The 144,179-nt window shown below is 43.1% G+C and overlaps 1 protein-coding gene across 1 annotated transcript; it reads left to right on the top strand.

The window, feature by feature from the left end:
• The first annotated feature begins 53,188 nt into the window (after nucleotides 1–53,188).
• Nucleotides 53,189–104,960, top strand: LOC308297067 (receptor-type tyrosine-protein phosphatase epsilon-like). Its single transcript, XM_080740459.1, has 21 exons — nucleotides 53,189–53,402; nucleotides 67,259–67,498; nucleotides 86,122–86,193; nucleotides 86,685–86,781; nucleotides 88,910–88,983; nucleotides 89,425–89,561; nucleotides 90,180–90,270; nucleotides 90,396–90,472; nucleotides 90,911–90,947; nucleotides 91,046–91,143; nucleotides 92,860–92,979; nucleotides 93,553–93,716; nucleotides 95,301–95,436; nucleotides 95,989–96,138; nucleotides 96,992–97,085; nucleotides 98,056–98,132; nucleotides 98,729–98,863; nucleotides 100,966–101,091; nucleotides 101,773–101,924; nucleotides 103,731–103,866; nucleotides 103,980–104,960. The coding sequence occupies exons 3-21, from the start codon at nucleotides 86,127–86,129 to the stop codon at nucleotides 104,052–104,054; spliced, it is 2,043 nt and encodes a 680-aa protein (XP_080596585.1). The 5' UTR covers nucleotides 53,189–53,402; nucleotides 67,259–67,498; nucleotides 86,122–86,126; the 3' UTR covers nucleotides 104,055–104,960.
• Nucleotides 104,961–144,179: the final 39,219 nt, after the last annotated feature.

The following is a 144,179-nucleotide window of genomic DNA, read 5'->3' on the forward strand; positions in this document are numbered from 1 at the left end:
AACGACTGGTCGTTATATGACCTATGGAAGAAGATGTTTCCTGTCTGGATTAGACGGCAGGGATCCCTCCCGGGGCGGGGTGGCTAACCAACGTTTATCCCGATAGAGACGTTTTGTCAGTAAATAAATCAGTAAAGGTCAGATATCCTCCCTCGCTCCAGCGCCATATTTAGACCAGCTCTGAACTCTGGGTTCTACAGCCCCCCTGCACGCACACACAATCATTTTCACAAGCCTCAGTGGAGCGGTGATGGAACACAGAGAGAATCTGTGTGGGAGGCAGGTTCAATGGGATGTTCTCACAGGGCTTACTGTTTTCATGCCTTATGATTATTTTGTACTCCGTCGTACGGCGGTGTTGTTCACCAAAAACAGCAGATCTACAAGCTCAAAACTCATCATCATCGCTGCGTATTGTAGGTCGGCTATTTTCTGCAAGAGACACTCTCTTCTGACGGAATATAAACCAGGGGATCGGGTGCACCCACGGTGGCTGATGAGGCAGAGATGTGAACTCACACGATGGGATTCACCTCCTCTGGTGTGATTTTTGCTTCTATAATTTACTTCCCTGACACATGAGTCATGTATTTATGAATAGCATCTCGACAGTGTTTAACAGCAACGCTAAGCTAAGTATGACTTGCCATACTGTATTTTTCTTTTCTCAATCTGTAGAGTAGCCTAGTAGTAGCCTCTAATATACTGCTTTATACTGAATGAAACCCCTTCGCAGAATACAAGGGTAGAGCAAAAGCTCTTGTGACTATACTGTATGTTCCTGATCAATAATTTAAGAATAATATTTACAAGGACTGGCTACAGCAGAGCGTACCCTAGCTAGTATAAGCCTCCTGTCATGTACCTAATTTATACTTCAACATACGACCATGTCGCTCGATGGAAATAACAGATTTTCAATTGAAAATTTGACACACTGACACGGTCGTACAACTCTTACAACAAAGGCTTTAGAAAGAGAGACAAAGACATACAGTACTGTAGAGACAGAGTAAAGGTGTGCCGCATGAAAGCACCCGTTTCAGTGTATACACACCCGTCCTGTCCTGTGCTTACTTATTGGTGTGTGTAAGATAAATGTCTTCTGCTCTACCACAGTGTCAAGGACATAAGGGTGTTTGCTAAGCTGCTCTGCAGGCTTTTCCATATATTGCACCTACTGTATATTACACAAAACCAAATGACGCAGTACCTTTTGTGTATATTCAAAGCTGAATGCTCTGTGCACAATATGCAATACTCTATATCGTCACTGTCGGGCAGAAACCTTGTATCTCCAAGTTTCAAATGTGTATGTTTTGTCATAAAGTAAAGCCATGCTTCATCATACAAGACTGCCGCACAAGACTAGTGAAAACAGCAGATCTACAAGCACACAACGCCTCGCGGTGCGAGGCGTTGTGTGCTTGTAGATCGGCTGTTTTCACTAGTTTAAATCGTTTTTTTAAATGATAAATGCAAAACAAACGGTTTTGGAGATACAAGGTTTCCACCCGACAACGACGATATGTTTTGCATTCCAAATATGAACTTTAAATCAAATGCAATATCTGTTTCCCATAAAACCCTCATTTTTTTGTAACCTTTATAATGTGGTTTAATAGGAGGTAGCATCTGTGGCTGCCAGTGGCAGACTAAATTTGCTCAGAGCGGCTAATCGTTATTTATGAGACTCTGATGATGCAGCGAAGCATATTTCAAGGTGAAAGTGAAACACATACTGTATTACAAAACATTGTGCATCACAAGGGGCGGGGGAATCTGCCAAGTACTCATTGCAAATCAGAACTATAAAATCTATTTTCAGCCCATTACAAACCCAGATATCTTGCTTGTAAAAATGTATATATCTACTCTGTATGATTGAAACAGTCACGGGCCAACAGGCTTAGTGTGCACAGAGAATAAGATGATTTACTTGCCACCTTGCCCATTTAAGTCTTCCCATTGACCCATTCTCGAATGGGGATGAAGGCAAAACAGTATTCTAACTCAAACTCATTTGAAATGATCGAGCTTCCGTATTGCTGGTCTTTGCATATTCATTTTGTTTCAAATTGAAAGAATAATTGCACATTGATTACCCATGCTTGACATCCAGGGTCAATCGTTACTGTGTGAGGAGAGAGAAGAATCTCTCGAAACCCACTGGTGTCTCCTAAACCCAAAGGACAATTACATTCCTTCCTGGATGGGTCACAGACCTGTGATGTTAATATGTATTCCAAGTACACACTAATGATTCAAAGATCGAGCATGGATGGAAAGCAGTGTAATGCTCACATTTGTCATAATTTCTACATAGAACATGATACTACTGTGTCTTTCGAATATAGTACGGAACCAATAGTGCATAGAATCATGTCCTCTGCCCTAAAAAGCATGTCAGTCTCAACAAGTAGTCTCTTGACTGTGTGATGGGCTCAGACAAGTTCATAACAAAAATACCAGCACCAAAATATACTTTTGGTAAATTTGAATTAGATGGGCATGGGAAACATACAGTATGGACACATGTACCAGTGCGTGTCTTTAGAGCGGGTACCAGCACACTTCTGTGTGTGCTGGTATATTACTTTTTGTACATCTCTGCCCACCAGACAAAAAACTGACAATGAGAGCAAGGAACAAGAAGTCAGCAAAAAAAAAAAAAAAAAGCAGCAAAAACATTCTGCATTATGGTTTTAGCATATGTGCCTCACCACCATGATCTGCCGGGTGAGGTGAAACACACCACAATGAGGCGGCAACACTGCTGAAATACAAATACAAACTGCTGGCTTGTGGTCACACATGAGCCATTTGTAATTAAAACTTTGTTTATCACAGCTCCCAGTCATTGTCTTGAAAAGCACAGCAATGAAAAGTGCTGACTTTTAATCAGCCTTACACAGCGCTGAGGAAATACATTGTGTGAGAAAGACGATATCCCCTGCTGATTTACACTGCAGGTTCAATGACACCTGCAAAGCTCTTTAAACGCTCTCCAGAATTTTAAAATTATTACCCAGTTATTAAACAGTTGATTTGAACACAAAATCATAAAACACAGGACGTGTTTTATGATTTTATGATTTATGCAATGTAATCGCCTGATGTACACGTCACCTCTCAGATAGAGAGTGGTAGGTAGGCAATAAATTAACATACCTTCAGTCTATATTGTATTCTCTCATACTATATGATATACTACATAAATGGGAGGATGCAATATGGTATATAAATCTTCCTTTACCTAACAGTACAGCAGATGTATACACAGATGGTGTGTCATGTGATACAAAATCAGTACAGATACTGTGTGAATGATTCAATACTCTTCAGGGGTTGACACTAAGGTCTCAGAGGCACTTGCCCGTCGGGCAAGTACAGATCATGTTCTACTTGCCCAAAGGTCATGCCCACTTGCCCGAAAAGTAAATCGTCCATTATAAAATGATAGGTAAGATTTTAATTACTGCTCAATTTAACACTTATTTCTTTACTTTCTGGGGCTGTGCGATAAAGAATGTCTCGTGTTGTGTTTATAGACGGTCCATTCTCAAACGAGCACTTGCCCGGTCGGGCGACCTGGAAGCAAACTCCACCTGCCCAAAGGTTTTATTTACTTGCCGGGGGCACGTGGGCAACCCTTAGTGTCAATGCCTGCTCTTAATTCATTAAACTGATAAACTTCAAAGGGTTTGGGGAGATCCAAAACTGTTGCCACCCCAAATTGGTCATATCAGGGTACAGCGCAATAAACGGGCAAAAAATCCTCACCACAGAGTTGTATTGAAGATAACTAAGTAATGTAATCATATTATAATGCAAGTTATGCAACCACTAGTTTTTGACCTTTGAATAAATCAACAGTGCCTCAGGCAGCCTCTTAAATGAAACAACAGAAAACTGTCTATATTACTGTATGTCAAGTACTAAAGTACCATGTAAACATTGTGCTATATTAGGCATTTACAGTAGCTTAGGCTCTTATCCAGAGCAGGGGCGTCACACCAAATTCTGGGCCCTGGGTACAAGGATTCACTACGGGCCCCCCCCATGAATGTTAACTATTGAAAAATAGCAGATATACAAGCTCACAGCGCGGCACCGAGTGCCGTGCTACGAGCTTGTAGATCTGCTATTTTTGAAAAATTGTGAAAATGTGTGTAAGAAACCTATGTTTCCATGTCAGTGGTGTTCAAACTTTTTCATGTCAAGGACCCCCAAGATGATATGTATTTGGCCACGGACCTCCATCTCAAAATATTTAGTTCCAGGGACCCCCCAGAAGCAAAATTTGAGTTACAAAGTTAAAAAATACATATATTCAAAGATTTGCACACATTTTCATGACTTTAAAAAAATAGTAGATCTACAAGCTGGCAGCGTGGCACTCGGTGCCGCGCTGTGAGCTTGTAGATCTGCTATTCTTCAATTGCTAAAGTTACTAGGGCCCCTCCACCTTGGGCCCTAGTAACTCAGTCCCACTTTCCTCCCCCTTGTGACGCCCCTGCCCAGAGCATACTACAGTGAGTCAGCAGGTAAGAGCTGTGCGTCTCAAGGACATCCTGACAGGACTCGCGGCTGCAGCAGCGTGTTAAACGACCTCTCTGTTAGTATGGGACAGTAAGTCAAATGATGAGGCCAGTAATCCTCCTCTACAGTGTACCTAAGATAGATGGCTTTTCACAAAGCTCTGTAATACGCTCTAACAACAGTCTAAGGACCATGTACTGTATACAAAAATAATTTCCTTTTTTGTTGTTAGTGAATATTTGTTTGAGCACTTCTATTTTTAGCCATCTCCCATTCTCTTGCCTGACCGCACTTTATCACGACACACACAAGGCTTCTTCTCTCTCTCTCTCTCTGTCTCTCTCTCTCTCTCTATCTCTTAAAGTAACTAAGTACATTTACTCAAGTACTGTACTTGAGTATTCCCAATACTTTTACTTCTACTCCACTACATTTCAGAGGCAAATGTTGTACTTTTGCTCCACTACAATTATTTGAAAACTTTAGTTACTAGTTAGGCTACCTTGAGATCTTGAGTATTATTATTACAAAACATACCATACCCACTTCAGCCCTATAAACATTTCGGCCATTTGAAAATAGCAGATCTACATTGCGACGCATTGTGAATATTTTGTACTTTTACTGAATTCCGGACTTTTATTTGTAACAGAGTGTTTCTACATTGCAGTCTTGATACTATTAAGTGAAACATGTGAGTACTTTCCCCACACTGCTCTCTGCCGCTCTCCTCCCCTGGTGCTTTCACCCTCCAGATATATGCTTTCATTCTGACCAACAGCGCAATCCCTCAGGACCCTCACCCCATTCTCCTCTTCCTACACCCTGCCCTTACCGTCACAGCTCCTATAGCTCCTATATGGAGTCCACGTAGAATGAATCCACACCATGTTCTGCCGAGCATGATAACAAGACACTGACACAGTGAGTGCATCTCCTCCATCAATAAAGTTTGGGATGTCCAATTGATAAAAAAAAATAAGTCCTTTTTGGGGTGATAATAGATCCAAATGGCAGAATTGCAATTGTAGTCTGACTTGATGGCTCTTTTTCCAGCTAATCATACCCACTGGTTGGGTCTCCTCATTCATGACCTCAGGGGTGAGTTATAATGTGTTGTTAAGTTCTATTAGGATAGCAACATCATTGGGCGCTGTCCTGAACAGACAAGTTTTGTCTCCCGTAACTAACTCTGAAGCTACCTCTGGCAACAGCTGCGCCCGTGCCAGAAGAAAGCTCTGCCTTATGCCACCAATGTTGATGTTAAAAGTGGGGGAGATGCGGCCATTAATGCGAAGACGTGTAGTGTAGAGCAGAGTTAGCATGTCTGTCAATCAACCTCCCTCAAAATTCCCAGCAAGCCTGCAGGGTCCTCCAAAGGGCTTCTTTGCTTCTTCCAGAGATTAAAGAGATGTTGAAGTCATACATATGTATCCACTAAGCACACTTGGTGTGCCGTTGCACACATAAACACCTCTTTCATCTATTGAAAGATAAGCTATACCATCTGTCCTGTGAGTGACATGCAAAAAAAGCCTGACAGCTATAATTCCTTTGTCCATGATCACATATGGTTCCATCTTTCCTTACACACGTGCAGTGGTAGCTACTTTATAGCCATTGATGCTACACCAACCCTATACTATACTGTAAGTCTGCAGTCACATACAGCTATTGACTGTTATTTCACAACAGAACTTAACTAACTGGAGAGCCACATTACACAAAATTAATCTTTCTCAGATCATGCCTGGAGCCACGTGTAGCAGTAATACTCTGTTGTATGCAGTACGAGTAAGGTATGTTCGTGTCTATAATGGAATTAATATGGAAGCAAAATTATATGAGATATGAGAGATGCTCTCCTCAGACCTGCCTATTCTCACAGGCCACTCACTGTTAGTCATATAATGGCTTTTGTCCATGTGATGACATGTTAGCTGATGGATGAGGTGATTATATCCCTCTCTCGCTCCACTCCAGGACAATCCCCAGTTCCTAATTGGTAAGAGAGTGGAGGACGAGTAGGGAGTGCGCTCCCTTTCTTTGCTTCTCCACTCCCGCCCATATACCCCCCAACACACACACACACACACACACACACACACACACACACACACACACACACACACACACACACACACACACACACACACACACACACACACACACACACACACACACACACACACACACACACACACACACACACACACACACACACACACACACACACACACACACTCACTTCCCCCTCCAGTACCAGTCATTTAACTAATCTTGTTTTATCCCCTTGTCGACAGGCACAGGACTCGGGCAGTTAAAATAGAGAGCACTAGAGATAACTTGTGTGGCAGGGCCACGGTAATTTAATGGGAACAGATGTTTCCCCCGCTAGAGTGACAGCACATCCTTCTCCTGCTCTCCCTGACGGGGGTACCAGACACATTACAGATGATCCTGGTGCCTACGGTCATCATTACCAAACAACCAGGCCCAGGTCTGCATGGGCCAGGGCCCTGCATGGTCGTCCTGGAGACAGAGACAGCTGCCATGGGCAGAGAGAACTATACGGGCCAAAGAGGAGTAAAAAGGTCGGTGGGGTCCCTGGTGGAGCAGGTGAGGACAAATGTCACAGGATAGTGAGTCCACTACTCACTATCCTCTCCGCAACAGTTTACAAGAAATGTGAAAATAGCAGATCTGCAGGCTTATGCGATGCGGTGAGCTTGTAGAGCGGCTATTTTTGCCATTGTACTACGTACAGTTAGCATAAGCGGTTGATCAGACTTATCAATTTAGTTGATAACAAATACATTTGAATTTGCATTTCAAAGATATAAGATATGGGCCCTGTGATGTCATCAACCCAAAGCACCCAATGAGCAGGGATTGACAACGTCTCAGAGGCACTTGCCTCTTGTCTGAGAGGCAATCAGTAACGTAATGACAATTGTTTTAATGTACAGTATGCAGCATTCTAGGACGCACTTGTTCCGGAAGCATTATGAAGCCTTAAAATTATGGCACTACAGGTTGCCACACTAATACTTGAGGGGAAACCCATGGATAAAATAAATGATTAACGTGTTACATTTCAGTTCATCATCCCTATAACAGTAATGAATTGATATACATTTGGTAAGTTAATTTAAAATGTAACAACTTGGGAATTATTAAGTATTTAGACTAATACATATATTCTGTTTTTCACAGAGATTTGCATTCCGATGCATTTGTTATGTTAGTGTTCTTATAACATTATGAAAATGCAATACCATAGGCCATTAATTATTTTTTTCTGCCCGCATCCCCCTCATTTAACAGTACATACTATCTCACCCATGGGTGAACATGTGCTTGTGTCCATTGTGTTAATGCATGCATGTATTAAACACACTGAATTTTCTCATCACCAGAGATGGCCCCAGTAGGACGCTGATCGACCCAGGCATTGTACAATAAAAAAAGCATTAACATTCCAATGGAGAACACTGCCTCGAATGCATTATCCTACTCCTTGCCAACAGAAAGATTAATCCTTGTCTTTTGCTACCTGAAATTCCCAGTGTAATGCAAAACAAAAAACAAATTGGTTTGTGCAATGCATGTAATGCCAGTAATCGCCATCCATCTGTGAAAGGTTTGGGGATATTCCTCCACATTTGTCTGGCAACGGCCATATCATTGTTAAAAAAAAAAGTGGGTTAAAAGGAAAGATTTAATACAAACACTCTCAATACACTAATATTAGTGATACTACTACTACAAAGTATCAGAATAAATGGAAATCATTGTGATCACATCCATTGTAAAAAGGTAAAACATGGAACAATATAAGTAAGGAATAATATTGTTTCACAGTAATATTGCTTTTGCATTGTACAATATGTATGTGTAAGATGGGTGTCGCTCTCCATTCCGACATCTCGCCACTCCGAAATTGACTTCTTATTGTCGGAGTGGCGACACTTCCATAGGGGTTAAGTTTAGGGTAAGGGTTAGAGATAGGGTTAGTGTCGGAATGGAGACATGTCGGAAAGGAGACATGCCGGAGACACATATGCCCAGCCTTCTGTGGTTCATTTTGTGTTTTATAGGTCTACATTTGTATGACTGTCTGTCACTCACACAACTGTAATAAACCATTATTGAGATAAAAGTGTCCCCAGCCTGCAGTCCTCCTGTGCACTTCCAACAGGCAACAGCACCTACAATATCAGGTCTTTAACACAGGTCGGCATTATCAGGAGAATGACCATGTCCATGACGTTCTGAGAGGATTCCAAGTCAGAATAACGCCTGTCTTTGTGATACCAAATAAGTATCATCATTATTATCATCACATTATTACGTTTGTCAGTGTTTTGAGAGTGTTTGTATATTTTTTTTCCTTTTAAGAAATGTTTTCCATTGTATTCTGCTTTTCATAACCAAAGCGTATTCGGGAAGATGAATACAGATAAGAGTGACAGCGATTTGAAATGTTGTTTTGAATGTATTGTACTGTAGCTCAGGAGGACACAGAGAATGTTTGTGTTTTGTTTTGATGTAATTTGTAATGCTCTATGAACAGTGAATGAAAAGATATCTAGATAGACAGGAAATGTGTTGTATTGTTAATGCTGGTTAAATGAAGCAAATGGGACAGTGCGAGCAGTATTCATCCAGGGCATTTATTATGGAAGATGTTTGTGAATGAATCATAAACTGAGGAGACTCAGACACTTTTTTCTCAATAATGCTCAATTTCTTTGAATGATCATCTCACATAACCTCGTTCTGACTCAGAAGTAATTTAGTGTGCATAAAACATACACAGTATGAAAGTGCTGGGGAATTAATGGGTAACGGGAATGATTGGTCCAAATCACAGTCTCCCCCATTTATTGAGCTGACTGCACGCCCCCCGGGCCACCAACCACTCACCCCGATTGAGCGGAATTATTAATTAATTTATTTTCTACATTTTATCCCACGATTTTGTAACCCATTTTTCACCTACTGCCAATTGCCTAAGCTGTAATCCTGGGCGCTGCTCTACCTTTGCAAACCTGGGGAGGGCCCCGAACTGAGCTCATGCTTCCTTCAGTGCATGAGGAGTGAGCAGGCTGCTTCTTATCACCTTACAGGTGGACGTACTGTAGCACACGGAAGGAACGTGTTATTCCAACCAGTTCCTTTCCCCTCCATTAGGCGACCCAGCTGGCCAGGGGGAGTCATTATAGAAACCAGGATTACTGCATGTTTTTGTGAGGGTATCTAACCTAAGGGAACAAAGGGAGAACATGCAAACTCCACACAGAAAGGCCCTTTCACCAACCCCACCTAGGGTGTGGGCGCTGATGACGCAGAGGAGAGAACACGCCCCCAGCGCACCCCCGGCGGGAATCAAACCCAGGACCTTCTAGCTGTGAGGCAACAGCGCTACTGACTGCACCACCGTGCCCCCTTGAGCGGAATTCTTGCCCAAGCCCCTAGCCACCAGGCGAGGGCAGTGAAGCCCGTCGCCGACGTTAGCATATGGTCAGTGCAGTGACTGGCTGAACCACCAGGCACCCCAGTTTCAATTATAAAACAGTATGGCTACAGTACAGTCAATACTAGCACACAATTATATTATATTTGAGAGAATATCGCTGCCCTCATAATTTGCTCGAATGATGATCTGTAGACTGAAAGCTTGGCCTTTCAAATAAAGACACACAGGGTGTAGAACAAAGGATTCTCATGTCGATCGGACCAAACAACATATCTCTTAACTACCCTGGAATGTTCTAGAACGTTGATTCACTCACACGTTGAGCCACGTTATCAAGCTGGCTAATGCCAGGCTAGGAATTAACCTTGTGATCTCTAGTGTCCCTATTCTGGGCAATAATAGGCAAACATTCTGATCTACAAGCTCAGAATGCACAGCTTTGGAAAGCTTTGTGAGCTTGTAATCAGCTATTTTTGCTATTTGCGCAACAACAAAGTATATAGAGTTTAAGTTGTCTACAATGACACTGTCTGACATGAAGTGAATGAGAGGACATTTGACATACTGTAGCGACCAACAAAAGCAACCTGTGGTGCACTGGACAGCTGAGGCTTGTCGACAGGAGGCAAGCACAAGAAAAAGAACTGTCTACTGTATAACGTGTTGTTTGTTCGTTACCACAGATTTTGGTGACCCCATTGCATTTCCTATAGTGTCACCCTGTACAGTAGAACACCAATACAGTAGGGGAATGTCACCTAAATGGTGGCTGTGAACAGGCTTGAATCTGACTGGAATTCACTATAAATAATTTATGTCTCCTCCAGTTAAAGCACTACTTGTTTAGTACAAAGACAGCATTTCTGTTCCATGCCTCCTAGTTGGAAAACCCAAATCGCTGCCAAATCAAACATCCACTCAATATTTGATCTCCTTGTTTTGATGGTGCTGCCAGTTCATTGTGTAGCGATCTCTTGTGGTGATAGCACACTCAAGCAGATTCACAGAAAGGTAATCCATTCTCAGATCTCTGTATCTGCCCATATGCCCATATATGGAGATCTCAGTCTGTGTCCCTTTTATGCCCATATATCTGCGTCCATTTTATGCCCATATGCCCATATATGGAGATCTCTGTATCTGCCCATATGCCCATTCTCTGTATCAGTCTGTGTCCCTTTTATGCCCATATACGGAGATATCTGTCATGGAGATCTCAGTCTGTGTCCCTTTTATGCCCATATATCTGTCTGTGTCCCTTTTATGCCCATATACGGAGATATATCTGTCTGTGTCCCTTTTATGCCCATATACGGAGATATCTGTCGGGTCTAGGCAAGGCCCCTGTATTGCCCATATATGGAGATCTCTGTATCTGCCCATATGCCCATATATGGAGATCTCAGTCTGTCGGGTCGAGGCTAGGCCCCTGTATCTGCCTGCAGTGATGTCACAATGACTCAGCGCTTGCGCCCGGCACTGCAGTGATGTCACAATGAGTCAGCGATTGCGCCGATTTTGCGCCGATTTCCGCATAAGGAGATTCCGAACGTTTCGCGCCGGTTAGGGAAAACCGCGCGTCGGGTCGGGTCGAGGCCCGGCACTGCACTCCGTGCCATGGCGGGGAACGCGCGTGCCGAATCTGAAGCCGGTGGGACGAACGGTTCTCGAGATACGCGGATTACAAACACACACGCAGAGACTTCTCGCATTTATAGATAGATGTCTGTCTGAGTTCATGCATTTGATGAATGGAACACATTTTCACGTCAATGCAAACAACATAAGTAAAATCCTTATTGATTGGTGCACTGCAGGACATCAACTTAAGTACCATTTCAGCATCTTATTGGAAACCTATCAATAGAAGTCAGCTGCTTCAAATAATCATCCTCAAAACAGTTCAGTCCCTTGGCAGGGGACTGTGAGGTGCACAATTGGTCTACCTTGGCTTCCACAACCAACCCCTAGATTTCATGCTGCTCCTAAGACCCCTGGTACAGTAGATACTGTAGTCTACTACTAGTCTGTAATTGTCGAGATATCTTGTTTAGGAGTCAGGACCAAAGTTTTGGATGGACAAGTGTCAAGCTCTCTTGAATGCAAAGTTGACATTTTGGCCTAAAGGTGGCACTACAGGTAAGGCCATGGGATCACCTAAATCAATCTTCATCCTCTGGGAACCATTAACGTGCCCAGCAAGCTTAACGCCAATGCGCCGGTTATATTTTGAGATATCTTGTGTGCAAAGTGGGAATTTTGGCCTAAGGGCGGTCTGAATCTTGCTGATCCGCCCTTAGTGAAATCATTGATGCACATCCAACTCAATTAAGCTTCTCCTGCATGGAGCTAAAAGGAAGAACTCATCTCATGCCGTAGAGTATGTAAAATCACATTATCTGTGCACTTACCATGACGTTGCAAGTGAGTTTAGATCAGTGGTTCTCAAAGTGAATTCCAGGGACCCCCAGGGGACCTTGATTAACAGTTTAACCACCTTAAACCTATTTTATGATGTATATGTAACCTATGACTGATGTATACCGATCTTCAAGCTCACAACATGTCACAATGCAGCACATTCTGAGCTTGCAGATCTGCTATTTTCATGACTTTTTCAAAAATAGCAGATCTACAAGCTCTGTAGCTGTATATCTGCTATTTTTCACTGGTTAAAGCAGTCAATAATTCTAGGCCTAAATGGGTTAAAGCCAGTTTGTGCAACACCTCGTAACACCTTTCTCACTCACAGAGCGACATTTATTATCTCAATAACAAAGTTACAACATTGTTTGTTGTACCTCAGGGAACCTTGGCATGGTTCCGCTGGCCTTCTCAAGGTCATGTGGGGCAAGTTGTGTGGGATTAGTGGATCTACAGTTAACAGACAGTGATCTCACTCTAATGAATGGTTCTGATGAGGCGCCAGTCTGGTCTCCCATTGACAGATCAGTCACTGCCATTTCCATTTTCATGGTTTCCCAGATACATCACCAGGGGAATTTCATGCCTGATTTGCTGATCCATGTGGACTAAATCAGGGGATTTTGTATCTGTGTGTGTGTGCGCGCGCGCGCGCGCGTGTGTATGGATTTTGTGTGTGTGTGTGTGTGTGTGTGTGTGTGTGTGTGTGTGTGTGTGTGTGTGTGTGTGTGTGTGTGTGTGTGTGTATTTGTGAGTGAATCACACTGAATTCCATTTCTTCTATTCATCGTTTGAGCATTGCAGTGATGCAGTCCCTTATCAGTATTCATTCTGTCAGTGCTAACATGTATTATTATTCAGATTCAGATTCATTTTATTGGTCATATTCCCTGTGTACTTGCATACATGAAGAAAATTAAATGTTGATCCCCATCAGCCTCTTACAATACAAAGAAAACAAAACATATCAACAAACTTTCAAATAATTCATAAAGATCTACATCTAAAAGTATAGCAAAATAGGAGCAGAGTACCACTTGAACCCTAACCATCCATAGACTGAGGGTAACGCACGCATTGTGAGCTTGTAGATCTATTTCCGGCAAAGAGATTTGATGTAGAGGAGGGAAAAGTGCAGTCCAAGTACAAAACCAACTCCGGTCTATTTGACTAAGTATAGTATTAAAGGTTTGTAGCAGTATGTAAAGTGCTATATATTATATTATTATGGGGTATTTGGACAAATATAAATGGACCAAAGACATGCATACAGTATGGTCAGTGTGAGGTACAATATGTAAGCACTATTGATATAAGTACTGTACCAGATGTAGGTTGTGCACAGATCTGCTGTACTTAATAATTACCTTATCAGTGGTGCAGCCCAGATGAGGAATGACCCTAAAAGAAGGAGGGGGGGGGGGGTGAAGGACAGAGGATCCCTCCTTCCTAGACTGTCACCTGCCATTAGTGGAACACCCCTAACCATCTAAACTGGTGCTTTATTCCACCTGAAATCCCCTCTTGATAGACCCTGTGAAGGTTAATGGTGGATAAAGTGTTTTGTCATCAAGCACTGTGGCACCTTGTCTCTTGGTCTGGCATTAGAGCCAACAGGCGGGAGAAGAAAATGAAATATATCAATGCCACTGGTCACTCGTGGACACTGTGGCCTATTTCACACAGCAGCACAGCCGCCAGCACTGAATTGTGGAAGCTTCAAGTACAAGGACACGACTGAAAGATGTGTGGGTTTTCGTTATTTGTCACAAACAGGATATTTCAGGGGGACATCTGTTTGCAGCCCTCGTAGGTATTGTGTATAAATCTCCCCAGCCCTCAGTGCATTGTAACAGAAAGAAAACAGAATATTATGGATATTTGAGCACGCCATCTCCAGAGAAAATGCCCTCCCCTCAGATGAGATGAAAATGAAGTAATGAAAGTCAAATGTGGAGCTTTATTCCGGATAGGCGTCTAGTTGACATGCAGGTGGAAAATATTTTCCTCCCTAAAAAGGGCTCTAGGGCCTTGGGGAACTTTGCAGACCACAAAGCACTCATTGCCTTTCCATGACATGTCCTTCACCAATGGTATTCCCACACAATCCCTCAGAACTGATCCCTTGTGGAGACAAATGCATGTTTAAGAGTAGCATTTTGCACTTTTGATGTTTTCAATGTGACTGACTATCCCGATCCTCTCCAGCATCATCCAAATCGTCCAGGTATCAACATCAATTTGGAAATACTGTTGTGTGTTTTATACTCTAAGTTGCAGTGGACTACTCATCATTAAGAACATCAATCAAGAGGTGATTAACTACAATTGGATTAACAATACACACAATGCAATCACAGTCCAGGTGTCCTAATTAGAACATTTGGAGAATAAAATCCTGGATGCACCATGAAGCTGCATCTAAAAGCCAGCATCAATTGAGGGTTATAGCATTTATGGGGTAATACTGCCCCCGATTGACAAAAATATGCTCTACAGGTGATACAACTTCTGAGCATAAATGTGGTGCAACAGCAATGTAAACATCATATATGGTGTGTGTTTATAATAATTTCAATTTATGTACAGTTGTGGCTAGTTTTAGCCAAGGGCGCCACAAGAAAGCTTTTAAGTTAATTCCCTGAAAGCCAACAGAATAATCGATTAAAAATGTCTTGATATTAACAAATATCTGATCCATTTCTTTTTTAATAAATCCACCTGCAACCCTTGCCTGCACCAACATATCAGTTGTGACCTTTGACTGGTCTGTCGGGTGGATGGGGGCTGATTTAAGCAGTCACAACCAAGTCAAACTAATTAGACTATTTTGGGTGTGAACTGTGAAGACACGCCTGTTTTGCAGGCGAGCTAATCAATAAAAATAATCCATTCCCACACACAAGATTGTTTTGCTCTTGTTTGGACCTTATTCATGTGAGGAGCTGCATGGCTACAGTAGTCTAGTGATTACAGTACCTACTTTACTTTACTTACTTTAGTTTTTTTAGACTTAACAGTGCCAGTTCATGAACACAGAGAAAATGTTGCACAAGAATACACATCTCAGTGTAAACCAGCCGGGGTTAGCTAGTGGTTCCAGTGTTGGCATCCATTTATGGAGAGTACGTTTTGACTAAAGGCATGGTAAACAGATGAATGTAGTTTCATGGTAGCCTGGTTAATAAACCAGACCGCACAACACCACCCCCTGGCGGTAGACGGTAGTGGTGACACGCAGTGAGGAATTAGTATGAGCAACGCCAGGCTTGTTTCATGGTGCTGTAGGCCACATAAATAATAAGAACTTTGAAGGAAAACCTGCGGTCTGCCCATCCTTTCTCAATTAATCGTGTTACCACCGCAGTTCAAGTTGCATACAAATAGGCTTGGAATCATAAATCAATAAATCAATCAGTGTCACCATCCTGTTGTTCCGCATGGTCACATCCTGTCAACTTGTATGACAGGGTTTCGTGATCTACAGTACAAGCTCACACACGTGTCGATGCAAACGCATTGGAAGTTTGTAGATCTGCTATTTTTAGGAACATTTCCGGAAAATGTTCACCTGTAATGACATGCCCAAAATAGGGATGCCAGGTTGAAAGTGGTTAAAGTACAGAGGGCTCAGTGACTCTGTTAGTCTGAGCAAACAGTTTCATGAAATATGGCTGCCATTGGAGAACAGCCAACCTACTTTATGCACACTTCCCTCCTTTCCTTTTTTTCCCCCCTGCCCACAGAAATGCATGGCAGTCTGTTTGTTTGTTGGTGTTTGTTTGTTAGCCACATAACCTGAGAATGGGTGGGCAGAACATGGGATGATTAACCTTTAGATAGCAAACTTCAAAAGTCAAAGTGATAATTAACTTTTGGACCAAAAAGGTCAAAAGGACAAGGTCACAGTTGAAAATGACAATCAGTCATATATCTCAGGTGACAGCAACATGCTCTCTGCTGAGAGAATCTTCCTAGTTTGAAGATTAAAGCCATCATTCTTTTCCTCTGTACATCATGTCACCATGGATGAGTACGAGACGACCAAGGCTACTATCCTGTGCGGCAAGAGCTGCGGGGAGGATTGAGTGACACCAGAGGTTCTGAAGCATGTGCCCATAGATGAGGTGGTGTTGGATTTTATCTACCAAGCAAGCACACACGTCTGGCGAGCTGGTGAAGCTGTAGAATGTGGTACACAATGATCATGGTCCCAGTACCAAAGTCAGGCGACCTCACCAAGATGGACAACAACCAGGGCATCAGCCTGAGCTCACAAGTTGACAAGAGTGACAGCTAACCGGATGATCCTCAACCATCTTTAGTACCCATCTTTGACCCTCTACTGAGAAAACTCACTCAGCAGTTTCTGCCTGGAGCAAACAACAGGCGGGCAAATACTGGCGCTGAGGAGGATACTGGAAAATTAAGGGAGCAGAACCTGGCACTACTACTAGCAGTAGAAATGCAGTGCAGGAAGATTGGCCTCAAGCTCAATGCCAAGAAAACAAAAGTATTAACAGTTAACACATAGGACAAAACCATTGCCACTGCCTAAGGGACGGTGCTCAAGGCAGTCGAGGAGGACTTAAAGCAGTAGTTCATCCCCCAAATGACTTTTATTCTATTGATTACTCACACCATGGACACTTGAGTTCAATAATATTTTTTGTTTTTTGTCGCAATACTAAGACAAAACATAGTAAACTTTGTAAACTAGTAAACTAGACAGTTTCCCCATCCAGGGCCATGCATTCGGGTCCCCATCCAGGGCCATGCATCCAGGTCCCATCCGGAATCAATGGAGGTAAATTTACTATAATCGCATTTTTGTCTTAGAAATGCGACAACTACAAAAAAATATTATTGAACTCAAGTCTCTATGGCATGAGTAATCAATAGAAAAAAGTCATTTTGGGGGTGAACTACTCCTTTAATATATCTCAGGGGTTGGACTGCTTCAACAGAACAGGACCGGAAGGTCCGGAGAGCACTTGCCTGGAATACCCTGGATGGAATGAGAAGAATGTGGAAATCAGAATGGGAGAAGACCTCACTGTTCGTAGCTACAGTGGAGTCATTATTGCTGTATGGGGCTGAGACATGGACACTCAGGAAAGGGCCCTGGATGGGGTCTACACAAGGTGATACATGGATGGACGGACCGCATCAGAAATGTGGTCCTCTATGGGGAACTATCACGGGTCACAGACAAAGTTAGAACTAGTGGCAAGCAAAATTACACTGTGGGAGCCAACCCAGGGCAAAGACAGGAAACAACCTATGAAGATGCACTGCGGTGAGACAACTCATCTAACAACACTGTAGAGCTTAATGCTAGATAGGATAGTGTCGAGGGCAGCGATTCAGGAGTCCTGAGTTGGTGTTGGCTAGACCACACTCTTGTATCGCACTGATAAGCATCCCACTTTTATCTCAAATTATATTGCAGATCTGCTCTGATGACGTTAAATAGGTAAAGTTAAGTACAGAACATTTTTCATTGTTGCTTGAAGGGGTATAAAGTTGGGACATTTATTTGTTGCTACTAGACAGTGCTGGCCTATAGTCAATATACAGAGGAGACAGAACAGTAGAGTAATTAAAGACAACAGTGTAATCACTATGTTTTACAGACAAAGTGAAAGGAGCTGATGTATCTGTTTTTGTGCCACTCTCTGTGGTGATGAATAGCTGCCTGTTCCCAGACAAACTTGAAGCCTAGTGCATTGGTCTGTAGCCAGCATAACTGACATATTAAGATTGTATGTTACTAGAAATTCACGGCCGCACAGCGGCCGCTCCATTCCTAGGACTTCGCGCCCTCCGGGCGCTCAGGCAGGACTGCTCTATATTTGATCAACATAAGGGTTTAGGTTTTAAGTCAGATTAAAATGTTTTCAAAAATCCATTTTTAGATTAACACACACAAACAATTACAGCATGTGGATGGCGGCCATTTTGGCAGGCATCTTGAAGAAGGTGTGCAGAAAGCTGATTACATGAATTAATTTTTTATAATTTTTTATCAGCATCACAGGCTGCCCAGAGAGCAGTGAACACATTGCTGTCTCATATATTAGTGAACAGTGCCCCCCAGTGGCGACAGGGGCGAATCAGGCTTGCTTCAAACATGTCCATTTTGTGGAGGCTTCATGTCCGTTTTGTGGAGGCTTCATGTCCGTTGTGTGGAGTGTGGGCGTGGCTCTTAAAGGAATGTATATAAGATTGTAGCAGTATGGGCGTTGGTTCCCCCACCGCCCATCCTCCTCCCAATTGTTAGTGGCCTGATTGGGAACAGTATTTAGGTGGCATAGCGTTCAGCTGAGAGTTAGCTGTTTGTCTTCCTCGCTGGTGGTGGACACTGGAGGTGTCCCCCAGCTCACGCTGGCCTTCTGGCTTCAGCTACACTGGCATCTTGCTCAAAGAAGGTATGTTTACCTTGTTTTGCTACCCAAGCAACTACTTGTTGGTGCTGTATTGTGAACTTGACCATGACCGCTTGTTTGTCATTTTAGCTAATGCTACAAATGACTCCTTCTGGAGCTCCTACTCTGGCGTGCGGTGCTAAATCGCCATGCACACCAGGTAGGTTGGCAGTCCTCATATAGTGTATTCATTTGGTGTCCCCACCAACATGAATGTAAACATGGGCTTTATTTATATTGCAGTTCACCTCTACCTGGCATCCGCCGCTGTGGACAGTGACACTGTGTGCGCTGCCCAAGCAAACGTGGTAGGTTAATTGTGCATCTCTCAGTCTCCGTTTCTATGAACTTAGTATAGTATAACTAACATGGCCGCTTGTTGCCTTGCCATTTCAGGGCCAGTGACAAATTGCTGTTTTGCTGGGTTTTGCTGAATGTGGCTTCACCACAACTACTGGTTCACACAACTCAAGTCCCTATTAATGAACTGCACGTCAGAGCGAAGATATGGTCCCTGTGTGGTTTCCTCACCGCCCCTATTTTAAGTTCATTCATGATCCCAGTATACAAAATATAGGCTATATCTCTTTATATGATCTTGCATTGTGAATCTGTTAACACTGTCATCTCTATTTACAGGCCTGGTGCTGGGGCTCTATCTGGGACAGGTGACGGCCACCCTGGTTGTGGTAACCCCATTGTTGATGTGTTTGCTTTGCTTTTCAGTTTGGTTTGTTATAAGTTGGGAATGCCATTGCTTCGGTTGGTCGGCCTGTCCCCTTCCCATTGCCCCCAGCACTGGCCCCATAGATGCCCAGTTTTATTGTTGATTCTCTGCTATTGATTGTCTGTATTCCCACTGAATGCATTCCAGTTCTTATTGTTAAATGAAGTGATAACCGAATGATTATTTAAAGGACTGTTAAATAAAAGCCTATTTTGGTACTTTTGTTAAAACCTGTTTCTGCCTGCCTCCTTGTAATACGAACTTGTGTGTTCCTTGGTAACTTAAGGTGTTTAAACTAGCTACTTCTATTATAACTATTTCCGGTGGCGCAATTCCACCGGTGGCGTAACTGGCGTTGTCTGGCAATCACTTTAAATCATACCACTATGCCACATTATCATAAAAGTACCATTCAATCACCAAATAATGCAGGTGAAAATAAAGCAAAAAGAGAAAGGGGCACACCCATAGAGTTATAATAAGTATAGAGAGGGCACCAGATATCCCCGCCCATCCACTTGCACTGAGTTGCTCACCCAGTGCATGAGGCGATTTCACCCCTTCTTGCGGGTTGTAAAACATGTGGGGCCTAAGTGGCGCGTTTTGCGTCATAGAGTTTGTTCATGAACGTGCTGGGGCTCCAAGTCATGAACGAGCACTTCCGCTATGAACCCGCAGTCAATTCAAATTTGAATTGACTGCGCGTTCATGTTTCTGGCCCCAGCTGCAGTACCTCAAAAAAACAGTCACCATGTCCATTACGCTTCAGCCCAGTTCTGGGGCTTGGGCACACCGCAGAGCTCATATCTCAGTCAGGCTGAGTGGCCTATCCAGGGCTAAGTGGTAGAATGAGATGGCAAGAATGATGTGCGGCATTGTGTCAGCTGTATGGGTGTATACAATATGTGTTAATGTGTTTTATACCTCTGTGCAGCTGGTGGAATCATGTTTCCATTTCACGACATTCGGCACACATGTCCACTTGGACTTGGATGAAAGGATTAGAGGTAATTTGTCTAATCAAAGATATGAAAATCTAGATACCTCATTCACCGCTACAGTTGGAGCGACCTGTAAAAACGGGAGGGCGGAAGTGCGGAAGGCACACTGCCACTCAAAGTGACTACTGGCCAATCACGGCGCGTCTTTCAGATAGGGTGCGTTCGAATAAACAAACGACCAGTTCCTATATCCGAGCACACCCTGGGTTCCAAAAAGGCCCGCCCCCACCTGCCTCTGATTGGCTTACCTAGATCACGCTCTACCGAACTTCCGTTTCTGTGACACACGCGGAAGCTTGCCCTCTGCCAAAATGGCATACAGATGCCCCAGAGCCGGAGGAGGCGTCTACCATCAGTATCTTTGTCTATGGGTCGAATGGCAAGGCTAAAGGTCCCAGTGACCTCTTGTCTTTCATATACTTGTGAATCTCAAGAATGCCTTGAGGGAAGTGGTGGTCAAAGGTCATGGTCAATGTTAACTCGCAAAACGCATTCATGAAATTGCTACTACAATGTATATTATGTTCATGTATATCAGTGGTTCTCAATCTTTTTTGGCTGCAGTACCCCTTACACTGATTTCCGAAGCCAAGTAACCCCCTTCCCCTGACAAAAGTCCAGTTCCAATACCAATACGTTCAAAATAAAACAGCATAATGGCAAATAAATATTGCTTTCTATTCAATAACAGTTACTACTAGTCAAGTAGTTGATGTAATTTGGTTTATAAATGTACAGATGAGCAGGTTCACACCATCTCTGTCAATGTTTCATTAACCATAACAGTAAAATACATATTCCCATTATTTTTCTCACGTCCCCCCTGCAGTACCCCTGCGTACCCCTAGGGGTACACGTTCCCCAATTTGAGAAACACTATGTATAACCAAGATGCAGTATTTCTTGTTAGATTAAAGATAGTTAAATTGGCAAACTTTATATATTGTATGCAACAATTTGTGTGCAACAATACACGATAAGTTTTCTTCACAGCATGATCAAGTACCAGGATGCAGGCCCCAATAATAATAATACTCTGTACACTGTCTGTGGTGGCCACTCTCCATTCCGACATGCTGCCATTCAGACATTGACTTCTAATTGTCTGAGTGGTGGCACTTCCATAAAGGTTAGGGTTAGGTATAGGGTTAGTGTCTGAATGGGGGATGTCTGAATGGCAGCATGTCGGAATGAAGACATGTCACTGTCTGTAACGTCAAAATGCACAAGCACTTCTGTGACACTTGACTCCCGAGATCATGTGTACCTGATTTGGTGAACATTAAATAGAAGCACCTTTATTTAAAAATCACACCTTGTTGTGAACTGAGTGGTGGTCAAATAAAAAGAGTCAAATACATGGATTGCAAGGTTGCTCATGCTCAACAGTGGCGGGAGACAGACGGACGGCCGGACGGACGGACGCATTGTGATCTTAAATCCAACTATTTCCAACTATTATTTGTTTATTATTATTTTGACCTGCTTTAAGAAACTCGGCTAATGATGGACGGGGTGGACGCATTGTGAGCTTGTAGATTAGAGCTGGGATCGGGCCAATTTTTTCTGTCCGTTCTGAACCCGTGTGGGCCGTGTCCGACAGTTTTTTGTCCGACCCGAATCGACGTCCGAGCATTAATCATTAAAATGCGTCCGACCCGCGCCGAGGCCCGAACCTTATGTTTCCAACGCTTTTTCCCCTCCTTTCTTTTTCTTTGAGGAAGCCACTGATTTACACTCACAAGCATAGGCGCCGACTCTGTGTGGGCTGAAGGGCCGCGGCACCCCGCGAGATCAAGCCCGAAATTAACACGTACAGCTTTGTTTGAGGGGAAAGGGCTGGTGTGGGGCTGAGGGAGCGATAGAAACTAATGCTGGGACTGGAGGCGGAGCGCTCCCATCCCATAGCCTATTTGCATGTATGCAAACATGCCTAATAGTTCTTTTGTTTTAACCGGGCAGGTACATTCCAGTGGGGGGGCTGGTGTGGGGGCTGTGGGAGCGATAGAAAGGGAGGCACTGAAACTTGACATGGATGTCATAGCCAACCGCTTCATATCCCGTGCATATGTAAGGAGTAGCACCTTCCTCACTAAGAAATAAATACAATGTTTTGGTTTTGTTTTGCTGCAAGTAGCCTACTTGTATGCGGTGTTCACTTTATAGGCCTAATAGGCTGTTGCAATAGCGTGGCTAGCTCTGGTCCATCGCTTTCACCTCCCGCATTGCTCCCGGTGAAGCTCTGACAGACCCGTCGGGAAACGCATGGACTCGAGATTGTCGGCCCCGCCGAGCGCTCAATACTAGTGAAAATAAACAAAACCGTTTCACTACTCACCAAACCAAAGGTCGTTTTGCGCTGTTGAAAGTCTATTCTCCGCGGTGGTGAACCCCTCAGCACCCCACCTACTCTGTAAAATACATTATTTTTGTCATGAAATAAAGTGCATCCAACTCGACCGCCGCTTATTTCCGGGTTGTGAACCATTGTATCTGTGGTGGCCGCTAGGTGGCTCGAGGTGGGTGCGTTTTTTTCTTGACAAAAATAATGTATTTTACAGAGTAGGTGGGGTGCTGAGGGGTTCACCACCGCGGAGAATAGACTTTCAACAACGCAAAACTACCTTTGGTTTGGTGAGTAGTGAAACGGTTTTGTTTATTTTCACTAGTATTGAGCGCTCGGCGGGGCCGACAATCTCGAGTCCATGCGTTTCCCGACGGGTCTGTCAGAGCTTCACCGGGAGCAATGCGGGAGGTGAAAGCGATGGACCAGAGCTATAGCGTGGCCATGGGTTTAATACTATTTTGTCTTTCTTTGCATTTTATTTTCTATCATTTAGCAGACTACTGCATGATGCACGAATACAAGGGCGAGACGGCAAGGGTGTCTTCTCTAATCAATACAATGCCATGGCATTAGCTAGTTTTTTGTTTGATAGGCCTACTTTGATACTATGGTGCTTAACTGTTGAAACATGCTGAACTTTCATTGTAAAAATGTACCACTGTGCTATTGATAAACCGTAAATAAAGTATCCATTTGAGAAAAAAAATGCCCTTTTTTTGCGGCGGCGACGACGACGGGGGGGGTAGCGCTCGATGCTTCAGCACCTCGCGGCATGGACAAAACCCGGCGCCTCTGCTCACAAGCAAACTTGTTCTAATGTGCAGTGCATGGCATGCAGCGTGCCTGCTTGTTACCCTTAATGTGAATATTAAGCCACAATGTGGCTTGTGAAAGTATTTAAATAGTAGGCTATGTTAGATTATTAAATAATACAAATAATAACGTGCGCTGCGCTGCAAGTTTCTGCGCCTGGAAAATAGCAGATCTACAAGCTCACAACGCGTAGCGGATGCGAGGAGTTGTGAGCTTGTAGATCATCCACATTTTGTCACGGAACACGCCGTGATGAAGAAGTATAAACCAGGATTTACTTGGGTGATGTGTGTTGAACGGACGGACGGACGGAGCTGCAGTGCAGAGTGCACACAACAGCGCCGAAAAATAATAAAAATCCAATGCGAGGTAAAGTAGTGGGAACACAAGCAGGGAGCTCCATTCAGCGGCACGCCACTTCCAATCAGAGTTGTCTCCGGCTGCAACATTAGCGCGAGCAGCCACACACACACACACACACACAGGAGTTGCACGCTGCGTGCATCATCAGAGAGAGTGAAAAACGTTGTGCGTGCTGTTGCAGCCACCCAGTCGCGGACATTTGTGTGTGTGTGTGTGTGTGTGTGTGTGTGTGTGTGTGTGTGACTGTGTGTGTGTCTGCGCGCGCGCGCCCTCCTTGCTACGTGTGTGTCTACAGTGTGTGTGTGAGAGAGAGAGAGAGAGAGAGAGAGAGAGAGAGAGAGAGAGAGAGAGAGAGAGAGAGAGAGAGAGAGAGAGAGAGAGGGTGTTGAGTCTGCCTGCTCAATAGCGCCCCTCCTTTAACGTGTGTGTGTGTTTGTGGTCTGTCTGTGTGGTCAGGAGAGGTATGGCTGGCGACAGACATACACGGCGACAGACATACACGGCCAGTAACATCGTGAAAGCGAATTACAGGAGTGGTGTGACCACCACTCAAAAATACATTTTGGATAGTATTAGTGGAGAGTGACAGGAAACGGGGAGAGAGGGACAGGGAGTGACATGCAGCAAGGGTTGTCGGGCTCACAAATTGAACCCACAACTCGCTGTCGACTTTTAAGCTTATTAAAGCAGTATAGTGATCCTTAACCACTAGGCCAGATAGACCTTTTATTGATCCTGCAGGAATTTGCTGTGCTGCTTAGAGTTACAGAAACAAGAGTAAGGAAAGTGCTGTCGGATACAGCAATACAAAGGTAATGAACAACAGTATACAATAGTCAACACCTCCTGTATACAACTAGCCGCACTATGCAGAAAAAAACCACCACCAAAACAAACACACACACACACACACACACACACACACACACACACACACACACACACACACACACACACACAATAATACCAATACTGTAGCCTACACTGCAGAAAAAAAAGTTTGGGAATCACTGATCTATAAATAAGTATGATATAAATAGCCAATGTGTCACCATTATGATATTAAATATTGGCAATGCTTCACCATAACCAAAAAGCACATCCTCACAATCCATTCATTTTGCCACTGTCAGCCAGGGGTCATGCCTCCAATTATGTTCTCTCAGTTAGGGTCATAGGGTTGGAGTTAGTGCACTCCCCACTACACTGAACTTTTAGTGGTTCTAAAAGTGTGGTCCAAGGGATCACATACATGGTTCATTGATGTGGGGGTTCCAAATGGACGCTTAAAGGTTTATAACTCTGAGTGTACAAAAATGGAACCAAATGTCCACCAGGTATCATTTGTACACAGAGAGAGTTAATTATGGGGGTCCTTGAAATTAAAAGGTTTGAAGTAGGCTACACCACTGAGCTAATGTAAACAGCTACACAGCTGTTAGCTCTGGTCCATAGCCTTTGAAGGAGTTCAACTCTAATGCCTCATTCACACTACAGATATATAGTTGAACGTTTAGCTTGGTAATTCAATGTAATCTCAATGGAAACCAGCTTTAAAGATACAGGAGACGCTCCAAGCAAAGCTTTGAAAGCTTTAAAGCTGGTTTCCATTGAGATTACATTGAATTACCAAGCAAAACGTTCAACTATATATCTGTAGTGTGAATGAGGCATAACTCTATGGACCAGAGCTTGACACCAATTATTGCTTCCCATACTGATATTGTTAATTAGTGTTAACACCTGTCACCTGTTATTTTATGTGAAAAAGGTCTATATCCAATTATATCTGCAAAACCAGCATAGACATGTTAGTTACATGTATTTCATTTCTTACCTTTGTTGTCTTCTTCCTTGTAACGTCTCATCAAAGTTCAGCAGTTTGAAAACACGAAGTAAACAATCCATAGGCCTGGTGGCTGGCTAGAGATACTTAATTCGACATAACTCATAATTCATAAGTAAGTAGGCTAGTTGCCGTTGAGCCTGCCGAAAAGAACATAATGCACAAACCAAGGTATAACAACTAGCGTCCCTCGCCCGACGTCGGTGTTTTGTCAACTCTATCCATCCGTTTTTTCTTTTTAGTTTTTTTTTCTTTCTTTTTTTATGTTGAAATGAAAAGGAATGTTATTATTTTTTTGAACATCTTCCTCTTCTTCCATGGTATTTCTTCCTTTCATGGACCTTTAAGTAAGAACCACCAAACAAACGTCTACACCAAACAATGATGAACTGAAGTTTAAAGTGAGTTTATGCTTGTTGGTCTGAGATTTTCGGGTCGCACCACACTGACCGCTCGAGCGTCACATCATTTGAAAATGAGCGCCACCAGAGGCCGCCACAAATACCAAGCTATATTCTGATTTGACAAAACCTTATAAATAAATAGCCTAAATAAAAATTGCTCAACATTTTCTCTTAAAAAAGAGAAGGGATCAAATAAGAAGGAATCAAATAATTAAATTATTTCTAATGATTAAACAGCACTAGCAGTGCTGTTCATTAAATAACAATTAGTAGCCTGTAGGCCTACATGTATTAAAGCATGTTTCATTCTTGGGGGTTATATTTCAAACATAATAAATAATAATAATAATAAGGGTGGGGGTAATAATAATCAAAGTCGTGTACACTGTAGGGAGCTACAATGGAAAAAACTATGGCTCGTGGACCAACCGGTGACTTTGTACACGACTTCGTACATTTCCCATAGATTCTATGGGACTTGACCACCTGCTCCTGCCCTTCGTGTACACGGTCTGTGCCGTCTATAGTTTCTTAATGGGGGGCAGCAGAGAGCCATATGTACACAGGCCCTAGGTGGTGTCCACGACCAGTAGTTTTACATGAACCCTCAGAGGGACACTGTGGGCTTATCAAGTGGTCCGTGGTGGTTCTCAAAGTGAGGTCGGGGGACCCTCAGAGGGACACTGTGGGCTTATCCATACCTTGGCTACAGGGGGGAAATAATTAAATGTACTTTTCATCGTGCCTGTTGCTAAGGTATGGCAACATGATTGGTGTCTTGCAAGACACCAGTCATGTTGCCATACCTTAGCCTTTCCTGAACTGACGCCGCTGTGAACATGTGTACACAGCCAGCATATTACTCAATGCCAAACTTTGCACACACACTCCTTGCCTGCCAATCCACAACCTCCACCCCTCCAGGGACCCCCAGGGCTTATCTCCCGATTAGGACACTTTCCAGCATAGTGACATGCAGAACAAACTGTCCATATAGTATGGTTTACATAAAAGTCAGTTGTCTTTCACACACACACACACACACACACACACACACACACACACACACACACACACACACACACACACACACACACACACACACACATATATATATATATACATATATATATATATATATATATATATATATATATATATATATATATATATATATATATATATATATATTTCATTTATTTATTTCATAAATATTTTTCATCACAATTGGGTTTGTGGGGAGCCATCCCTGCTTCAAGCTGTCACAGCACGGCACCAACACTTCAAACTAGTTAAAAAACCCAATACAGCAGATCTACAAGCACCTCACAGATCTACAAGCACCTCGCACATGCCAGGGACAGAGTAGGTTGGCCTGCATAAGCCTTGCTGTCAACACACTATACTACACCACTCAGGCCACCAAGCCAGGTGTGGTCAATTAGTGCCTTCTTTTGATCAGTGGCTTCTGCTTGATGAGTGGCACCAGTCTGTCTTTGTTCCCTGGTCAGTCAAGTTCACTGGGAGAGAATGTTTCAGATCAGTGCAAGTGTATTTGTTTTCCATTTGGACTTACTGTGTTTTGTTGGTACAGTATGCGTGCGACTAACTAATATTTCTGATAATTCCAATTTGTTTGTTGTTTAATTAGCCGGATTGTGAATGCCCTGCATTTTTCTTTCATCTTTAGAACCACACGTGTGTAACAAAACAGAGTGGTGATCATTTGGTGTGGGTGAAGAGAAGAAAAACATTTCATTAAAGGAGTAGTTCACCCCCAAAGTGACTTTTTTTCTATTGAACTCAAGTCTCCATGGCGTGAGTAATACATTGAAAAAATAAGTCATTTTGGGGGTGAACTACTCCTTGAATGTCAGTTTTGTGGTGTTTTGACTGGACACCCTGAGGATATTGCCAGATAGATAGACAGACAGACAGACAGACAGACAGACAGACAGACAGACAGACAGAGAATTGTAGGCCTTGCATTTATTTGACTTGGTTCCAACAGATGGCGAAAATAGCTAATCTTCAAGCTCACAATGCCTCACTGTTTGGACAAAGAGTTGAGGCGTTACATTTTGTAAAACACGGCCTTGTGAAAATAGCAGATCTACATGCTCACAACACCTCACAACGCAGGGCGGCGTGAGCATGTAGATCTGATATTTTCACAATTTCTGCCCCTAATATTTAATTTATCATTTTAAAAGTATTAAAAAGTCCTTAAATTGTCTCTTTAGAAATGCGCAGATAGCCTCTGTATACTGTTGAGTGGAAAAACAATGTTTCACATTAAGCTAAACATTTGGGACCACCCAAGATCATTTGGAGACCCCTCTAGGGGTCCCATAGTTGAACCACTGACTTATAAGGGGAGTATGGAGACCCCTCTAGGGGTCCCATAGTTGAACCACTGACTTATAAGGGGAGTATATGAGGCTGGATCCGTCTGGAACACTGCACTAGGCTCTCGCCAGCTCTGTAGCTCTCCACACTTGAACAGTTGTGTCCTTAAATTCAATTATAATAATTAACCCCTGTATATACGGGCAATAGTTTTACATGACTTTGTGTACACAGCCAATAGTTTTACATGAACATGTTCAGGCTTTAGTACTGTACTGTCTCGTGTAGCCCAACAGAGCCCATCACAGCACAACACGGCCCACCAGAGCCCAATACAGCCTACCAGAGCCCAATAGACTCCAGCAAACCTAAGTCCAGCCCAGTCCTGCCCAATAGGAGTATAGACCAGGGAAGGGGGGTAGTTAGATGACTGCACCAGACTCCACCAGGCGGCTCCATGCTCCAGCCAGCTCTGTAGATCCTGTGTACACGGCACTCCTAACTCGAAAGGTCAAGGAAAAGGGTCGTTTTAGGCGTCAAAACAGGCCCTTTGTCCTTAAAATGAATAAAAAAATCAAAAAAATATGTTTTGTTTCAGGCAGGACACACGTTTCATATTTGAAGCATGCCCGATCTGATGGAATGGGTTTCGTGTCTCTCCGACACTTTGAACCCTTTACGATTGCGAAAAAGACACCGAAACCCGGATTTTTGTCCTTAAAATCAATAAAAAAATCTAAAAAAATCTGTTTGTTTTACGCAGGAAACACTTTTCATATTTGAAGGATGCCTGATCCGATGGAATGGGTTTCGTGTCTCTCCGACACTTTGAACCCTTTATGATTGCGAAAAAGACACGAAATTTGCACGCCACCAACACGATTACACATTCTTTCGGATAAAAGACACTTATTCTGACTTACTTTTTGACGCTGAATCCAACAAACCCGGTCTCGTGTCTCTACGACACTCTTAACTCGAAAGGTCAAGGAAAAAGCCACTGTGTACACAGGCAATAGTTTTACATGACTTTGTGTACACGGCCAATAGTTTTACATGAACATGTCTAGGCTTTAGTACTGTACTGCCTCGTATAGCCCAACAGAGCCCAGCACAGAACAGCACAGCCCACCAGAGCCCAATACAGCCCCCCAGAGCCCAACAGAGTCCAGCAAACCTAAGTCCAGCCCAGTCCTGCCGAGTAGGAGTATAGACCGGGGAAAGGGGGTAGTTAGATGACTCCACCAGGCCATTACTGTCCAGATCTGGCTTGAATAGGCCAGACCAGGGTAGACAGGACTGCACCAGACTCCACCAGGCTGCTCCAGCCAGCTCTGTAGATCCTTGCACATGCGATTAACCACTGTGTACACGGGCAATAGTTTTAAGTTTTACATGAACCCTCAGAGGGACACTGTGGGCTTATCAAGTGGTCCATGGCCGGTTCTCAAAGTGAGGTAGGGGGGCCCACAGTGTCCCTCTGAGGGGACACGGCACAGACCGTGTACACGAAGGGCAGGAGCAAGTGTTCAAGTCCCATAGAATCTATGGGAAATGTACACAGGCGTGTACAAAGTCACCAGTAGTTTTACATGAACCCTCAGAGGGACACTGTGGGCTTATCAAGTGGTCCATGGTCGGTTCTCAAAGTGAGGTCGGGGACCCTCAGAGGGACACTGTGGGCTTATCAAGTGGTCCATGGTCGGTTCTCAAAGTGAGATCGGGGGACCCTCAGAGGGACACTGTGGGCTTATCAAGTGGTCCATGGTCAGTTCTCAAAGTGAGGTCGGGGGACCCTCAGAGGGACACTGTGGGCTTATCAAGTGGTCCATGGTCGGTTCTCAAAGTGAGGTCGAGGGACCCTCAGAGGGACACTGGGCTTATCAAGTGGGAGCACAAAGTTGGTGAGGGGGGTACTAGCTATAGAAGGATGATCAGGCTTGTCGAGGTGAAAGGGTGTACTAGAGTCTTAATAGGCACCATTAGGTTGTTCTAGGCCGTTGTCTGCCCTTTAGCTGCTCACACAATTGAGACCAAACACTGTGTACAGGAGCCTTAGTTTGTGTGTACATGACCAATAGTTTTAAATGGATATTTCTAGTCCATCGCACACCGCTGCCTTGTGCACCCTTGGTTGGTTCGTCTTTGTTTGGGAAGGAGGGACTTTGAGGATGTACCTCACTTTGAGAACCGACCATGGACCACTTGATAAGCCCACAGTGTCCCTCTGAGGGTCCCCCGATCTCACTTTGAGAACCGACCATGGACCACTTGATAAGCCCACGGTGTCCCTCTGAGGGTCCCCGACCTCACTTTGAGAACCGACCATGGACCACTTGATAAGCCCACAGTGTCCCTCTGAGGGTCCCCGACCTCACTTTGAGAACCGACCATGGACCACTTGATAAGCCCACAGTGTCCCTCTGAGGGTTCATGTAAAACTACTGGTGACTTTGTACACGCCTGTGTACATTTCCCATAGATTCTATGGGACTTGAACACTTGCTCCTGCCCTTCGTGTACACAATCTGTGCCGTGTCCCCTCAGAGGGACATTGTGGGCCCCCCGACCTCACTTTGAGAACCGGCCATGGACCACTTGATAAGCCCACAGTGTCCCTCTGAGGGTTCATGTAAAACTACTGGTGACTTTGTACACGCCTGTGTACATTTCCCATAGATTCTATGGGACTTGAACACTTGCTCCTGCCCTTCGTGTACACGGTCTGTGCCGTGTCCCCTCAGAGGGACACTGTGGGCCCCCGACCTCACTTTGAGAACCGACCATGGACCACTTGATAAGCCCACAGTGTCCCTCTGAGGGTCCCCCGACCTCACTTTGAGGACCGACCATGGACCACTTGATAAGCCCACAGTGTCCCTCTGAGGGTCCCCGACCTCACTTTGAGAACCGACCATGGACCACTTGATAAGCCCACAGTGTCCCTCTGAGGGTTCATGTAAAACTACTGGTGACTTTGTACACGCCTGTGTACATTTCCCATAGATTCTATGGGACTTGAACACTTGCTCCTGCCCTTCGTGTACACGGTCTGTGCCGTGTCCCCTCAGAGGGACACTGTGGGCCCCCCTACCTCACTTTGAGAACCGGCCATGGACCACTTGATAAGCCCACAGTGTCCCTCTGAGGGTTCATGTAAAACTTAAAACTATTGCCCGTGTACACAGTGGTTAATCGCATGTGCAAGGATCTACAGAGCTGGCTGGAGCAGCCTGGTGGAGTCTGGTGCAGTCCTGTCTACCCTGGTCTGGCCTATTCAAGCCAGATCTGGACAGTAATGGCCTGGTGGAGTCATCTAACTACCCCCTTTCCCCGGTCTATACTCCTACTCGGCAGGACTGGGCTGGACTTAGGTTTGCTGGACTCTGTTGGGCTCTGGGGGGCTGTATTGGGCTCTGGTGGGCTGTGCTGTTCTGTGCTGGGCTCTGTTGGGCTATACGAGGCAGTACAGTACTAAAGCCTAGACATGTTCATGTAAAACTATTGGCTGTGTACACAAAGTCATGTAAAACTATTGCCCGTATATACAGGGGTTAATTATTATAATTGAATTTAAGGACACAACTGTTCAAGTGTGGAGAGCTACAGAGCTGGCGAGAGCCTAGTGCAGTGTTCCAGACGGATCCAGCCTCATATACTCCCCTTATAAGTCAGTGGTTCAACTATGGGACCCCTAGAGGGGTCTCCATACTCCCCTTATAAGTCAGTGGTTCAACTATGGGACCCCTAGAGGGGTCTCCAAATGATCTTGGGTGGTCCCAAATGTTTAGCTTAATGTGAAACATTGTTTTTCCACTCAACAGTATACAGAGGCTATCTGCACATTTCTAAAGAGACAATTTAAGGACTTTTTAATACTTTTAAAATTATAAATTAAATATTAGGGGCAGAAATTGTGAAAATATCAGATCTACATGCTCACGCCGCCCTGCGTTGTGAGGTGTTGTGAGCATGTAGATCTGCTATTTTCACAAGGCCGTGTTTTACAAAATGAAACACCTCAACTCTTTGTCCAAACAGTGAGGCATTGTGAGCTTGAAGATTAGCTATTTTCGCCATCTGTTGGAACCAAGTCAAATAAATGCAAGGCCTACAATTCTCTGTCTGTCTGTCTGTCTGTCTGTCTGTCTGTCTATCTATCTGGCAATATCCTCAGGGTGTCCAGTCAAAACACCACAAAACTGACATTCAAGGAGTAGTTCACCCCCAAAATGACTTATTTTTTCAATGTATTACTCACGCCATGGAGACTTGAGTTCAATAGAAAAAAAGTCACTTTGGGGGTGAACTACTCCTTTAATGAAATGTTTTTCTTCTCTTCACCCACACCAAATGATCACCACTCTGTTTTGTTACACACGTGTGGTTCTAAAGATGAAAGAAAAATGCAGGGCATTCACAATCCGGCTAATTAAACAACAAACAAATTGGAATTATCAGAAATATTAGTTAGTCGCACGCATACTGTACCAACAAAACACAGTAAGTCCAAATGGAAAACAAATACACTTGCACTGATCTGAAACATTCTCTCCCAGTGAACTTGACTGACCAGGGAACAAAGACAGACTGGTGCCACTCATCAAGCAGAAGCCACTGATCAAAAGAAGGCACTAATTGACCACACCTGGCTTGGTGTGTTGACAGCAAGGCTTATGCAGGCCAACCTACTCTGTCCCTGGCATGTGCGAGGTGCTTGTAGATCTGTGAGGTGCTTGTAGATCTGCTGTATTGGGTTTTTTAACTAGTTTGAAGTGTTGGTGCCGTGCTGTGACAGCTTGAAGCAGGGATGGCTCCCCACAAACCCAATTGTGATGAAAAATATTTATGAAATAAATAAATGAAATATATATATATATATATATATATATATATATATATATATATATATATATATATATATATATATATATATATGTATATATATATATATATATATATATGTGTGTGTGTGTGTGTGTGTGTGTGTGTGTGTGTGTGTGTGTGTGTGTGTGTGTGTGTGAAAGACAACTGACTTTTATGTAAACCATACTATATGGACAGTTTGTTCTGCATGTCACTATGCTGGAAAGTGTCCTAATCGGGAGATAAGCCCTGGGGGTCCCTGGAGGGGTGGAGGTTGTGGATTGGCAGGCAAGGAGTGTGTGTGCAAAGTTTGGCATTGAGTAATATGCTGGCTGTGTACACATGTTCACAGCGGCGTCAGTTCAGGAAAGGCTAAGGTATGGCAACATGACTGGTGTCTTGCAAGACACCAATCATGTTGCCATACCTTAGCAACAGGCACAATGAAAAGTACATTTAATTATTTCCCCCCTGTAGCCAAGGTATGGCAGCTGCCATAGCTTGCCATACCCAATTGACGCCCCTGCATGTTCACCTCCAGTAGGTTGGGAAAGTAGCCTGCCACCCTGTGGAAATAGGCTTGAACTGCAAGATAGGACCCTAAAACAAATAAAATGGAATAAAAAAGCATCCGTAAGACGGATGGGCGAACAAGTGGTGTCCATACGTAGATGGGGTCCCAGAGGACATGTAGAGCCCACCCCCTTATTTTTCACGCCCCCAGGGAACACACAGCGGGGTTTGGAAATTTGTCGTGTACACCAGCCCTAGGACCTCGGCTTCGTGGACCGATTTAACGATAGGGGTAATAATAATAATAATTATTATTATTACCCTTATATATATTTCTTTATTATTATTATTTATTTCCTGAAATGGACATACAAGGTTTCCACCCGAGGGCAACGATATCTACATTTTGGGGTGTTTAGTATTTACAACCGTTTTGATATACTATATGTTGTCCATCCCTATAATTACATTGTTATTTAATTTAATTTAATTGAGCATGTTTTGAAAAGATCCCCAATCCCTCATTAGGCGTGGAAATTAATTATCTTCCAACATTGCACCTGAGCCAGTATTTCATCAGCCCTGGGTCAGATGTCATCAGTGGTACACACACAGCAGTGGTAAACACAACACGCTTTGCTTGCCCAGCTCATGATATATTCCTATCCACCTTGTAGTTAGGGAAAGTTAGCCGAATCTTTGACCAATCTGGGAAATAAATGCTTACCAATAGCTTTCTTCACAAATGTGTTCATAAGGTGTCTGCTATCAACTCTGAATTTGTTCCAACCCAACTCCCTTCGGAAACTTTGTGGGAGCCAATCAAAGTTGGGGTCCCATTGACTACAGGAAAAGAATACAAAAAATAAATCTGCTTTAAGTAGCATGTCAGGGGTCAAACTAGGGGTTTTTCATGATTCTGAATTATTCCCCAGCGAGGCAAAAGACCTCTGTGAGTAATGGACTGTAGTCTATTCATGGGTTGCATTTGTAGTCCTAAACGGCCATGTTGAGGACCAACACAGGTTTTTCAATTTGTCTGATTGGCATAGAACTAATGTTCTACGCCCATCAGAACACCTGTGTTGGTCCTCAACATGGCTGGTGTAGGACTACAAATGCAACCCATGAATTGTGATACACATTATGAGTAGCCGATTTTCACAGTCTGAATTGTGAATGTTTGACTTTGATGGTTAATGCAATACAATACAGCAGAATGTTATCTCTGTATGAGCTTTTCTATAATAAGTTTACAATAAAAACGTTTTTCTTTATAAATAACTTTATTTTGTCTTCAACATATTTTTTCCCCAAAATGATATTTGAAAAATAGGGGTCGTCTATGATCAGAGTCATCCTATATTCGGGCCAATACGGGTAAAATTTAATTTTAGTAAATTGTCAATGACCACACAGCACAGTTCCCCCAAGGGCCCCTGAGAGCCAAGGGCCCCTGGCAATGGCCCCACCGGCCCAATGGCTATTTCAGCCCTGCGCAGACGAGTGTTGTGAAAGATTACGTAATGCCATAAGGTGACACAGGACACAGCGCTGTGTATAAAACTGGACAATGGGGTTTAGAGAAGGGGGAGGGGGCTGCTATAGAGGAGGACAGTCATGAGGGCTTCTCTAGACACACACCTGCTTTCACACTTGATGTTGTTCTCTTCCTTCTCTGCTTTGTCTTCCTCGCCTTCCTCTTCTTGTGAGCTACAGGCACCGTTTAATCCCGACAGAATCCACAAGCCCGGGGACGTGGTTCTGGGTGCCTTGTTCGCTATCCACCTGTCCTCTGCCTTCCCTGACCTGTCTTTCACCTCCGAGCCACAGGAACCCATTTGCTATGAGTGAGTCGTTATTGTTAAGATATTATAATTATTATTTTATTTGTTTATTTTCAGGAAAAAAAAGAAGAAAGACAAAAACACCTGGAGATTAAAGGAGTATAGTTCACCCCCAAAATGACTTTTATTCTATTGATTACTCACACCATGGAGATTGAGTTCAATTATATTTTTTGTTTTTTGTCGTATTCCTAAGACAACAATTTGATTACAATAAATGTACCCCCATTGATTCCGGATGGGACCCAAATGCATTTGGGTCTCCATCCGGAATCAATGGGGGTAAATTTACTGTTTTACTTTTTGGAGCGGTGAAAACGCTCCCAATGAACAGGTATATCCGTGGGTATGTGGCTGGCTGGGTGGCTGGCTGGCCCTGTCCGTAGCCTGGGCAATACCTTGAGTGGCCACACACAACACACTAGTTAAAGGAGGGGCGCTGTTTTGTGCAGGCCAGGCACACTCTCACCACTCACTCACAGGCACAGTTTACACTCACTCACTCACTCACATAGGGTACAGCTGCTCAAATTCACCGCTCCACTTCGAACCGAGGTTTGATTTTTTGTCTTAGGAATGCAACATAAACCCAAAGATATTATTGAACTCAAGTCTCCATGGCATGAGTAATCAATATAAAAAAGTCATTTTGGGGGTGAACTACTCCTTTAAACAAATAGATATAACTACAAAATACACTTTTGTTTATCACAAAAAAAAAATCAAAAAAAAATCAGGGATTAGTTGATGTTTTATATGTCTGCAAAGGTAAATACTCAAGGTTTTTGTGCGTTAGTTTCGACATTGATGAGTTCAGGTGGGCCCAGACCATGACCTTTGCCGTTACGGAGATCAACAGAAACCCCAGCCTGCTGCCCAACATCACTCTGGGGTACAGTCTCTACGATACCTGCTACACGCCTGGAGTTGCAGTCCGTGCAGCGCTGTCCCTGATCAGCGGGAGAGAGGAGCAGTTTACACCGCATGAGAGCTGTGTCGGCTCTCCTGTTATCGGACTTGTGATCGATATAGGGTCAGCAAATTCTCTGGCCATCTCTAGTGTATTAGGTGTGTACAGATTCCCCCAGGTAAGTTGCTTGACTTGAACCCCCTTACTTGAACCCCCTCATTTACCATCACCTTTTAATGCTGATGTGATTTTTATCGTTCATCATATCACACACTGTCGGGCAGAAACCTCCTTCCTTCTTGTATATTTTTCAGTAGTTGCTACCAAGGCAGGAATTTCATGGAGGCCATGAAGGCCATGGGCGCCGTTGCCCCTCAGTTTGGCCTTGTGCCCCTCAAACCAATGGCATGACCTGAGGCCACAGTGGCCTTAATGCCCCAGCTGACTGTAGCCTACCACTTTTTCCTCTCTTTTAGATAGTAGACACCGGTGTCTCTTTCTTGTCAAGTAGACACCAGTGTTTTTTTGTTGAGATTCTGAAATCTTAATTCCCCCGTGTCCCCATCTTTAAACCAAATCAGTGTATTTGATTGGTGCAGGGCTAAATTCAACAAATTCTTTCAATGGACTAAAATTTTGTTTTATTTGATGGCCTTCCTGCCCTGGCATTTGGCCTTTGTGCCCTCAAAAATGGACAAAAATTCCATAAAAAAAAAAACAAATTTCTAAGACAGTAATTTGATGACCGGCGGAGTCTAACATGTTTTGTGTCATTTTCAGATAGCTTCCTATGCCCAGTGCTCCAGTCTGAGTGATCGGAATCGGCACCCTGCCTTCTTTAGAACAGTCATAAGTAATAAAATCCAGGTAAACTTTAAGTCGAATATGTTCCATATACACTTGACAAATACTCCCCTTTAGTGAGTGTAATTGATATTGCATATGACCTCTCATTTGCTTTTCTGCTGAAGCCTATTTGCTTGCGGGCAGTCATGAAAGAGTTTGAGCACCACTGATACAGTTGTTGTTTTTATTTTGTTTTTTGTTTGTTTTTTTGTTTCCTCTGTTTTTCAGACATTTGTACAATCGTCCCAAGGTCTTACGTTTTTATGATTGATTTTAAGATGCGTTTACTCTCAATGGTCTTTCACTTTCATACAGTGAGAGATGTCAGCAACAGAGCAGAAAGCCTGCAACACTCCAATCTTTATGGTGCACAGCTCAAAATAACACAAGCCAAAGAAGAAGTTGCCAGCAAACAAGGAATATCCTTTTCACATGGTTTATGTAGCTCATTGGACATTGAACAACGTACGCGTTTCGACCTTGTCGGTCTTCCTCAGCGTTGTCAACGCAGTGTGCTGGCGACTTCTTCTTTGTACTCCTTTTCGGCTGCAGCTTTAGCACCACACTACACGAGACTACACCGCACCACACCACACCACTTAAAATTATCTACATTTTCCATTACACAAAAGTACCCCTATCGGTAAGAAACAAATTGACCATTTTAACTGTGATTATGTAAGGGATAATGAATGGCTCCGCGGTGAATGGCGATATATAACAGACCAACGGCCTGATAACTCCCCGAGGCGCCAGCCATTCTCCGTAATGAGGGGATGTCGGAATGGCGACGTGTAACCGACTTTTAGATATAGGCAGATTTTAGATTGTAATCAGCAAAATACTTCTGTTGTGTTTTTAATGGCTCCTGTCTTTTTAAACATCTGTGATCATGCTGAAAGCTGAATAAACAAACATAATTCAGGTGCGAGCCATGTTCAAGATAATGAGACGGTTCGGCTGGACGTGGGCAGGACTGTTGTATCAGGACGATGCCTACGGCCAGGACGCGGCCCAGACGTTCCAGTCAGAGCTGGACCAGTCCAGTTGGGGTTGCCTGGCATACGTGGAGGCCATACCCATACCCAGCGACCCGGCCGAACTCCGGAGGATTGTCTCTGTGATGAAGAGATCCACGGCTCGTGTGTTCGTTTCGTTTGTGTACGGGACTATGCGTCTGGTTAAACTCCTGGATGAGGTTGGGTTCATGGTCCATGTTAATCTAGATTGACGTTAGTTACAGTGATATATATATATATATATATATATATATATATATATATATATAGTATACACACACACAGAAGTAAAAGTACAGCTGTTACATTCCACAGGTCATTGAGCAGAAGGTGTCGGGTCTGCAGTGGATAGCTGATATAAGCTTGATGGAGGTGCCAAAGCTCCTGACTCCTCGCTACATGACGTATGTGAGAGGCAGCCTGGGCATTACATTCCCCCGTGGAGAGATACCAGGCCTCAGGGACTCCCTGTTGAAAATACATCCTGGAAAGGAACTCGACAACAGCCATGTCATAGTGAGTCTTTGGATTGATTTCAACGTTCAACGTTGCTGGGGTTGGCAACTTTTTTGACATTAAAGATGCAGTGCCATGATTTATAAAACAAAATTACACTAGACCTTACCCGTTCGACGATATGTGCTCCAAAATATGTGCAGAGTGTGGGTTGTGGGGAAAGTTACTGTAACTGGTGCGTGCGTGAGAATATGTGGGAGCATCATAATGTAAGGAGCAGCTCATGGAGGAGTGTATATTTATGATGGATACAAATAATTTTCCTTTTTTTTCATACCCGTTGGAAGATGAGACACAATGAGACACACATCAAACGCACCTGGTGAAAGCGTGAGAGAGAGAGAGAGAGAGAGAGAGAGAGAGAGAGAGAGAATGCACATTCCTAACTGTGAGAGAGGGAGCTGTGTGTGTGTGTGTGGGGCTACAGATCCCATGGCCTGGAGGAACGGACCGTAACCCTGGCAACAGACAGTAGAAAACGCTAATAAACAGCTTTAATTTGGGAGAAATGAAATTCGGGCTCCGTCACCGTTGGTATAATGCTAATGGCCAATACCATGTGAACTTTGGGATCAGTTGCTGAAGCGAGTGAATAGATAAACGTAGATAAGCGTGAGCGTTAGAGCGTTAGAGCGTGAGTTTGCTCCTTTATTAGTAGGATATATTTATATATATATATATATATATATATATATATATGTATATATATACACACACACACACACACTATTTACTTGTGCCAGCAAGTACTGTGTTCGGTGGCGTATCTGTCGCGTGGCTGTCTGTGTTTACGCCTGCAGCCAATGAGGGACCAGCATTCTTGTTGGCGTCACCATCAACAAGTGACCTGATATAAATAACAAAGAGCGCTCTGCTGGCGCACAAGTAGGCCATACATGGCCACGAGTGCACAAGGAGCAAGTTGGCACCTCGTCAGAGTGCAGTCTATTTCAATCTAATGTCTATTTTTAAATATTCCCAAGGTATTATGTTTCTGTTGAGTATTCATTTGTTTTCTTCAGGTGAGGCAGTTTTGGGAGCACACATTTCAGTGTAAATTTGCCCCCCTTCCACCAGAGTGGGTGGATGCAGGTGGAAGGGTGTGTACTGGACAAGAGGACCTGGCAACAGCAGAAACCACCCTGTTGGATGTGTCAAACCTCAGATCAGAGTATAACGTGTACAAGGCTGTGTACGCTCTGGCCCACGCCCTCCATGACCTGTTGCAGTGTGTGCCAGGAAGAGGGCCTTTCCCAGGGCACAGCTGTGCCCGTTTGCAGGAAATACAGCCATGGCAGGTGGGATATTAATAAACAGTTTACCAGAGTTTGTAGTTTGTAGCCTTTATTTATAGTTTGATAGTGTAGAATAGATAGACAGGAAACAGGGAGAGAGAGATGGGGAGAGACATGCCGTACTGGTAACGGGACTCGAACTTGTCATGCTGCTTATGTGCCTATAGGTGCCTGGATCGATGGACCACAACGCAGGCCCATCCTTTTCTGATTGATTGATTGATTGATTGATTGATTGGTTGATTGATTGATTGATTGATTGCCTCGTGGTGTGAAGACCTTCCATCTGTGTGTGTGTGCGTGTGTGAGCAGTCAATCTCCGGCACTGCTGGGCCACTCGTGGCAAAACTGTGCACGGACACTACCTGAATGCCAGAGCAGAACCTCTGCCCATCATTTTTTCGGATTGGCCTGCTAGTGCGCCACCAGGACGTAGATTATTTGCAAAACACTTTTTATTTATATTACTCCTACAGACTGTATCGAAACATCACGTACACCGGTACACAGTTTCTCTATAATAGAGCCTTGCAGGCCCGTCGAGACCCGACAATATGGGCCGGGCGAGGGCCGTTTCTGTGACCATATGTGTGTGTGTGTGTGTGTGTGTGTGTGTGTGTGTGTGTGTGTGTGTGTGTGTGTGTGTGTGTGTGTGTGTGTGTGTGTGTGTGTATGTGTATAGATCGCGCAATGTTTTTACCTTAATTCCAAGGTTCCATGAACGCATCATCTGTCCATATTATGTAGACAGATTACTTCCAGTCGCGGCCGATGGTCGTCTTTTCTTTCACCCCGAAAAGAAAAATCATAACCGCAACCATCTGTGCTTTTGTTATGGCCCGTAGAAAAGGGCTTGTTTTGACCAAGAACGCAATCTGGAGACAGATTCTAAGATACATCCATTTTCCTGAAGTTCATTACATTGTTGTGAACGGCAGATCGCATTTCCTGATGACCTTATCTTGCGATGGATTATGGGAATTTGAGTTTTTGCATTTTTGCAGTGTTAATACATTAACTGTCCCTGTCTTTGTCACTTGTGTGTGTATGTTGTACACAATAGGTTTTTAAAATGGCACTTCATAATTTGTTTGTTTATCACCCATGTCTAGCTTGTGTATTACCTGGAAAAGACCAACTTCACCACCTCCTCTGGCGATCAGGTATCGTTTGATGAGAATGGTGATGTCTTCCCAATCTGTGACATCATGAACTGGGTGTGGCTCCCTGATGGAAGCGCAGAGGTTCACAATGTTGGTGTGTTCAAGAGATCGGCCTCCTCAGGGGAAGAACTGATCCTCGATGAAAACAGAATCTTCTGGAACTCTGAAACAAAACAGGTCACTTTGGCTTTTTAGATGCCTGAATGCGGAGCTTATGACATGAATTGTGATTGTAAAGTTTGGGCTGAAATTGATCATTATTATCCCCAGTAGCCTGTAAGGTCAGTGTGCAGTGAGAGCTGTTCCCCTGGAACCCGTCTGGCCAGAAGGAAAGGGGAACCTGTCTGCTGCTTTGACTGCATCACTTGTTCTGAAGGAGAGATCAGCAATCAAACTGGTATGTTTACATTATGGGAACATAACCATGCGCCGTCTGTGTGAGGTGTGACATTCAACCGAGTTGAAAAGGAAAAGGACCAGTAAGACTCCCTAATCGGGAGATAAGCGACCGTTGGTCGCTTATCTCCACAAATAGGCCAAAAGTTTGTTTTACCAATTATCAAGACATACGGGCAGTTGACAGTTTGCCATGGTTACTCATTGAAGTTGAATCTCCATATATGGAGATAACCTACGCATCACACTAAGTCTGACCTCACCAGCCCATATTTGGGCATGAGCAACTTATGTCTCCATATATGGAGATATGATGACATCACACAGTCCTCAGCCGATGATTTGGCGTGATGTCATACAATACACAAACGAGCCCTACAGTATAAAGGGGCAATTCTTGCCAGGAAAGAAGCATTTCTTCGACTCAGACCTTATCGCCAGGGTTGGCTTATAGCAGCTGTCGGTAGGACCATATATGGATTCTGTTAGTGTGGATCTCCTAACAGGGCATCATCTGGGATACAATCCCTTTTATGCCCATATATGGAGATCCCTAACAGAATCCCTTTCATGCCCATATATGGAGATCCCTAACAGAATCCCTTTTATGCCCATATATGGAGATCCCTAACAGCATCCCTTTTATGCCCATATATGGAGATCACTAACAGCTAACAGAATCCCTTTTATGCCCATATATGGAGATCCCTAACAGAATCCCTTTTATGCCCATATATGGAGATCCCTAACAGAATCCCTTTTATGCCCATATATGGAGATCCCTAACAGAATCCCTTTTATGCCCATATATGGAGATCCCTAACAGAATCCCTTGTATGCCCATATATGGAGATCCCTAACAGAATCCCTTTTATGCCCATATATGGAGATCCCTAACAGAATCCCTTTTATGCCCATATATTATGGAGAAATCCCTGCTCTGAGTATCTGACATCAGTGTGATGTCACCTGTTTATGCCCATATATGGAGATCCCTGCTCTGCGTATCTGGTTGCTATGGTAAACAGTTGGTTGCTAGGGTAAAAAAACATGGTTGCTATGGTAAACAGTTGGTTGCTAGGGTAAACAGTTGGTTGCTAGGGTAAAACCATGGTTGCTAAGGTGGTTGCTAACGTACACTAACAAACCAGCAACAACAGACTGTTGCCACAGCAACGTACACAAAGGTTTGTGTACACATGTGGTGTGATGTCATACTGATGCGGAGATATGAGCAGGGCAAAGGTGTGACGTGTGACGTGTGACGGACGGACGGACGGACGGCCGGTGGAGGTTTTCATAGTAAACTGCTCCCTGACGGTCGCAATCAAATTGACTTGATACTTTTGCCCCATTTCCACTGTAGGGCCGACCAAGTACTAGAACCAGAACTTTCCAGAACCAAGAACTTTCCAGAACCCGTGGATTTCCGGGACCAAGTTCTGCTTTTGTTTCCATACAACCAGACCTAACCGGGAAGCTCCAGAATTGAGACCAGTAAGACTCCCTAATCGGGAGATAAGCGACCGTTGGTCGCTTATCTCCACAAATAGGCCAAAAGTTTGTTTTACCAATTATTACACTCTATGTGAACATTTACATCAACAAATCCCAAGTACTGGTTTTTAGGGGTGCTGAGTGTGGCGCAGCAGCGTGTCATGCATTTTCTGCAGGGCCTTGTCAATGGCTTTGCGTTCTTGCTGCTTTTTGTTGTTGTTGATCCTCTGGAAGCGCGCCCACTCGTTTGCGTGCAAATCAGCTGATTGTTGTCAACGTGGGGTCCGGGGAGGAGTGAAGAGGAGGGGAGGGGGGAGGGGTGGAAATATATGGGCATAAAATGGATTTGGTTACCATGGCAACACGGGGATCTCCATATCTCCATATATGGGCATAAAAGGGATTTGGTTCCCCTGGCATCACAGGTCACAGGGATCTCCATATATGGGCATAACAGGGATTTGGTTCCCCTGACATTACAGTGATGTCAGTGGCTGGTTCTACAGAGGGGATCTCCATTTATGGGCATAAAAGGGAATGTATGTATGATGATGTCAGATATCATAGACGTCATAGGACTTTCACATAACGAATAACTGAGTAAGCATGTAAACCCGTAAAATCTATATTTGGGCATGGCTGATTTATGACCTCATCATGATGACACGAGCAAACACAGCTGAATTGTATAAATGATCAGTGCAGAAACCAACAGAAGTATTTGACCAAGACTCTTCGATTTAAACATCAACAAAGGTGTGACGTTTGTTGATGGTCACAAAACGTGACGTGACGGACGGACGGACGGACGGACGGACGGACGGACGGACGGACGGACGGCCGGTGGAGGTTTTCATAGTAAACTGCTCCCTAACGGTCGCAACCAGCAGCGCTGCTGGCCCCACCCATGGGTTCCCAGAACTCAAGTTTAGTTCTACCTCAGGAGAAGGACCTAAAAAAAGGTTCCAGGAACCTTGTCTGAAACCAGGCAGCGTGCAATGTAAACAAAACCAGAACCAAAAAATTAGGTTCAGGTTCTGGAAAGTTCTGGTTCCTCTTGCAGTGGAAAAGGGCCTTTTGTCTTTAATCTTATTAGGGCCCGAGCACACACAGTGTGTGAGGACCCTATTGTAATTGTAAAGATTATTCTTATTAGGGCCGAGCACCACACAGTGGTGAGGACCCTATTGCAATTGCAAAGATTCTTCTTCTTCTTCTTCCGCCGAATGAATCGCGTTTTTGAGGCGCCAAACGTACTCCAAAAGTTGCGCAACTTTGCACGCACATCACAAGTGGCGAAAAATTACGTATTTAAAAAAAATCAAAAGGGGGCCTGGCCTAATGGCTCAATAGCGCCCCCTAGAAAATTTCAATGGCGCAGCCCCACTATACAGTTTCACCTACAAGTACAAAAATCGGTACACACCTGTATCATGTCCGGACTAAAAAAAAAGTCTCTTGGCGCCATGTCCGAAACCGAAACAGGAAGTCAGCCATTTTGACTTCTTTGTGGTGTTTTGGCGCATTTTTGGCCGTTTTCACGTGTCGCACTTTAACGCACTCCTCCTAGGGTGTTAATCGGATCAAATTCGCTCGGCATACACAAGACACTTTAACGATGTAAAGATATCAAAATCGTGAGTTTTTGTAAAAAGGCGTGACCGTGGCGAAGTGTCAAACTTTCTTCGCCAAACAGGAAGTGCCTCCTCTCCTGATAGGTCGATACTTGATTGTTCCTTTTTTTGGCTATATCTCATCAACCCTTTGTCGTACAAACTTGTGGGTGGCATTATTTGACTTGATTAAGAGTCCTTCACCTTAATTGGTTTAACTTAGCCCCGCCCCCTCTTCTGATTGGCCGAAACTTTATTTGGGTTTATCTCTTGTGGGTGGCGTTATTTGACTTGATTAACTCATTCTGTGCCTATCCCGAACATGTTCGGCTTTATTTCAATCCAATACAATTCTTTTTTTATTAATTGACTTACCCTGAGCTGCTTGTAGAGTCGTGGGTGGTCCTGGCTCGTCCTACGCTAGCCAGCTAGCCATTTTACATGGTCCGACGATATATTCCATTAAAAATGGTTTAAAATACATTTTTGAGCCCCCCAATGTTCACTGAATGTTCAGCGCCGCTTCCGGAACGTAGTCCAGTGTGCCTATCCCGAACATGTTCGGCTTTTTTAATGAAATGAATAAAATGATCCGAGGCCTTCTGAAGCCTGGGCCTAAATTTTCAAGCCAGTGATCGAAATCCGGGAGCCCCCCGGCCGGCCGTTAGCCGCGAACGTTGCCGCGAATCGCCGCCGAATCCAATGAAAAACCACATCTTTGGAGGCCCATATCTCTGGATTGTGTTTTTAGGGATGTGGCGCGAGGTTTATTTACGGCGAAATCGCCTAAAAATGATCTTTTAAATGACAAAATGCTAATAGCTATTCTGTAGCCATTTTCATCCGGGACCTTTCCATGACGTGCACGAACGTGAGCACGCGCGTCACTGCAACGTGAGTCCCCGGATGCTAATACGCTCGCCTATGGGACAAACCCTGGCATTCTTTGGCGCCCTCTAGGGGCTGGCACTAAAACGGTTAAGAGTCCTTCACCTTAATTGGTTTAACTTAGCCCCGCCCCTCCTCTGATTGGCCGAAACTTTATTTGGGTTTATCTCGTCAACCGTTCGTCGTACAGACTTGTGGGTGGAGTCATTTGACTTGTTTCAGAGTCCTTCAGCTTAATTGGTTTAACTTAGCCCCGCCCCCTCTTCTGATTGGCCGAAACTTTATTTGGGTTTATCTCGTCAACCGTTTGTCGTACAGACTTGTGGGTGGAGTCATTTGACTTGTTTCAGAGTCCTTCAGCTTAATTGGTTTAACTTAGCCTCGCCCCCTCTTCTGATTGGCCGAAACTTGACTTGGGTTTATCTCGTCAACCGTTTGTCGTACAGACTTGTGGGGGGAGTCATTGGACTTGTTTCAGAGTCCTTCAGCTTAATTGGTTTAACTTAGCCCCGCCCCCTCTTCTGATTGGCCGAAACTTTATTTGGCTTCATCTCGTCAACCGTTTCTCATAGAGACTTGTGGGTGATGCCATTTGACTTGTTTCAAAGTCCTTCAGCTTAATTGATTTAACTTAGCCCTGCCCCTCTTCTGATTGGCCGAAACTTTATTTGGCTATAACTCGTCAACCGTTTGTCATACAGACTTGTGGGTGTTGTAATTTGACTTGTTTCCTTGTCCTTAATTGGTTGGTGTAATTTAGCTCCGCCCCCTCTTCTGATTGGCTGCTGCCCCTTGTGATATGGGTAGAGCTGCGAGGGCCCGGTCATAGCTGCTTGCAGCTTTAATTTTCTTTGTTATTAAGACTCTACAGAGTGCACCAGTTGTCCAGAGGACTTCTGGTCCAGTCCCCGGCGTGACCGCTGTGTCCCCAAGAGCGTGGAGTTCCTCTCCTACCACGAGGCCCTGGGCATCTGCTTGACGACCATCGCGTTGCTAGGCACGCTCACGTGCACCGTCGTCCTGGGAATCTTTGTCTATTTTCGAGACACGCCCATGGTGCGTGCCAACAACTCAGAACTCAGCTTCCAACTGTTGCTCTCGCTCCATCTGTGTTTCCTGTGTTCACTGCTGTTCATTGGCCGTCCCAGAATGTGGACCTGCCAGCTGAGGCACGCGGTGTTTGGGATTAGCTTCGTTTTGTGTGTCTCTTGTATCCTGGTAAAGACTATGGTGGTGTTGGCCGTCTTCAAGGCCTCCAAGCCTGGAGGTTCAGACATCATGAGGTTCTTCGGTGCCGTGCAGCAGAGAGGAACCGTCCTGGCTCTCACTTCCATCCAAGTGATAATCTGCGCCGCCTGGCTGGTGTCCGCCACACCGCGTCCTCATAAAAACACACAATACCTCAGAGATACGATAGTCTACGAGTGCGATGTGGGGTCGACCGTTGGTTTCGCGTCGTTGCTAGGTTATATCGGTTTGCTCGCACTTCTCAGTTTCATCCTGGCCTTCATGGCCAGGAATCTTCCCGACAACTTCAACGAAGCCAAGTTGATCACGTTCAGCATGTTGATCTTCTGTGCCGTGTGGATAGCCTTCGTCCCGGCATACATCAGCTCCCCTGGAAAATTTGCAGATGTGGTGGAGGTGTTTGCTATTTTAGTGTCTAGTTTGGGCCTTTTGGTGGCACTTTTTGGACCAAAGTGTTATATAATGCTTTTGAAACCAGAGAAAAACACCAAGAAGTCCATCATGGGTCGTGGTGCCACCAGTACTTAAAAGAAGAAGTTCAATTAAATATATATTCTCTCCCAGTGTATTTTATAACAAGGTCTATATGGATATATTTGATGACTGCCTTGTTATAGATTTTTATTGTCTCCACCAGCCGACGCACAGGGGTTTTCGCCCCTGTCCGTCCATGCGTCTGTCCGTCCGTCCTCCGAGTTTGTGGTCAGCTAATCTCCGGCGCCGTTGGCCCGGACGCTGCCAAAATGAGCACACACACTCCCTGGATGCCAAATCAGAACCTCTGCCCCACATTTTTCAAATAGCCCTGTTCTAGCGCCACCATGAGGCCGATGTTTGCAAAACACATTTCTGTACACTACTCCTACAGATTTTGTCCAAAAATCACGCAAATTGGTAGACAGCATCTCTACAGTCATGTGATCGACACGGATCTGTTTGATTGTCCACATTCCATCCTGATTGGCTGATATTGGCTTTCAAAGTTTGTAAGATTGTTCCATTTTGGACAAAATGCCTCAAATCACAAATGCAGAGTGCAATTAACATGAAATCGCGCACACAGGTTCCCACTAGGCCGAGGAAGAAATACAACTTCAAATTTTTGAAATCAGCCTCATGGTGGCGCTATAACAGGCCGATTCGTGGTTTTACCTATAACTCCACCGATCAGTTTCAAACTTTGTAAGCGCACTCCCTGGATGCCAATTCAGATCCTCTGCCCCACATTTTTCACATGGGCCTGTTCTAGCGCCACCAGGAGGCCAATTTGTGCAAAACTACCTTTTGGGCAGTACTCCTACAGATTTTGTCCAAAGATCACGCAAATCGGTAGACAGTATCTCTACAGTCATGTGATCGACATGGATCTCTCTGATTGTCCATATTCCATAATGATTGGCTGATATTGGCTTTCAAAGTTTGTAAGATTGGTCCGTTTTGGACAAAATGCCTCAAATCACAATCGCAGAGTGCAATTAACATGAAATCGCGCACACACATTCCCACTAGGATGAGGAAGAAATGCCACTTCAAATTTTTGAAATCAGCCTCATGGTGGCACTATAACAGGCCAATTCGTGGTTTTACCTATAACTCCACTGATCAGTTTCAAACTTTGTAAGCGCACTCCCTATAGGCCAAGGAAAAACCCTTTCCTTGCATTTTTCACATCAGCCTTTTATAGCGCCACCTGGAGGCCGACTTATGTAAGACACATTTTTGGATAAATTACTCCTTCAGATTTTACCCAAAATGAACACAAATCAGTACACAGTATCTCTACAGTCATATGATCAAGACGGATCTGTCCTGTATTAAATATTCCATCCTGATTGGCTAAGATTGGCCTCCAAACTTTGCAGGATTGATCCGTTTCAAACAAAATGCAATCAAACACAGCATGCAATTGTAATGAAATTGTGCACGCACATTCGCAAAAGGCCAAGGAAGATATTACACTACAAAATGTTCAAATCAGCCTCATGGTGGCGCCATGAAAGGCCTAAGATTGGTGAAGGACACATGCCACCCTTTTTACATTGGCCCATGATACCACCACCAGGACGCGTGGCTGGTGGAGACCTGTGCTCGGAAGAGCACTTCTTCTAGTTTATTTAATATTTTTCACCAGAATAAACAGCTTCCTACTACAGCATATATATATACACTGCCAGTCAAACGTTTGGACACAGCTTCTCACACTGGTAGAGTATAGGTTTTGGGCTGTGGAAGGATGCCGGCATTTTGGCTATTCAAGATCTGTATAAAGATGGTGTGTTAAAATCATTCCAACAACTACAATTTGAATTTAATCCACATCCATCACAATGTTTTCGTTACTTACAACTCAGGAGCTACACTGAGCACACATCCCAACCATGTAGAATCTATCCTAATAAAGGCATCAACTGTGCCCTCCCCCAAAAAAGAGTCAGCTTTCTTTATGAGTGCCTATTTCAGGTGGAAAAAGTGGCAACCATTACTTTTACAGTACAGTAATTACCAGGTAACTACCAGGTAAAAACTAGTATACTTGGTAATTACCAGTAATTTAAAGCACTTGTTGTTAGATTGCTTCCATATCACTACATTTTAATTGTTTGTCATTGTAATTTGGAAATAAAATCAGTGTGCATGTCCATGATGTATGCTTTTATACAATGTTATATTTTCACAGGGATGTCCACTGCCTGTCAGATAGTTAAATAATGCTGCTCCCCATGTCTACAATGGAAAAGGGGAGCGTATCGTTATTGCGACATAATTTTGTTCAACGTTCCATTTGTTTGACGCGGGTGAATGTTAAACTTGTGAAATGCTAACCTGCTGATGCTGGTGAATGCTAACCTGGTGAATGTTAACCACTATGCCTAAACCTAACCCTAACCTCAGTAAAATTATGTCTAAACCTAACCCCAAAAACTAAACCTAACCCTTAGTCAAACTAATGAACGGTAGAAATAGTGAGATTTACCCATGGAACACACCTCAGAACTTGACATGAGATCTGATCCTACCCTACGCCAACGTCAAAGTCACGAGGTGATGATAAATGCTGACAATTGCCTAAATTTCAGCGTACACCAAAAATTTGATCTGCACCACATTGATAAATGAGGGCCCTTGTGTTTCGTGCACCTCTTGAGGTACACCGCGTACACAGTTTAACTACTGCCTCCACTACTGCCAGTGGCCTCTTTTCTTGGAGGCCGCTGGCAGGCAAAAGGCCCCATCCCTCTACCTTAACCACCGTTGTGGGGCTACCTGTCGGAAACCGAAGGACCAGATCAGCTCAATGGGCATAAACAGCATGCATGGAGCGATCTGAAATCAGATTTTTTTTCCGTAGCCTTTATGCTGAAGCACAGCGCTCCCGCAACAGTCCACGACACAGAGCCACAGTCACTGCACCAATGCAACTAGTCGCAACTCCTTGCAACAAAACGGCTTCAAGGCCAGTCCACACCAATGCAACTCCTTGCAACTTTCTTCTTCTTCTTTCGTCTATCATCGTCCCAGATGATTGGGTGGCGACATTTGTTTCACAAGATTTTCTTGTTACTTGCAGTTGCAGGGGAGGCCAACTTTGTTGCAAGTAGTTGCACTTGCATGTTGCAAGGAGTTATGACTGCACATTAACATTGAAACGTATTATAAATGGGTTCACTCTCCTGATTGGAAGACATTACCCACCTGAAATGTATTATCTGTTTATTAAAGGGATAGCCCTGTTACTGAACACTAGATTAGGCTACTAAGATCAGATATGACAAGATCAGCTTTTTACAAAATATTTAGCCATCTCTTGCAGGCAGCACCTTTACATTTTAGTTTTTTGGATGGAGTTGACTTTATTCATTCATAATGCTTCAGTAGGCTATTTTAGGTTTATTATAGGATAATAATAATATATATATAGAGTATAAGCATTAAAGCTAGGCCTGCTGTATAAGCACCTGATCAAGCCCACCCGTGGGTAGACTATGGGTATCATTTTAAAACAAATGTGCTTGCCAGCAGAGGGCTCTACTGGCAGTTATGTACGTCTACATTTGGGGATTAAAAGAATTGACCTGTCCTTTTGTTGGTCTATATGTTTTAATGTAGGGCCTTAACTAGGCCTACTGTAGCAGCATTGAGGTGCATGCATGCCCATGTTAGGCTTCCCCTTTTAAAGGTTATGTGTTTTTATATTTTCTGAGGGCCTTTCAAAACTGACATTTGGTATGGAAAATACCATTCACGATTATAAAGAAAAGCACACACAGCATTGATTTTTCTCCCCCCCTCAGATCAGAAAACAACATTTATATGAAATGTTAAATGTTTATTGCAGACCTATCAAGGGAATGATATAGACTAAATGTCATTCTTAAACAGTGTCACTGCAGGGAAGGGAAATACAGGAAAAAAATTAATAAAAAATGAAAACACAACAATTGAATCTACAGTATAGTGTTGGTCTTGACCAATCTGGTTTGATGTCAGAATGTGAGAGATAGCCTACTGCCAAGGCCTAATGATTTACTTACTGCAATGTAGAAATAGGCTACTGACTCTGTGTTACAAGTAAAAGTCTGTAATTCAAAATGTAGGCTACTTGAGTAAAAGTAGGCCTATATAAAAGTATTGTCGTCAAAATGTACTTAAAGGAGTGGTTCACCCCAAAATGATTTTTTTTCTATTGATTACTCATGCCATGGAGACTTAATAATATATTTCTGTATTTGTCGCATAAGACAAAACAATTATTATAGTAAATTTACCTCCATTGATTCCGGATGGAGACACATATGCATTTGGGTCCCCATCCGGAATCAATGGGGGTGAATTTATTGTAATCAAATTATTGTGTTAGGAATGCGACAATTTTTTTTTTATTGAACTCAAGTCTCCATGGCGTGAGTAATCAATAGAAAAAAAATCATTTTGTGGGTTGACCACACAATGCATGGCATTGCGACGCATTGTGAGCTTGTAGATCGGCTATTTTCAAATGGCCGAAATATGAGAATTTGGAAATATAGGGTTGAATTTGAAGTAGCCTACCCTACCTATAGGTCTATGTTTTGTAATAATAATAATCAAAATCTACAACTAGTAGCCTAGCCCAGGGGTCTTCAACGTTTTCAGACCAGGGACCCCCAAACTGATAGGGATTATGGAGTAGGGACCCCCTACCTCGGGTTTGGGGCTACAACACATAATATTGTATATTTAATGTATAAAATTGTGTTGCATGTGTCTAGACATACCATGTTATTGTGCATTCAATACTATACTATTACAATAATAGATTAATATATTCATGCTTTTATTTTAAACATGCATGTACAAGTGGCCGTACCACTGCCATTTATAAACATACCTTTTTTCTTTCTTTAAAAAAAATTAAATACAAAAATAATATTAATAATAAATAATTTTTCCAACAATTTTGGGTACCCCCTGCAGTATCCCCACGGACCCCCTAGGGGTCGTGGACCCCCTGTTGAAGACCCCTGGCCCTAGCCTAATGAAGTTTTCAAATACATGTACCAGTAGTAAAATTGCAACATTTGGATCCCTTTCATGTAGTGGAAGTGGAGTAGAAGTAATTCAAGTAAAAGTGTAGGAAAAATGGAAATACTCAAGTAGAGTAGGCACATACCTCAAAATTGTACTTATAGCCTAAGTGTATACTTGAGTAAATGTACTTAGTTACTTTATACCACTGGGGCTTGACCAATCCGGTTGTTTTGATGTCGGAATGTGAGAGATACTGTAGGCGCCCACCTGATACATGGTGATTTAAACCCGGGGGAGGGTCTCTCTGTTCTGACTGTTTGTAACGCAGAAGGCTGTCTAAAGACGAGCCCATCCACCGGCCAAGACAGGGAAATCGCATCCTTGGAGCTTTGCGGCAGCAGGGAACATGATCTGTTCTTCATCATACGTCAACAGATTTAGAATTTGATTATATCCCCTCTCTCTCGTAATAAAATAGCCTAAACTCACGCGCAAGAAAAGCTGGCATCGGAATTTCTGCTGACAGTGATCAACCTGCAGCCGCACCAAGGGTAGGTCTTCGCTTACCGCCGCGGTAACAACATGCTTGTAAACGTTTTAAAACAGCGTTCATATTGACTACCGTGCCATTTTATATTTTGTGACCATTTTCACCACGTTTCTAATTCTAACCCTTATTGCGATGCACTGCGCTGGCTCTGGATTGCAGTGGTGCGCTCCGGCTACATTATGAAACAACATCGTTCTCAAAACACCTTGCATTCCACTATATATGCTGGCGATTTATTAAACTATTGCGTTATAGTAATTTTAGCATCATTGGATTCATACTCAAATGTATTCAAATGTAGGAATTGCGCGGATGGCCGGATGGGACATTCGACATTCCATATCGCCTACACAACCATAGCCTACTACTGCCCACCGGGGCTACAGTAAATGTGGGTTAGTGGAGCAAATCCACACCCCTTGCGACTAATAGATGCTTCAGCTTCACCGCGCATCATGTTAATTATGTTGTTGTTTATGCTATTTGTGTGACCTAAAACGGTTATAGATCTACCAGGTGTTTTATCTGCAAAAATGTCGATCAAGTTGTGTGTGAGAGAGAAGTCGAATTGGTTGCGGATGGCTTCATCAGCCTGGATATAAAACGTGAGAAGAAGACGAGGCACGTCCGGGCCATTATGAGGCCCATAGCCTCCTCTAGGCAGCACATGTATCCTCTACCTTAAAGGTGTGCTTTAGGCGATAGGTCAGATTGAAGGGCGAGCATTGTATAATGGCAGCTGCCAGCTGGTACAAAGATAGTGTGTCAGTGTATCTAGATGTGGGAATAGTGATTATACAGAATAGCAGCCAGCAATTCATAATATAGCCTAGCCTATATAGTAAGGCCACAATGATCCCATGGTTTGTCCAAGTTTTATCCACCCATATGACTTCTGGACAGTTTTATTCTCCAGGCAGATGTGCAGCCTGCAGTTCTACTATGAGCAGAGAAACATGGTTGAAGGCTGAAGCCTTATTATTAGAACAGTGATATAGAATATGAAAAAGAGAGGAGCAAAAAAGTTAAAAAAGGAGGAGAACGGACGTAAAAACCGGGTACTTTATTTCATTACAAAATAATAAAAGCCAACATGTTTCGACCAACGCAGGGTCTTCATCAGGGCATAGTCTATATCATAAATAATAAAGTACCCAGTTTTTACGTCCGTTCTCCTCCTTTTAATAACTTTTTGAGTGCTTGGATCACTCCTCTCTTTTTCAAGTTTTATCCCACTGATCCTAGAAGCACCCACCACACATCTTTAACTTTGCTGTCACCTCCTGTGAGCACCTAGTTTTTCTTGTTCTTCGCTTTTAGTGATATAGAATAACTGGCATGTTCTAATGCAGAGATACTCTATACAGTGCAGTCTGAGATGTGCAGACAGGGTAGGCAGCCTGCCTTTACTGACTAGACTAAAGTTTCCCAACTTTTTAGTTCCCTATTCTCCATAACCTCATTTATAACAACGCATCATTCAGTCCAATCCCTGATTAAATGACCCAAAAGGCACATTATGTTAATTTTAGAATCGCAAAACACCCCAGCCATGGCATGAATATTATATAATATAGCAGTGACCTGGTTTTTGCCTTAGCTATGAGCCACAATTAGATTTGCACTTAAACAGAGATGATACGATTCATATGGCAGATCATATTTTGCTGCTGGTTTAACACACTCGTACAATAAGCATTGCACTGCACATAATCAAATCCCAGCAGATCTACAGTATAGTACTTTATGTGAACAGCACATAGTGTAAATGTAAGCTTATTGTACTACAGTACATGTATATGCAGGTCATTTTCCCCATGACTGTTTCTACTGTCATAATATTTCAAAAGGCCATGTAGATTGTTAGCTGTGAGCCATGTGGTTGTAAAGAAATGTCAGCATGATCCACTTTTATGTAAAACACTTGAACCCTCGCTTCCTTATTCTGGGGCGATAATTCTGTGAAAAAATAGTCCATATACAGATACACAGCATTGAGTACAAGCTCACAACGCATCCTGAGCCTGTAGAGTAGACCAACTATTTTTGGCAAAGATATTGGGAATCTGATCAACTAAGTCCTAACCAGCTCTTGGGATATACATTCAAGTAAGTATACTGTAGTGTTAAAATGGTTAAAATGACCGCCATCTGTTTATAGGAATAATTCAGAGGTTGGCACTGTTATCAGATGCCATCAGGTACTGTAGTCGATGTTGTCACTGCTTGTTAGCTGCCCCCTGTCATGACATGAACCCATTAAGACCTGAGGCCCATTCTACAAATGCCTTTTAAACCATTAGTTCTCACACATTTTCGTACCAAGGACCCCAGTATTTGCCCACAGATCTGTGCCAGGGACCCCCCCAGAGGAGAAGATTTGTGTAAACAGAAACAGAGATAAAGAGGGAGTGAGGCAGCAAGTTGGTTTTGTTTGGGTACCAATCCTGACACACAGATGAGATTGGCGATGATGACAGAGATTGTGGAATATACTGTAAATGGAGGAGAGATGAGGGAATGCAAATGGTGAATGGTGAGTAGTCCATTTCCAGGATCAGTGCCATATGTTGGGGTCAGCTGTAGCCTACTGTACTGTACTGTAGGTCAGTGGGACATACTACGCAGTACTTTGGTTTGCTTGTGTGATGGCATGGCTATGAACAGGAACCAACAAAAAACAGTGGGCCCTATTTTCGTCCATGCCGTACAACTTTTTTGTGGTGCTTTGCTGGTGCAGCCGCAAACCCTAACCCTAACCCTATAAGCGGCAAAACAAAGTTGCTCTGCCCTAAACCATGTAAACTAAACTTCTTTGCCTTTTTTTTTTTACTATTTTGAAAAACGATTCTAAATAGTTCAAATAGCTGATTTACAAGCTCACAACGTGTCGGTGTGGCTATTTGAAGTATTTTAAAATGTTTTTCAAAATAGTAAAAAAAAAAAAAAAAGGAAAGTTTAGGGGTAAGGGGTAAGGCATGGACGACAATATATCTAATTGTCTGTTGTCTCCTATCTCCTCTACCCTCCTCACCTTGTTTCCCATTCACTCCTCTTCTTTCCTCTCTTACCCCTCCTCACCTTGCTTTCCCTCTCCCCTCTCCTCCCCCTTGCTTACTGAGAAGACCTGTTTATCATTTCTACTGATTGTGTTATCTAGTATTATCTAATTTCCTCACAGCCAGAGACAGTACAGCCTGTGTTAACCACATTAACCCTGGCATCCCTATTTTGAGCATGCCATCATAGAGGAAAATGTTCAAAAATAGTGAAAATAGCAGATCTACAAGCTCACAATGCGATAATGCGTCACAACGCGACGGGTTGTGAGCTTGTAGATTGGCTATTTTCACCAATTGTGGCATAACAAAGTATATAGGGCTTACTGTAAGTGGTTTACATCGTATAGTGTTTTGCAAATGTTGATGCCTTCTCCATCATCATTATCCTGGCTTTGGACAAAAGGGCCTTCATTTAAATGTTTGCAGTGGTCTTGGAAAGAAGTTAACCTTTGAATGACGTAGTTGGACAAAATGGCTTAATAGAGTCTAATACTAACAACAAACGTCTTGTGTTCCTGGCTCTTGATCATTGCGCATTTGATTATAATAATATTAACTGCCATCAATCCCGTCATGGTTGTCATTTGCACATCCAGACCTCAAAGTGCAAAATGTTGTTATTGTTGTCAATGTGGATGGGGAGATAATGTTAACAAGTTTCTGGATAATCACAGTTAAAATGATAACACTATTGTAACACTATTGTCATTGCCTGCCAGCATCCTGAGTCCTGTCCAGGTTTTAACCTTGTAATTTAGGAACATTCTGTGTTATGGGGGAGTGTATACGTTTATTGTGTGCACATATCAAGGAAAAATGATGTCCAGTGGCCCTAAACATTTGCTCATTTGTGTTAGCTGGAGATGGCGAGGGAGTGAGGCCACATGTCGTTTTTGTTTGGCTAGCAATCATGGCACACAGAAGTGTTGAACACTGTGTCAAGTTATACAAGCCATTTGTCACCACAGGATAAACTGATAAGCCTGCTCCAGTGCTGTGTCTCTGCAGGGAGAGTGGTGTGATGGGAATGACCTGCCAACTACAAAGATTCCTTTTAATCTTGATGATGAAATGTGTGGGAAAGCGGAGCCTGTGCTGTGCTCCTTTAATGGTTGGCTGAATGGGGCTCATATTTCACAGCACAATGTTTCTGCTCTGTTATTATGCATAATGGCTGCATCATGATTAGGCCTATGGCTAAAATGATAATCCCGAAAATATGTGCAATATTTGAATCATGATTTTTATGAATTGACAAATGGTTATTTATATTTTGTTTGGGGGATTTTTGTTGTTGTTTTGTTTAAATAATGTCTTAATGTTACTCATTGAGTCATCAATAGCATTCATTAATAGCATATCTGGTATTTAATGATCACTGCAATTGTATGGTGCCCATGGGAGCCTTATGGATGGACACCTGGCTTGTACATTGTTCTGGTTAAATTAACTTTTTCGCCGCCGTTGACAGTCCTCACCGTCATTGAAAGGGTTAATACCATGGCGCCGTTGACGGTGAGGACTGTGAATCTTACTGTATATACAGTAAAGATATGATTACTTACTGTACGTCGCTCCGGTCCCGCCCGCATCGGTAATGTCGGCGATTTGTTTACAACGCACGTTGGGCGTGCACGCGAAGTGAAGCTCCTCAATGTTAAGTCAATGGAGAGGCCCATAAAGAAACTTCATTTAAACAAAATAGCCATTTTGAGACATTTTGCAGCAGATCTAAATGTAAACAAGGCACAAGGCAGGGCGCAGCCATCTTTCCTCTTCTTGTCCCACACTGTCATGTGACTAGATGACGTAATCGTTGCCGTCAAGTGATAATCCAAAAAAACAAAAACAACCTCCTTCCAGCCCTTCAAAATAATAGCGGCGGCCTATGGAGGAAACTGCGTGGCGCCGAGGCACCAAGCAACCTTCAGATTAAGAGGCACTAGATGTGTTAAACATGTGGAGATGAGGGCCATGAGCAACAGCTGACAAAATAATTTGTTTGCATTCATTGCAAAGTTTCATCATTACATAATTGTGTGATGTAAAACCATGGTCTTCAATTATTTTCAATGAATTGTGCAGCCATATTATCCCTCTGATATGTCTATCGAGAGCTCCTCAGCATACTGTGTTGGCTAACTGTTTCAACAGCCTACCAAATAACCAAAGCTTAACTTGTGGTGTTACTTGCTGTTGAGGAGAGGAACCAAAGCTTAACTTGTGGTGTTACTTTCTGTGAGGAGAGGAAGTCCACAGAAGATGTTGTCACTGAGTCTGTGATGGTGAGAGAAGGAAGTGACTGGACATTTTAATGAGCACAACTGCACTCTGTGACACAAAGGGCCGTTTGAGCTCACGGTGGTTAGATGTCGAGGGAGCCCAGCTGCAACAAGCAACTCACAGTGGAGTTGGGTTGGTAGTAGGGCTGCAACTATCCATTATCCTCTTAGCCATTATCGATTACTAGGACTGTCACAATTATTACATAATCGTCTAATCGCAATTATTTGACATAATCGTGATTATTTGACATAATCGCGATTATTTTTCATAATCGTCATAATCGTTTCCATGTTGAAAAATGTTCATATATATATTTTTTAAGTCAAGAAATTGTGGAAATAGCAGATCTACAAGATCTACTTCTAGATCGGCTATTTCCACTATCATTGTTATTTTCTAAGTATAAAGTTGTCAAATATGGTTAGGTGTCATATCTACCATGCGCAACTTCAAAACCGAAAAGCCAAACAGAAGTGTAATTGTCAACGACAAAAACACAATTAAATCGTTAATCGCAATTATTTGAGTGACAATTAATCGTCATGTAAAATGTCATAATCGTGACAGCCCTATCGATTACTTTTTCAAATTATCGAGAAGTACGTTGTTGGTTTTTTTACATAATTACAAGCACAGTGATATTGAGCGAAAATAGTGAAGATAGCCAATCACGCGTTGTGAGCTTGTAGATTGGCTATCTTCACTATTAAATAGTAATAAGTAGTTAAATAGTTAATAGAAAAGTTTCAAAAACTTTCGCCTATAATGACATGCCCAAAATAGGGAATCTATATATTTTTATTAATGTATTGATTATCAATCAAATGAACTGTTGCACCCCTAGTTGTACAGACCAAAGATTTTAGATGAAAATAGTCAATCCATGCTTTCACATCTAGAGTTCAGGTCGTTACGGGGCCCTCACACCTACATCTCACCACTGATCCGACCGATATTGCCATATATGAAGATCTCTGTCTTTCCTTGTCCCCTTTCCGTCCATATATGGAGAATCGAGATCCATGATGTCATCAGTATATGCCCATATACTGTATGGGCATTGGGCATGTGACAGGGTTATATGACCTGGTTATATGTCTGAGTCATAGTGATGGGCCGCTGGCCGGCCTCTATATATGGTTATGTCTGAGTCACAAGTTCACAGACCCACCCTCTGGCCCTCCCATTAGCCAGTTTTAATATAGGATAGTAGCTTAGGGACACTAGGGTTAAAAATATTGCAGAGAAACATCACAGCAAATCTGAATTACCCCTTAGGATGGTTGTTCTCTCATGTGTGACATACTGTAAGGAGGACCACTTAAACTAAGCCTCACTCAAGTCGCTCTGTATACATTATTGTGTCAAATATGGAAGATGATATACGTACAGTATATGACGTGCGACTATGTGTACTATAGCAGTCTGTTATGTTTAGTTTTGCTTGATTGATAATCTTCCCTGTATCCCTGTAAAATTGGCATAAACGTTCTGTTTACCTTGTAAACAGAATGGAACATGATCGTGTTCTTTTCATACCCTGTGTTATGCTGCAGTAGGAGCTGGAGGAGTGGTGGAGTAGTTGTAATTGCAGTGATTATGCTCTGTGGTCCTCGGTCCCGCCTAAGCTGTGGCCCAGAAGTGTCATTTTCCAGTGCCCTCAAACTCAAGGGTGGAGATCACTAGAGTAAAGTTGAGGTTTAAGCTCTGCTCATCCACCCACATCCTATATTACGCTGTCACAATGTGCACACACCGCCTTCATCGTCGGTGTGTGAATGGGTGACTGTAACGCATGTAATGGATGTAAAGCGATCTGGACTGAGGTGCCAAAGAAATGCAGACCATTTAGCATTTATTTCTATCAGCAATTTTGGCATGACCTTTCAGATCCTCAAGCATAATCACGTCATCATTTGGATTGTCAAACACGATTCAAGATCGATGCTTGTAGGAAATAGCAGGAACCAATGCTTCCATGAAATAACAGCCCTAATATACAGTATATATATTTTTTTTTTACGGGCACGTAAATCATTCTTTTTTTAATCTGTTTTGTTTGTAATATGTCCTTTGCTGCTGCATCAAACATTGCTGGAAGGCTGCCAAACTCCTGTACAATGACAAAAGGCTGAACTTGATTTGAGCTTGACATAGACAGCACAATGAAGAACAACTAGGAAAATGAGGGCAGGGGTGCAGATGCGGATGTCAATTTCAAAACGGACTGTACTTAATTCCACTGCAAATCAAAACACAGATGTATCTCACTCAAGTGATTTATATTGGGTACATCATGAAGACTTCATGTGACCATGAATAGCTTACATAATGTATTACTGTATTCACTAGATATTATATGTACTGGACCCACTGAACCTGTATTACTGCACAGTATATGATATCTCTAAAGATGAGACAATTCCTCTGAATATAAATTAATTCAAATTCAGGATTCATGAAGCCCATGCATCTAGAATGACTTTCAAAGACTTACAATCCCAAATAGTATCATTATATTCTTTACAGTGTAATGAAAAGAGCCTTTAACTAGTGTGCAAGCACGCTACAGTAGTTTCCTCTGTGCAGCATATTTGGGTATAAATTAATTATTTAGCCACAGGGTGCTGGAAAATGACTATACTCCAATGAAACTTTAATGGCTGGCACATGTCTTCCTTTTTAGTCAATGGTTAGGAGAGAGGCACAGTAGGAAGTGTGTGCCTGCACACTGTCTGCATTAAACCTTTTCATTTGGATTCAATCATCTCAGCCCAAAGCAGAAAAATAAGCTATTTAAACTATGATAGTTTCCCAGAGGTGAAATATGAGCAACCTAACCCAGTTTATATTCTTTAAGTTGTACTATATCTTAAGCACAGCCTTTTTGTTATATAGGGAATGCTATTGTGCCACTGAAAAATAAATTTAGCCTAGTTTGTAATGTATATTTTACATCCTTATCGTCATTAATAATGAAATATGTATCATCAATGTCATCTTTCCGCCGCATGCTGACTGAACTTAATCTAACCTTGTAACAGCTTCCATCTCTTTAAATAAGAGCATCAGTATCCGATGTCGTCGACTTCCACCTGTAAGCTGAAAAATGAAATGCAATAGTGAAATGCCTCCCGCCGCAGATCAAGACAATGCTGCCGTGGCGATTTCTGTCCAGATAGGCTGTGATTCATCCATGACTGACAGATTATGGAATGGAATTAGTGTCTGCGTGGCCTCCATGGCTTTAGCTTGATCTATTTAAGCGTATACACAGCCAAATCCTCAGTGTTAACTTATGCATTTGTAACTCAGAGAGCATACAAATGGAACCAAATGGAACCATTTGGTTCTAACCCTAACCCATTAATTAAGTTTAATTAACACTAGTCTATCACTAGTACTACTACAGATTTGGGAAAAGACAATTAAAGGTAAAACTTGTAAGAAGGTAGAATAATTTAGCAACCGAAAATATAGAATATGCACTAAAAAGTATATACTTTTGGAAATACCATATGTGCAAAATACATTGCAATATATGCAGGTCATTTTGTCCCTGGTGGTTGTCAATGTAGTGATGTTGATCATGAATTACTGTGAAGACAAAAGCAAAAAGCAGAATTTCTTTGTAGTATCAATAGGCCTATATTATACCAAGGGTCTTCAACAGGGGGTCCGGGACCCCTAGGGGGTCCTCAGAGTTTACTACAGGGGGGCCTCCAAATCTTCCAATCCTTTTTATATTAACAACTTGAACCCTAGTGTCCATATTCTGAGAACTGTAAAAAAATAGCAAATCTACAAGCTCACAACGCCTCGCGCTGCGAGGTGTTGTGAGGTTGTAGATCGTCTATTTTCGGCAAAGAGGTTTGGTGTAGAGGGGGAAAAAAGCAGACTAAGTACAGAGTAAAAGGTCAAGTTTATTAAGTATTGACGGCTCAATTGGTTAAATATCTGAAAACACTAATTGAAAATGAATCCAAAATACACTGATGATTGTGCTGTCAGGTCGTGGGGGTCCCTGCTTCAACTCTCTCTCAACTAAGGGGTCCTTGGCCTGAAAACGTTGAAGACCCCGACGGTTTCACTCCTCATCTGCAATCCTCATTTGTTTGTTACACTAGTAGAATCATATTTGACTCCATACCAGAAGAAGAGAAATATTGTAGTTATATTTATTCATGTTAGTGTTTTTCAGTTGTACAGTATGTCACTTCCTGCGGGTTGGTATTAAATGCAGATACTGTAGACTATAGATAGATATTCTGGCTTGCTAAGAAGTGACATTAGTCATATATTTGAATATGGTTGACAAGAGAGACCTTTTCTGTGTGCACTGCAGGCTAATTTGTTTGTAACATAGTCTTAGATCTACATCTGGATGGCATATTTATGTTCTATAGTGACACACACTAAGATTCATGAATTATATTCTCTTGCTTCATTCCCGCAAATTGGTAACCATTATATATAATAATGCCTCATTCAAGCATATTGTTTAAAGGACAACATTGTTTTTTTTACAACAAGAGTTCATATTTTAGATTGTAATTAGAGAAAAGAAAGCCAGCTTCATCCTCCTAGCTGCTACCTTCTTGCTGAGCCTCGGCAGTTGCCTGTACAGGTCCTTGTGGATGTTCATGTTCACATTCAGAACAGCTTGTAGCATTCTGGTGTAGCACCCATCCAAGGACTTCTGCAGGGTCCAGCTTTCACAGCCATACAGGAGGACAGACTCCACAGTGGAGTGGAATATGCTCAGCTTTATGTGTCGGGGGAGATTCGAGCACCACACTCTTGACATACCGTTCAGGGCCCTCCACGCTAGTGCCTTCCTGACCTTAAGGTCCTGTTCTGTGGAGTTCATCCAGGAACCCAAGTATTTGAAGTCATTGACCTCTCGCAGAGCGTTGCCATCTGATGTTGTAATCGGCGGATGGTCCATGTGGATGTTATATGTACCGGTACGTGTCTAAATATGTCTTTTTAGACACAATAACCCTGCAATTTCTTTATTGCTATTTACAGTAAACCCAGAACAGAAGTCACATCTGCCCATGAAAGATTGCAGTGCATCTTGGGAATGGGCTTATTCTGTGTAAAAAATACATATTTAGCCACTTGTACGCATGCCCCCAGCCACTTAAATCGAAATAATTAAAATCTCAAAAACGATAGAAAGGAGTAAATGAAAACATTTTAACACTCATCTTTTATATTCTTTAATTACTATCTAAAATATGAACCCTTGTTGTAAAAAAAACAAAGTTGTCCTTTAATAGCTGTAAGATAAGATAAGCCTTTATTTAATCCCTATGATTCATGTTTAATAACATTAACAAGGTTGAAAGACAGAAGAGTCATCCTAGGTAAGAGTCAAAAAGAAGATAAATAAAAACATGTTCAGCTTAGATCGTTAAGCTTAGGTTATGGCAATAAATATCTGCAAAGGGGCACTAAAGTTGATTTATAGCATTTGGTTACGGGATGGTGTTTTCTGCTGGTGTTTCAGTCCGAGCGTATCAAAGGGTGCATTCGGAAATGTGCACAGGGTGTGTGCTCAGTGTAGTGAGTGCCTAAACCTAACCCAAATCCTAACCCTAACCTCAGTAAAACTGTGCCTAACCCTAACCCTAACCCTAACCTTAACCTCAGTAAAACTATGCCTAAACCTAACCATAACCCCTAACCCTAACGACACCTGGTGCGCATTTACGAACCCACCCTTTGATACACTCTGACTGAATCACCAGCAGAAAACACTCTCCCATTTGGTTACAGGTACACTAATGGTTTATCATGGCTGTTAGGGTGAAAGTGCTCTCCTCAGGTTGTTGATTCTCAGTGACCAATTCCCTTTGCCACAATTCCGACCGAGTGGGCTTGTCCAGCGGGGCTCAGTGACTGACTCACCTCTCCTCTCTTTTGCTTTCTGCTCTTGTTGTGTTACAGTGGCCAAGTGCTAACAATATGGCTTTGTGTCTCGCACCTGTGGGCAGAGGCACCCCATGGGAGAGTGGGGGAGTGAGTGGGCGCTATATAGAGGCATGCTTTCTTTCTCAGACACAAGCAGGGCAACAGAATAACTCCACAGTAAAGGCTTTGTCTAGACTTGTGTTGAGACTGAGTGTCCAGTGTGTCCACATTCATGGCAACGCACTGATTATATTTTGATTTGTTTGCGAACATCATTCGATGATGTTGATTTGATCAGACTTTATTTTGAAAACAAGGGGTGTGTGTGTGTGTCTGCCTGCCTGCCTGCCTGTCTGTGTGTGTGTGTGTGTGTGTGTGTGTGTGTGTGTGTGTGTGTGTGTGTGTGTGTGTGTGTGTGTGTGTGCACACGCGCAAGGCGTGTGTCCAAGCTGCTAGAGAAACATTGTCTGTAAGATGTTTTTCTTTGTATGCAGGGGAATAAATAGCTTACTAGCCGCTTTCTTAATTTGGTTCACCACAGTGAGTAGGCTCACAGAGCTCTCTCTCTCTCTCTCTCTCTCTCTCTCTCTCCCTCTCTCTCTCACACACACACTCTTTCTCTCTCTATTTTCTCTCTCTCTCTCTCTCTCTCAGTGCAAAGTCCCATATCATCGTTGTCGGGTGGCAACCTTGTATTCATGATTTTAAAACGATTGAATCTAGTGAAAACAGCCGATCTGCAAAGCACACAACGCCTCGCACCGTGAGGTGTTGTGTGCTTGTAGATCTGCTGTTTTCGCTACTTTTGTGCGACAGTCTTGTATGATGAAGCAGGGCTTTACTTTACGAAAAAAACGTACACATTTGAAACTTGGAGATACGTGGTTTCTGCCCGACAGTGACGATATTCTGCATAGATGCAGACTCCCACTCCATCCAGTAACTGTTGTGCTCTTTTCCAGAGACTGGTCTCTGTAGTTGGTTGGCCTCAAACAATGACTCAGGGAAAATTATGCCTTACTTAAATCAAAACAGAACAACGCAACACATGTATTACATCCCTTGGGCTGGTAAACTTTGGTTCGTATGTATACTAACCCAGTGGTTCTCAACCTGTGGGTCAGGACCCCCAGGTGGGTCCCCAAATTATTTTGACGGGTCCCCCAGATGATTAACTAAGGCCATGGCTACACAGAGCTGGATATTTCTGAAGCTAGACATTTTTTTGTGCTGTTGGGGCTTTCAGCCACATGAAGCTGGATATTTCGGCTGCGAAGCTGGATATTTTTTAAACCGGATAAATAAGTGGAGAGATTGAAAAATATCCGATTCACTGGATCCGTGTAGACAGGGAACCCGGATATCTCTGAAGACTTTACTGTGTGTGTGTGCTTGTTAGACCTAGATATCTTTGTCGTGTGGACCTAGATATTTTTCTGTGGATATCTGAAAAAACGGGATGTATCAAATATCCAGCTCCGTGTGGACCTAGATATTTTTCTATGTGGATATCTGAAAAACCGGGATATATGAAAAATCCAGCTCCGTGTAGCCATGGCCTTAAAGCACCACTTCACCTCTGGGACAACCCTATATTATTTTATTGTTGTTTGGGACATGATCAACACAATCCTGGATATTTTATGTGTTCAATCTGTTTTTGAGCGGTGGTCACACCGTCTCCTATACGTGGCCGTGTGTGTGGGTATCCGTCCGTCCGTCCGGCCGTCCGGCCGTCCGGCCGTCCGACCGTCCGGCCGTCCGTGTATGTAGCCTCAAGCATGCAGTACCTTTTCTGACCTCACATGTTAAGGGAGGGGCGCTGTTGTTCTCACACACACACACACACACACACACACACACACACACACACACACACACACACACACACACACACACACACACACACACACACACACACACACACACACACACACACACACACACACACAGGGGGGAAGGGTGGGTCAGCATGTGTGGTCAAGTATTATTATTATTATTAACAAACTGAATGTTTTAGGGTCAAATAAATTAGAGTGTGTGAAGAAACTACAGCATTGTAAAGCACACTAACCCCGCTGCACCCACCCAGTAGTGCTGTTGCACAGCCTCCACGACCACCGCTCAGTTCACACGGGTGTGATTTTTTGAGATATTTTAGTATTTCAGCATGTACTAGTGATGCAAAATTCATCACTAGGATTGTGTTGATCGTGTCCCAAACAACAATAAAATAAGATAGGGTTGTCCCAGAGGTGAAGTGGCCCTTTAATGTGCAAAATTTTTTTCTCACACAACATTAAACATACCAACGTAAAGTTTAAGTGTATAGACTAGAAGGTATCTGCATATTTCTAAAGTGACAATTCAAGGACTTTTTGTATGGCACCTCTAAAAGGACAAATTAAACATTGGCCAAATTGTCAAAATATTAGAGGCAGAAATTATGAAAATAGCCAATCTAAATGTAGATCTGCTATTTTCACAATAGAACAACCGCGTTATACAACTTGTATTATTTTGGTGGTCGCAGCCTGAAAAGGTTGAGAATCACTGTTCTAACCCACTTGTCTTTTACTTGATCTTCCAGGTGGAATCTCATTTTGAAGACCACACCGATCTTCAGTCACCAGATCCACGTTTCCTGGCGAAGGAGAAGCAGCTTCTCTACCTCCCGTGCTGTTTCAATGCCTTAGAGAGGATGTGAATAGGGGCTGGGTGGAATGTGGAGAACCCCAGTGAGCCCAACCAGTAAAGGAACTGGGACTTCTAGGCTGCTATGGACTGACAGGTCAGCTGATATCGGATCTGCTTGGTTTTGTTTGGAACGGTAAGTCTTTTGTTAACAACCCCACTGACTCCTGACCACGGCCCGGTTCGATGTCATCTGGACCAAATCACTCCCAGGGATCAATTGAAATTAAATCCATTAATGGGAAATGATCTAGTATATGTTCACCATCTCCCCTCTGAGATGGGAGTAATTGGATTCCAAAATAATCTCTCCAGATTGATTCCTTTGACCTTAGCCATGTGCCAGATTCAGTGATTAGAGAGAATTGAACGGGGTTAGTAGAATGAGATTATTAAGATACAGCAGTTCTTTATATCTCTACTTTAAGAGGATTAATGTTAGTAGTATGTATGCTAACACGTAACACTGTTCTCCTACAGACTTAGTCCAGCCTGCACAGAGAGAAATACTGGGAGCTCTATTTGAGAATATAGCAACAATTATAACAGAAAGGCCTCAACCTTTTGTGACAACTAAAGGGCATTTCGCATTATGACTGTTATCTCCTGATTAGGGATGGGACGATATGAACGATTATTGTGACACACTAACAGAATCCATATATGGCCAAGACAGATGCCTAAGACAGATGGCGCGACCTCACCCTAAGGGCGCTTTTCGCCCTTAGGCGTCTTACTGGCTGTGAGTGTTTTTTTATCACGATAAACGATGATAGCGATTATCGTCCCATCCTTACTCCTGAGCCAGCATCCAGACATTTATCATCTCCTTCAGCTCTGCTCCTCTCATCTCATGTGTTCTTTGATCTTTCCCTCACTCTCCCTCGCGTTACTGACATACTTACACTACAGTTCCAGCCTCCTCCTCAGAGGTCGACAGCTGAAGTGGTGGCTGTTTCTACTACCCCTTTGTCTTTGGTCTCTGTCTCTCCTTGTAAACAAACAGTCCTTTTTTTTCCTACAAGATGTCATCCATCCTGCACGGTGCCCAAAATGGATGCATCTTTGAGGCTGTATTGATTTGCGCTGAAACTGAGACTAGAAAGGATGCGACTATCCATTTGATAGGTACCGGTATATTTTTCATGTCAAACTCTTGACACCGGTTCCAGATTTATTTCAGAAGTATGCTAACAACAAACGGGAAATGCCATACGAGTATTTATTTCTGAATGGTTCTGGTGAGCTTCAGAAGCAGCAATTCAAACAGAACCTGTCCAGTATCTTCAGTGTTCTCTCAGTGAATTTTTTCATCCATACATTTACTGAGGACAAAGTGTCAAGCCATTTTTAAAATGCACGCCCATTCCATCACAGTGAGCTGTAGGGCAGGGTCATGTCAGACAGCAAGGCCTATATGTATTTGCACATCATGCATCATTGGAGGATCATGCTGGTTTTAGCCCATTGGCTGCGATTCACGGTATACTTGTCATTATTGCAGACCATATTTCAACTTGCAAAGAGAAAGACTTGCCTGAGATAGGCATTCTGACGTTTGTATGGCACCTTGTGTGTGCTGTGCATTAGTGTATATTCTACTGTAGCCTATGTTGTTGAGTGCTGTACTGTACAATATTTTGCACGTTCCACATTGAATGTTCTGCATCTATCAGGCACATGCACCCATACAGTACAGTACAGTAGGAGCCAACCAGTGCCTGGGCACCTGCCCGGTTACCCTTTCATGCTTACATCATTTCTCTCACCTCTAGCTGAACCACAGTTGCTCACCGCCCTGCTCTCATTCAAGACAGAGGCTGAGCTGGGTAATTTTGTTTTCCTCTCCTGAGAAGTCTGATTTTAGCACGAAGCAATTGAAAATGGTGCGCTCAACTCAAAAGAGTATGACAGTGCACATCAGCAGATTCTCCGCATTTCTCAGACATAATGTGGGTGGCTGTGAGAGGTGTGAAGTCTGCTTTGAGACATGGCTAACATCTCTGTAATTAGTCCCCCCAGGAATCCGCGGAGAAAAAGTTCTGATTCCGCGGTGAACAATCCTGATTCTGCGGAGAGCAATTCTTGATTCCGCGGCTTGAAAGTTAATATTCCGCGGGCATTAAAAAACTACGTAAAATTACCAGTTATGAAGCAAACATAATTTTTTATGTAATAATGAAGTAGAAATGAACTTATGAAATGAATTGCAATACCAAAACACTGTGAAACATTGTGGTTATCAAATAATCAACATCAATATTCTCTTTGTCCCTCTTGGGAAGATTTATTTATATGTGCCAGGCATGTCCCGTGGATGGAATTGGGAAACAGGGATTTGAGGGCAGACAGAAATCACATCCTCTTGTTTCACTCCAAAGTCATTTAGAGCATTGACTGCCGCATTTGCCACTGTTGAATGATTGCATTTGTCTAAGAAAACAGTGTCAACCAGATAGCTGCAGATTTCACCAGATTCATCCTTGATGAGCGGAGACACCATTATGTTGAGCACGCAGCATCCTTCTGAATCAGAGAGAGAGAGAGAGAGAGAGAGAGAGAGAGAGAGAGAGAGAGAGAGAGAGAGAGAGAGACCTTTATTATCCCAAGGGGGAAATTCAGTTGCAGCAGTGTAAGGTTATTTACAAAGTTACAGAGAAAAAATAAAATAAAAACAAGAACAGAGTACAGTAAAGAGCAAGGTACATCAAGAAAGGGAACCTCTCTTACCTCTCTTGCAGTTGTGTATGGCCAGGGATGGCTCCCTCCCCCATTCACTACTCTGTTTTGCAAGAAACTTCTCATCAGACCTGGACAGTGGTGTGTTTGTTGATGTACAAGCCTACCAAAACAGAATACAAAACACAATACATTGATTGTACACATTTTGATAGATACTTTTTTCAAATAGTACAATTAAATGATTATACATTGGAGCTAAACTAAAATGATTTATTTATCTACCTTGACTAATTCATACTTTTTTCATATCAAGGTCCAATATTTATTCATTATTTAATGACATTTAGCTTCTCACTCAGACCCAAAACATAGAATATTTTGTTATTGTTTGGATAACATTTTGTTCACAATTCTATGCTGTATTGTTTTGATGTTGGTGCCATAGATAGAAGAGATAAACAGGCAACACGTTGATAAAACAACTCTTATACATTCTCTAATTGTGTACTTAGGCTATTGTAAATTAATGAATGCAGATGTTTAACAACAATTTAACTCTTGAGAGCGTAAAATGAAAACAAATGGACCCGTAATTAAACCAAATGGACGCTTATGGGTTTCATTTTACCCTCTCAGAGTTAAATATATAGCGTTCATTTGGTTACCAACTCTTAAGGACCACCGGTTGAAAACCACTGGAGCACAAGTCAAGAATACATTACTAAAACGATAGCATACCTTCTCTCGTTCCTCTGCAGCCACGGTTTTGCTGGCGATTGTGGTTGTTGTGATGGCTTTTTGTCTTTTTAAGACTGTGTCTGCGGGCGTTGCTTGTTTTTTCTTCTGATGAAAGCAGCCAAGTGGTCTTTGATTGTTGAGTTGCGGCGGTAATCAAGAACTTTATTCTCCTCCTGTAATTCTGTGTATGATTTAGCTCTTTCAGCATAACATATCCCTGCTCACTCTGAGGGCTTGGGCATCGTAGCCGGAGGTCGGAGAAATCGCTCCATTACTCCATGTGCGTCTTTCTCACTGTGAGTCAAACAGTCAGACGATGTGCCTAGTTCCATAAAAAATCAGCACCATCCGCTCTGGTATCGTCACCACACACGAGACACAGCACATGAATACATGCCACGGCAAACAAAGCCATTTCCGTTTCCGTATCCGGCAACGAGGACCGGCTAGGCTGTGAGTCTTGTCCGTCTATTTCACCGCGACATCTAGCGGCCGGGAAGAAAACTACATGTAAAATGTAATATTCTGCACCTCGTTTGTGCTATTCTGCGGACTGCTATGATATCCCGCGGGAGGCTCTGATATCCGCGGAGGGCTTCGATTTCCGCGAAGATTTCCGTGATCGCGGAATCGCGGATTCCTGGGGGGACTATGTAATGCACGCCCAGGAGTGTGAACTTGCTACTGTGGGTTTTCATTGATGTTTTTTTTGATGGGTTAATCAGTCACAATTAGGGCTTATCTGTGTTTTAGTCATTATCAATATTTTAACTAATTGCGACCGTCAGGGAGCAGTTTACTATGAAAACCTCCACCGGCCGTCCGTCCGTCCGTCACACGTCACACGTCACACCTTTGTTTGTGTACGGTGTGATGTCATATATCTTCAGTATGACATCACACCACATGTGTACACAAAACTTTGTGTACGTTGCTGTGGCAACAGTCTGTTGTTGCTGGTCTGTTAGTGTACGTTAGCAACCACCTTAGCAACCATGGTTTTACCCTAGCAACCAACTGTTTACCCTAGCAACCAACTGTTTACCATAGCAACCATGTTTTTTTACCCTAGCAACCAACTGGGCATAAAAGGGATTCTGTTAGGGATCTCCATATATGGGCATAAAAGGGATTCTGTTAGGGATCTCCATATATGGGCATAAAAGGGATTCTGTTAGGGATCTCCATATATGGGCATAAAAGGGATTCTGTTAGCTGTTAGTGATCTCCATATATGGGCATAAAAGGGATGCTGTTAGGGATCTCCATATATGGGCATAAAAGGGATTCTGTTAGGGATCTCCATATATGGGCATGAAAGGGATTATTGCGACCGTCAGGGAGCAGTTTACTATGAAAACCTCCACCGGCCGTCCGTCCGTCCGTCCGTCCGTCACACGTCACACGTCACACCTTTGCCCTGCTCATATCTCCGCATCAGTATGACATCACACCACATGTGTACACAAACCTTTGTGTACGTTGCTGTGGCAACAGTCTGTTGTTGCTGGTTTGTTAGTGTACGTTAGCAACCACCTTAGCAACCATGGTTTTACCCTAGCAACCAACTGTTTACCCTAGCAACCAACTGTTTACCATAGCAACCATGTTTTTTTACCCTAGCAACCAACTGTTTACCATAGCAACCAGATACGCAGAGCAGGGATCTCCATATATGGGCATAAACAGGTGACATCACACTGATGTCAGATACTCAGAGCAGGGATTTCTCCATAATATATGGGCATAAAAGGGATTCTGTTAGGGATCTCCATATATGGGCATAAAAGGGATTCTGTTAGGGATCTCCATATATGGGCATACAAGGGATTCTGTTAGGGATCTCCATATATGGGCATAAAAGGGATTCTGTTAGGGATCTCCATATATGGGCATAAAAGGGATTCTGTTAGGGATCTCCATATATGGGCATAAAAGGGATTCTGTTAGGGATCTCCATATATGGGCATAAAAGGGATTCTGTTAGGGATCTCCATATATGGGCATAAAAGGGATTCTGTTAGCTGTTAGTGATCTCCATATATGGGCATAAAAGGGATGCTGTTAGGGATCTCCATATATGGGCATAAAAGGGATTCTGTTAGGGATCTCCATATATGGGCATGAAAGGGATTATGTTAGGGATCTCCATATATGGGCATAAAAGGGATTGTATCCCAGATGATGCCCTGTTAGGAGATCCACACTAACAGAATCCATATATGGTCCTACCGACAGCTGCTATAAGCCAACCCTGGCGATAAGGTCTGAGTCGAAGAAATGCTTCTTTCCTGGCAAGAATTGCCCCTTTATACTGTAGGGCTCGTTTGTGTATTGTATGACATCACGCCACATCATCGGCTGAGGACTGTTTGATGTCATCATATCTCCATAAATGGAGACATAAGTTGCTCATGCCCAAATATGGGCTGGTGAGGTCAGACTTAGTGTGATGCGTAGGTTATCTCCATATATGGAGATTCAACTTCAATGAGTAACCATGGCAAACTGTCAACTGCCCGTATGTCTTGATAATTGGTAAAACAAACTTTTGGCCTATTTGTGGAGATAAGCGACCAACGGTCGCTTATCTCCCGATTAGGGAGTCTTACTGGTGTTAGGGATCTCCATATATGGGCATAAAAGGGATTGTATCCCAGATGATGCCCTGTACTTGGGATTTGTTGATTGCGACCGTAGGTCGCATTTACTACCAAAACCTCCACCGGCTGTCTGTCTCTCCGTCCGTCCGTCCGTCACACGTCACATGTCACACGTCACACGTCACACGTCACACTTTTGCCCTGCTCATATCTCCACAACCGTCGCCCCCATCCATGCCAAATTTTGCACACACACTCCTTACCTGCCAAACTACAACCTCCAAGGACCCCCGGAGCTTCAGGGACCCCCAGGTCCCTGGGGGACCCCCAGGTGTAAAAAATTACCAAATGTGCAAAAATGACCAAATGACCACCCCAACGGGGCTGCTCACGGGGAATTCCTGGGGACCACCCACTCCTGGTGCTCCAGAACGGATGCAAAAGTGGTGGCGCCCCCAGTGGAGGACCCCCTCCACTGCAGCTCACATAAAATGCCGTAACTCGGGCTAGGAGCGTCCGGGAGAGCCGGGGCCGGTACCTATTCGTCCGCCAAGGCAACGCGGAGACCCCACCCCTAATTTCTCACATGGCCCTCTTCTAGCGCCACCTTCAGGCCGATTTTTAAAACACATTTTTGGACACTGCTCCTACAGTTTTTGCCCTAAAATCACGCGAATCGCTACACAGTATGTCTACACTCATCCCATCAACATGAATCTGTCCCATCTAGCGCAACCTTCAGGCCGATTTTTAAAAACACATTTTTGGACACTGCTCCTACAGATTTTGCCCTAAAATCACGAAACTCACTACACAGCATGTCTACACTCTTGTCATCAACATGGATCAGGAAGATTTTGGAAAAACATTTTTTTGCCCTATTTGTGGAGATAAGCGACCTAAGGTCGCTTATAGGATCTCCATATATGGGCATGAAAGGGATTATGTTAGGGATCTCCATATATGGGCATAAAAGGGATTGTATCCCAGATGATGCCCTGTACTTGGGATTTGTTGATGTTAATGTTCACATAGAGTGTAATAATTGGTAAAACAAACTTTTGGCCTATTTGTGGAGATAAGCGACCAACGGTCGCTTATCTCCCGATTAGGGAGTCTTACTGGTATTATCTACACCTTTGTAACTTCTCATCAGTCACAATGTAATTTGCGACCGTAAGGGAGCAGTTTACTATGAAAACCTCCACCGGCCGTCCGTCCGTCCGTCACACGTCACACGTCACACCTTTGCCCTGCTCATATCTCCGCATCAGTATGACATCACACCACATGTGTACACAAACCTTTGTGTACGTTGCTGTGGCAACAGTCTGTTGTTGCTGGTTTGTTAGTGTACGTTAGCAACCACCTTAGCAACCATGGTTTTACCCTAGCAACCAACTGTTTACCCTAGCAACCAACTGTTTACCATAGCAACCATGTTTTTTTACCCTAGCAACCAACTGTTTACCATAGCAACCAGATACGCAGAGCAGGGATCTCCATATATGGGCATAAACAGGTGACATCACACTGATGTCAGATACTCAGAGCAGGGATTTCTCCATAATATATGGGCATAAAAGGGATTCTGTTAGGGATCTCCATATATGGGCATAAAAGGGATTCTGTTAGGGATCTCCATATATGGGCATACAAGGGATTCTGTTAGGGATCTCCATATATGGGCATAAAAGGGATTCTGTTAGGGATCTCCATATATGGGCATAAAAGGGATTCTGTTAGGGATCTCCATATATGGGCATAAAAGGGATTATGTTAGGGATCTCCATATATGGGCATAAAAGGGATTCTGTTAGCTGTTAGTGATCTCCATATATGGGCATAAAAGGGATGCTGTTAGGGATCTCCATATATGGGCATAAAAGGGATTCTGTTAGGGATCTCCATATATGGGCATGAAAGGGATTATGTTAGGGATCTCCATATATGGGCATAAAAGGGATTGTATCCCAGATGATGCCCTGTTAGGAGATCCACACTAACAGAATCCATATATGGTCCTACCGACAGCTGCTATAAGCCAACCCTGGCGATAAGGTCTGAGTCGAAGAAATGCTTCTTTCCTGGCAAGAATTGCCCCTTTATACTGTAGGGCTCGTTTGTGTATTGTATGACATCACGCCACATCATCGGCTGAGGACTGTGTGATGTCATCATATCTCCATATATGGAGACATAAGTTGCTCATGCCCAAATATGGGCTGGTGAGGTCAGACTTAGTGTGATGCGTAGGTTATCTCCATATATGGAGATTCAACTTCAATGAGTAACCATGGCAAACTGTCAACTGCCCCTATGTCTTGATAATTGGTAAAACAAACTTTTGGCCTATTTGTGGAGATAAGCGACCAACGGTCGCTTATCTCCCGATTAGGGAGTCTTACTGGTTTATGTACTGTATATTCACACCATGTAGTATAGAAAACACTCTCAAAAAGAATACTTGTAATACACAATTTAATGGAAGAAAACAAATCCAATCCATACATTTCCAGCAGGTACAAAGTGCTCAACTTTACTGAGTCCTGTGTGATCTTCCTGTTGTAGGAGATTGTATGCATCCTCACCAACAGGATGTGTTGAATAGTACAATGTGCCCCTGCACTGTGGTGGCAGGGTATTTTTTTAATGTTTACAATGAGATGATGGTCATCATTATACTATTGTACAAAATCCTAAGATGGTGTGTCATCAGAAAACGTGACAGCTAAAGTGCTTGTATGACTGCTTGTCCAATGATGTTGTACCATTTGTGTAGATACAATGGGAGAACTCGCACGTCCTTGAGGAACACCTGTGTTGATGAATAACGTCTGGTTCTTCACTCGGATCTGCTTTGCTACTGGTCTTTCTGTAGTCATTGTTTACTTGAGGAGCGTTTGTTTTCGGAAGAGGAGTAATGATTGCCATTTGGCAGAGAGATGGGACTGTAGGTAAATCAATAGACCTTTGAAAGACCCAGGCTAGTGTACCGTACATTCCTCTGCACGTCTTCAAAAGGAAAGCAGAGTCAAAGTTATTGTTCTATTTTTAACGCCTTTCAATGTCTTGCTGAAAATGGTTCCTGACATAAGAGTTCATTTAGGAAGTCAATTCAGACATCCGTGACTTATAAAGCAAGCAATTTTCTTACATAACTATTCTGGGCATGTCATTGGCAAAAGTGAAAATGAAATAAAGGAAAAAAATGATGAAGTTAACAGGAGAATTGTCAGTATGGCTAAAGCTGTGAATAGAAAATTATGTAAAGGTGGTGTGGTCAAGTGCTATCCTGAATTGACATAGCTAAATACACATATTATTGTCTCCACCAGCCGAAGGCTGAGGGAGAGTATGTTTTCCCCTCCGTCCGTCCGTGCGTCCGTGCGTCCGTGCGTCCGTGCGTCCTCGCAGTTTGTGAACAGCTAATCTCAGTCACCGTTGGCCCGATCGCTGCCAAACTGAGCACACACACTCCCTGGATGCCAATCTAGAACCTCTGCCCCACATTTTTCAAATCGGCCTCATGGTGGCGCTATAACAGGCCGATTTGTGTGGCCTGGTTGTTACCAGCTAATCTCCGGCGCCGTTGGCCCGATCGCTGCCAAACTGAGCACACACACTCCCTGGATGCTAATTCAGAACCTCTGCCCCACATTTTTTAAATCAGCCTCATGGTGGCGCTATAACAGGCCGATTTGTGTGGCCTGGTGGAGACCTGTGCTCGGAAGAGCACTGCTTCTAGTTTCATATGTTTTTGTCTGAGATCATTGAAAGTGGAAACCTGTGGTCATTGTGACTTTCTATTGTATTCTCTCGCTGCAGAGTCTTAGGGCTTAAAGGTCCTACACCATGCATTTAAAAATAATTTATATAACACTGTTTGTGTCCCAAAAACGTTTTTGAAAAGGTTTGAGGCTAAATTACCACTCCTGAATACAGAGCCCCTGTCATTTCTGCCTGGCTTTCAGAGCATTTTCAGCTGCAGTACCACCTTGTCCTGGGTGGGAGGACTGCGCTATTGAGCCAGTTTTGGCCCCACACTCCTCCCCACCTCCTGCTCAGCAGGCCTGCCCACCCCTCCCCAACCCTCTCCCAGCTCCTCCTGCCTCCTTCTCAGGCCTGCCCACCCCTCCCCAACCCTCTCCCAGCTCCTCCTGCCTCCTTCTCAGGCCTTGTGACATCACAAATCTGACCTTTCACAATCAGGACCGTTCTGAGACATGCTAACATAGATCTGCCCATAAACTGAGAAAGACACAATGGTCAGAAATAGGACTTTGTGAGGATAGAAGTTGCTGGTGGGACACCAAGAAAATACATAAAAATTGGAAAAATGAAAATTCATGGTGTAGTCCCTTTAAGAGGAATACTGTATCTGGGGATAGAATGTACAGTAATTAGAGCCGGTACAATGCTAGATTTTGGTGTCTGATGGCGGTTGCGATTTTGGAGAGTCCTAGACCACCGATTACCAATGTTTTAACTGATATTTAGTCAATCTAAAGGTCAGCTATTTTTGGAAGATTCTTTTTAGAAGGTTAAAAAAACGGGACACCTAGGTTCTCCTCAATGTAGCCTGACAGACCGTCGCAGGTTCGAGTCCCGTTCCCCACGACCTTTACTGCGTGTCTCTCGCCGATATATCGGTCAGGCTCTAAATGTAACACAGTGTGTGCGGATAGAATGATGTCTAAATGAAAAGACTCACCTGACCACCAGCACAGGGAAAACCTCTCAGCCTGCTCCCAGCAGACCCTTTGACTTCTCCCAGTTGGAAATAGATAATAACATAACTCACTGTACCTTTTGCTGCACAGTTGGCTTGAATTAATGATAGAGATGAAGGGACACAGACTGCCGAAAGGAAAGGGTTACATTTTCTATGAGTGGCGGTATTATTTCTGATGGCACTTTTCTCTGTCTGTTTCTGTCTCTCTCACTGGTTTGGGTTTTCTTTGTGAGACCCTATGGGGACGGAGATATTGAAATGAAGCGGAACGGCTCTTATGATGCTATAAGCGTTGGGGACTTGAGAGCTTCATTCATCACTGAATTACCCAGGGGCTTAACATGGCATTCATGCTATATCTATATTGTACTGTACTGTACTTTTCTTTTAACACATGTATTTTATGCACAGTCAGGTTCAGTTCTTCAAATTACTTCTTTTCTGAGAAAAGGAATGCTTATTGGCTCTGAACAGTACTCACTACTATGTCAAATATTAACATTGCCTTTGAGCTTCAACTAGCCTAGTTGGAGCTCGCAGCGTGCGTATCATTTGCCACAGCACTGCATGCCCCATGCCAGTGATATAACATAATTGAAGTCACTCTACGCTTTCATGACATGCGGGTGCTGCAAAGGTAATTATTCGATAAGACAGTAGTAGAGGGACAGGAAGCGGGATGAGAGTCAGGGAGTGACATGCAGCAAACCCGCAGCCGGTCTCGGGAATCAAACCCAGGACACGCTGTCAGGCATCAAAGCCTATACGCGCGTGCCTTAACCACGTGGTCATCGGCAGCCCAAAGGCATAATTGTTAATGTATGACGACTGATACGATCAGAAATGCAGGGCTCACCGACTGGAATTAATCATCTGAATAAAAAGCAGATGACAATGTCACACATCTATTCATACTTCACAGTCTTCATTTAAATAATCAAAGCCTACTTGAGTTATTCAGTCGAGTGGACAGTTCTACCCAAATATTCATATTCAAGTATCAGTCCCATTCTTGTTGGCCGTGTTAATCTCCCCGGGGTTGACAGACACACTCTAACCTCTCCAGTGACCCGTACTCACAGCGTGCATTGCAGCATGGAGCTGTAGGATGGGCCGGTGTGATTGAATGTGATCTGCCCAGTGGGGTATTGTGGGGAACAGGTGTCGGCGCTGTCAGCTTGTTAACACTGGGGAGATATTTGGCTCCTTCAGCACAGTGTGGCCCATATGTGGCACGTGCCCTTTAGCTGTGGAAATTATGTGCAGGCATGCATATGATACATGCAAGGTGCAAAAAGAAATGGGGAATTGACAAAACGGTTGTGTGTGTGTTCCGTGTCAGAGGTTAAAGGAGTAGTTCCCCAAATTTTGAAATTCTGTCATTACGTACTCACCCTGTAGTGAGGTAGTTGCTGCCAACAAGTAAAGCCAACGGTGACAAGTCCAAATAGAGCAAAACATTGGCAAAGAATGACTCCATAGAGATTGTGTAGCATAATCCAAGTCTTCTGAAAACAAATGTTTGTAGAAAAAGAACTCTAGGGACTTGCCACCGTTGGCTTGTTTGGAGAAAGCTGCCACAAAGTTTTGCTGGCAAACTCCTTGTGTGTTTTGTGGACAAAGAAACTCCATCCGTGTTTCCATGGCACAAGGGCTTGATGAGAGTAGACGACAGAATTATATATTTTTTGGATAACTGTTTTTTTTTTTTTTTTTTTTTTTAATATGAACTTGTGAAGATAAATAGGATAGTGTAGTGTGCCATGGCCACAGCTCCTATAATTCACAAACTAGTAACAATTAATTGGTTGCCACATACAGTACTTTCTTTCCGTCTTTATACTAAAATGTTTCTCCCAGTTTAGTCGTTTGGAATTCTCCCATCCTAAATCCAACACATCTATACTATAATTTTGCGAATGTCTGAGTGAGTGAGTGAGTGAGTGAGTGTCTGTCTGTCTGTCTGTCTCAGCGTTTCTCCTCGGTGGCTGGAGCAATTGATCTGAAATCGCATCACCATCAGCATATGAACACACCTGATATAACTGTGAAGCCCATTTGTCACTTTCACAAATCGTATGCTGTATAATAGCATTTTTATGGTGTATCTATATCTATTTAGCCTACAGTACCTTTTGTGACCACACATGTTAAGGGAGGGGCGCTGTTGTTCAGGCCATGCACAATCACACACAAACCCACACACACACACACACACACACACACACACACACACACACACACACACACACACACACGGGGGGGGGGGGGGGGGTTCTGGCCCTGTTACAGATGTTGTCCAAAAATCATGCAGATCGGTACACAGTATCTCTGTAGACGTTAAATGGAACGGGTATTTCTTACATTGATGCTCCTACATATTAGCATGCAAGCACCAGTTAAAGTTACTTTCCATCCCTCATATACTGTGTGCACAGTGCACATCCCATAACCCACACACTGCACATCATTTCGGAGCTCATATCAGTGGCTGGAGCAATTGATCTGAAATCGCATCACCATCAGCATATGAACACACCTGACATAACTGTGAAGCCCGTTTGTCACTTTCACAAATCGTATGCTGTATAATAGCATTTTTATGGTGTATCTATATCTATTTAGCCTACAGTACCTTTTGTGACCACACATGTTAAGGGAGGGGCGCTGTTGTTCAGGCCATGCACAATCACACACAAACCCACACACACACACACACACACACACACGGGGGGGGGGGGGGGGAATGTGTGTGTGTGCAGGCGGGCGGGCGGGCGGGCGGGCGGGGGGGGGGGGGGGGGTTCCTGGCCCTGTTACAGATGTTGTCCAAAATCATGCAGATCGGTACACAGTATCTCTGTAGCCGTTAAATGGAACGGGTATTTCTTACATTGATGCTCCTACATATTAGCATGCAAGCACCAGTTAAAGTTACTTTCCATCCCTCATATACTGTGTGCACAGTGCACATCCCATAATCCACACACTGCACATCATTTCGGAGCTCATATCTTTGAACGGGTAAGGGCTAGTTAAAACAAATTCATGGAACTTTTATTATTATTGATTTGAAGTCTAGACAAAAATAAATAAAATATCCTCTAGAGAGGTAGATCATTTTAAGGGTTCATCACCCACCCAAGTCTCGGTCTAATAAAGGCATAGCTCCCATGTGGATCTCAGACTTCATGTGGGCAGTCTATCATATCTATGGTGTATTACTTTCAGCAAGGTTTCAGTCTGATTTGATCCCCATTGGCTTCCATTATAAAACTAAGTGAGAAACGTATACGCATGGAGGTGCAGACCCTCATAGACGATTCTGCCTCCTACCGACTACGATCCACGCCTTTAAATATAAAGAAATCTGGTAATTATTCAGAAATCAACAAACAGTAGAATCTTTGTTATGTGGTCGGCAGTAACGTCACGTATACCATGACTCATAGTCGGTGGGCTAAACATGGCAGACCACCGGTATGGTCCTTTAAACATCTGGGTTAGAGGGGTGGGCAGGTGGTTGGGTTTAGGGTTACAGCACTCGTTCCTGGAAAGGCTTTAGAGAGATATGATTATGTGAAACCCCGCAGGGTTGTGTGGGAAAGAATGTCTCTCAACCCTCCAGATGACCCATTTCTAGAGGAGCTAAATTGACCACATGAATTATTCCGTTCAATCTAGTGGGCTCTGATACGAGACGTGGGGACTCAGAACAGAAGATAAATTAGGACACTCCAGTCTCGCTACTCTCATTTATTCCATCAAAAGGCACTTAGGCAGATCTGCCCTGTTTGCCCAATTTACACTCTGATTTCTTACACTCTTAACTGGGGGGGAATGAAGGGGAAACGAGGGGATAGGTGTTGGTTCAGAGAAATTGGTTGTCACATTAGGAGATAATGGGACGTGAGGACAACGTGACAGAATCAATTTACTTTTGGTGTCATGATAAAGTTGACACATCCTTCTGGAGAGAATCACACGGAGCTCTGTGACAATTAAGCCGCTAATAGCTTGTGGCAAAAAAGCACAGCGGAAGAGATTGGGGAAGATGTGATTGAGGAAAATAATGACAGCCGACTGCAAAGACCACAGGAGAGAGACAAACAGATTCATAAATAGATGGAGGCAGAGTATGTTTGTGCAAGAGAAAGACACGTCTCTCCATGAGAAGAACATCCTCAACAGTGCAGTATAATGTATGGGCGTGCAACAGTTAATCAAAATAATGTATTTAATTGACGGGGAAAATGGGTTAAAATAAATTAACCCATTTTGTAGAAAGATTCTTTATTATTTTGCTAGTGAAAGTTACAAAAGTGCATAATTATGGTGTATGTATGAATGAAATGTAAGCATATCTATACTATAATTTTGCGAATGTCTGTGTGAGTGAGTGAGTGAGTGAGTGAGTGAGTGAGTGAGTGAGTGTCTGTCACAGCGTTTCTCCTCAGTGGCTGGAGCAATTGATCTGAAATCGCATCACCATTAGCATATGAACACACCTGACATAACTGTGAAGCCCGTTTGTCACTTTCACAAATCGTATGCTGTATATTAGCATTTTTATGCTGTATCTATATCTATTTAGCCTACAGTACCTTTTGTGACCACACATGTTAAGGGAGGGGCGCTGTTGTTCAGGCCATGCACAATCACACACAAACCTGTGAAGCCCGTTTGTCACTTTCACAAATCGTATGCTGTATATTAGCATTTTTATGCTGTATCTATATCTATTTAGCCTACAGTACCTTTTGTGACCACACATGTTAAGGGAGGGGCGCTGTTGTTCAGGCCATGCACAATCACACACAAACCCACAAACCCACACACACACACACACACACACACACACACACACACACACACACACACACACACACGGGGGTGGGGTGGGGTGGGGGGGGGGGTGGGGTGTGTGTGTGTGTGTGTGTGTGTGTGTGTGTGTGTGTGTGTGTGTGTGTGTGCAGGCGGGCGGGCGGGGGGGGGGGGGGGGGGGGGGGGGGGGGGATGGGGTTCTGGCCCTGTTACAGATGTTGTCCAAAAATCATGCAGATCGGTACACAGTATCTCTGTAGCCGTTAAATGGAACGGGTATTTCTTACATTGATGCTCCTACATATTAGCATGCAAGCACCAGTTAAAGTTACTTTCCATCCCTCATAGACTGTGTGCACAGTGCACATCCCATAACCCACACACTGCACATCATTTCGGAGCTCATATCTTTGAACGGGTAAGGGCTAGTCTATACTATAATTTTGCGAATGTCTGAGTGAGTGAGTGAGTGTCTGTCTGTCTGTCTGTCTGTCTGTCTGAAACAGCGTTTCTCCTCAGTGGCTGGAGCAATTGATCTGAAATCGCATCACCATTAGCATATGAACACACCTAACATAACTGTGAAGCCCGTTTGTCACTTTCACAAATCATATACTGTATATTCGCATTTTTATGGTGTATCTACTATCTATTCTGCATCTAGCATGAGGCACATCTATTCTGCATCTAGCATGAGGCAACATGTTTAACCAGCTCTCTCTGTGTGTGTGTGTGTGTGTGTGTGTGTGTGTGTGTGTGTGTGCGGGCAGGCGGGTGTGTGCGCAGGCGGGTGGGCGGGCGGGCTGGGGGGGGGGGGGGGGGGTAGCCATTAAACGAAACGGGTATTTCTTACATTGATGCTCCTACATATTATCATGCAAGCACCAGTTAAAGTTACTTTCCATCCCTCATATACTGTATGCACAGTGCACATCCCATAACCCACACACTGCACATCATTTTGGAGCTCATATCTTTGAACGGGTAAGGGCTAGTAAACACAATCTTTGATTATTTAACATAATTGACTTGCATCCATACGATGTTTAAGGGCTTCTGGTGAAACAAAACTTTTCATTTGCTCATAAATAACTTCAGAGACAGTCCATTATAAAAGAAATGTCTTTTGTGTGTCCCTGATAGTTAGTCATCATTTCTAGGCTTGAGTACTTGTGATAGCTACAGATAATGTTCAGTTGTATACAGTACACACACAACAACACACGGTCATAACATCCTGTGTTGTTCTTTAAATACAGTAGCATTACATGGACAGTGAAGTCCACTAGGGCTGTAATAAATCACACTAATCGATTCTGTCGATTAGTGTAGTTTTGTAGTTTTTCCCCCCCATTGATATAGGCCTATATCGGTATATATACGATTAAGACATGGAAATAATAATATGGTTTATTTCATTAAATTGTTTTCATTCAACATCACGTTTCTCAAGGAGAATCAAGATGATCCCTATTGCACAACCTTCTACATTGTGGATATCAAATAACATCCACAGTGCTGTAATAGCGGCATACATCATAGACACACAACACTGCAAAATGAGATGCCTTCATACAGTAGATCTCACAAAATGTTATGTTTAGCTCATCTCCAGTGTCAAACCCACAGGGGATGTGGTTTGTGCTACATATGAGGTAGTTCTCTTTTTTTAAAGGATTGGATCACATTGAAGGGGCTTTGATGTTGCTTCGTTTATCCACAACTTTCCAACCTCCAATCGTGCATTGCGCAGAAGTTGCACGGAGCTTCGCGGCGCCGCATCCGAGTGTGATCTACAAGCTCACAACGGTTGCAACTGCGACTCGACGTGAGCTTGTATGTCTGCTGTTAACCGGAGGTGTCCTACACATAATGCTCCAGTAAATGTTTGCGGAAACAGGTGGATAAGGGTGATTTTGCTGATCACTCAATCACACAACAGGACAGGGGTACCTGCAGGCTGGACAATGAGATGCTGAGCTGCAGGACCACACACGCACGCACGCACACACACACACACACACACGCACACGCGCACGCACGCACGCACGCACGCACGCACGCACGCACGCACGCACGCACGCACGCACGCACGCACGCACGCACGCACGCACGCACGCACGCACGCACACACACACACACACACACACACACACACACACACACACACACACACACACACACACACACACACAGCAGAGCATTTATTGAGTTATTGAGCACCATGTACCATAGCTTGAGTTCTCATTGCTGCGTACTGATGCCCCCTAGTGGACTTGGTATTGTATTACAGGATATTTTTACTGTATTTACTATTAGCCTATCTGTTGGTGCATTAGAGAAGACAGAGGTCCGATCAGTATAGAAGCAAGACTCCCACATACAATCTTCAAAAGCAAATATTTTTTTTAATGGGAAACTTAAGGTTAAATGACTGAAGATAACCTGATGAAGGTCTACAGACCGAAACATTGTGTTTCCCAATAAAAAACTTTGCATATGTAGACAGTGTGCTGCCAGAGTCTTAGCCTGGCGGGGCCCGACGTTATCTGTGTTCATTCCTTCCACAGTATAACGTCTGGCCTTTGGCCTATTGGCAGCTTGAAAAGTGGGCGGGAGTACTTGCCTTGACAGACAGACTCCTCTAACCAATCACCTCTCAGCCAGTCGGAAGAACGGCAAACAAACACGTCTTTTCGGCCGATAAACTCCACTAGCGCATCCTCCGTGTTGCTTTTTAATTGTTGTAATTGATTCCATCTCTGAAATAACTGCACTTATTGGTTGTTTTATGGTTAGAGCGTTAACTGTTACACTTTTTGCATCGCGAGGGCAGCCATTGTTGTTTTGAAAATGCTGCAGCCTGCAGCATGCATCTACGTCACCGTCTACACATGGACCAATCAGGGAAATCTTTTCACTTGTTGTCAGGAAGACTACGTTTGTTGTGCGGAAGCATAGTGCGGAAGCAGTCACTGATTGGCCCCGATCAGAGAATAATCGGTATACTCGCTGCCAATCAACGGAAGTCCAGACGTTATACTGTGGAAGGAATGAGTGAGTGAACGCATATGACGTCGGGCCCCGCCAGGCTACCAGAGTCTTGCTTCTACTATATCTATTGAGTGGCAGCAAATGATGATGGTACAATTGACACAATTTTTTCACTTTCATCTACAGAGACAATGGTGTTGTTTCTCGTTGGAACCACTACAGCCTTGAACAGCTCTTCCCATGACAACCAAACCGCAGGTAATTTTCTATGAACAATATGAAGAAACAATTAGATGCCAAATTCGGAACAGAATTCACTCAGTGTTCACTGTGAAATTTGGGTTTTACATATAGAAAAGCTAATGTTAACCAGTGTTTGTCAAACTTAGGGTTGTTAGGTCACAGACCCTTTTTTATGGGTCTGAATAAAAGGTAATATCCTGAAAAAGAAGGCGCCCACAATGCTTTAAATTTCTTTAAAAAATAAACTAATTTAAGAATGTATTTTCAGAGATTTTCTTATTCATAAAAATAGTACAAATATAATATAAAAAAGAAATATATATATATTCTACAATGTTCTAAAATACACATCTACAAACTCAACAAGCTTGATCAGCTATTTTCACTATTTTTGAAATAAAGCTGAGGTTATTAATAATGTATTTGTGTACGTTTGGGTTGAGGGGAGACATCAAATGTCTCTTTTGGGAGCCGCTGATGTTAACAACATGTGTTTTTGTGTCCAGAAAACCCCACCCAGCAGGGTGCCCATGTGTTGCCTTCCACGTTGGTCATATCACTGCTTCTCATCATCGTTGTTCTCCTCACTATCTACTGTTTGAGGTAAGCAGAACCACAAAACAATACAATACACACTGTGTCTGGATTCAAGTGTATCTGCACCGATACACCTTCAGTGTTCAAGTAACTTTGAGTTACAAACAGTGGTGGAAAGAATGTATCAATAGTGCAATATTGAAATACTATGTAAGTAAGTCCGGAAATTCAAAATTGACTTGAGTAAAAGTACACAAGTATTGGTACCAAAAGTATAAAGTACTCATTATGCAGAATGTCCCGTTTCAAGTTTTCAAATGTATACACACACACACACACACACACACACACACGGGGGTGGGGTGGGGTGGGGGGGGGGTGGGGTGTGTGTGTGTGTGTGTGTGTGTGTGTGTGTGTGTGTGTGTGTGTGTGTGTGTGTGCAGGCGGGCGGGCGGGGGGGGGGGGGGGGGGGGGGGGGGGGGGATGGGGTTGGCGCCCACAATGCTTTAAATTTCTTTAAAAAATAAACTAATTTAAGAATGTATTTTCAGAGATTTTCTTATTCATAAAAATAGTACAAATATAATATAAAAAAGAAATATATATATATTCTACAATGTTCTAAAATACACATCTACAAACTCAACAAGCTTGATCAGCTATTTTCACTATTTTTGAAATAAAGCTGAGGTTATTAATAATGTATTTGTGTACGTTTGGGTTGAGGGTATACAAAATGTATACAAAATATTTTAATGTATATTGGGCTGAAGTGGTTATAGTGAAGCAATAAGCCACACGAGGCATGTCGTTACCTGGTATTTTATAACGGCTGAGAGGCGTGGTGAGTCTCCAACCCTCTCAGCCATTATAAAATACAGGTAACCATTGGCGTACCAATAATCAAAATCTACTAAGTAACGAATTATTTGAAAACTGTAGTTTTCAAATAAGTGTAGTGGAGTAAAAAGTACAATATTTGTCTCTGAGATGTAGTGTGGTAGAAGTAAAAGTATTGAAAATTATACTTAAGTACACAGGGTTCCCACGGTCATGAAATTCCTGGAAATATTTTGAAATTAGAAAAATATTTTTCCAGTACTGGAAAAGTTTTGGAATTTATCGAGGGTCCTGGAAGGTCCTGGAAAAAATAGCTATGCATTGTCTTTGGTTATTGATTTACCTCTGAAATGTCAAATATTAGAGGCAGAATTTGTGAAAATAGCCGATCTACATGCTCACAACGCCTCGCAATTTTCACAATAGAACCGTGTTATACAAAATTCCTCAACTCTTAGTGCTCGTCAGGGTGCTGGGTCCCCAGTTAAAACATGATTATTTCGGGGTTCACAGCCTGAAAAGTTGAGAACCACTGGCATACACTACCTGTCTTTGGGCATTGCGCATAGGAGTAAGCGACCTGTTATTGAGCTGAATTATTATGAAATTAATTGGTAAAAATGTGTGGGAACCCTGAGTACAGTACTTGAGTACATGTACTTGTACCGTATTTCTTTACACCACTGCTTACAAATGGTAAATGAACACTGAGGATTCTGTTCTGTTCTGTTCCCTTCCCTTCCCTTCCCTTCCCTTCCCTTCCCTTCCCTTCCCTTCCCTTCCCTTCCCTTCCCTTCTCTTCTCTTCTCTTCTCTTCTCTTCTCTGCCTCTGTCAATCTCTTTTCCTGTCTGTCTGTCTGTCTGTCTGTCTGTCTGTCTGTCTGTCTGTCTGTCTCTCTCTTTGTGTCTCTCAGTCTCCCTATGTGTATGTATATGTGGGTGTGTCTTAGAGCTGGGGGGCTGCTCTGAACATAAAACGAACAGGGGGCTTTGTGGATAAAACAGCTGCACCTCAAGTTAAGACAGCAAACTAACAGCTAGGTTAGACAGGGTCCTAGACGCTCATTCACTGAGTCACACCACACAGGACCCCTCATGAGGAGGAACAGCTTTGGCTCTTTCGGATGGTTGGTACAGTATGTGTTTGGTGTCTACTGTTCTCCTTGTGTGGGGAGGCACAGTATGTTTGAAGAACGGGGTTCTCTCTCCTTTTCCCTTCCATGTTGATTGTATGCTATTTGGAATTTGTTTGGGATTTGCCTCCTTTATGTGGTGAACACTTCTGCTTGGTAGAGTGGGACTTGTAAGCATGCAGCCTTCATCCTCTCTGTTCTCATTCTGTCTATGTTATTAGGTTCAAAAACCACAGGAAGGCTCTGGTAACTTCAGTGGACAAGAAGATTCCGAATGGCTTCTTGGAAGAACAAGGTGCTCCATTACTGTTCTCAGAATCTAAAAACAAAACAACCAAAAAAACAATGCAGCCTAGTGCCTTTTCTGTCTATTTTTAAAACTTGGACTCCGAGTTTACATGATCCTTTATGCCCCAGGAAAAGTTTGAAAACTCAAATGGGCCCAGAGGTCATGAAACTTTCCTAGCACATAAGGAACTATATAAACTTTCGCTTCAAGTAAAAAAGGAAAGGCGGGGGGAAAAAATGCAAAGACCAAATTTGGAGTTATGATGTTTTCATGCAGCAACAGCGGCGGTATGTTTACGACTTGAGGAATTGTTTCTGGCAGGTCCCCCCAAAAGTAGGAAATCTTAATGACCATTAGGCTTGTTTTTCCAGGTGCTGGGAGAGCCTGGAACCGTCCCCTATGGGGAAACATTAACATTCTGGCCACCGTATTTTTCATCCCACGCAGGCGAGCAGACAGTGGTCCTCCTGCCCAGATCTCCCTCTCCATCTAAGAGGTACTTCCCCATCCCTCTGGACTCCCTGGAGGACGAGTACCGGATACGATCTGCAGACGATGGCAAGCTCTTCAGAGAGGAGTTCAACGTAGGTGTACTTACACGTCCTCGCGCACCTGAGCTAACTGATGACGCATGGTATTATTCTGTGTGGGCTGTGCAAGAGCAAGGGTGCGTTTGTATGTCTGCCGTGTGGCTGTGACTAATATCACCGTCCAGCGTTTCGACAGCAACATGCAAAATGATAAAATGAGCGAGTCATGAATTGTTACCTTGTGTTATGTATTTGTAGTTAACCACATAAACCCATTATGCTTTATTGAACAGCAAATAGGGAAAATTTACGATCTACAAACTCGCAAATCGCTGTGACGCGAGGCACTGTGAGCTTGTAGACCTGTTATTTTTGCAGAATGTTTGCCTATTTTTGACAAATGTTCGCCTATTATGTCGTGCACAGAATAGGGACGCTAGGGTTCATGTAGCTAACTGATGATGCATGGATTATTCTGTGTGGGCTGTGCAATAGCAAGAACGCGTCTGTATGTCTGCAGTGTAGCTGTGACTAATATCACCATCCAGGGTGTCGACAGCACCTTGCAAAATGATAAAATGAGTGAGTCATGAAATGCTACTTTGTGTTATGTATGAGTATTTAACAAATACATTTCTGTGTTAACCCATGGTGACTGGATTGCCTTTATAGTCGCTGCCATGTTACTACCACCATGGGTCCTTTGAGGAGGCAAGCAGGGAACACAACAGAGAGAAAAACAGATATCCCAACATTCTACCATGTGAGGAGGACTTAAGATGTTTCTAATTTTATGCTTCATCAGACTATTTGAGCTTTATGAATCGAAAGGTGAAGCCACTTTATTCATTCATTAACATTTGATCTTTTTTCTCCTCTCTGCAACAGATGACCATTCAAGAGTGGTGCTGAATCATGTAGATGGATATTTATGCTCAGACTACATAAATGCATCATACATTGATGTGAGTAATCACTGCAATTATAATTATTCGCCTTTTTTTTATGAACTATATATTATATATTTTATAAGGAACCGTAGGTTGTACAATAATCCCTGGGTTCCTTGGATCATGATGCAACTCCCCACATATGTCGTGCTTATTTCCTCCATTTCGCATTTTCCTCACCCCGAGGAGCCTACTTTTCTTGTTTATGTTGGCGTTAGTCATGTACTGTTGTGTACTGTAGTCTCTATCACTGTCACCGACTCACCGTGAGTAGTTTTACGGGCGGTTCTGCTCCCTACTGAACAGTCCAACCTGTAGGAGCTGCTAGTGCAGCAACAGAGAACATCCTTCCCCTGCCAGCAGTTGTGTTTTCCACCCGAATGTCGTGGAACTGATGACTTTCAGGATCACCTCTTACAGATCTGCCATGACTCTTGTTTCTCGTTCACACAGGGTTATAAAGAGAAGAACAGATTCATTGCTGCTCAAGGTAAATGTTAATATCAGTTTATATGAGTGTGGTATGGGATTTTTCAGATTTCACAATTTCTACAGTATTTTGAACTATGTTTCTCGTTTCCACTTCAGGCCCAAAGCCTGAGACAGTGGCAGACTTTTGGCGGATGGTTTGGGAACAGAGGACTGCTACCATCGTCATGCTGACTAATTTGAAAGAGAGGAAAGAGGTAGGGGTAGTCATAGATTTAAATGTATAGAACAAACATTTTCCATTTATAGCAACACTGTGATTCCATGTCAAACTGGTCAAATGGAAGAGGAAATAACCTATCAATCAATCTATGAGTAATTGGTTCCATATGATGATGCACTGCTTATGTTATCCATAGCAATAATCCTGTCCCCCAGCAAAGTACAGGTGGTGTTGAACACAGAAGTAGTGCACATTATACAGTATGACCTATCTACAGTATACTTTCAAATCTATGGTGGTAGTCAGTCATTTTCCTCCATCGATTCCACATTCTATTGACCTAAGTACTATATACCGCTACCTCACCGTGTTTTCTGAATGGTGTGGCATAGAACATTAGTCTGTGATCTGAAACAACCTATTGGTGCTCAGATATGGAGTTGCCAGAGCCCTTCTTGTCTGCAACACAATCCAAAGTCACAGGAATAATTTATTTGACCCCTTCCCCAGCTCTGAATCCATACAAAGTGTCACAGAGCAGATTACTTAGCATCCCATTAAAATTGAGCCTCAAAGGGATGATCAATAAAGAGCCAAACAGTGGGTTTGATTCTGCTGAACAGGAGCATCAAGGATCAATAACAGAATAATTGTTGATAAGATCCTGGGAGACAGCATGATAATTAGTTTGAGAATCTCATTAATGGGTTGAAACATCACTGTGATGATGTTATTGACAGAGCAGTGCACATTTGTCCAGTTGTTTTCTGGTTGTGAAATATATGACAGATAAAAGCAATGCTAATCCATTTTTAATCCACTATTGTGATTGTTAAGATTCATGTGTTGTCAGCACAGACAAAGATGCACATCTATACTATAATTTTGCAAATGTCTGAGTGAGTGTCTGTCTGTCTGTCTGTCTGTCTGAGTGAGTGTCTGTCTGTCTGAAACAGCGTTTCTCCTCAGTGGCTGGAGCAATTGATCTGAAATCGCATCACCATTAGCATATGAACACACCTAACATAACTGTGAAGCCCGTTTGTCACTTTCACAAATCGTATGCTGTATCTTAGCATTTTTATGGTGTATCTATATCTATTTAGCCTACAGTACCTTTTGTGACCACACATGTTAAGGGAGGGGCGCTGTTGTTCAGGCCATTAGCACAATCACACACAAACCCCCCCCCACACACACACACACACGGGGGGGGGGGGGGAGTGTGTGTGTGTGTGTGTGTGTGTGCAGGCAGGCAGGCGGGGGGGGGGGGGGGGGGTTCTGGCCCTGTTACAGATGTTGTCCAAAAATCATGCAGATCGGTACACAGTATCTCTGTAGCCGTTAAATGGAACGGGTATTTCTTACATTGATGCTCCTACATATTAGCATGCAAGCACCAGTTAAAGTTACTTTCCATCCCTCATATACTGTGTGCACAGTGCACATCCTATAACCCACACACTGCACATCATTTCGGAGCTCATATCTTTGAACGGGTAAGGGCTAGTCTTACAAGTATTGCAGTCAGCATTACAGCAGCGTACTGTAGGTCTGATTATCTTGACAGCATAGGACTAAACTAATGTTTAGGATACCTTTTTAATCTTTCATAACTTTTAATGACATTGAATCTTCGTAATGTGTAAAGGGACTTACCAAAGCCCAAATATTTCAAACTAAACAGCAACTCCATAGATAGATATAAAGTTACAGGAGCTCAGCTCATAGTTTTATTTTATTTCTTCAGGAAAAATGCTATCAGTATTGGCCTGACCAAGGCTGTTGGATGTATGGGAATGTCAGAGTGGCAATGGAGGACTTCACCGTATTGGTGGACTACACCATTAGAAAGTTCTGTATACAATATGTAAGTATTATTATACTATTACTGGGGCTTAATGATAATTAAAGATTAAACCTAGATATAATTAAGTTTCTTTATGCATTACTTTTATAAAGAAACGTGTATGACTGGACCGCACACATTTTGTGTTATTCTCCTGTATGTGTTACTGAGCTACAGTAAATGTTGCCAAATGTTGCTTTTCCAAACGTCATTTTTTGTCATTTTTGAGGACCAAATCTGGTGAAGTGTCAATACCGAGGATTATACTCCACACTCAGCAGCAGTGAAAGCATAAGCAATGAAATTAAATATTTGTTTATTCAAACATGTTAATGAAATGTTCACCTGCTGTGAACAGTTCTCTCATAATACTGAAACAAAGAGAAGTACCAGAGATAAGAAACGCTGTACAAGGCTGGCTTTGATTAATTCTCTCTCTAAGCTACTTTTTGCCATTCCTGCTCAACCACCATGGTGTGCCAGCTGGTCGACCGGTTGACGGAAAGGTTGCTGCTCTTGGCTAATTGTGCCCAATATGTTGCTATGTGTACGAGGCCAAGCAGGCATGAACTGAGTGTGCCTTGTGTTACACAGCAGGGTAGTGACGGTCCCAGAACTCCACGGCTGGTCACCCAGCTCCACTTCACCAGCTGGCCAGACTTCGGGGTGCCGTTCTCTCCCATAGGCATGCTGAAATTCCTCAAGAAGGTTAAGACAGTCAACCCGACCTACGCCGGACCCATTGTGGTGCACTGCAGGTAATAAATGGGTGGCATGTTATGTTAACGAGAACAAAGGCTTTTTTTTTTTGAATGTCAACGGAGAGGTCATTTCCAAATTTACATGAATAATGTCAGTTATGGAGCAATTAAACACTGGATATTCTTCTTTGAAAACCTTTTAAAGAAGTAAATCCAGTGTTTAATAGCTCTAAAATGCACAGGATATGAAGATATTTTTGTTCGGTATGGCCAGTTAAGTTGCCTGCTAGTGTCTTGGTTTGTTTTGGTCCTTACACACCGGGAGTGTGATGAATAAAAGATCACAGAAAAAAAAAGAAAAAAGAAAAACTATTGAAACTGAATTTGGTGATGCCTCATTCATACAGATTGATTATTTTATTTGTGGTGAAAAATTGACATCTTTTCGGGAATAAATAAATAAAAATTGGGCTTTATCCCCTGCATGATTTGTGTTCTTTGCAGATGTAGAGCCTACTCATGACTCAAACAGCAGTTCAATTATTTGTGAATTCATCGCACGATATAAGCGCTTCCATTGTGTAAAGACGCCTAAAGCAAAGGCACCGCTTCAACTGTAACTTGGTTCCATCTGAATCAAAACATTGACAGCTTTTCCTGGGGTGTGCATTTGTGTGTGGTCAGCCGCTGTACAACTTCACTAAAGAAATCTGCAGCCCATTGTAGCAACTGCTGCAACAGGTGTTGAGGGGATGGGGCCACTGTTGTTGAATGGGGCCCATAGAACAGGCACCCCTCGACACCCCACTGTGGAATCCCATCTCATGGCTCCCTGAACTGCCGTCTCTTCAAATGACCCTTGTAAATCTGTGTTTTTTGGGGCTGCAGGCATGCAGCAATTTAACACATGCTTAGAGCCTGACCTGGTTGACATCTCTCTTGAGATGTGGAGGAATGATGTTTTCAAACACTGAAATAACAGAAATGCAAACACTGATTTAATGCTGACCCTCTTATTAATAGTATCAAGTCTTCTTTTTTCACATGTACATTAGAAAGACGAATACGGTTTCTGATGTGCACAGCGCTGAACATTTCATCATATGACCAGGGGCGTCACAAGGGTGGGGAAAGTGGGACTGAGTTACTGGGGCCCAAGGTGGAGGGGCATTCATTATTTGTATACTTTAGCTATTGAAAAATAGCAGATATACAAGCCGGTGCCGCGCTGCGAGCTTGTCTATTTTAGATCTGCTATTTTTTTAAAGTCGTGAGTGCAAATATTTGAATATATGTTTTTTTAAGCGAACATTTGTAACTAAAATGTTGCTTCTGGGGGTGTCCCTGGAACTAAATATTTTGAGGTGGGGGACTTGCACAAATTGTCACGATAAAAAAAAAAGAAATAGCAGATCAACAAGCTCGAAGCGCGGGACTCGTGCAACACTGTGAGCTTGAATATCTGTTTTTCAATAGTTAAAGCACAAAATATTGTGTAATAATGCGTAACGCCACCCTATGAAGAACATTCATGGGGGACCCGCAGTGGATCCTTGTACCCAGGACCCAAAAGTGGGTGCGACACCCCTGCATTATGACTGAAACAAACCGCTAAGAATCTGTCTTCATAAATGTCTACAGTGCCGGCGTGGGGAGGACGGGGACCTTCATTGTCATCGACGGAATGATCGACATGATGCACTCGGAGCAGCGGGTGGACGTCTTTGGCTTTGTGAGCCGAATCCGGGAGCAGCGCTGTCAGCTCATCCAGACAGATGTGAGTAAACCTTGACCCCCCCCGCCCCCTCCGTCTGACCCACGCGTACCTGCAACTGACAGCTCAACTCACTGCGCTGGTCACTGCGGCGGTGTAAACAAGTGCGGGTGCAACGCGGACAATCCAGGGCAGAGAGAGAGAATACTTTGTGACTCTCATGTAGTTGTGTTTTTCTCCTCCGTTCTTCTCCAAGTACGTGTCGTGAATACGTCTTCTGTTTCTATACCTTCTTTAGCTTCTTTACCTTTACCTTCATTGTCACAATAGCTGCCAATATACTGTATACAATTACTTCGACCCCCAAAGGTGGTTATTAAAGAGGAATTTTACAGTTTAACAAAGAACTAACAGTGCACTAAAACTGTAAGCGTAACTGGGATTGTAATTTTAAAAAACTATAAACCGAAATATTTTAATAAAACTACTCAAGCCTCTTTTTGTGTATTATGCTAGCAGATAGGCCAATATCGGCTTATAAAATTGTCTGACTTATATATCAGTCGGGCTCTAATCACATGTTATGGAGTTGGTTATGTCCCTCACCCTTTTCAGATGCAATACTCCTTCATCTACCAAGCTCAGCTGGAGTACTTCCTGTACGGGGATACAGAGCTGGACGTGTGCTCTTTGGAGGGACACCTGCAGAGGCTGCACAACACCAGGGGTCCACATGACAGGCTGGGCCTGGAGGAAGAGTTCAGGGTAAGAATGCAGAAGAAGGGGCGCCCGCTGACCTACTGGTCCGGGCACATACCACATGGGCTTTGTGTAGCCTGCAGAGGGTTGCTAGTTCGATTCCCGAGCCTGATCAAGGTTTGCTGCATGTCACCCCCCATCTCTCTGTCAGTCTACTGTCCTATCAATAAAGGCATAAAAGCCCAAAAACATATCTAAAAAAAAAAAGAATGCAGAAGAAGCTATTGTCCACTCCTAGATCTGAAAATAGATGATCTATACGCTGTACAGTGTTGTGACCTTGTAGATCAGCTATTTGGGGTGAGTGACACCACACACAACAAAGTATATCAAGCCTTTAAAGTGCCACGCCCACTGCCATCCACTTGACTGAGAACCATTTTGAAAACTATATATTTTTTTATAGTTATAGTGCTCAGTAGGGTTTACATCCTAGTCCTGGTTCAGTATGGGATTGCATTGCATCCTACTTTGGGATATTTTCTTGAGAGAATTGCAGAGGGTGCAACTTTTGGGGGCCCCTGATCTTAATCACCCAGAAACTCGTGTGACAGTCAACAAATCCACAGCAGATCGGGGAACATTTCTTGTCTTCCCCACAGAGTGCCCTTCACAGGTCCCTGCTGACTCTTTGAGTATCTTCTTCATCAGCACCAATGATGACCCTATCTAGATGTTATTTTCAAATATATCTATGTATATATTTGTATTACTTTTTTGTATTATTATTACTGTCAGTGTTTCATTTTTACTTTTGACATGCTTGCTGCTTTGTGCCGGGGGTGTGTAAGCAAACTGTCACATCATCAGCTACTTTTGGGTGATGGTGGTGTCAATCTTATTTTGCTCCCCCCATCAGAAACTGACCAACGTGCGCATAATGAAGGAGAACATGAGAACTGGGAACCTTCCGGCCAACATGAGGAAGAACCGCGTGCTTCAGATCATTCCATGTAAGTAGTGCTCGGTCTCTGACACGCTCAACTGCTTCATGAAGCCTAAATTCTGAAGTATTTATACTTTTACTCAGTAGTATGCAGTAGGGCATTCACAAATAGTGATTTTTAGTATTCAAATTATTTGACCTCAAAGTATTCGAATAGTCGAATATTCGACAGGACTGGCCAAACTGTCAAATATTAAGAACAAGAGGCGAACGTTGTGAAAATAGCCGATCTACATGCTCACAACGCCTCGCAAAGCAAAGCAAAGCGAGGCATTGTGAGCATGTAGATCTGCTATTTTCACAATATTTATCTGCGGAACCGAGTCACATTACTGTAAATGTAATACCTACAATTCCAAGTGCTTGTCAGGGTTCTTATGACTTCCTATCTAGCCAAGCTTTATAAACCATGAAGAAATATATATATATATATATTTTAAAGACAAAACAATAAAAAAATAAAAATAAGCGAATATTCAACTTCAGTGAACAACTTCGAATAGTGACTTTGATATTCGAATATTTGAATATTTGGTGAATGCCCTAGTATGCAGTATAAATGAAACATTACTCAAACTACAAGGTAACAACGCTACATGTTGTTAGCTGGTACATCTATTCCTTTTGGCAATAAGCAACACCCTTGCGAGATGGAGTAAAAACGTATCTTCATACATCACATGCCAATGACATCAAAGCACCATTGGCTTGTCGATGCCAGAAATACGTTGACGTCTTTGCTGCACAATGATGAATGAGCTATGGCGATGGCTCCTATCATGAAATAATGTAGTGAGCAGAACAATGAAAAGCCCAGGACTGTCATTCCAAAAATACCACAGTACAACCTTTTGAAGTGCAAAACATTATGCCTGGCAGCGTCACATTTGTCATTAAGAGAACAGGAAATGTCACACTTAACTTGGCTTTGTTTTTCTTGTAGCCTAATTGTGAAGTTGTTTTGTGGCTTTTCACAGACGACTTCAACCGAGTTATACTCTCTGTGAAAAGGGGACAGGAGTTCACCGACTACATAAACGCTTCCTTTATTGATGTGAGTATCTCCCTCAGACATCATGTATAATGCTGCTCCCATGTAAGCACAGTGGATTAAAACAATCATTCTCAACCTGTGGGTCTCAACCTGTGGGTTTCTGTGGGTTTGTTTGTTCTGTGGGTTTGTTCTCAACCTGTGGGTTGAGAACAAATTATTTTGGGGGGGGTCCCCAGATTATTAACTTAACCCTACAACATTGTTTTCTCACTCAACAGTAAACAAACCAACCTAAAGTTTAAGTGTATGGGGGGTATCTACACATTTCTAAAGTGACACTTTAAGGACTTTTTAATACCTCTAAAATGGCAAATTAAACATTGTCCAAATTATCAAATATTAGAGGCAGAAATTGTGAAAATAGCCGATCTACATGCTTACAACGCCTCGCGTTGCGAGGCGTTGTGAGCATTTAGATCTGCTATTTTCACAATAGAACCGTGTTATACAAAATGTAATGCCTCAACTCTTGCTCGTCAGGGTGGGGGGGGGGGTCCCCAGTTAAAATGTGATTATTTTGGGGGTTGCGGCCTGAAAAGGTTGAGAACCACTGGATTAAAACAGTGTGAACGGTGGTGTGGTGGTCTTCCCTGCAGGGCTACAGGCAGAAGGACTACTTCATTGCCACCCAGGGTCCCTTGCCTCACACAGTGGAGGACTTCTGGAGGATGGTGTGGGAGTGGAGGTGTCACTCAGTCGTTATGCTCACCGAACTCAAGGAGAGGGAGCAGGTAGAGTGCCGTGCAGTGGTGTAAAGTAACTACGTTTTCCTGAAATGTTCCTCCAAATGCATTTTTTTTTCTTTCCCTGTACAATTTTGAGGTATTTGTACTTAGGCCTGAACACATTATGACGCAATATTTTATGCTTTAAATATTAAAAAAATAGCAGATATACAAGCTCACAGCGCGGCACCGAGTGCCGCGCTGCGAGCTTGTAGATCTGCTATTTTTGAAAAATCGTGAAAATTTGAATTTTGACCCGATTCTATAAGTGTCTTTTGAATCCTTCTAAGATTTTTGGAAACAAGAATCGACACACAGTCAATTTAAAATCTGGTGTATTGGTGTGTTGAAGTTAGTGTTGGTGTTCTTTCTCATGTATATTTAATAATATTCTAACTTACTGTAGGCTATATATCTAGGGATTGCCAAATGGAGATTTTTTCTTAACCGATAACCGTCAGGCCTTATCAGTTAATTAACCGTTAACCGTTAAGGAAATGTGTTTAAAAATGCGCTATTTTAGCGATTTAAAAAAGGAAAATAGGCCTACACACGTTTTCCCCCATAATAAAGTGCTATATTTACACATTAAAAACCATAACACTGGGAGAAACAAGAATACAAATGTTTTCTAAAAGAAATGTGTTTTTGCAAAGAAACGGATTGAAATGATAAGTCTGTAATGTGACGCGCTGGTCGCCAGGCACGTGCGCACATACAGCAAAAGGGGCTTGAGCCCTTAACTTTTATCCGTATGAAAAGGCCCTTTTAGAAATGTCAGCCCATGCCTCTCTAAAATTCTGTGCACTCCCTGGACCCTGGCTATTGCCTAACAAAACCAGCATGAGACGCATGTAGCCGCATGTAGCAATAACTTCCAATCGTATGACTTTTGGAATCGTTGAATCGGCTAAACGTGATGTCCATTTCATTCATTTACTTCTCTCACGCCCGTGTTTTGTGTGTGCTGATGCAGCGATCATTGAATTTGCGACTCTGAGCTTTGTTATTTTCGCATAGCCTACTATGTAACCAAGACGACTTTAGCGTTCCTCACGTCATCAATGTAACATTAGAAAGTTGTGTTTTAAGCTCTTCTTAAACAGGATGCAATGTGACGACGCGGGTCTGTTTTGTAAAATCCATTCGACGAGGGAGCATGTTTCCTGATGAACAAGTCAGCGTGTACAGCCAAATCAAGCACACAGCGGCAGACTCGCAGTTGTATAAATGCATGGATGTTACACAGATATTGGTGTCCAGAAATGTGTGACCACAGGGCCTGACCATAGAGTTCTAGGGCCTGACCTGTGAAGTGTGAAGGAATGGTGCTCCCTGCTGGACAAAATATTTCATTACACCAGTCTAGGATTCCATAGCCTGGATGAGCGGGAAAGTCCCCTGCTATTGGCCCTAATGCAGTACCCCCCATCCCATCGTTTGGAGGGCCGCTTCCAATCATGAAACTAGCTCGGTTACCATGTGACATTGGACAGCCAATCGGCAAATAGGTCGCCTAGGTCGCCTGAATGTCTCGCCAGAAAATGATCTCTTTAATGATCTGGTTTACACCAGATAAAAACCTAGGTTTCTATGTCAGCAATCTGGCCAGCCATCGTCAAAGAAAAGGTCCTTTCCACTTAACTGGAGCTCAGTTAGTCTGTTCTTGAGAGACTACTATGTCAGTGGTGCTCAAACCTTTTCATGTGAAGGACCCCCAAAATGATAAAAAAAAAATAGCAGATCTACAAGCTCGCAGCGCGGCACTCGGTGCCGCGCTGTGAGCTTGTATATCTGCTATTTTTCACTGGTTAAAGCATTCAATAATTCTAGGCCTAAATGGGTTAACTTGAGTACTTCCAATTTCCAATACTTTTACTTCTACTCCACTACATCTCGGATCCAAATATTGTACTTTTACACCACTAGAATTATTTGAAAACTTTAGTTAGGCCTACTAGTTACTTAGCAGATATAAATGATAATATTATAAAACATACATTACAACACACAGTACAATTTGATGACAATACTTTTGTACCTTTTACTCAAGTGTATTAATCTCAGTCAAATATAACAATTATTTCCATATAACCTTTTCCCAACAGGACAAGTGTTTCCAATATTGGCCAGCAGAGGGCAGCATAACATTTGGAGATTATACTCTGGAGCTGACAGGCGATGCCCTCTGTGACACCTTCACTCTGAAAGACATGGTGCTCACCTACGGACCAGTGCGTAGCACTCAAACATACAATACACCAGCTCAATGCATTTTAGAATATACATAAAACATAAACGCCACTGTGGTGTTGTCTTCACGGCCTATAGGCCAGCTCAGCTGTACAAATTTCCATCGTGGTGCACTTGGAAGACATTGCAAATGTGTTCCGAATGCCGAGCTTGAGGTGCATAAAAATCATGTCACGATCATGACATTTTACATGACGATTAATTGTGTTTTCTCCATTGAACATAGGAACTTAAAGCTAGCTAACATTTCAGTTTATTAGGCTTTGTAAATAAAAATGGCATGGGGCAGATATGACAAATAACTGACAACTGCCCTGACTGACAATGACCGATACCAATGAATACCAAAAAATATACTGTACCATGATATCCGAAATAAGCCATATTTAATCATTTTATACTCAACATTTGTTCCTCAAAACATTATAGTAGAAATAGCTGATGTACAATCTTGTTGTTATTGGCAATCTCCACTATTTTAACAATGTTAAAAGATTTATGAACATTTTTCAACATGGAAATGGAATTACGCAAAAATAATTTTGAGTATCTCAAATAATTGTGATTAGGCGATAATGTGATAATGTGTGACAGACCTAGACTTCATGTCCGCCCATCCCTGGGGTCCCCCCACTCCCCCCCTCCCGTCTCCATCTCTCCAGGAGAAGCAGTCACGCCACGTCCAACACTTCCACTTCCACGGATGGCCTGAGATCGGCATACCGGCGGAGGGGAGAGGAATGATTGACATTATCGCCGCCGTGCAGAGGCAGCAGCAGCAGTCTGGAAACCATCCCATAATTGTGCACTGCAGGTGAGATACCTGAGTTTAACAATGCTGCTGTAACACTCCTAGATTAGCATTTCTGTATAGTTCACTCAGGTTTTCAAAGTGGGGGCGGCCAGAGGGCACCAGGGGGCGCCAATTGGAAAGGACAAGAAAAAGGGTGGAAAAAATTGATATATCGTCGTTGTCGGGTGGAAACCTTGTATGTCCAAAACCGCTAGTTTTTTTATTTATCATTTTAATAATGATTTCAACTAGTGAAAATAGCCGATCTACAAGCACATAACACCTCGGATCGCGAGACGTTGTGTGCTTGTAGATCTGCTATTTTCACTAGTCTTGTGCGACAGTCTTGTATGGTTAAGCAGGGCTTTACTTAATACGGTATATATACTGTATATTTTTTAATGCCATTTCAATTCAAATTCAGTGTAATTCATAAAGATTATTGTGCCAGTTCAAACAATTTCTAAAATAGCTAACTTAGCCCCTCTACAGTACAAGATCACCATCTGTAGATCGTCTATTTTAGGTATTTTGGTTTCTTTTATAAAGCCACCTAACTACAGTATAGGGCAGCTGAACCCAAAGGCTATGGCTATTTGGGGGTTCTTGGCATGGAAAAGTTTCGGGACACCTGTCCTGATGGACTTATCTAGGTCAAAATCTACAGTAAGCTCTGACCGTGCTTTGCAAATTCACAAATTGAGCCATTTAAAAAAAGTGTAAGACTCACATTAGTAAGACTCACATTAAGCTCGTCCTGACAACTTCCAACCCAGGTTTTCCACTAACGGATCACTACTGGAATGGAACGGAACACAAAACGATGCCAGAAAGAATTTCAATTTACTAATAAAATGTTCCCCCTTTTTTCCCCCGAAAATGTCTGTTTCAATGAATTCTGCATTCCGCCTCGGTGGACGCGGCGCTCCATGCCTCCACCACTTATGTGATCCCTTATAAAGACTTAGCTGGAGATGCTTTGATCAGAACCTTGCTGCAGGTGAAGTGATTCTAAAGCAGCGCAGCCCTGTGGGATTGATCCAATCCGCCGATTCACAGTCAATTAAAACCTCTCAAAGTGAAATCTCCACCGACTCCCACTATGATTAATCTGATGAGATGAGCTAACGACAGGAAATGGTGTCATCACTCTCCTCTATTCCTTCATCACCACTTGTCTAAGAGGGGGCTTTTTAAAGCTTTTTCTCCGCCCATTGGGAACGGGGCTAACCCGCTGCAATCCCCCCACGTATCTCCCTCTCTCTCTCTCTCTCTCTCTCTCTCTCGCTTTCTCTACATGCCTCTCTTGAACATGTTCCATGTCTCCCGCTCTCGCTTTCTCTATCCTTTCCCTCTCTTTCCCCATCACCCCATCATTGTAAACATTGACTCAGTCAAACGCTGAGCCTCCAAACTGATTAGTGTTGGCGTTTGGATTAACCTCCGTTTAAGTAAGGATGATTATTAGCACTATTACACAAAGGTCACCTTTTCTCCAGCTAACTTTCTCAGTTAAATGGGAAAAGGATGTTCTGCTGAGATTACCAGGAGTTTCATTGTAGAGCTATTGTTGAAAAAGAAAATGGGGGGGGGAAAAGAAAGCAGAGTTGGTTAATATTTGCTTTTATCTTTGCTCTAACTTGCCTTCTGTCATTTTCAATGCTTGTCTTCAGCTCGCAAGGCAGAGTTTCTGTATTAAAAACATAAATCCCCCTATTTAAGTCAGTTCTGCTGCAAAAGCCCAACATTTTCTTAGGCCTTTTCGTTGTGCTGTTATTTTGGCAAGATGTAGGCGTTGATAGCTTTGTCCTTGGTGTTGCATTTCAGCGCCGGCGCGGGCCGGACTGGTACCTTCATCGCCCTCAGTAACATACTGGAGAGGGTGAAAGCTGAAGGCCTCCTGGACGTATTTCAGACAGTCAAGAGTTTACGCATGCAGAGACCACACATGGTTCAGACTGTGGTAGGTTGTCCACATACAGATACTATGACATGATTCAACTGTTCTTTTTGCTGATGTTGGTTATCTCTGTTCACACGTTCACTGAAACACCTTGTCTCTGCTTCTCTGTGCAGGAACAATACGACTACTGCTACAGAGTGGTTCAGGACTTTGTCGACATTTTCTCGGACTACGCCAATTTTAAATAGGGAAGGATTCCTGTTCAGATATTATACCACATACTTCTGTCAAATGAACTTATGCAATTTTGTCAGAATGTTATTTTCTACTGCGAGCTCTTTTTACATACACCCTTTGCACTCCAATTACAGTTCTAAAAACTCGTTGTATCATATTGTAATATAGGCTAATTAATTGCATCGTTGCTTCAAGAGTCTGTTTCCTTCGAGAATGTTTGAGTGAATGTTGTCTAGAAGTGTGCGATAAAGTAGATATAATATATCTAGCTATATTGTAGCTAAGCATATTCAATAAGGTTGTCAGGTTCTTAGATAAATACAAACTTTAGTTTTTTGTTCGCTTGCATAAACAGCTAAATCTGGAATTTTATTCAACTCTTGAGAGTGAAAAAGGAACTCTGTTACTGGTACTTTTATTTTTTTAATGCAGTGAGTCCATTTTTACACTCTCAGAGTAAAATGAACACTCTGGATTGTACTGCATACTGTAGGTACAGCAGGTTGTAGGTCAATGCAGATGTTTGTTTTGGGGGGAAAAAAATAGATATGTTTGAAAACTTTCAATAGAATACATTTATTCAATGACATAACATGTACATTCTGTATATAGTATGTATTATGGCTTACTTTTTTGCCTATAATGGATTATAACTATTTATGTGTTTGTAGAATACATGCATTTGTTTCTATTTATGATTGTTTGTTATGTTAGTGACCACACTGCCTTTCGCTGCCAGTGGTCTTGTATGCAGTATACTGTCCACTCATCTCTGGAGGGTGTTCTTGAAGTAAACTAAAGAACAATTCATGTTTATGCTAAAATGATATCATGTATAGGGCTGTCACAATTATTACATAATCGTCTAATCGCAATTATTTGACATAATCTCAATTATTTTTCATAATCGTCATAATCGTTCCTATGTTGAAAAGTTTTCATATAGTATATATTAAAAAAAAGTCAAAAATAGTGGAAATAGCAGATCTACAAGCTCACAACGCGTCGCGACGCGCTGTGAGCTTGTAGATATGCTATTTCCACTATCAATGTTCTTTTTTAAGTATAAACTTGTCAAATATGTCAGTAATTTCTTTGTATATTTAGGTTATGTGTCATATCTACCATGTGCAACTTCAGTTCAAAGCCTAAAAGCCAAACAGAAATGTAATTGTCAGCGACAAAAAACACAATTAAATCGTTAATCGCAATTATTTGAGTGACAATTAATCGTCATGTAAAATGTCATAATCGTGACAGTCCTACATGTATAAAATATAAGATATACAGTACCTATGATAAATAATTATGATCCAAAGTTAATTCAAACAAATACATCACATTTTTAAGTTCTGACACATTGCATTGCAATAGAATGTGAAAATTACCTCACCAGTACTCTGTTAAATAACAAGTACTTAGCAGCTACTGCAGTGTTATTTAACCTAGCTAACTTTATTTTTTGCCTGTGGCAATAACACTTGGTAAATTAGTCTAACTCCATAAAATTAAATTAACCCACAGTGAATCTTGTTTCACAGGCTGGCGTTACATCATGCTTTAAAGAGACATTTTTATACACAATTATACATAATTTACATGTGCATATTTGCATGAAACGTGCCATTTTGATTAGAGAGACAATTCTAATCATGGAAATACTTGTCACCAAGTGACACATTTAATATGCATAAGCCAGATGATTATTTTATGGTGAAGTCTGATGAGAAAAAGAGTCCATACACTGCAAACTGCTCCCAGATGTATTACTGCAGTGTTGTAATATTGGTCATATGGTCTACATCAAGCACGAGTTAGAAGTAATGATTTACACGCTATTCAAGAGTAAAAATGTGGTTCTGAGTGTTGGTATTAAAACGGATCTTCATTTTATTACCTGTATAGGTTCTTTTTCAGCTTTCCACATAATGTTAGTAGCAGCTGCACATACAGTATAATTACAGTTAAGAAGTGAAGTGATGTTCTGTACGTCTGTATATTAAACTGATTTAGATTTTGCAGTTATAGGTGTCAAGGAAGAGTTGGGACACAGTTGAACCTTGTCTATCCAAACTCCTCAGGAATAGAGAATACAATGGAAATGCTTTGATATTAAGAAACTTAGAATGTTGAAAGATGCATGCAAGGATGTTCCAACAGGTTTGGACTATGCATTTTGTTGCATATTTCTAGTAGGATATTACAACATTTCTACACAGTAATTAGAATATATTTTTGCATTGACTTGTGTTTGTTTGTTTGCTTTGTTCTGCTTGTTAGATCATTTTGGAACATATTATGTAAAAAATGTTTTTTTCTTTTCTTTCTTTCTTTTGTATTCCCCTTATCATAATTTATTGACATGGGTTAATTACTCATTTAGGATGTTAGGGTTAGGGTGTACATACAATTCTTAGTGTGGTCTTTAGCTATCACTAAAATGATCTGCTGTACTGCTACTGTAGTTTTAAATAAACCAGTAGTTCTCAACCTTTTCAGGCCGTGACCCCCAAAATAATCATATTCTAACTCCACCCTGACGAGCACTAAGAGTTGAGGCATTACATTTTGTATAACACGGTTCTATTGTGAAAATAGCAGATCTACATGGCGTTGTGAGCATGTAGATCAGCTATTTCCACAGGTTCTAGGCCTCTAATATTTGACAAATTGGCCGATGTTTAATTTGTCATTTTAGAGGTATTAAAACGTCTTTAAATTGTCACTTTAGAAATGTGCAGAAACCCTACACTTAAACTTTATGTTGGTTTGTTGAGAGAGAAAACAATGTTGCACATTAAGTTGATCATCTTCGGATCCCCAAAATAATTTGGGGACCCTTCTAGGGGTCCCGACCCACAGGTTGAGAACCACTGGAATAAACCACTGGTCTTTACAGTTAGCCTAAATGTGCATTAATAAGTATTAAGACAGTCCACCCTAACCCACTAAGGCCTAGCACCTCATGTACTTACAGTGTAATACACAAGCATCATGTTCAAGTGTTGTTCCCTCTTATTGAATATGTATGGGGTTTAGCTACAATTTGTTTGCTAAATGCTGGTTGCAATAAATTATAGATTGAGAGAAAAAGACTCATTTTTATCGTCACACTGTCGTTTTTATCTATTGAACAAAAACATAACAAAGCAATTATGACTAATAGAGTAAAGTCGTGCTGTTTGAGCCCTCGTGGTGACGGCATATCTTAAACCAGTTCCATTAGCAGCGTTTTGGGTCCCATTAGTCAGGCTTAAATGTGTCACACCTGGAGATAGAGGATTATATTCCCGACAACAGTCTGTGTGCCTTTTGCAAAAACCTATAAAATCGCCCCCTGGCTAATGCACCACATGCTCACAAGGCAAATACAGCGGTGAGTCTGTCTAAAAAATTAAGTTATTTGTTTTATGTTCACATTCTCTTTTCTCTTTCTTTTAACAATGCATATATATTCGTATTGATCGGCTAAAGGCTAAAGGGTTTTGAGATAGAGGGTAACTATGATGTCATTATTCCCTATATGCTTAATTAATCCTACTTTGTCATACCACGAAAAAACCCAAAAAATAGCAGCTCTACAAGTTGTGTTGCTCGTAGTTCGTACAGAAACCTGCTATTTCCGACCGGGCGACACTGTCGTACGACGAGGTATAATGGTTTTGGCTTCCTCTCCAGTTCCAATGGAAGCCACTAGCAGAGCGTTGGTGCAGGTGTTGTTGTTGGCACTGGTGGTGCAGGTCACCCTCTCCCAGCACTGGTCCTATGGCTGGCTACCAGGAGGGAAGAGGAGTGTGGGACAACTGGAGGCCACCATCAGGGTAAGTCAGCTTTACCCTTCACCAATCAACCGAGTCATTCTGCAGCTTAACCCCATTAAAGCAATTATGACATGCTGTTTTTACCAGACATAAAAGTCTTTGTCCTGGTCCTTAAAACGTGTATTCAAATGTTAAAACTGAAAACTCCACTCCAGTGAGCCAAGGCGTTTGTTTTTCCCCCTCTCTGTGTTCTGTTGCATTTTGACTTGCAAAGATAATATACATAGATTCCTGTAGGTGTCGTAGTTCAGGAACTTTCCTGTTAATCGTCACCTCTTTTGGAACGCAACAACCAAAGTGGTAAATGGTAAAAACTGTGAATTGGAACGATACAAACACAGTGGAAAGTAACAGCGAATCCGATACAACCACACCCTGGACGATGATGCGTACGTCCAGAGGCCACTCAACTCACTTTTCTGAGCCTAATTATTCAAAAAAACTACAGAAAAAACACTGAATGTTGAAAGTTCCTTTTTTTTGTTGGTGTAATTGAGGTCAGGAAACATGAAAATGAGTAAATACAAATTTGAAATTCGATGTCATAAGACCTTTAAGACCTGGAATTCTTTTATACTTTAGCTATTGAAAAATAGCAGAATTTCAATTTTCACTCTGTGCTGGTAGATCTGCTATTTTTGAAAAGTCGTGCAAATCTTTGAATATACTGTATGTAATTTTTAAAGCGTTTGCAACTCAAATTTTGCTTCTGGGGGTCCATGGAACTAGGAATGTTTTGAGATGGGGGTCCGTTGCCAAATACATATAATGTTGGGGCCGGGGGTCATTGACTTTAAAAAAGCTTGAACACCACTGACATAGAAACATAGGTTTCTCAGAAACCTGTTAGGATTTAGGAGACGTTTATAGAATCGGGTCAAAGACTTGCACAAGTGTTCACGATTTTCAAAAATAGCAGATCTACAAGCTCGCAGCGTGGCACTCGGTGCCACGCTGTGAGCTTGTATATTATCTGCTATTTTTTAATAGTTAAAATATAAAATAATTATTAAATTAATAATGCGTAATAATGCGTTCCCGGTCTTAGTAATTATACTATGTTTTGCCTTCTGAGATTTGAGGTAAAACTTTAAACTTACTGTACATACACTGAATCTTGAATCATGCTTTTTTAATGTAATACAATAAGATTTTTTTCTTTCCTTTTTAAATAATCTTGGATTCAATAAGCTTTCTTAACGTCATATTGGTTTATTTTATTGTGCTATTCATAGATGATGGATACAGGAGGTGTGGTGTCTCTTCCTGAAGAGACGAGTGTCCATACCCAAGAGAGGATGAGCCCATACAATGTTGTAAGTGCCGATATACATAATTTATTGCCAATGTCTCCTTCAATTGTGCAATATTAATGTACACTACAGCTACAGAGTGCTTGTGCCAAAGCATCAGTAACAGTATATTAAACTGTTCAACATCTACAGTATGTGCTGCTCTCTTAAGTGAATATTTTCACAATTTAAAGTCATATTTTGATTATCATATGTGTTTGGCTGTTTTATAAGTGAAAATGAACATAATATGAATTAGATGCTCCAACAATAACAGGACAAATTGATAACCCAACTTTAATTTCAATTTTTTACAGATTAACGATGAATCCAATCTTTTCAAAATAAAGAAAAAGACGCTACGTAAATGAAGACCAATTGTGAATTCACAGTATCTTTGCCATCCTCTGCATCAACATCACCAGTGATAGATAGACTTCCAGATAGTATTACATTTAGCACATTTAGCAATTATTCAGCCTATGTAATTCAAATCCATGTGAAATTGTAATAAAGTTTGGGAGTTTTGACAAACCTATCAAAGGGTTTTGTTTAATTTCTTAACTTGTTTGTAAAGCTCCATTTCTCAAATCTGTTTCTAATTGTTTTTTCAGCGAGAACAGTAAATGATGCTCTTTAACCATTAAAGCCCTCGAGCACTTAAGCAAGGTAAATTACCTTTGTAAGGAAGCCACGACCGACAAGCATGACAAACTAGTGATACAACAATTTCAGCACGACAACAGCTGGTGATTAAGCCAAAGTATTAGAAATCAATGACTTAATTGAATTTGTTACAGTTTAGGTGATTTGATTTACACTCAGGACAGTCATGTACATTCGTCTTGGAGAAACTGCGCAAGATGAGATGCTATTTGTACCTGTAGCCTAGCCTCCATACAGTCATAAATCAGCAACACTTGTTTGAATATTTTACTAGTCTTATGAGGTCCAGGACAGATTTTTATTTTTTTGGGGGATAAACATGGACATTAAAAGGAAAGAGACGAAAATGTGTAAAACTTTTTTTTTCTCCTGCCCGTACAGGAAATTGGTGTTCATTATAAAAATTGGAATTTCATATCAGGGAAGGAAGAGAATCAGCAGGGGGCATATGTTTTAAAGAGAACTCATTTTCTGGCAAAGCCCCACAGACTGAGAACCATACTAATCGCCTGGTGCATAAGGGGCGCGGATTCATGAACTGTGCTGACACGGGGGAGGCCCTGTATTGTTAGAGCGTGGTTGTAATGCACACCAATGAACCCAAACCCGCTGGCACAACTGGGAAAAGGTGAACATTATAAAAGCACATAGAATTAGAGAGAAATTAAACCACATTCCATTGCACTTCCAGAACAATGGTTCTTCATTTGTGATACTTCACATCGTCGGTTTAATATTCATGGTTGTAATTTGCATAGCACAATCATTTCCTTTGATGAGGAAAGACTTGAGAATATGTTGGGAAAGTACTGCATCTTACTTTGCCTTCTTCCACAAAGTTATTAAGTTGAATGTTGTGTAGGTCAGTGCTGTATGTAGTGCCTGCGCACTCGGTATGTCACCTAAATTAAGTTATTCCTACAGTATCTCTTTCTCAATTGTTCAATAATTTGGCAAAATATCCTCTTTGCATGGTCTTTTGTTAAAACAAATGTGGATTTTAATTCAATTCGATACAATTGCTGCCCACTTCACAGACATCTACTACTTTACCTTAAAGATATAAATTCCCTTTAAAATAATCCCTATCCGCTGGCGTGAGACACCACTTTCTCTGTCCCAGTGTCCTCATCAAGGACCTGCCTAATTGCACGTATATCAAGACAACAAAACCTGCTGGTATCTGTGTTTCCAAATTTGATTTAACCTCACTTTCTCCTTCCCAGACCCCCTGGTGGATATCCACTTTGTTTACCTCAAATTAAACTTCATATTGTTTACAGCCTCCCAGTCCCTGAACATTTTATAGCATTTTAGAATTATTTCTTTATTTATTTTTTGTAATGATTGTAGGGCTGGGATTCATTTGAATGTTGCCCTCATCTGCATGAAAATTATATAATTAACTTTTGATTAACCAGCTCGGTTGAGTTTGTTCCCCCATGCACACTGGTGAATAGTACCCACCGCATTTTAATGACTGTTTTCCAATTGAGCAGCGACCTTTTCATCAAAGAGCCGCAACTGGGGCTAAACAACGGTAGAAAATAATCACGGCGAAGACAATGGTAGAGGCCGATAGGCTAGCATGTCATCCTTAAATATAACAACAGAGATGAAAGCCACCTTATTGCGCGTAGTGGCTGTGGCAGGGAGCCAAGGGCTTGTGTTGTTGGTCGGCCCCATTGTTAAAGCTTTTGGAGGTCACGTCCATTGGCATATAGAGAGGGAAAGGACAGGATGGGAGAATGGCCCATTGTTACATGTCCTTGCTCCGAGGGAATTCCATTATGAAGGCCGATACATTTTTGATACTTTGATTTTTCTGCCATTCATTTGTTTCAAAAACAGAACATATTTGGATAATGGCTTCGGGAGGAGAAGAAAAAAAATTTGGGGTCTCAGAGCACACCCTCATCCAAGGCTACAGCGCTGCATTAACACACCTGCCAATCAAACCCCATCCTGGCAGATGTGCATCCAAGCAGCGCTAACCGTCGAATGAGTATTCTATCATATGAATAATATAGTTTTCATTTCATCACGATTAGACCGCGTGTGCGTTTCCGATGGGTCAGAGGAAAGTTTTTATTGAAGCAGAGTGCATAATGAAGTCATTTTCCAGGTGCTTGTTGTGGCTCTACTTATTATGAACGGAATGATAATTTTCCCCGGAGGAATCTGGGCCTGAATATCAATTGAAGTTTAGTGTGGGTCTTACCATGTTCCCGCAGGCTATGGTGGAAGGCAAAGTCATCTTCAGAGACGGTCTAAATGTCAGGGAGGTCTTCAAACAGTTTTTTTTTTCCAGAGCTCTAACTGAACGGGGTGGTGAGGGGGGTTTTGGAAGCACTATCTCCTGGAAATGATATAGTGGAGGTGAGTAGAAGAGGGAGATGGGAGATACTGAGTTGAAGGTGTCTATGAAACAGTCAGTGTAAAACAATCGTTACATAAACTTTGGTAGTGAGTATATATAGAGAATATAGAGTATATAGTATACATAATTTAGGAGGAAATCACCCCAAAAAAAGGAAAATAAAAATCTTATGATATAAAAATACACACACACACACAGTACAGTATATAACTTGTTCGGCTCAATTCCAAGGCAAAAATGTATGTGTCAAATGATTCATCCCATTTGAAGGTTACAGCCCTTGCCGTGTCCTCGCATGTCCACATGGTGACACTCTTGAGCTACCTGACTGGAATCTGCTCCCCACTGTTGGTCTCCCAGCAATTCCACCACCAAAGTTGCAGTGACTGTATCCCTCTAAATCAAACAAAGACCGCAATCAATCATCTCTTACTTGGTGGAAACTGTTAATTTTCACTGCATGCCTATGTATCAGTGGAATTTGTGTTTACATCAACAGCTTTTTGTACAAATTTGTATTCTCCAAGGCAGTACTGTACTGTACATACATGGGCAACATATATGGCTTGGAAGGAAGCAAGGCGTGAAATATATACTGAACTCCACAATAAACTATTTAATCTGTGGAACATTCAAAATCAACACATTTGAGTTGATGTTCTAAGTGTTGATGTTCTAAGTTTTGCATTTGTAGAAATTAAGATTGTTATCTTTTATTTCCCCCCAACTGGATGTTACAGCGAGACATACGGGAGCATGTACAGTAGTCAGTCGGCCTTGCTTCTCCATGGCTGGCAGGGAACCTTCCTGTTGTGATCCGACTTCTCTGCTTTGATCAAAGAACAGTGTTAAAGCACTGGGAGAGGGAGGAGGTATGAAATATGAATGAATACAGCTGTGTTTTGATGGATATGTCTCAAAGTATCCCAGTAAGAGACTGCTAAAGGCCAGGAAATCTGTTTGTGTTGTGGAAATAGGCTCTTCCTCGTGTATTTCGTTACCAGCTTCATCTCGGGTAGCTTTTCACTTCATATTTTAGAGATCCTTTGTTAGCAAAGAGATCAACCCCTACCCATCTTCAGTATGCACTTGGTACGGAGACTGCTCTGTGAAGCCCTAGTTCATAATATATATCATTAATGACACCATTTCCTGTGTTTGGTCTTGAAACCCCCTTTTTGAACAAAATGAACACCAGCTATGGAGGATATTTGTTATTTTTCTAGGGTAGATCGAAGGTTCTCACAGATGGAATGAGATCTTCTGTGAGGTGATGGCGGCTTTGTCACCAACTTAATGTGCATGATTCCATTTCCTTTTCTCAGGGCCCAGTGGGGAAGCTGTGACTCATTTTGAAGTTGTAAATTGATACTGCGGTGCAAAACTAACATTCCCATCTGAATTAAGGAACTATCGCTGTTCTCTCAAACCTTCAATTTTCAGAGTTAGATTAACTCATCGTTCGCATTACACTTCTCTAAGATATATAAACATGGCGATTAGAATGGTTTGCACATTGAAATGGTAAAGGCAATAGTTCCTAAGCTTTCTAATTTTAATTATTGACAGTATAATGACAATAAATATTATTGTTACTATAATTAATTGAAAATAGATTAATTACACTATTGTAAATTCTACACGTAGCCCTTACACCATAGGCTAAGCTTCTGTTTTGCAAAACTATAATGGTTCAATTCCACAACTAGAAGCTTACAAAAACACAAATGATTAAATCAAGATTGGTTTTTAGTTTTTTTAATTAGAGTTTCCATCTTTCCGCCATTTTGGGGTGTCAGGGTTGGGAATGTGTTCTTTGTGTGCTCACTTTTTTTTGTTAAAGTGAGTGAAAAGAGTAAAAACGGTTGTTGTAGCCCCTCAATATGTGCGTGTTCATGTCTGTTAGGCTCGGGCAATATCACAAAACTATCATTCAGAATGATCATATTCTGAAGCCAATTTCTAAGTGACAATTATTGTGGTGGCCTAATGTGATATCGCCCAAGACTAATAGGCCTGTATGCCAGACACCCGCTATTATCCCTAGAGCTGTTTTCAATAACAGTCATTTACAGAAGCTTGCGTTCAGCCTTTCAGGGAACATGTTAACTAAAGATCCAGCCTTTGGACCTGTGGCCGAACAATGTCTCTGGACTGCTGGAGGTGGTGAAACTTTGTGCCAGGGCTTGATTAGCCTTCCTAACCACCGGGTTCCCACAATGCCGGGGTCCAGCTCTGATGGGAGCGTGGGGCCTCGGATCCTGTCAGAGAGGGGTCACGCTAACTGACTGTAATCTTCGGGGGTGCTCCTCTCCTCCTGACCTACATCTAACACTGGTTCTACCCCACAATACCCCCCCCCCCCCACACACACACACACACCCCTAACTAGGGATGGGACGATATGAATATGTCATATCACGATTATTGTGACAAAATAAATCGCGATTTACGATATTATCGCGATAATCAAAATCCATTATCTTGGGGCGGAACATTTGAGCAAAAAATAGCCGATCTACAAGCTCACAGCGCGTCGCATCGTGACGCGCTGTGAGCTTGTAGATCGGCTATTTTTTGGCAAAGACATTTGATAGAGTGAAAAAAACTGTATCAAGTACGTATATTATAAGTACCTTTTACCAATTATAGAGGGTTTAAGTGGCACCGGATATGCAGCTCAGCTAATGAAAGGTGAATTGATCCCAGTGCATGACGGAGGACGATATCACGATGAACGAAATCTCCACTATACGATTATCGCGAGTGTTTTTTATCACGATAAACGATAATATCGCGTATCGTCCCATCCCAACCCCTAACCAACCACATTCCTTGCCCTCCCCAATCTGGTCCCCCAGTGCAACCCCCCCCCCCCCCCCCTCCCCATCCCACCTAGTTTTTGCCACCCTTTTAGCTGCACCCTCCCACGTCCCACCACCCCTGTGATGGTATCCCCTCACCACCCGGCCCACTCCCACGCCACCCCCCAGTGCCTGTTTCAGCCTTGTCCGGCTGGCAACCGCATGGCGCGTGCCTTACCCTGTCATAATGGCAATTAGCAGTGCCAGCCAGGCTGCGGACGGAGGAGACCGGACTCAGATCCACGTTTCAACCCCGAGATCACGAGTATCCAGCACAACTTCAAGGCGAGCCGTGCAATTAGCTACAATAATGATAATGTGTTGTTGGGGAACAAAGAGAGGGTGAAACAGACTACTGGTGTGAGGGCGAGTGGGGTGCTAATAGTAGGGGGGTTATGTGAACGCTCTGGTGCAGATAGGAGACCAAAATCAAACTGATTATCAAGCGTATGATGAATTACATTTTTCCTCTAATTATCCATGCCTTTTATGTGTAAACCAACGGAGTGATTTTTGCATATTAGACATCTCCGGTCAGTGGTCTTTGGGCATCACACTGGGGTTATATCTTTTATTTCTTCCATGGAACAAGCTAGGGGTATAACACATGTGGCTACCGATGAGAAGAAAGGAGAGACGACGTACTGACAATTTTCTTAGTTGACTTAATTAGGCACTTTCAGAAATATTTTGGCTGCAGCACAAAAAAAGGGAGGTTTGCGGTTTTGATGTTCGACTACCGCAGATGTGTTGACACGGAGTCAAAACATGCTGGAAACAAAACCACAATGCCCAAACCACAAATAACAGAAGGCTGCTAAGGCATTTCAACTGAAGGTTGCAAACAGATACAGTTGCGAGGCACAACTCGCCAGCCTTGCGCACAGCAACACAGAGGGAGGAAAGCGGCTATTCTCTCCGCTGTGAGCAGAGACCATTCCTACAGTCTTACATCCAGAGGTTTATAGAGGATATTTTGTTGGGTGTTGTGCAAAACGAACCGTGTCCCCAGAGCGGCAGCAACTTCACCTTGGCGGAGTAATGCTGTGATATTCTGTTTATTCTTCACTCACTTCATTTTACTCAGAGGAAATCCTCTGGAGATGGCTTATCTTGGAGCTGGAACAGGTGCACTCTAATTTACTCCTATTGCTTGGGGAGCCCAGGGGCCCCTGTAGAGAAGAAAGTAGCGATGTAGCGCACTCCACTGTATAGCACAAACAGCCAGAGAAAGAGCATTTAATCGAAAGAGAAGAAATCCGTGAGCTTTGGCTGCAACCATATCGTTTGGATGCAGAAAATCTTATTTTTTTTCCCCCCCTTTTGTTTTCCAGAGGAAAAAGGACTCGTCGTTTTCATTTAACTTTCATTTGTTCAACTCTGTTTGCTTTGCTTGAAACCGCCATGCTACGCTGGGCAAAACACTAGAGGACATGAGGGACCTGTTGTGGTATCAGCTCTGCATAATACAGTATTTCCTCACCAGTCATTCCTGAAAGGTCTACTCAGTATATAGGTCTTTGAAATGGTTTATGGTATATTTGATATGTCCCACTTATAGGCTAAAGTGTGCTTAAGTCATCCTGCTATGGACTATTTGTTTTGGTAATACTAGACATTTTCAGCCAGAGATAAAGTTTGTTTCATCTTTCAGTCTCAACCCCTCCCCCACACTTTGTGGAAGAGCTAAGCTTTCAACTTTCGAATTTACTCTCCAATTCCTTTTCTTTATAGAGAACTATGGTTTTGAAGAGTGGAGCTGGTACGTTATTTGTTCGGTATATTATAGGTCTGAATTCAGTCAGTATTTTTGTTTTGTGTTGTTCATCTCCTGGGAATTATGCAATCAAAGCAGATGCCTCAAGCAGTCTAGAAAGCGCCCCTTGTGAATAAGAGAAAATCTTGTACGCAGCATTTTTTTTGTATGTGTGTATTGAGGAAGGGGGGCATGACAACAAAGCAAATAATATGGCATTGTTCTTTGTACGCCATACCTGTATGCAGCACCTCTTTTCAAAGAAACAACACACCTGTATTTGTGTTAGGAAAATAACAGGCAACTTAACTCTATTCAAATAGATAGGATACACAAATATGTCCACAAGTATGACTGACGCAATGGACGTTCAATCATCAATTCTATGAGTCTCTATATTGAAACTATAAAGAATGGTACTACTGAAGGAATTTTAAATGGAGGTTTATTTCGTAAAAATATGAGAAATTACTGAGAGATGAAGATACTGCACTGTTGGTGAAATAAACAGAGATAAGACAGAAAGACACAAGGACAGCGAGAGAAATATCATATACACTTTTAATGAGTGTGTCTGCCCCAAGCTGCTGTTTTTAATCACCTTTCCGTGTGACATAATTTGCTGCAAGATTGTATATGCTTGAGGACTTTCAGTTCTTGTCAACTCAAGAGCATTTGAACCAATCAATACCTGTCTATCCTGTGGCACACTCATAGTTGGCCATTAGGAAAGAGCTGCTTAAAGTAAGCTCAGCCAATACCATTAGCCCTAGCCTAAGGGCAGTTCCATGCCTTAGTCAGGGTAGGCACCTGCCCCCGTCACCCCCACCTCACCCCCTTAACCCCCCTCTACCCCTCCCCCTACCATTAAGAACGTCCCCAGAGACATCATTTGGACACATCGGCCAAAGAGCACTTCTTTATTCCCTCTCTTTTCTTTCCCTGGCTCCAAAAATCAATACACCTCCCCTTTTTCTTATTTTCACAATTTTGCCTCAATATTATTCTCCTCTCTGCCAGAAAACCACAGACTATGCTCTTTTTTTTTCCCTTTTTATCTACGATTTCCTGTGACTTAATGCCTCCAGAACGCACCATTCAAAGAGTAGGAATTGAGAAATAATTAAAATATCTTCTTTAACTGATATAAAACAGCCTGTTTTATGAAACAAAAAGCAGGCCTTTCATCTTTGCTTTGAGATTATGATTCTGATATCTATCTATCTATCTATCTATCTATCTATCTATCTATCTATCTATCTATCTATCTATCTATCTATCTATCTCTCTCTCTCTCTCTCTCTCTCTCTCTCTCTCTCTCTCTCTCTCTCTCTCTCTCTCTCTCTCTCTCTCTCTCTCTCTCTCTCTCTCTCTCTCTCTCTCTCTCTCTCTATATATATATATATATATATATATATATACACACACATCAGAGAGGCGTGAACTTCCTCTATGTCTTAGCTTTGCTGCTCTGATCATGAAAAGAGCAGGGCAGAATGCATCCTGACAGCTTCTAATTTTATTGCAGGACAACCACAACTCCAGACTGAGCAAAGTTTTGGGACATGAAATGAAACGATATAATAATGTCACCTTAGAAGGGTGACTTTGGTCAATCGCTGCTAGCCCTCCCAACCCTCTTATTTCTAACAGACAAAAGGAAACAGGGGCACTGCCCTAAATCTCGGCCAGTTGCTGTTTACGATAATAACTCTGAAGAGTGATAGCTGGTTGTTCCGCAGCACTGGCGATTTCCGTGGCCGCCTATATCGATCGGGGGTCCTAATGAGCAGCAGCGGATCTGTGGCTAATGGTGTTGTGTCTGGTGTCCGTGGTAAACGCCCACGTTGAGATTATCATTCCCACGGGGCACAGAGAAAGGTTTGGCCAGCCCAAGCCCTCAGGGTGCTAGCGACACACTTCTGGGGTCAAGGTAAAGTATCAAATTGAACAGTCAGGCCTTTCCTATAACCTCACAAGAGGAGGACTACGCTAGTTACACTGTAGTAGTTGGTCTTAAAAGCCTAGGAACATCCACACAAACCAACTACCGACATGTAGCGAAGGCGAAAGATTGGTCACAGTTCCATAACCACGCACACCGACTTAAAGTTGTCCAGAAACCATTTTTTCCTGGTACTTAAAAAAAAAGAAAAGATGTGCACATGAACATGGGTAGAGGCCCATGTTTGTATTTTCATTTAACCTATTGATCACTGTCCGTATTCTGGGCATATCATAACAGAAGATGAATATTCTGCAAAAATGAGTGAACAATATTGGTAAAAGAAAAATAGCAGATCTACAAGCTCCCAGCGGCATATTGTCACTAGTATAGAGCCCTGTGGGACAACTATAGGGTTTAAGGGTTTAAGTGGTTAAGTTTGTTATCCAAGTTCTCTGCAGTAGCTGTAAAAATCTATATTACCAGGGCATTCTGAGGGACTTCATCAAACTGCCTGATTGTTATTAAGAGACTTCAAATGAGACCTGGCTTGACAGACTGATAATGGCTTATTTGACTTCAGAGATTGCCCTGGCACAAACACTCCAGCCCCCTTCATGCACCCATGGCGGTCATTGTCCTTTGCTATGCACGGCCGTTCTGCTGGTGTTGAGTGACGGCCAAGAAGTTCAGCAGATTTTGCAGATAAGTACACACCAGATAGTACATGTGTCTTCTAAGGTGGAACGGAAACATTTTCAATGCAACCTGGAAGGGATTTGCATGTCCTCTTTGTTAAAAACAGAAAAGGTTTTGTAAGTGGAAATCAGTAGTAACTTGTAGGTGGATAGAACAACTTTTCTATCTATATATCGTCACTGTCGGGCAGAAACCTCGTATCTCCAAGTTTCAAATTTGTACATTATTTCGCAAAGCAAAGCCCTGCTTCATCAGACAAGGCTGTCGCACAAAAGTAGTGAAAACAGCCGATCTACAAGCACACAATGCCTCGTGGTGCGAGGCGTTGTGTGCTTGTAGATCGGCTGTTTTCACTAGTTTAAATCATTTTTAAAATGATAAATACAGTACAAAACAAACGGTTTTGGACATACAAGGTTTCCACCTGACAACGACGATATATAGGGGAATCAAATGTTAATAAACCCACAGTGAAAAAAAATAAACACACCTTCACTTTCCCGCGGCTGCCGTGGCGATATCTCCACGGACCCCCTGGGTGCAGGCGGAGGAGCATTAGCAGGCCACATTCTAATGAAGTCAAACCCAACACGGGAGGAGCACCTCTCGGAGTCATGCCCTGTTTGGAGTCACACTACCATGTCCTGGCAAATGCTGAGCATGTAAAACAGATCTGTCAATTATTCAGCATGAACGGGAGGATGTATGGAGTGACATGGGGGGTGGACAGGGGCCGACTGAGCCTCGGGCTGACAGGGGGTACCGGCTTTGATGTGAGTGTGTGGGCCTGCCGAGTTGAGCGCACGGTACTGTAGACTGGATAATCTGCTGGAAGGAACACCAGCCCACCCTATCCCACCCTATCCCACCCCCGCCCCACCCCGCCTCCCATCGCTCCTTGATTCCGCCTTCCTCTGCCTCTCCCTGTTCTCAGCCTCTCTGCATCCCTTACTGTACTGTGTGTTGTCATCCTCTCCCCCTCTAAACCAGTGGTTCTCAAACCTTTTCAGGCCGCGACCCCCAAAATATTCATATTTTAACTGGGGACCTCCCCCCCACCCTGACGAGCACTAAGAGTTGAGGCATTACATTTTGTATTACACGGTGCTATTGTGAAAATAGCAGATCTACATGCTCACAACGCCTCGCGTTGCGAGGCGTTGTGAGCATGTAGATCTGCTATTTTCACAATTTCTGCTTCTAATATTTAGACCGAAACGCCTGTCAATTAAAATAAAGATGAGCAGCTGAGCAAGAGCAGAGTGCGGGAGTTTTTGTTCATGAAATATCTTTTCATGATTTCTTCAGTATTCACAGTCCTACGCACCTCCACCTGAATCTAGTGGATGTGCAAATACTTCCCCTACATTGCTTCTAATATTTGACAGTTTGGCCAATGTTTAATTTGTCAATTTAGAAATGGTATTAAAAAGTCCTTAAATTGTCACTTTATAAATGTGCAGATACCCTGTATACACTTATACTGTATGTTGGTCTGTTGACTGTGGAGTGAGAATGTTAACATTGGGCTAAACATCTGGGGGCCCCCCGAAATAATTTGGGGGGTTGAGAACCACTGCCTTACTGTATGTCCCACCCTCGTCATCCTCTCCATGTCAAGGACCCCTAAATTAATGTATTTGACCGTGGACCCCCAAAAGAAAGCATTTTGTGCCAGAGTCCCCCCATACAAGATTTGAGTTGTATTTTTTATTTTTTTTTAACAGCTATTGTAGCCTAAATAGAATTCAACGGTTAAACAGATTTTTATTAGGACCGTCAGGTTACTATCATAAGCTCCACCAGCTGTCTGTCCGCCACATCACGTCCCACACTTTTGCGCTCCTACTCTTATCTCTGGCACCGTTGCCCCTATACATGCCAAACTTTGCACACACACTCCTTGGATGGCAAATCACAACCCCTGATTTCTCACCCTCTTCTAGCGCCACCATCAGGCTGATTTTTGCAAAACACATTTTTGAACACTGCTCCTACAGATTTGGCCCTAAAATCACGCAAAGCGGTACACAGTATCTCTAAAGTCATGTCATCAACATGGATCCCATGTCCCATATTCCCTCCTGATTGGCTACGATTGCCTTCTAAAGTTTGTGTATGCAACGTGATAGTCGCTTATGGATTAGGGAGTCTTACTGGTGCTACTGTATACACGTTTTGCTGGGGAGTGGGGACCACCTGGAACCCCCCCAAGGACCCCCGGGGTGGTTCCCGGACCCCACTTTGAGAACTACCACCATAGACCCCTCTCTCTCTTACTTTCTCATCTCTCAGCCATTCTGTGTGTCAACCCTTCTTTTCTATCCGCAAACAAACACGGCAAAAGAGCAAAGGGAATCAACAGCGTTCAGACCATCTTTTGTCCAATAATTGTCTGAAGTTTCAGATCAGTGTTATAAATATCTCACTCACAGCAACCTGCCCTGAAGGAATGCCACAGCTACGCAAAGACAACTCCACAGTGAACATTTGCCAACTTTAATGATGTCCACAGTAGGCCTACGTCTTCTTCATCCAGTCAGACAGGCCAGCGGCCTGGTGCCCACCAAGGCAGTTCAACAGCTACAAACAACAAGCTGTACCAGGCCTGATGAGAGTCACTCAGTACATTTCAAGGCTAATTCCACACTAACCATGCAGCATAATGTCGGCATGCATGCAGTATCGAGACTCCATTTTCAATGGATTTCCTGCATTGGGTTTTTGGACACAAACTCCTTGTAAACAATGGCTTATGATTATTCACGTTTTATTCAGCAAACCAACAATCACATTTGCTTCAAAATTCATATTCACGGGTATAATCAGCCATAGAACAAAATGTGAATCTCGCTTAACTTCTCTCATAACCTTACCAGAAAACCCTATTGCAGAAAGCATTGGAAATCTGGCGATGGAACACATTGTGAATGCACTTTTAACCCATTAACACAGAAATTCCAGACTAATATCTACACAGCGATATTGGTCTGGCCATGCCAGGCTACTTCCACATACCACTGATTCCACTACAGATACTTCTGAACAGTGGTGTAAAGTAACTTAAAGTACATTTTCTCAAGTACTGCCATTCCCTGCCAATCCCAAGTTTCCTGAGTTTTTATAGTACTACATTCCCTGCCAAACTGAGTTTCCCGAGATTTACATTTATTTAATTTGATAACAGATTTTTGGTTTGTAAGTGCCCTAAAGAAAGTGCTTCCGGTTTCCGGCAGTAGGTGGGACTAACCGATTATCGACTTCCTGATCCTGTTTGCTTACTGTGAGCCGCAACCAACTTGGGAACGGAAGCACGGATTTCCAAGAAGATCTTTTAGTTTGAAAGCTGTGAATGGAATGCACACGTGTGGTTTTTAAACTGGCATGATCCGTGCACGATCGTGCACGATGGACACGCATGTGCCCAAATTAAAAGGTAAGAAAAGTCCCGCCGTTTGGGGGAAAAACTATTTTTATTAATGGCAGAGAATGTGTGTTTAAAATAACAATTTAGCCGATAGCCGATACTGATACCGATATTAGTTTATTTTGGTTTTGGTGTTTTTTTTCCCCCTTTTGGGCCAGGGAAACAAATAAATCAACAATATAAGAAATAACTGTTCAGAATCTACTCTCTTGGTAGGCTGCATGTGAAGTTGGCCTAGGCTCCAAGAATGGCTCAAGATGTTCTTTTCCAGCTTTGTATTTCACCGACCTCCACCTCCGATGCAGTTTTGTACAGTGCAAACCAAATTCCAAATGCAAAAATAAAGTTGGCCAAAAAATAAAAAATAGAGAACTCAAGAACAAAAGGCAAAAATCAAGAAAAAGGAAAAATAACAAACTGCACTAGGCTATGCCCATGAAGGGCCCTGGCAGCTCTTTCACAGAGGTGTTCTCACCTCGCTCTCCTGAGCATAACTGAGTTGCCCTGGTTAGCAGCCTCCCTATAAAGGAGTGGACCCTACCACTAACCAGGGAACTAATTAACAGCAAACAGCCGATCTACAAGCTTACAGTCTCTCTCTGAATACGGTACCATATTAATAAATGTTAAAGTGTTTTACACTACACATTATTTCGGTTAGAATTCATGTAGCCTACAGAGACAATAGGAACCCTTTGCTCAATGTTACAGTCAAACACCCCCACTGCTCTACAGTACTGGCACATTCCACCCCTATTTACGTGGAGTGGTACAGCCCTGCTCTGTTTGCCTGTCCCACGCATCGCTGCATCGCGCCATAAACTTTTTAGTTATTTTTTGGGTGAGCACAAAAACGAAATGGGTGGGCCTAGGCCTATCCAGGCCCACCCTTGGCTACGCCCCTGAACACAACCCCAAAAATGATTGGTTCTTCGTTCCTGACTTTCTGGGATAGGAACTGGGATGCTGTGATGAGATTAATTTATGTTTATAATGTTGCATGGTCTTTGCATAATGTTGCACAGTATACTTCACAAGTAGTAATGTTGAGGGGGGGAAAAATATTTTGAATATTTTTGAAACATTTTTAACAACATAAATGAGTTTGGAGGTCCCTGGCACCACATATTTGCAGATGGAGGTCTGTGACTGTGGACAAATATGTTAATCTGGGGTCCTTGATATGAAAAGATTTGGGAACGACTGGTTTAAAAAATATTAGAAAGTAAGCCCAATAAGCAAATATTAAAAGACACAAATTGCTTATTATAAGCAGACATGGCAACCCAGGTACATTCAGAGCCCAGAGTCCAGAACGCCAACTACTGACAATGTAATGCAAGGACAACAGGAAACCAAATTATGTTTTTCAGACCAGCTTTTTCAGCCTGCGTCACCATAAGGAAGTGGAGCCAGTGGAGAGCTGCCGTTGCAGTGCGTCTTTAAATAAAAAATGTGAATACTTTTCCCACCACTGCTTCTGAAAATGCTGACATTTTCTTCCCCTTACTCTTTAACTCGGGTGTTGGTCTACCATTCCCCAACCTGCTGGAGACTTCAGTCACATCACTGATATGGACATGGATAGTTCTTAAGTGTTGAATCACAAGCTACCAAATATCTATGGGAGTGGAGGGAACAAGGGACTAAGGGCAGGGACACTTCAAATAGAACTTATGAACTTTGTGGAATCCTTGTGAAGTATACTGTGCAACATTATGCAAAGACCATGCAACATTCTAAACATAAATTAATCTCATCACAGCATCCCAGTTCCTATCCCAGAAAGTCAGGAACAAAGAACCAATCATTTTTGGGGTTGTGTTCAGGGGCGTAGCCAAGGGTGGGCCTGGATAGGCCTAGGCCCACCCATTTCGTTTTTGTGCTCACCCAAAAAATAACTAAAACGTTTATGGCGCGATGCAGCGATGCGCGGCTATCTAGGAAGCAAAGAAAGACACCACAGTTTGATTTGATCATAGCTCAGTCAATTGACCAGTCGCTAAGCCCCTCCTAAAGCCGTCCTCGTCCAATGCCAAGTTAGCAACAGGTTACTAATGCAGCAGACTTGGCAAGCTGCCATGGCGGCGCGCATCGGTGTACCGCTAGTTTGGCTGCTAGATAGAGATGGGATTTATGGTTCTTTGAAGTGAACCGGATCTCTGAGATCCGTTCCTTTCAAAGAGCCGTTCAAAAGACTGGCTCATTTTAGTTAAGTTACTGGTTACTTTGTAGATTTTGATTATGATTGTAAATCACTTCCACCCAAATAGGCCTGTACATTTTGGCCATTGGATACATTTCTGGCATTTGAAAATAGGTGATCTACAAGCTCACAATGTGTCACGTTGCGATGCATTGTGAGCTTGTAGATCAGCTATTTGCAAATGATTTTTCTACATTTTACTCATTAGAAAACCTGTGAAACAGGACATTCTGCATAATGAGTACGTTCTAATATTGGTACTTTAAGTACATTTTGATACCAATACTATTTTACTTTTACTCTAGTACATTAATAACATTCCAAACTTGATTGATTGCAGTATTGATGTTTACCTAAGTAAAGAAATGTAGTACTTTTCCCACCACTGTTCATAGAAAGGAACGGCTCCCTACTGTGAACCGAATCATATCGTTCATTTCAAAGAGCCGTTCAAAAGACTCAATTCGTTCGCGAACGTCCCACCCACTCGCTTCCGTGTCACAAACACTGAAACAAAAACAGAACGGATTGCACTGACCTGTCCTACACAAACCCACGGGAATAATTTAGGAGCACTTCATGAGAAAATATAACTGGTAGGCCTAACACTTGTGTACTGTATGTTAATCTGACTTTAGTGTAGGCTATTGTTTTCTTCCTGGACGTTTGTGGCAGGTTAGTCTGCAGCTGGGTGCTATTGCTGCACGCCGCCATGGCAGCTTGCCAAGGCACCCGCCTTAGTAACCTGTCGCTAAACGTGGCATTGGGCAAGCACGGGTTTAGGAGGGGCATAGCGACTGGTCAATTATGAAGTGATTTCTAAAATTAAAACGTCTCCATATTGCTTGGGAAGTCCACTTCCCTGACAAATGACTGTAAATATTTAAATGTTCGCTATTTTAAAATAGCTAATGTACAAGCTCACATCTGTGCCCACCGACATTGTGCCAGGCCTAGCCAGTTGGTAAATCCTGGCTACGCCCCTGGTTGTGTTTATATATTAGAAAGTACAGAAAATAATGTGTGCATGTCACAGAAAAGTAAATGATGCCCATAGACTGTAAACAGTCACATAATACAAAAACTGAAAGGTACTGTATCATACAGTATACAGTGTGTATTATACATTACTAGAAGCTGGGCGGCCCAGCGTCTAGTCGGCGACCTGGCCAACTCGGGAACGATGTAAATAGAGAATGAATGCCCCGCCCTTTAATGCAAACCCCATTATACCTGTTGTCATAGGACCTGTTTTGACCATCTGTTTGCCTGTGTCCATTTATGCCCATATATGGAGATATCTGTATCTGTCTGTCTGTCGGCGTCCATTTTATGTCCATATATGGAGATCACTGCAGATATAGTTCTGGGTCCATTTTATGCCCATATGCCCATATATGGAGATATCTGTCTATTTGCGTCCATTTTATGCCTGCCCCACCCTTTAATGCAAACCCCAATATACCTGTTGTCATAGGACCCGTTTTGACCATCTGTTAGCCTTTGTCCCCACCCTTTAATGCAAACCCCAATATACCTGTTGTCATAGGACCCGTTTTGACCATCTGTTTGCCTTCTGTTAGCCTTTGTCCCCACCCTTTAATGCAAACCCCAATATACCTGTTGTCATGTTGTCATAGGACCCGTTTTGACCATCTGTTTGCCTTCTGTTAGCCTTTGTCCCCACCCTTTAATGCAAACCCCAATATATGGAGATCTCTGCACACACAGTACCGGTTGCGGAAAACTCTGATGTCAGACATCAGCTCCGCATTCGGGGATTCATTTTATGCCCATATCTGGAGAACGCGCGTGCCGGTGGGAAGAACGGTTCTCGAGATTCACATACATACATACACATTCACAGAGATTTTTTGTTGACTCCTGGCGTACGTGATGTCAGAGCCTTTTATGAAGTGATGTCACAATGAGTCAGCGATTGTGCCGATTTCCTCAGGAACAGCCTGATGTTAACAATCAGCTCCGCGTAAGGAGATTCCGAACGTTTCGCGCCGCTTCGGGAAAACCGCATGTCGGGCCGAGGCCCGGCACTGCACTCCGCGCCGCAGCGGGGAACGCGCGTGCCGATATATGGAGATCTCTGCACACACAGTACCGGTTGCGGAAAACTCTGATGTCAGACATCAGCTCCGCATTCGGGGATTCATTTTATGCCCATATCTGGAGAACGCGCGTGCCGGTGGGAAGGACGGTTCTCGAGATTCACATACATACATACACATTCACAGAGATTTTTTGTTGACTCCTGGCGTACGTGATGTCAGAGCCTTTTATGAAGTGATGTCACAATGAGTCAGCGATTGTGCCGATTTCCTCAGGAACAGCCTGATGTTAACAATCAGCTCCGCGTAAGGAGATTCCGAACGTTTCGCGCCGCTTCGGGAAAACCGCATGCCGAGTCGGGCCGAGGCCCGGCACTGCACTCCGCGCCGCAGCGGGGAACGCGCGTGCCGAATCTGAAGCCGGTGGGACGAACGGTTCTCGAGATACGCGGATTACAAACAAACAAACAGACAGACAGAGATTTGTCGCATTTATAGATAGATTGCGACCGTAGGTCGCTAATAGTTAGGCTGAAAGCTTGCAGCTCATGTCCGTCTGTCTGTTTGTCACACCGCTGACCTGTTCTGACATTGTCTCACGTTGTCTATGACATCAGACGTCTATGATGTCAGACGTCAGTCATATCCATTGCAAGCAGACTTGCAAATTAATTCCGTCCTTGTCCCTTTTATGCCCATATATGGAATTCCCTGATGTCATCAATATTAAGAACATATCTGGGAATGCCCATATATGGACATATTGTGTCAGTCTCATGTGGTCTAAGTCAGTCATCTCCATATTTGGGAAAATATGGCAACATTTTGGCCACATTTTGTCCAACTTAAACAACCAACAAGGTCTGTGCACTTCTTTGGTCAAAGTTGATCCCATGCCAAAGCACCAGCGCTCGTCACCCAGGCGGATGCGTGCAAGCGCCCATGTGCACACGCTCGTGCGACCTTAGGGCATTTTACTGGGCGTCTTATGTTACTTCATAACCCGAAAATGGTTATTATAGCCTAGCTATCTTTATTCAATTCCCTCAAAACACCAACAGAGCTGTTATACACAATACACATATAGATATGAAACATATTTTTGGTTCAGAAACACTAGTAAGACGCCTCAGGGCGTCTTGGCCATCTGGCCAGTGATGTATATCGGACCAGTTACCCATATATTGAGACCCCTGCATGATCCTTTTATGAAGTGATGTCATAATGAGTCAGCACTTGCGCCGATTTCCTCCGGAACAGCCTGGTGTCAACAATCAGTTCCGCATACGGAGATTCCGAACGTTTCGCGCCGGTTCGGGAAAACCGCGCGTCGGGTCAGGTCGATGCCCGGCACTGCACTCCGAACACGCGTGCCGAATCTGAAGCCGGTGGGACGAACGGTTCTCGAGATACGCAAATTACATACACACACACGCAGACAGAGATTTGTCGCATTTATAGTAAGATGTTGTATCCATATACATACAATATATTTTATGCCCATACATGGAGATCCCTATCTGAATCAGCCACACAGATATGGGCCATGTCTTGGCCATCTGGCCCGTGATATATATCACCATCAGGGATCTTCATGGGCATAAAAGGGATTCTGGGCCATCTGGGGAATACCCATATATGGACATACTTTTACATAGGTGATATCACCTATGATATCACCTGTGATGTCACAGTGACAAGGGAACCAACCCATAGACTGTAAAATGTGTACTGACTGACTGACACAGACAGACAGAGACTCATGGTAAACTGCGACCTTCGGTCGCAATCAATATTCATTGTATCCGTGGTTTGCAGAAACGTACAATGCCAACAATTTATTGTGCTGACTGGGATGATTGGATAGACTAAATGTGTGGTAGTGGATAGAATAATTTCACTGACATCATGCCCCCAGCAACATGTCATTGATTACCTTGTGTGACTATATATGACTGGAATGGAAATCGTGTGACACTCTGTTGGGGTCTTCAAAGTTTTCCAGGCCAAGGAGATGAAACGGGGACCCGGGTCCCTCACTATTATTGTATAAAATGTTGTTGCAGATTAAACCTTTTAATAGATTTAATAGATAGTTTTGCAGACTAGTTTGACAGCACCATCATCAGTGCTATGTAAATTACAGTAATGTATTGTATTTATCTTTTATCTTTTCTATTAATATGTTGGATTCATGTTAATGTGTCAGACATTTAACCACTCAAACCCTCAATACTTAGTTAACTTGACTTTTTTTTATGGGCGGCTGTGGCACCCCAGCGCAACGAGCAAATGTAACGAAAATGTATCCCCGTCTATAGTGGCTGAACCCATACAGTTTGAGATTAGCTATATTCTGGCAACTCATGTTAAAATTGACACGTATATATAGTGTCAATTTCTCTCTGAGAGCGAGAGAGAGAGAGAGAGAGAGAGAGAGAGTTTAAATCCATCCATCCATCCATCCATAGCCCCACACGAAAACGTACAACACACATGCATGTAGCCTATTCATACACAAGTTGACACAAAGGCAAGGCTCATTTGTCCATTAACCAAACAAGTCTGGGCAGCGGTTGTTGTAGATAATATAGATTTGAATTGCTGATTTTGGAGAAACGGCGTTGTTGCAGTGTCACAGGGACATGACATTACTCATTTATGCCATGAATACTGAAAGTTCCCTCTCTCTGGAGCCTCGTCTGGTAGTCATACAATAGCAGGCTTAATTACATTAAGTTCTGAGAAGAGTGGAGCTAATGGCTGACATTTCGCTACACTATGAGTGCTCCTTCCAATAACAATAGAAACCCAAATAGGGCCTAATTAATATGCATAGCTGAGCCAATGAACTTAATTGTCAAGTTGCTTTTATCAACCTGTCAAAGGATTGACAATTAAAACAGCCTCCACTAAAACTTTAATGAGAGGCAAGTCGGAGAGGATGATGATGGGGGAACAAAAAAGATGCAAGCTTCATCCGTCATGAAAGACGCTACAAGACAACCAACCATTATTATTTCCTATCAGGGTAAAACTATGCAAATCATATTATGCATTTTTAAATAATGAGTCAATGAGTGATATTTAATTTATTACCTATACTCTTAGAATGAATATTTAATGATGTTTTTAAGTTGATGAATTCATTAGATAATTTAGTGTTGAGCTGCACCACCAAACGAAAATTAAGAACAAATGTCAGCCCTCGGAACGACCGCCGATTTCTAGCCCTTCCTCAATTCACCTCAAGTAGACGGCTGTTTCCCCCGCTCCCCCAACAAGTAAAAGTTATGAAGCCTTTTCCACGAGACGGAACGATGCACCCCATCAGAGCAGCGTCTGGGTGACGGTGAGGTCTACCTGCACGCCTGAACCGGGGGGGGAGGAGAGACAGCGAGCGAGCATCTTTTTGACTGGAGTTTTTCCTCTCCCGACACTGACACCGGCGTGTCTGCCGCGTTCCAGCGGGGGGAAGTTAAAAGTGCTGACTCACTCCCAGCGCACTGGTTGTTGTTCTCTCTTACAGATGTGACCGTTAATAGGCCCGCATCCATAATCATTAGTGGTGTCTCAGTGCACAGGTACCCGATGGGCCCCGTGCGTCTGCCATTTGGTCTCGGTTCACCGTGCTCGCCTGCAGATGTGAGCGAGAGACACACACCTGCTCAGGGGCTCTCAAACAGACCGGCGCCATCCGTCACACCTCACGCTACACTCGCTCTGTCGGAACAAGGCCTTGGTTCCGGTCCAGCGGCCCTCAGACTGTAGGTCAGCGGCCGTCTCTCGTGATGAACCCACCCTACCATGAATCATATCCTCCCGTCGTTGCTTTATATGCCCACCGCCAAAACCCCAGCCCCGGACGGACACCCCAAAACCCCCCCCCCACACTACGCCGTCCCCCCGATCAGTGGTGGAAAAAGTACTCACAATGTTGTACGTTTGAGTAAAAGCGTCAATACTGCAATGTAGATGTACTCCGTTACAAGTGAAAGTCTGGAATTCAAAATGTACTTGAGTAAAAGTACGAAAGTATTGGTATCAAAATGTACTTAATATACCAAAAGTAAAAGTACAACATGTTTGAAAATAGCAGATCTACAAGCTCGCAACGCGTCGCAGGTATAGAATAGGGCTAAAGTGCATTAATGTATGTTTAATAATACAATAATTTAAATCTGCAAAGTAACTAGTAACTAAAGTTTTCAAATAATTGCAGTGGAGTAAAAGTATTTATCCCACATGTAGTGGAGTAGAAGTAAAAGTACTGAAAACTGGAAATACTCAAATAAAGCACAAATACCTCAAAACTGTACTTAAGTAAATGTACTTAGTTACTTTACACCACTGCCCCCGATCGCCCCCTTCGATGGTTCTCTCTCCCCTCGTGCGGAGCTCGTGGGCTCAGCGTGGCAGCAGGTTGAGCCAGGTAGAGAGACGGCATCTGAACGAGAAAATACACACTAATGATCTTGTTTTGTTTTGTTTTTGTTTTTCGAGTTTTGCTTTTTTTTTCTTCTCTTCACCCTGCACAATACCCATCATACGCCTCCTCCTCCGCCTGCAAGCCACCACACACAGTCAGTCACACGCGCGCGCATCGCACGCGCGTGCAAACTTTTGTCCAGATCTTTCAGCGGGCATCAGGCCACGCTTCACACTACATTTGTTGATGTGTGCATGCATGTGCACGTCTCATGCCAGCCTTCCTCCCATCAAGTCCTAATGAGGCCAGCTGGCTCTGTGCTCGGACCAAACCAAACTGGGGAGACAAGCAAGCGCAGCCCCGGCTCTCCCTCCTCGCCTTGTACACCCCCCCACGCCCCCACCCGCGCCCCCAACCACTACCACCACCCAACACTCCCTAGCCGCCCACCCACCCAACCCCACCCCCACCAACAGCACTCCTCCGGATATCTGAAAAAGAGGGCTTTGGAGAGGCACCGGACGGCTGAGCACACGGAAGATTTGGAAGTGGCCAGTGAGCGTGTTTGTTAAAATGTAGCGTGTCTCTCTCAGCATAGCTACCCTTGGCAGGGGCCTGAATTAGAAAGAGCATGGCTGCAGCCCCAAACACTTTATCCCTGGTTGCTCACGAACGACGTAGCATCAGGGGTGTCGCACCAAATTCTGGGCCCTGGGTACAAGCATTCACTCGCATTTTGTGCTTTATAACTACTGAAAAATGGCAGATATACAAGCTCACAGCGCGGCACCGAGTGCCGCGCTGCGAGCTTGTAGATCTGCTATTTTTGAAAAATCGTTTTTTTGCGCAAGTCTTTGAATATTTCAAATCCTTCTAAGGTTTTTTAGAAATAACTATGTTTCTATGTCAGTGGAGCGCAAACTTTTTCATGTGAAGGACCCCCAATTTGTTATGTATTTACGGACCCCCATCTCAAAATGTTTAGTTCCATGGAGCCCCCAGAAGCAAAATTTGAGTTACAAATGTTCGCTTAAAAAATACATATATTCAAAGATTTGCCTTTGCATTTTCACGACTTTTCAAAAATAGCAGATCTACAAGCTCGCAGCGCAGCACTCGGTGCCGCGCTGTGAGCTTGTATATCTGCTATTTTTCAATAGCTGAAGTATAAAATAATTAAGGCCCCTCCACCTTGGGCCCTGGTAACTCAGTCCCAATCCCCCCCCCCCCCCCCCCCCACTGCGACGCCCCTGCGTAGCATACCACCACCACCACCACCACCACCACCACCACTACCACCACTACTACTACCATCACACTGTTTGCAGCATCTACAACAGCAGGAGCAGAAGCGCTGCTGTTGAGATCTGCTGTCGAACAGCGGAAAGGAGGAGATATAGCCCGAGGCATAGTCGAGGGAATACCGTTCCTGACTATGGATACAGAGAAGCTCATCCAATGTTACATATACAGTAATAAAACACAGCCTGCTTGTCCTTCGGTTTCATTTCATTTGAGTTTTATTTCATAAAATATATTAAAAATAATTAGAATAAGAATAAGAATGAACACGTGTTTGTAGTTATGCTGTCGGAATTAGTTGTAGTTTTTTTTCTTATAAGACTACTACGCTGTATAGAACTACTTGGACTAATTTCACATTACTAACGAGCATTATTGTTCTTAAGGGCCAAAAAATAATGCTCTACAGAGAGACTCACATGGTCCAGGCTTACTTGGCACAGAGTAAGGTCCATGTGGACCAGTAATTCCTCTTGCATTGTCTCCTTGACAACTAACAATGTACTTACTTTTAGTCACACATGCACAACACACACACACACACACACACGCACGCACACACACACGCGCACGCACACGCGCACACACACACACACACACACACACACACACACACACACACACACACACACACACACACACACACACACACACACACACCTCATCTGTGCACTCTAACACAAACACATGTTGGCAAAAGGTGTACAAGCACATCCTTCAGAATACATGCACTTGTGTCAACCCACAAACACACACGCACGCACGCACGCACACACGCGCACACACGCACACACACACACACACACGCACACACACACACACACACACACACCCTACACGCATGCATGCATGCATGCATTTGGAAATAGTCCCCTTTTCATCCGATCAGTAGACAGATCTCGTTCAATCTGGTGTGGAGACAGCTGAGTGTATGTGAGGTTCTTTCTTTGCCCAGGAAGAGAGAGTGGACCTGGGGGAGGACCTTAACAGGTAGCCCTGGGGTGCTTACCGGGGCCGGGGCAGCCAGGGGGAGAGAGAGTGGCTGTGGGAAGCCCTGCACCACCAGGGGCGTCACACCAAATTCTGTGCCCCTGGGTACAAGGATTCACTGCGGGGCCCCGCATGAATGTTTAACCATTGAAAAATAGCAGATATACAAGCTCACAGCGCGGCACCGAGTGCCGCGCTGCGAGCTTGTAGATCTGCTATTTTTGAAAAACAGTGAAAATGTGTGCCAAGAAACCTATGTTTTCATGTCAGTGATGCTCAAACTCTTTCATGTGAAGGACCCCCCCATCTCATAATATTTAGTTCCAGGGACCCCCCCCTCCCCCCAGAAGCAAAATTTGAGTTACAAAATGTTCACTTCAAAAATACATATATTCAAAGATTTGCGCACATTTTCACGACTTTTCAAAAATAGCAGATCTACAAGCTCGCAGCGCGGCACTCGGTGCCGCGCTGTGAGCTTGTATATCTGCTATTTTTCAATAGCTAAAGTTACTATAGGGCCCCTCCACCTTGGGCCCTGGTAACTCAGTCCCACTTTCCTACCCCTTGTGACGCCCCTGCCTGCACCACCACCACCACTGCTCCTCTCTGTCCACTGATTATGAAGCGGGTCCCAGACGGGTGCCTTCGGGAACCCCCCAGGCTACTCACAGCCTCCCTCTCCTCTGCTACAGGATCTGTCGCAGGGGGATTCGACTGAAGTGTGAAGAGAGGGGTGTATCTGGGCGACGCGCTGAGAATTCTAAATAGGTACAACGCTTGATTCCGTTTGTTGTCTCTCTCTGTTTAAGTTCTGCGGCAGGTTAACATTTTTGATGCGAGAGAAAATTTCAGAATTTTATTATATATTTTTTTATTCTTCCGCGGAGGACGATTTGCACGTCTGTGTGGAATTTGTCTCGGATCCGATGTGTTTTGACTCATCTATTCTCCAGATGGGTTCTGATATAAGTCTTCGTTTTTCGGAGAGATTCAACTTGAATTCCAAAAACCGAAACGTGGTCTGATTTGTATGTGCTGCAGGAGCCAAGTGGAAAAGGTCTCAACACTTGGGCTCAACTATAACCCTGTCTTGAGTTATGATGACATCCCAAGTTTCCGAAAGCCCCCCTGGCTTCAACTGTCTCTCTGCAATCGTGCGTGTGTGTGTAAAAAAACTCCCCGCAAAGTCCCCCCCCCCCCCCCAAAAAAAAAAGAAAAGAAAGAAAGAAAGAGAGAAAAAAAATCATAACTAATGAGCCCATTTAGCGCCCAGCACCTGACTTTGGCCCGTGATCTCCTGGAGACATTAGAGGCAATTTGCCATCGACTTCAGGGCTCGTGTCCCAAACGTTATCAATGAGCTTGTCAGGTAGAGACCTAACCTCCCTTTGTTTCCTCCGCCTCCCCCCTCTCCGCCCCGGTCCCCCTGCCTGCTCCCCGGGCCCCCGAAGAGGAACCAGCGGCATGATGTCACACACCTGTTTGGCTGGAGGCTGCGGCCCGGCGACGCCTCGCAGCCGTGGGTGTCGCGTTGGCACCCCTCACTCCCCCCTTGTCGCTGCCTGCTACGCCCCGTGGATGTGTCAAAATGGCAGATGATGGTTGGGGCGTGTGCAGCTGCTTGGGAAAGAGGAGTGCCAAGGGCGCTCGTTTCCTGCGGTGAGTTTTAATTTGCTCTACCGCGCGTTCTTCTGAAGAACTCCTGCCCCGTGCACGTGCACGAGCACACACGCACATGCAAACACACACACAAATCTGTTCACAAACACAGATCGGAGTTCAGCACAAAAACATGCACACAAACACACATACACACGCACGCACATACACACACACACGCGCACAGTCGCACGCACACACACACACACACACACACACACACACACACACACACACACACACACACACACACACACACACACACACACACACACACACACACACACACACACACACACACACACACACACACACACACACACACACACACACACACACACCTGCCACCACCACCACCCAAGGGGCCAGAAGTCCCAGATGACCTGGTAGAGGTGAGTGCATGGAAAGGGGAAGGGGAAAAAAGATCGTGCCAGAGTTTAGTTTTGGAACAACACTTTTCCCTCTAAAACTCAGAAAAACTAAAAAAAAAAACATACTCACACAGGACTGGTACATGAAATAAAATAAAAACTTTTCGGAGAGATGTGGAGATGCCGAGTACTGACAAGGGACATAACTCACTGATAGAATATTGTCAGAAACCTTGTATCTCCAAGTTTCAAATGTACAAGGCCGCTGCACAAAAGTAGTGAAAACAGCAGATCTACAAGCACACTAGATCGTCTGTTTTCACTAGTTTAGTTCGTTTTCTTAATGATAAATACAAAACGAGCGCTTTTGGGCATGCAAGGTTTCCACCCGACAACGACGATCATTGCCGTTGCATGCAAGGGTTATATCCCTTTTGACATCCGCTATGCAGTTGTCACTGGCAACTTAAATCCCCATTGATCAGACAGCTGCAGTGAATGTGTGTTGACGTTTTTTTTCCAAGTCCCACTTTGCGAACAAACCCATTTTCACACGGGGCACACGCACACACCTGACAGTTACACCCAAACAAGCTTCGCTGTTTACTTGAGAACAAACATGTAGACGCCAACCGGCAAATCTATTCTCAATACACACATCACCCCTAGACGTAAAGAGATTCAATTTTCGCCTACCGGGAGTGTTTCCATTTTTCTTTTTTTTTCCTCGTCTTTTTTTTGGGGGGTACGAAACATTCTCTCCTCACCTCTCTCTATCTCACTCTCTCTCTCTCTCTCCTGTGTCAAGACAGCCTGTCTTTGATGCTAGCATCTAATATACAGGGCTAAAAAACTATAGTTTGCTGTGAGCTGACAGATAAAACAGTGCAAGACGCCATTACCCTGCAAAGCGGAATAATGAGGAGACCTGAACACACAGAAGACAGGAGCCCGGTTGAATTACCGTGGTCTCTCATCCAAGGTGGGAGCTTTTTGACAGCTATCCAGGCAGCACAACACATTACCATACTGACGCTGCTCTGTAGTGCCAAAGAAAAGCTTTGATGAAAACATAACTGGGAAACTGGGAAATCGGTATGTGTGTGTGTGTGTGTGAGTGAGAGTGTGTGCGCTTGCATGCATGCTGCATGTCTCTGCGCCCTTGTGCATGCATGTGAGTATTATGTACCGGTATATGCTTGGCCCATGCATGTGTGTGTGTTGGAGCGTGCACACGACTTGTGTGTACTGTAAGTGTGTAACGACAAAAGACAAGGCACGACAATGAGGAACCAAACAGTGTCAAGCTGCAACTTTGTGCTCTCCTAATTACTGAGTGAAAACACACTCATATCTGGAGTGCACACTTGCATCCATTGCAACACGAGGCCCGATTTTTGTTGCACGTAATCGTGTTTATGTTGATTATTCATTTGAATTATCAAAGGATCAGACCCAGTTGACAATATGTCTAAAATTAAAAGAAAATCCTCTCCAACCGCAGCCGAATGCGACCTTATTTATTATACCATCCCATTAATGTGATTAGCTAGTTTGGTTATCCATATTCAAACAGAGTGGGCTTGGATGTTAGATCTTTGGCAAGGACACCCTGTACTGAGTTTTGGCACGCTGCTGTGCCGCAGTATGCTGCTGACTCTGGGTCTTAACGACAGGCTAAACGAAGCGGGCGTTACGGCCCCCTGGATAGGTCATTACTCGTCCGTGGCCAAGAGCTAAACTGGAGCAGGGCTTTTTAAAGAGGGGAGCAGGTGTGTTTCACCATAGGGGCTGGAGCCGGCCCAAGACCAAACAGCCTTAACGGTCTTTATCTCCTTCATAATGAGGCCACGCTCTCCGCACACCCGGACCCTGCCCACATGGGCTAATGCTGGAGGTATGGAGACCCGACCCTCCCCCCGGTTAAATGGTGACACTTTCAAAATGACCCGTGCCCCGAGCAATGGAGGAACAGCGGCATGTCATGAATATCTATAGACACAAATCAGGTACAGCGCGAGTATGCCATTCACCGCGGCTTCTTTTAGGATTTTTGTCGAGGCTAATTGGGTAATTATTCAAAAAGTGTGAGTTTCTAAAACTGGGAGACGGGGGAGGAGAGGAAAAAAAAGAGAAAAACAGATATCCGTTGAGTATACAAGCAACATGTTAACCTTTTCTTGTTTAAAGGTAAAATGCTTAAATAACTGTGTGCACTGGATAAGGGTTCCTTGGTGTGCTCATTTAACTGGGCGCCTGTGAGTGTGAATGAAGGCTCGCGTGCGTGTGTGTGGCGTGCGCGCGTGCATGTGTATGTAGGTGTATGTAGGGGGGTGTGTGTGTGTGTGTGTGTGTGTGTGTGTGTGTGTGTGTGTGTGTGTGTGTGTGTGTGTGTGTGTGTGTGTGTGTGTGTGTGTGTGTATAGTAGCTGCGTATATATCGTCACTGTCGGGCAGAAACCTTGTATCTCCAAGTTTCAAATTTGTAAATTTCTTTCTTTCGCAAAGCAAAGCCTTGCTTCATCATACAAGGCCGTCGCATGAAACTAGTGAAAACAGCAGATCTAAAAGCACACAACGCCTCGCGGCGCGAGGCGTTGTGTGCTTGTAGATCGGCTGTTTTCACTAGTTTAACTCATTTTTGAAATGACAAATACAAAACAAACGGTTTTGGACATACAAGGTTTCCACCCGACAACGACGGTATATATGTGAGTGTGTCTGTCTGAGTGGTTATTGTCCCTCTCCTCTTTCACCTGTCTGAGTAGGTTCTCTTGGCGTTGGTCCCCGCGCTCCCCGCAGTCTCCTCAGCCCTGTCAAGCCAGTTGAACTTGATCAACATCAAACGGCATAGCATTCAAAAGTATTAGTGTTCGCTGTTGATGGACCCTCTCGCTATCACAAATCAGTCCCCGAGCTGCTTCATTATTTATCCCTAATTCATCAGCGCTGACTCTCCTCCGTGTGCGCGAGAGCGGTAACACAAACACACGCACACACACGCACGCACACTCGCAGAACATACAAATCTCTGCTTCACCTCACACGGAGCATTTGTTTGGCCATATTCCGACATTACGAGCAGCAGAAGAGAGAGAGAGAGAAAGAGAGCTGAAAAAAATTGAATAATAATAATAATAATAATAAGCAGACTTTTCGTTTTAACCCTGCCCCAGGTCAGCGCCAAAGAAAAATATTTTAGAGCGGTGATTAGGTGCCCACAAATGCTTGTGTGCGCGTTCAAAACGGCTGATTATGGGCAGCATAGGAAAGGACCCCGGCAGCCCCGGTGTTTTTCTCCCCCCGTAGCATCCTGGGATGTGAGTCCGAAGGTAGAGCCCCATGGTGCCGTGACCCCTGGCCTAGCGTGGGCGATCCCACCAGATGTGGAGTGTGTGCTGGGACGGTGGCGAGGGCCAGCGCGGTCTCACGCGGGGAGGCCCCCGTCTCCCCAAACTGCTACAGAGAGCATGGCCAGAGGGGTTCTGTCAGCACCGTTATCAATCATACCCCCTCTCTCTCTCTCTCTCTCTCTCTCTCTCTCTCTCCCCCTCTTTTTCCTCCTCTCTACCACTCCCTCTCTCTTTTCTCACTCTGTCTCCTCTTTTCTCGCTCGCCTCCCCTCTCTCTCTCCGTCTCTCACTTTGCTCACGTTCTTTTGGAGCTCTCGCTCTCGCTCATACTCTGCTTTTGTTTTTTTTCCTCCCCTCCTCTTTCCGCCTTTCTCTTCTCACCCTCGCAGAGATCCCTTCTTTTTTCCGTGTGCCCGCTTTATGTGCACGCACGCACACACGGACGCACACACGCACACACACGGACGCACAAGCACGCGGATGCACGTACACGCACGCATGCGCGCACACACGCGCACACACATGCACACGCTCTCACACACACACCCACACACCCACACACCACACACACACACACACACACACACACACACACACACACACACACACACACACACACACACACACACACACACAGGTACTGCATACAGTACCTTTTGCTGCCTCATACTCACTCACTCATTCACACACACACACACACACACACACACACACACACACACACACACACACACACACACACACACGCACACACGCACACACGCACATACAGTATATACACCCAGTATTTAACCTTCCTTTTGCCGCTTTTCTTCCCTTCTTTTATTATGTTATATACGTCACGTATTTTCTTCAGTCACAAGGTTTGTTCAACGTTTTATCTAAAAATAGGTTTTTACTCGTCCTCTGGATTGACAAAGCAGATGCTCTGGAAAGGACTCGACTCCACAGTCAGATTCAAACAGAATAAATACGCCATGATTTACCCTGCCCAGGGAATCGCTCTGAGGTGAAGGGGAAAATGGAGGATGCGGGGCAAGGCGACACATTTCAAAAAAAGAAAAGAAAAGACAAGACAGAGTTCGCCATCTGCGGAACGAACCCAAAAAAAAACATGTTTTTCGTGGAGGACACACACAGAGGAAACGCTCACAAAGATTACCCATTCAGGCTTAGAATTATTGAATGCTTTAACCAGTGAAAAATAGCAGATATACAAGCTCACAGCGCGGCACCGAGTGCCGCTCTGCGAGCTTGTAGATCTGCTATTTTTGAAAAAGTTGTGAAAATGTGTGCACATCTTTGAACGTATGTATTTTTTAAAGCGAACGTTTGTAACTCAAATTTTGCTTCTGGGGGGTCCCTGGAATGAAACATTTTGAGATGGGGGTCCGTGGCCATACATATCATTTTGGGGGTCCTTCACATGAAAAAGTTTGAGAAACACTGAGCTCCAGTTATGTGAAAAGGACCTTTTCTTTGACGAGATTTTCAGATTGCTGACATAGAAACATAGGGTTTTTCCAAAAACCTTAGAAGGATTCAAAAGACACTTATAGAATCGGGGCAAAATTCAAATTTTCATGATTTTTTCAAAAATAGCGCTTGTATATCTGCTATTTTTCAATAGTTAAAACATAAAATAATAATACGCTATACTGTGTACCCGTTCTAAATGGGTTAAGTTAGTGAAAGTAAGTCGTTTTTTTTTGTTTGTTGTTTCCTTATGAATAGTGACACGCCGTAATGGGAGCTAGAGGCGGGAGGTCAGTGTTTGAGGAATAGGTGCCAGTTGTCGCCGCCATCCGGCGTCGTCGTTGAGGTTGTTCACTACTGACACATGGCCCCTTTGAAGGCCCCGGCCCCTCCTCGTCGTACCCTGCCACCCCTTTTACATCTGCAATCGGCTGGCAAATGGGTTACAGCCAAAGCTACAACAGACAACAACTAAATAAACAACATACCTGGGGTGGATCCCCTCCAATTTCAGGAGGTGCCAGTCTGGCTTTGGTGCATTTTTAAAACATCACTAGGTAATTGAACCCGAACGGCTCAACACAACTGAGACATTTGCATGGAGGCTGAGGTTGGGGGGGGGGGGGGGGGGATGTTGGGGGGGGTGTGGGTGGGTGGGGTGTAAGCAATGGAGCAGCTGGTACGCACCAGTACGACTCCGGCTCAACCAGTCCTTCTGACTTCATATGTAGCACTTAATTGGTTCCCAAGGCAAGAATGAAATATTTAGCTCGCACGTCCTTTAAAATGCGATTGATTTTGATCTGACAGCTGTGCCTGTCCCGCGTGAGGGAGAGAGAGAGAGAGTGAGAGAGAGAGAGAGAGAGAGAGTGAAGGCTGTCTGGGCTCGTTGCCGGAGAATAGCACGACAACACCCACTCAAGCGAACACAAACAACGGTATATGCTGGCCACAGAATGTAAAGGATCATTCATGGATGCCATATGCTTTCAACTTAAAGCCCCCCTTTTAAAGCTCCCAGTTAACCTTTAAGATACAACGCAGCCTTCAGCCTTGGACATTGTGAGTTCAAGCTGCTTTTTTAACTACACAGCTTCAAAGAAAAGAAACATTATTCATATATAGAAATTCATATATAGAAATATTGTGTTATATAACATTTATATGCATATTAAAGGAGTAGTTCACCCCCAAAATGACTTTTTTTCTATTGATTACTCACACCATGGAGACATGAGTTAAATAATACCTTTTCGTATTTGTCGCATCCCTAAGACAAAAAATTGATTATAGTAAATTTACCCCCATTGATTCCGGATGGGGACCCAAATGCATTCGGGTCCCCATCCGGAATCAATGGAGGTACATTTATTGTAATCAGATTATTGTTTTAGGAATACGACAAAAACTAAAACATACCCATGATTCAAGTATCCATGGCTTGAGTAATCAATAGAAAAAAAGTAATTTTGGGGGTGAACTACTCCTTTAATCTAAATCCCAAATAGTGATTTGGCAGTGTTTGTTTCATTCAGATTGATGTGAATGATGCACAATAGGCCACAGCATGCATATAAGAACAATGTCAATTTGAACTTTATACCACTTTACCACAGTTTGCATCAATACAGAGTGTTCATTTAATCCTGAGAATGAAAACATATCATTCATTGCATAGTTAAATTATCCCCCCTTTTCTTTTTCATTTTGCAGCGTGTGTGTACACTCTGCAGTCACACGCTTCCCCTCAAAGGTAATGTGCTATTGGATGTGAACCAGATATATCCGATCAAATTGAATTAATGTGATTAATTGTATGACAGAAAATGAGCAATGCAAAGCAACCGCGTGGTCACGCCATAACATGATAGAGACGCATTAGATGTGAAAACCTGCGCTGAACCTATGACTTGGAACCTCCCCCCCTGTCACATTGACTAAGCTGCAAATTGCACACAAACGGATATATCCTTTATATAACAGCAGTGATTTTCTCCACTTTATCCTACCTGTCAGGCTCAGAACATCACCGGCTAATTCTTTATTAAGTGAAAGGGCATCGGGGACCAGATGATCCAATTTAAGTACATTGGGCAGAATAGAAGACTAATTAAAACCCATATTTTTACATTATTAATTTTTGAACTTCACTTTTAATGAATGTGAAATGACAGGGCCTTCCATTTATACACACACACTCTTTGGGCTGCTCGACAGGGGAATACGAGTTTGCGGGTGTACTGCAGGGTCTAAAGAAGCATATTTTTTAAACATCCACGACAGACTTTCTATTAAACTTTAGACAAAAGGTGCGCTTTTATGCCTAAATTAAGCATCGGAAACAACGCCGCGTGGCAGGGATGAGCGGGGTTGAAGTGACGCGCCTCCTGCCCGGTTTTATTTAGTGCATTTGATATTTATACGCGGAAACTCTTTGCCACCGACGCTTGAGAAAAGTAATCAGGACGTCTGTAGCCGGAAGTAAGACCTTGTCATCTGGCCTTCACTCCTCCTCTCTGCAGCTGAAGGAAGGAGAGAGAGAGAGAGAGAGAGAGAGAGAGAGAGAGAGAGAGAGAGAGAGAGAGAGAGTGCACCTATACATGGCATTTAATGATGTGCCCCATTTCCAGTCACCTCCGCTCAAAATCACTCCGCTATTTTAGCAACGTCACCCTTAATTGTCCATCATGCCCTCTAATCAGACCATTAAGAACATGACCTGTTTTACTGCTAACTTTAATTATCTCGCCGACTGGCAATGAAAAAGCTACTTGGGAGTGAGGCACTCTATATGGTTCCCATCAGCGTAATGGGGAGACATTACAGAGGTATTCCATACATACACCGCCACACTGTACACGCACAGTAAAACGTATTCACGCGGATCCTTTTTACGGTCCATTTTGGATACTTCTTGTGCACTCTCAGAGTGGAATCAACAGTCTGGACTTTACGGTGTGGTGCGGTATACCAGTTGTTCTCAACCTTTTCAGGCCGCGACACCCCAAATAATCATATTTTAACTGGGGACCCCCCACCCTAACAAGCACTAAGAGTTGAGGCATTACATTATGTATAAAACGGTTCTATTGTGAAAGTAGCAGATCTACATGCTCACAACGCCTCGCAACGCGAGGCGTTGTGAGCATGTAGATCTGCTACTTTCACAATTTCTGCCTCTAATTTATGACAATTTGGCCAATGTTTAATTTGTCATTTTAGAGGTATTAAAAAAAGTCCTTAAAATTGTCAGAAAACCCAGAGAACCACAGTGGTATTCAGTGCAGCTGTCTTGAGACGGCCACCGGTGTTACAAGGTGAAAGTCAATTCAAATGAATGGGCCGGCTGAACTGTGTGAAAAAACAATATGATCTCTGAATGGTATGGAAAACTGGGGTGGGTGGGTCTGGTCTACGCCCTTTGTAGAAATGGTT

The sequence above is a fragment of the Nannobrachium achirus genome (assembly GCF_963921795.1).
Source record: "Nannobrachium achirus genome assembly, chromosome: 13".
NCBI lineage: Eukaryota > Metazoa > Chordata > Actinopteri > Myctophiformes > Myctophidae > Nannobrachium > Nannobrachium achirus.

What these genes read in the sequence shown, in the direction of transcription:
- LOC308297067 (XM_080740459.1), top strand. Translation starts at nt 86,127, where the DNA reads ATGGTGTTGTTTCTCGTTGGAACCACTACAGCCTTGAACAGCTCTTCC. An exon ending in CCATGACAACCAAACCGCAG is followed by an intron (nt 86,194 to 86,684) that starts GTAATTTTCTAT and finishes TTTTGTGTCCAG; the next exon opens with AAAACCCCACCCAGCAGGGT. An exon ending in TGGCTTCTTGGAAGAACAAG is followed by an intron (nt 88,984 to 89,424) that starts GTGCTCCATTAC and finishes CATCCCACGCAG; the next exon opens with GCGAGCAGACAGTGGTCCTC.